The 144,179-nt window shown below is 38.5% G+C and overlaps 2 protein-coding genes across 4 annotated transcripts in view; one reads left to right on the plus strand and one right to left on the minus strand.

Annotated features, from left to right (window-relative positions):
• Positions 1–2,828: 2,828 nt before the first annotated feature.
• On the minus strand, positions 2,829–84,682 carry ENPP3 (ectonucleotide pyrophosphatase/phosphodiesterase 3). Its single transcript, XM_065927792.1, has 25 exons — positions 84,550–84,682; positions 78,606–78,681; positions 74,592–74,714; positions 72,683–72,808; positions 69,167–69,227; positions 63,546–63,643; positions 49,580–49,659; positions 47,689–47,808; positions 47,029–47,138; positions 45,532–45,597; positions 44,841–44,913; positions 36,968–37,076; positions 35,517–35,645; positions 35,108–35,139; positions 33,908–34,035; positions 28,322–28,388; positions 27,132–27,219; positions 25,109–25,287; positions 24,083–24,134; positions 22,159–22,313; positions 15,195–15,330; positions 12,397–12,474; positions 11,582–11,714; positions 9,813–9,969; positions 2,829–3,341 (listed from the first exon to the last, which is right to left on the minus strand). The coding sequence occupies exons 1-25, from the start codon at positions 84,625–84,627 to the stop codon at positions 3,171–3,173; spliced, it is 2,625 nt and encodes an 874-aa protein (XP_065783864.1). The 5' UTR covers positions 84,628–84,682; the 3' UTR covers positions 2,829–3,170.
• Positions 84,683–111,415: 26,733 nt separating this feature from the next.
• Positions 111,416–144,179, plus strand: part of MED23 (mediator complex subunit 23) — a 43,211-nt gene continuing 10,447 nt past the window's right edge. Inside the window, exons 1-23 of one of the 3 annotated variants that reach the window (XM_065931335.1) lie at positions 111,416–111,649; positions 112,008–112,039; positions 112,190–112,277; positions 114,567–114,691; positions 116,506–116,617; positions 118,001–118,099; positions 118,882–118,983; positions 119,425–119,494; positions 120,685–120,797; positions 122,152–122,247; positions 122,800–122,817; positions 128,339–128,539; positions 130,235–130,378; positions 131,595–131,740; positions 132,805–133,050; positions 135,202–135,344; positions 136,663–136,837; positions 137,472–137,635; positions 139,724–139,848; positions 140,883–141,088; positions 141,173–141,353; positions 142,424–142,594; positions 143,034–143,250. In XM_065931335.1, coding sequence (XP_065787407.1) covers positions 111,602–111,649; positions 112,008–112,039; positions 112,190–112,277; positions 114,567–114,691; positions 116,506–116,617; positions 118,001–118,099; positions 118,882–118,983; positions 119,425–119,494; positions 120,685–120,797; positions 122,152–122,247; positions 122,800–122,817; positions 128,339–128,539; positions 130,235–130,378; positions 131,595–131,740; positions 132,805–133,050; positions 135,202–135,344; positions 136,663–136,837; positions 137,472–137,635; positions 139,724–139,848; positions 140,883–141,088; positions 141,173–141,353; positions 142,424–142,594; positions 143,034–143,250 — 3,022 coding nt within the window. In that variant the 5' untranslated portion in view covers positions 111,416–111,601. The remainder of the gene's footprint in view (positions 111,650–112,007; positions 112,040–112,189; positions 112,278–114,566; positions 114,692–116,505; positions 116,618–118,000; positions 118,100–118,881; positions 118,984–119,424; positions 119,495–120,684; positions 120,798–122,151; positions 122,248–122,799; positions 122,818–128,338; positions 128,540–130,234; positions 130,379–131,594; positions 131,741–132,804; positions 133,051–135,201; positions 135,345–136,662; positions 136,838–137,471; positions 137,636–139,723; positions 139,849–140,882; positions 141,089–141,172; positions 141,354–142,423; positions 142,595–143,033; positions 143,251–144,179) is intronic. The other 2 variants (XM_065931336.1, XM_065931337.1) reach the window with 2 other exon arrangements.

The raw sequence follows: 144,179 nt of genomic DNA on the forward strand, positions 1-144,179 counted from the left end.
AAGCAGGAGACCCAGATTCAATCCCTGGGTCTGTAAGGTCCCCTGAGGATGGAATGCCAACCCACTCCAGTATCCTTGCCTGGAGAATCCCATGGACAGAGGAGCCTGGCGGGCTACAGTCCAGAGGGTCGCCAAGAGTCACACAGTGCGACTGACCGTTAGCCACACACTAACACATAACACATAACACATACACTTGTGGATTAAGTTATTCACTGCAGCATATTTGTAACTACAAAACATTGGAAACAATTAGAGGCTCTCACATAGGAGATTGACTTAATTAACTATGGTGTCAACTGATCTTTGACAAAGGAGAGAAGGCAATACAACGGGGCAAAGCTAGTCTTTTCAACAAATGGTGCTAGAACAAGTGGACATCCAAGTGCAAAGAAAAAAATTTAACCTAGACAGAGACCTTACATCTTTCACAAAATAGCTCCAAATAGATCATAGACATAAATGTAAAACACAAAATTATAGGCTCCTAGCACAGAGCATAGCAGAAAACCTAGATGACCTTGGGTATGGTGTTCAGATACAACACCAAAGGCATGATCCATGGAAGAATACTGTAACTATACTGAAGGGGGAACAATTAATCCTAGTCATTTTGAGAAACAGAATCTGATTATAAATTCTGAGTCTAGAGACACAAAGAACCGAAAACATTTCTTGAATTCTACTTAGTAGATTTTTTTCTCTCAATGGTATTGGTTAGCAATTCCTTCATTCCTTGTAGTGTAAGACTGAGCAATGAATAAAAATATTGATAATGTTGGGAAACAAGTTTCTCATCACTGGAGAAGGAAGATACTATTATGAAATGAGGAGTTAGAAAGGGCCATGTAGTACTGAATGGTCATTGAACTCAATGCATTTTATATGTGGAATTAGAAACATAAATAGAGAGACACAGACAGAGATGTGGCTATAGATTGTACTTTTGTTGACTAAAGGAGCCTAGATACAGTGATGCTCCAGAATTAATTAGGACACCAGCACCGAATAAATAGAATCAGAACTCCTTGGAGAAATGGCTGATTTCAGAGTTAGCACAGGTCATACAAGGTGAGCCTAAAACAGTTATTTTTACCAAAAAGTAAGAAGTTCTTAAAAAATAATGATGTGTCAAAAGGACATAAGAGCCTACTTATAGGAGCTTACAGAGGTCAAGTCTGAGGGCGATTTGTGTACCAAAATAAACAATTATTCAGTGTGTTTTAATCAGTTGGAGTGAAAAAGAATCCATGAGTCTCTACAGATAAAAAAACAAAAAATAAGAAGGGAACTCTTTCCTTACAGTAGAAAGCCAATAAATGTAGAGGAAATAATGGCAGTTTTTAAAATCACCCTTTGGAACTATCATAGTAAAAATTGAATCAAGGAAAAATTATTATTGGATACTAAAGACAGGTAAAAATTTAATGAGAAACAAGATACTTTTAGGTTCTCAACTATCTCACCACAAATAACTCCCAATTTACAAGGAGTAAACACTCTCTTTGCAGAAGAAAAACCTAGTGAACGCCAACGTAACCACGGGACCAAATCTGACATCAGTAGTAACAGCAAAGTTGAACATCTTGTGCTCCCAGAAATGAAGCACTGAGGACACTCTATCACTGATGTAAAAAAAGTGGAAGTCACTCGGTCGTGTTCAACTCTTTGCGACCCTATACAGGCCATGGAATTCTCCAGGCCAGAATACTAGAGTGGGTAGATGTTCCCTTTTCCAGGGGATCTTCCCAGTCCAGGGATTGAACCCAGGTCTCCCACATTGCAGGCAGATTCTTTACCAGCTGAGCTACCAGGGAAGCCCATCACCGATGTTGCATTTGCCAAAAATACTAAATATTATGAGAAAATATCAGACAAACCCAAACTGAGGAACAGCCTACAAAATAAATTGACTCTTCAAAATGTTAACATTACCTGGTAGGGGCTGAGGAAATGTTGTACCAAAGAGGAAAGAAAACTTTGCAATGCATGATTCTGTTTGGTGAGGGGGGGTGGGTCACAGAAAATAAATATTGGGTCCATGGGATCGCAAAGAGTCAGACACAACCCAGAGACTAACACTTTCACTTAAAAAGAAGTTTTGCCAGTCCCTTAAAAATGATAGCATACTATACATGCTATTCTACCACTCTTTGCGCTTCATTTAACAATAGCCATACTGTCATCAATATATAGACCAACTTCTTTGTTTATAGCAGTGGAATCACATTCCATTGTTTGTTTGAATAAACTCCATCATTTGCTCACCTGGGCTTCCCAGGTGGTGCTAACGGTAAAAAACAAAACAAAACAAAAAAAAAAACAAAAAAAAAACCTCGCCTGTAAATGCAGGAAACAGGAGTTGCGAGTTCAGTCCCTGGGTTGGGGAGATCCCCTGGAGAAGGAAATGGCAACCCACTCCAGTATTCTTGCCTGGAGAATCCCATGGACAGAGGAGCCTTATGGACTGGTCTATAGCATCGCAAACAGTCAGACACGATTGAAGTGACTTAGCATGCATGCATATAATTTGCTCAACAAGACTTTCAGGTTATTTTCTGGTCTTTGTATGCAGAAGGAAATGGCAAGCCACTCCAGTATTTTTGCCTGGGAAATCTCATGGACATAGGAGCCGGGCAGGCTACTCTCCATGAGGTCAGAAGAGCTGGACATGACTTAACAACTTAACCACCGCTACCGCTTGTCTTCATAAAAGATGATACTTTCACGCATTCGTACAAAGTATATCTGTTGGCACCACTTTTACAAATGAAATTATTGAATGAAGGCAATGTGTATTTTTTTTTATTTTAATACATATTGCCTGATTGCTCAGTGTAAAAAGTTTTATAACAAAAATGATGTAGAATTGATTCGGTTCAAAAGTGAGACCTACTTCTCATACTCTGCTTTCTATTTAGATAATGCTGGGAAGAAAAAGATAGCCAAGGATTATAAATTAGATAATAAGGAAGGAATAACATAGCACAGTCTGTGCAAACTGTGTAACTTAAAACATCATATTTTTATAGAAATGAAAAAGAGAAAAGAATAATTAAAATTACACAATACAGCTTTTAGAGGAGTTAAGGAAAATAGAAAATGTTATTTTATGGTCTTCAACAGGAAAAAATAATTCACAATTTGTCAAAGTTGTTTCATGTATTAAGTTAAATAACAGTTTCAAATGTGGGTAAATACGTCTTTAGTTGCAAAATTTCAGAGACAGGCTGTCCTTTATCCTGATAAAAGTCAAGTCCAGTAAGAAGTTCCACATCACGCACGCGGGCAGTATGTGCATTGAATCTTTCTTCAACCCAAAGAGATTCTGTTTTATTTTCCTGAAACAGAAAAGCAAAAGATTATTTCCCCTATAACATGGTTTTTCATTAACAGAAAATTCTTTTATTACTTAGAAGTCCTTTTTCCTGTGGTTTTTTTGTTTGCTTGTTTTTTTCTGAGGTATATTGACATACAACATTATATTAGCTTAAAATGTCCAACTCATTGATTCGATATTTGTTCTTATGGTTTTTATTGCCTTAAATCTTAATTTGATAGAGCTACATTTTGTTGTACGTTAACATAAAAAGAAAAACAAAAGTACAAACTATACAATAGCAAATACAGTCTGTCATAAAATAGAGAGCCGTTTTTATATTTACTTCAGATATAGCTTTTTTAAAGAAATGAAACATTAAAGATGAAGTCAAGTCTTATTCAGAGCTAATCATTGTCATGAGTCAGTGTGAATCTAGGCTGTGTTTTTTTAGCTTTTACTGAACAACAATATAAAATACATAGCCTTGATTTATGTTTTCAAATTTATATAAATGAGATTCTATACTTTTTCATTCAATTTTATGTTTGTAATCTATTCATAGTGATATATCTAAATTTAGTTAAATCATCTACTTTTAGCTATGGTTTGTGGCAGCTCAGTTTATATTTTCACTGACATATTGATAGTATTTTTGGCATTATAAATAATAGCGTCATGAATAAATTGTCTTCTTTGTTTGAGAACATGAGTTTCTAGGATATATAAATGAAATTGCTGGGTCACAGAGTATATGCAACTTTAACTTTACCAAATGGTAAATCTAACACTCCTCAAAGTGTATATAACAATTTACACGTCCACTGACAGTGGAGGATAATCTCCATTTCCCCACATCCTTGCCAAACCATGCTGTGAAATAGTGCTTTATCCATGTTTAAAGTTTATTACTCTGATTATTATTGACTATCTTTTCAGCTATTTCTTGGCCATTTGACTTTCAGTAGGTTTTTAACTAAATATAAAAAAGTATACTGAAAAAAATATAAATAGCATGGTAAAAAATTTTACCATAAATACTGTATATATATATATATGGGTTAGTTCAATAATTTGGAGCCATGGATTGCTATGAAATTCCTTATTCTTTATTTTTGACTTTTCTGACAGTCATATGAAGTTGCTAAATTTCTAGCTATTTTTTAAAGTAAGAAAGTTTACAAGTTTGTTGATTAGACGAGCCTGCATGAATAACTTTCAATTGACTTTAGCATACTTGTTCACTTGTTTTTTAAATATGCAAGTTTAAAATAGGCAGCTACTGTTTGAGCCAGAGGAAGTATAAGAGGAAATCACTGTTTCAAACCTCTAAAGTATGTTTCCAGGTAAGATTCATGAGGTGAGCTATTGTTTTTTAAATAAATATGTGATGTGATAATTTTAATTCATATTTCTAATGGGAATCAAATTCAGTCTTTTCTTCCTGCCTTCACAGGGCTTCCCTCATAGTTCAATTGGTAAAGAATCCACCTGCAATGCAGGAGACCGAGGTTCGATTCCTGGATCAGGAAGATCCCCTGGAGAAGGGAAAGGCTACCCACTCCAGTATTCTGGAGAATTCTCCAGTATTCTGGAGAATTCCGTGGACTGTATAGTGCATGGGGTGGCAAAGAGTCGGACACGACTGAGCGACTTTCATTTCACTTTTTCACATTTTAGCAACATTGAATGGTGTTAATCACTTTTTCCATGAAGTTTTCTCCCATTTGGCTTTTATTATCCTATTTTCTCCTGGCTTCTTTGGTATCCATCTAACTGAATGTTTAGTGAACACCTGACAATCTTTTGTAAAACTGCAAAGAAGTGATCTTAAAGAACAACATAATTATACCTAGGCAGGGGTAATACTCAAGCTATTTCATATCAGATAGTTCACCAGCATCAACCAATCTGAACAGAATTCAGCTATAGACAACTGCTCTAGCTGTACCAATGCATCCCAAAAGAAAAGAAGCCTTGTGTATATTTTCTATGAACCATATTTAAATATATGCTTTTGATCATTTATATAATTCATTTATTAATCTATATGTATTACACCTATTACATAAATAGAAGTATTATATATATCCCAAATAAAACTCAATTTGTAAGTTTTTTAAGGTGATATCAGATACTTCCTTATTCACTTATAGTCTGGTCATTGCTGGCATCACCCTAATGAAACCATCTAGATGAGGATGACCTAACTTAGCGGAATTTTTGTAGCCCTTTCGCTTAGCTGTTCTGAAAGTTCCTTCTTTATCTTCCATAGCTCTGCTCCCTTATTTATTGACACCTTCTGTTTCCTCACCTTCCTGTAGTTTTTTGCCCTCCTAGAAGAACAGACGTCTGATTTTTGGACCTCTTCTCTCTACTTTCTTCCGTTTAGCAATTTCATTTCACTCCTGTGATTTAATACAAAATCTATCTCTATAATGAGGATCTCCTCTAAGTTCCATACCTGTATTGTCTTATCCCCAATTCCATTTACAAGACAATTGTATACCCTCAATTACATTTCGAGGCTTCCCTGGTGGCTCAGATGGTAAAGAATCTGCCTACAATGCAGGAGACCTTGGTTCGATCCCTGGGCCAGGAAGATCCCCGAGAGAAGGGAATGGCTACCCACTCCAGTATTTGGCCTGGAGAATTCCATAGACAGAGAAGTCTGGCAGGCTACAGTCCACAGGGTCACAAAGAGCTGGATACGACTGAGCGACTAAGCACATACACAATTACATTTCCAACATATACTAAGTTAAAATGCAGATAGTCACGTGGACTTATAGCAACACTCATTTATCTGACAGGAATTTAATAATACAAAGCTAAGGGAAAAAAGGAAAGGGAGGAAGAGGGAAGAAATGATGGAAGAACAAAGGAAGAAAGAAAATAAGAATCAAGTTCTCTACATCAAGTGTGAGGTGGAATTGTGAATCTACCATTTCTACAACTGGTGTCAGTTGCCTCCAACCTCTTGCAGTGTGAGTACCTCCGCAGACTCAGTGATTAGAATATTTAAAAATGCAGAATTTTCATACAGTATGACCCTTAAAGCAAGCTAACTATTTCACCAGTGCTTAAAGCACAATTACTTGTTCTAATACTAGTGGAAGTGTTGGCGGATTCTACATCATTCAAACAGTAGAGAATCTGTCTGCAATGCAGGAAACCCAGGTTCGATCCCTGGGTCAGGAAGATCCTCTGGAGAAGAGAATGGCAACCCACTCCAGCATTCTTGCCTGGAGAATTCCATGGACAGATAAGCCTGGTGGGCAACAGTCCATGGGGTTACAAGGAGTCAGACATAACTGAGTGACTAACACTTTAACTTTCTTTTTAAGGTATTGTTTGTGTAGGTACTGTATTTTCTTGGTGATTTGATTCTAGGTGACTTTATCTGTATGTGAGATTTCACTTTATATTGACTTTAGAATGAACTCCTTCATGAAATGTGATTTCTTTACAATGACTGCCATTTGCTTACTGTTTATTGAGAATTCTTAGGAGTCTATATGAAATATTTAATTTTCACAACAACATCATTAGGGGGTGAATTGTTTCATACATTTGAGGAAAGTGACACTCAGCTATTTCCCCAAAGAGGACAAATCAGTAAATGAACTCAGATATTCAACTCCAGAACCCGTGTATTTGCATTCTATTCTCTACTGTAGCCTCTTAGGTATTCAACTAGTTTCTCTATTAAAGGACCACAAACAACAAATTTATCCTTCACAAAACAACTGATCATTTTCTATATTTCTTGGCCAGTCACACCTAAATTTTCAGTTACCTGACTTTATCATCCTGTCTCTTCCCTCCTTCATATCAAATTGACAGTCACATGTGTCAATGTCATAGCCTCTCTTATAATCATAGATTGTTTCATATTCATCATATTATGTCTCACCGTTCTGTTTATCCAATGTCATGCCCTGATTACCATGCTGTCAATTCTTTAAAATCTTGGACTATGTCCAGCTTGTTGGTCTTCATGTCTTAGTCAATAGAAATGATGCCTTATTAATTTTGAGATCATCTCCACTGTGGATGCACGGGGAAAGCTTTGTACCATTTGTGCTTTACCTTGACATGTAGGTGGAATTTTTAGCAGATAGAAAAGAAAGACATTCTAGAAGAGAGAAGCTCATGAGCAAGGACTTGGAGGTAGGGAAAACTGAGAGCCGGTCAAGTAATTTCAAGAACTTCAGTTGGCCTGGAACTTGGGTCTGCAAAGTCAACTGAGGGTAAATTGTGAAAAGCCTTAAGTACAGGCTGGGAGATTTTTGTTGTTTTTGTACCGTACTTTTATTCAGGATAGACAGATAATCAAAGTTTGCAGATGAGAAAATACTTGTAATGAAAAGCTAAATTTTAAGATCAGGAACTTGGTTGTGCTATACAGAGGTAAAGGGGGAAAGGACAGGAGACAATGAAACTACTTAAAATTCATTTTCAAAAGTCCTAACAGAAGGTAATAAGGGCCTAAACCAGGGATAGCAAATAGTTTCTTCTTTGCACACCCATTACGAATGGCTACCTAGAACCTCTATGCTAAAGAGCTATTTATTCCTGATTGAGTGGAAAAGAGTATCAAACCAAGAGTATCAGTCACCAAAGTCTGCCACTAGAAGAGGAAGTACATGATAGCTTCCCCTTGTCTCAACTAAATAAACTTCTGATAAGACAAATAGGAAGAGTTTCAACTATACATCTCCTGATAGCTTCTTGTTTGGAAACTCTTCATGGTTCTAGGACTGAGTGATCCATTGCTTAGCCTCTGACCTTTGCCCTCCATTTCTAGTCAGTGAAAACAACCATCAAACACTCAAATTCAAACCCTATCTCCAAGACTCAGCTAGAATGTTGCTTTCCTTACCAGGAAGTATTTCTCCTTTGAAATCCTACAGTTTTACCTGTCCCTCTTTGTGAAACTTATTTTTCTTTCCCTTATTTGACTAGGCTTCTCAGTGCTAGACTACGAGCCTTTTTTTTTTTTTCCTATAATTCATGTCTGATTTATTTGTGTATTGCCCAGAGTATATAGCATGGTGAAGGCAGTTACATGTTCAATACCTGAAACAAGAGAGGAATCTCAACCTGGCCTAGAACCTAAGCTTTAATCCATCTCTAATAGCCCATGGGATTTTCCATGTGAATGCCCATTTCTACAAATCAGATGTGCCTACTCTTGATTATCTTACCTACCTGCCAAAATAGTTCTCATTCCTAACTTCCCTTTCTTTTTCCTAATTGTCTACATTTAAAATCTCTGATTCAGCTTTGACTCTCCATTTTCCTTTGGCTCTTGCATCCAGACAGTTACCAAGTCCCACCCTTCATTATCTCCATGGAAAAGTCTTTCTAATCTTTTCACTCTGTTCAAATAATGCCCATCTTTTAGGGCCTTACTTCCACCTCAGTTTATGTAACCATTATTGATTATTCCAGCCAGATGTGTTTTGAATTTGAAACAGTAAACCCTTATAACAGTATTTGGCAATGAATCCCAACTTTGTAGTGTCTCTTACTTTCTAATTTTTAAAATGATTCTTATATGATCAACTAACCCATTAATGTGTCTGAATCTCATCTACATATATCATTTACATATTAAAGTTATATATGAACTCCTTGAGGGCAGAAACAATATATTCCTCCCTGGTGCATTCTAAAAAGTATCTGTTGTGATACTGTGCAGTTACAAGATATTCAATATATTTGTTGAATGACTTCAGTAAAGATCAATTACCAAGATGCATATTTTTTCTATGAAGAACATATATGAAGTCAAAGTAAATATTTACATGTAATTTGCCTTGATCCACAAGATTTTTTTTTTCTTGATCCACAAGATTTTTAAGTGGCCTAACAGATGATGTTAAACAAGGAATGTCATTTGAACCAACTTATTTTATAAATATATATATATATTTAGGAAAAAAAAAATATATATAGGCCTGGCGTGCTGCAATTCATGGGGTCACAAAGAGTCAGACACAACTGAGCGACTGAACTGAACTGAACTGAATGTATATATATTTTTTCAGACCTCACATTTCAAGTTGATGGGATTTTTATATTTACGTATTCACTTAAGAAACATTAATTTTGTGCCAACTTTGAGACAGAATCTTAAGGTATGCATTCAGAATAAAAGATTAATAAGCTACAACCCTTCCCTTATTAGTGAATGTGAGTAAAACAGATCTAAATAAAATATATATGACATGCATATATAAACACATGTCCATGTAAGCATTTGCATGTTTAAATTGATATTTAAATATTCATGTTTAAATTAATATTAATTACATAGAGATCAGTAGTCTAAGGGAAAGTTCAAAAATAAGGTCACATTTGGTACAATTCTAACCTAAGAAACACCTAAAATATGTACTGTAGTAAGAATCACTTTTATGAAACCCCAGATGAGCTCGACGAATCATTTTTTCTGGGGCCAGGGCCTCTCTGGGGGCATACTCACAGGACAACTTTCCACGTTGGTAGGTCGGTGAGGGATGACAAAGGGTAAGACGTCCAACCACCCAGAGCAGGCATCAGGGGTTTGGCTCTGATTTTTACAACTAGTCAACACCACAAAGTAGTGTGTTGGGATGGGAACACTGGTGTTGACTGCATAACTAAAAACATAATTGAAAACATTTTATGTTATTATACTTTTCCTTCTGAAGATTATAAATGTCCATATATATACATATTTTTAAAAGAAATATCAAGGTCAAATTATAGCTAAAGAAAGTAAATAAATAGAAAATATAAAATCTTATCACACATTTTTAAGTCTTATTGAGCCAGAATCAAGATTTAGGTCCAAGCTTGATGATTCTATCATGGAAAATAATAGAATACAAAGAAAAGCTGAGCATGATATTCTGCCTCCTAGTTTTGTTGACTTTATACTTCCTAGTGACATTTCCTGACAGAGCAAGGGCTGGGAATGAAGGATCTGGGATTCCAAGACTAGCTGCACACTTCTCCTAGACCTTGGATGTGTACTAATCCTCTAATATTCTATGACTTTCGAAGTTTCCTCAACTTTAACATGGAGGTGATCCTGTGGTACCATTTTCACAGCATAGACCGGGATATATTCATACAACTGACTTGACAGTCCTTTAGTCTCAGATAACAAATATAAAAGTGCCTTTAAAAGTTTCAAGTGCAAAATAAAGGTAAGCTATTAGTGTGAGTCCACTAAAAGGAAAATGAACTGGTATTAGTAGTCCTATGTTCCTGTGATTTAGAATCAGAGTTAGACCCCCTGGGTTCTGGCTTTACTACTTAGCTGTGGAACTTACACAAGTTTCTTAACCACTCTGTGCTTCAGTTTCTTTTTCTAAATGGGAGCTAATGGAATCTAACATGAGGATCTTTCTCAGATTAAATGAAGTATCTGTAAACGCTTAGAAGCGTACCTAGCATGGAGCAAAGTGCTATCAAAGCATTTGCTAGAATTATTAAATGGTGAAAGACAGGATCAATAAACACAGACATAAGGACAAGGCAAACAAAGTTGAAAAGGTGACAAGCTAAACTAGTGGTCATAAATGTTATCTTATCAGAAAGTATAAGTAGAGATCATTGCTTTACATAGTCTAGGGTTAGGCATTACAATAGTTTAGTACAGTCTATTTGGATAATAGAAAAATCATGGATGACACTTCAGTTCTCTGTTCCTGTGTCCTGGATTCAGGAGTAATTCCTAGCAATCTGTATGACCAGGTTTAGTACAAAAATATACAGCTTAGTTTACAAAGACAGTTGTAAATATAAAGTTTATAAAGATAAGCAGGACTAATTTTCTACAGGAAGCCTGTAATCTCTCCTGGGAGATACTTTCATCTATCATCCACTATTCGAAATATTGAGCAATATTTTGAATAGTCACTTCTTAATGTTTTTAATTTATTGCTGAACTGGTTCTCTACTTTCTGATAGCACAGTGAGCATTCCCTACTTCCTTAGCCTCGACAAAACTATGTTTTCCTTTCTCATTAGTTTAGAAATTTTCCAAATAAAAAATTTGCTAAACCTTTCTTTGCCTGTTGGTTTAAATTTTTACCATATAAAAATTTTGTGAAGTCTTTTGACAGACTAGTTGAAAATAGTCAACAATTATATCTCTACATAAATATGTAATAGAATACTGAGTTTTAATTTAAAATATTTAGGTTTCCCCTTATGATACCCTATTGCTAAATCAAAATGTCCATTTGGTTTCAAATTACTTACTCTGCAATTTCATCTGGAGCATCAAAATGACCATCATAATCATAATCAAATACTGGTCCACTAACCACATTGACTCCATTTCTTTCCATGGCATATTTTACAAGGAGAACACTATGGAAGTAATTCCACATGGCTAAAAATAAAGGAATAAAGTGCTTAAAATATCTACCTTTATTGAACATAGAAATATTTTCTATTATAAACTGGTACATTTAAATAGCATCCAATTCTATTTCAATACTTGTCAGTGGTCATTGAGGAATTCTGCAAAACAGTCTAAGCAGCAAAACTAAACAGCTACAATCATGGTAGGTTTTGTTGTTGATGTAGTTGCAGTCTTGAAATTATAGTTAAATATGTCTCCAAAGGCCTTCCTAGGGCTGAATTGCTTTGGAGACAGTATTAAACAATAGTCAGAACATACATACTGCCTTTTTAATTATGACTCAGGGCAGACACATTTCATTTATTTATGGTAAGTGTCAGTAAAATTTTATTTTTTATAGAAATAATGCATTTGCATTATTATATACAACTGTATATATAGAAATACAAATGTGTACAATTTTTTAAAGTTTTATTTTGTGATTAGCTCTTTACAGTAAAATTAGGATTAAAATATTATCAAATTTCTAGCCACAAGTCACCCAAAGCTCAAGTAAGGTGAAAAAAATTTATGTTAGATATCCTTCCTGTTTCTATATTTAAAACATAAGAACAAAATGACTAATAACAGAAACAAATTTCAGTTAAGGATGTGTCTAGTTTAGAAGTTCAAAGAGCCACCAAAATTAATAATTTAAGTATATACTTACTTTTGAATGCTTCATACATAGGGACCAAATTACTTGTAATTAAAGCATCATACTGACTATTGGAAGTTCTATTGTTTGCTGCAAAACAAATAAATCTTATTAACTCTAGCTACAAAAGAAAGTATGGCATTCTATATAATAGGCCTATTACCATTACATATTAGTGTAAATTTAATTACACACAAAACAGAGTCACAAGGCACTCTCTGGTAGACGTCACTCATAATGCAGGCAGGCTTATGCGTCTGGTATCTTGCAGATGGTTGGTGACCCTCAAGAAGATATGTCCACGTCCTATCGTCCCATCACCTAAGAAGGTGATAGGTAGGAAAATAGTGTCTTCACAAATGCAATTAAGTTAAGGCTTCAAGATAAGATTATACTGAATTTACAAAGAAAGTGAACCTTTTAGTTGCTCAGCTGTGCCCAACTTTTTGGGACCTCTGGACTGTAGCCCACCAGGCTCCTCTGTCCATGGAGTTCCCCAGGCAAGAGTACTGGAGTGGGTTGCATTTCCTTCTCCAGGGGATCTTCCCGACTCAAGGATTGAAGCCCGGTCTGCTGCCTTGCAGGCAGATTCTCTATCATATGAGCCAACAGAGAAGCCCGTTAGTGACTGGTATCCTCATAAAGGGGAGAAGGCAATGGTGCCCCACTCCAGTGCTCTTGCCTGGAAAATCCCATGGACAGAGGAGCCTGGTAGGCTGCAGTCCATGGGGTCGCTAGGAGTCGGACTCGACTGAGGGACTTCACTTTCACTTTTCACTTTCATGCATTGGAGAAGGAAATGGCAACCCACTCCAGTGTTCCTGCCTGGAGAATCCCAGGAAAGGGGGAGCCTGGTGGGCTGCCATCGATGGGGTCACACCAGAGAAGGAGGGCTGAAAAGAGGAGAGATTTGGAGGAGAAGGCCATGTGAAGATGGAGGCAGAGACTGACTGATTCAGCTCCAAGCCAAGCAACACCTGGAGCCCCCAGAGGCTGGAAGACCTAAAGAAGGATCCTCGCCTAGATTCTCTCCCGTAAAGAGAGTGTGGCCCTGTTGACACCCTAATTTCAGACTTCTGGCCTCTAGAACTTTGAGAGAATAAAGCTCTGTTGCTTTAAGCCACTGAGTCTGTGGATAATTTGTTACAGCAGTTTCTAAAGCAAATATAATACAGATAGGAAAGCATCGTTATTGGATATACAGAAGATAATAATGCTGTGATAATTATTCCAAAATAAAATTTTCTTAAGAAAGAAATTTTTAACTCAATGAAGACTGCCGACAACACCACAAATGATTGCCTTTGAAAACTCATGGACATGACGTCTAGCAGAGTGTGCGCTGGGTGTGTGTACTCTGGACCCAGACTCCTGGGGTTGGAATCCCAGCTCTGCTGCCCACAAGCTGACCCACTTGGGCAATACGCTATGTCCCTCTGTGCTTCGTTTGTCTCATAGCATCTCTCACTGAAATATTGAGAGGAGTTAAATTCCTGCAAACCTCTGAGTGTTTCTTATAACACAATTTATATTTAAACTGCACTTGGCTACCTTAACTAATACTCTATTGAAAGGCCAATGTATGGACACTGAAAGGCAAAGAGAAGCAAGATTTTTTGGCTTTTTTCTTTAAGATTTCATATGTTGTTCACAGTCCCCAGATCCTCTATGACTTTTCTCCTTTTTAAATTAAACTCTGAAAGTTGGAAAGTCAATAAACATTATCTACTTTTCAGAGAAAAATAAAAATTTGCCCAGAATGGAATTGCTAACAGAATTTGTAATGGAAAATTAGAAGGGAGTTTCATTCTAGCCTTAATATTTTTTGAGACAAGCTGTTTAGCTTGTAATTTCATTTCCTTATCAAGGCAAACATTTATAAATCAACCAATATCTTAAGGCTTAACAGACACTATTTTGATGGGTCAACTTAAAAATTTTTGTTGATCAAATGTTGCAACTATTTAAGATTTGTCTTAGGGTTTACATGCATTTGATGGAGCTCTAATTGTCTCTAGAGATTGTAGTAAGATACATCAGTTTATGATCCTAATTCTGTTAGGAATTTTACATCAATGTAATACTTGCTTTCATTGAGCTTTTTCTCCCCCACTGTAAGCCTCAGAATCTCTGAATTATAAATCTCTAAAGTGACCTCTTTGGTTATGGCTTCCAGAAAACTGAAGTCAAATATCTGGAGAAAACCCTTTCCCAGAAGTTAAAATTGGTGAAAACCTCTTGAGTAAATTAAGGAAATGACAACCCTTGCTGGACAGAGAAGAGATTTGAGTTTTAGAAAAATCACACCGTCTTTTTGCACGTTCCCAAGAGAAAAGCTTTCTGAAAAAATATTTCAAGTTCATTCAGCTGCTTAATCCACAGTCTAAAGCTGTTGGGTATACAGCATGAGCAAAAGGCCCAAATTCCAGTCTGATTTGTCTTCATACGCACAGCTGCATTCTCCACGCAAGCCTTAGCTTGGCCAGTCATCAGGAAAAAATATTGTTTTTTTAGACGCTTGTGTCCTTCTCCAAAGAGACTTCAGTTTTAAAATTAAACTTAAACCTGCCGAAGTCTCTGAACATCTGGGCCAGATCAGAGCTGATGTGTGGTTCCCAGTGCAAAATTTATTAGTTTTTATTATAGCTGTCGCACTGCTCCAGGCTGGCCCACAACCACTGTGAGCCTCCTGGGCAGCTAGTTTAGCCCAAGCAGGTAGTTTTGGTGGGGAGCATATGTTTAAGGCACATGCCCACATCCAGCTGATGAGGGCTTTCTAAGCTGCTGCTCTAAAAAAGAGTTATACAAACCAGGAGGATAGAGGAAGCCGTGGGTGATATTCTTGTCTGCTAAAGAGAAGGAACAATTCTGGCTCTCAGAAGGAGCCACCCTGACATCAGCCCGCAGACAGTCTGGGACAGTGGGAGGAAGAGGCGATGTGTCTCCCTGTTGAAAGAGAGAAGAGAAGAAAAAAATGACGCCCACGTGTGGCTCACCCATCCCCTTATATGGTTTGTAACTTCCCTAGAATGTTTTTCATTTAACCTTTTCCTATTTTCTTAGTGAATCAGGTCTACGCAAGCAATGGAAATGGATGTCTTCAGCAATGTTTTCTTCTGTGGTTCCCTTCTAGTTAGGGACACAGGGAGGGCAAATCAAACACACTTTGGAAAGGATTATTTGCAGAATAAAACCTGAATTGAGCACAGAGAAGTAACGAGAGCTACTGCTAAAAACCAAATCCTTTTTGGGAATCTAACTTTTAGGTGGTAATTTATATTGTGCTTGCAATTAAAAATTTAAAATAAATATAAACAATTTATTTTTAAAATATAGATAGAATTAAGAATAGTATTCTTCAGTTGAACAAGGACTTCTGGTTAACCTAAGATTAACTTAAAGAAGCTATAGTTGTATGCATTTACTTAATTGGGAATTTTAATAAACTTGTAGCTATCCTTTATTGTTTATGAAATAGAATTTTTTTTAAATTTTCTTTGAAACTTTATTTAAAGAATGACACAATAATTTATTTACTAGCAGGTATCCTATAAATGTGCCACATAAGTACTTAAGGTGATATAGTATTATATAATCATATTTTGAATTAGCTTATAATTATGAGTATATAAACATTTTGCTATTCATTTAATTTTTTCAGAGATTTTGATTCATAAACTCTCTGTTGCCCACTGCATGCTTGTTTCTTAAAAAATTATTTTGCAATTCATAAAAGAGAAGATTAAATTAAATTAGAATGTTCTTCCTCTATTCACTATATTGTGTTAAAAGCTAAAATTAGCTGTGGTGTCTAACGAGGGGGTTGTAAGAGCTGGACACAACTCAGTGACTAAATCCCGACTACCTCTAAAACATATGGGGTGATTATTTTATAATATAGACATATATCAAATCATCACATTGTACACATCATAAACTTACACAATGCTATAGGTCAATTATATCTCAATAAAGTTGGGGAAAAATAAATAAAATGCACAAGATCGGTTAACAAAGGAAAAGGCAAGTTACACTGTGCGCTATCCCCAAGATGAGACATAGAACAGATAGGAGATGATGAGGGGAAGGACAAGTGGAGAAAGTACCCCTAACATACTGCAGTACTCCAGATGGAAAAATCTATACAGAAGTTGAGTAAATTTCTCAACTTGATTGTACACAAACATGTATCTTTGCTTTCTTCTGAAATCCTACTAAAAGAACAGTAATGATGAAGACACATAAGAGATGATAAAAAATTTTCAGAAACAGGAAGTTAAAGAAACATATTTGTTTACTACTGTAACCTTGACTTGGTAGACCAGGGAACATTGACAACCAAGAGCCTGTGGTTGGGGAAAGCCCAAAGAAGCTGATTCTTATTGTAGAACACCAGAAGCGCACCACTTGGGAGTCTTCTAACGACAGGGGATGCGTGTAAAGTTGGAAAGAAGAGGATAGGTTGAAAGTCTATAAAAGAGGCCAGACAGAATGTTTGCTCACTGGAGAGGTTGAACCAGAAGGACAACCAGGCTAAAGGACATGTACATAGCAGATAAAAGCAATGGAATTAAATTTAAAAATCCATGTACTGAGTGGCTCCAGTCTCATCGCCCCCGTGTATGTTGATTCAGATTAGAAGTGGTCTTTCTTTGGGAAACAAACCAGCCTGAAAAGAAAATTAGATACAATTGAGAGTCTCCAACAAGATGTCTGGTTCTCCTAATTAATCTGTAACGAAGCCTATCAGCGGGCAAGCCCCAGCCCGGTAGCTCAGTGTCTCAGCCTTAAATCATGAGCTGACAGCCAAGGACCATCAGATATATTCGTTGGGGTTGGGAAGAGAAGCCAAGAAGAAAAACAGACAGTGCAGAGAGTAAAAGAAAGCTCTCCTCTTAGATAGATGAGTGTATACGTGGTATCATAAAGAAAGAGCAGAAAACATTTTGAAAGGAAGGAGATAACAGGAAGAGCTCTTGGGATTTAAAAATATGACAGCAGAAATTTTCGATAAGCTCTAGAAAATGAAATTGCAGCTATTTCTCAAAAAGTGAATTAAAAACAAGAGATAGAAAAAAGGGAGAAGCATATAAAAACATTAGAAGTCTAATATCATATTAATTTTGAAGAAAACATATTTCTAAAATTCTAAAGTTATTCCATAATTACACATGTATTTAGAATCAAAACATTTTGAGATGCACATTTGAGATGAAGTCTCAAATACATATCTTCCCTTCTTCCCTTTTTTTTTTTTTTAATTTGTTTATTTATTTGGTTTCACAAGGTTTTATTTGCAGCACATGGGCTCTTCAACCTTTGCAGCATGCAGGATCTTTAGTTGAGACACATGGTATCTAGTTCCCTGAGGAGGGATTGAACCTGGACCCCAAGCATTGTGGGGGCAGCGTCTTAGCCACTGGGCCACCAGGAAAGTCCCTTGATGTATCTTTCTGCTAAAGCCCCCCTTCTTCCTTTCTTAGGAAGCTCCTCGGTGATATAGCCACCAAAACAAGGAGTCGATTAAGAAATATGAAGGTATTTGTATTAGACACAGTATATCCACTCTCACCATTTATTTCATACAATGAAATAAATCCATCACCTTCTGGTGATGGATAGTAGAATACTAAAAGCATTTGTTCATATTCTTTCAAAATCATATAATGAACAATTCTGAATGACCAGGTTTCTTTACTTGGTAGAAAGGGGCACATAAAGATGTTTCAGGGACTTCCCTGGTGGTTCAATGGTTAGGATTTCACGCTTCCATTGCAGGGGGCAGGGGTTCAATTTCTGGTCAGGGAAGTTCTCCAGGCCACTAGGGGCGGCCAAAAAAAAAAAAAGATGTTGCAAAGTGAGAGAATCAGGGAGCCTCACAGCTAATCCAGTAAATCATATAGACACCCAGAATACTGTGAGTTGATGTTTCATCCTGCCATCTTTTCTGAGTTCCTTAGAGTTTTTTTAAGTCATAGGATAGAAAGTCAGGAAAACAATAAATAGAACTCAGACACTCAGATGAAATCTGAACTCTCTAGCTCTCAAAATTCTTCAAGGGAAGTAGATGATGAACACAGACAGGAAAGTGAGATACTTTCATTTCTAGTCGGGCATGAAGACAAAGCAGAACTTAAAAAGGGATAAAATTAGTTTTATTGAAATTATAAACTCTCCTTATCTGTAAGCTGAATGTCAAAGCTAAAACATATTTATAGGAAGATGGAATAACTGCTCTGTTGCTTTATGGTAAGAATAACAATTATACACGTTTTAAAATTATTTTTCTGGTTATGTTCTTTTTCTTTCTATAGGGAAAAATATTTATTACAGTTCAAAAAAAATCTTTTGCAATACATAACAATGTCCCTAGTTTTTAAAGACTCACAAAATATATTTGGGTCATAATTTATAATATCAGTGTTAACAAGCTTTGGAAACAAAAAAGACTTTGTAAAAATTCCATCACTGGAAATATATACATATGTATACACTTGTGTACATATATGTGTATGTATATGTATATATATATATATATATATGTATCCCTCTCCCTATATATAGGCAGAGGGAGATATCTTTCAAAGTGTGCTAGATTTTCTTCTCTGAAAAAGCCCTTTGACTTCATATTCAATTTCTGAATTGTATATGCTAAGTAATAACTGTAATTCTTGCTATTATTACTTTAAATTTTCTAACTAGCAACAAAAAAAACCCAAACACTTTACATCTTCCTGCTGAGGAAGCACAGAAGCAAAATCCTTATACAGTCTGATCAACTTTAACAGTTTTGAAGCAATTGCTCTAGGACCTTGATTTCAAATCACAACTACTTCCCCAAAACTCTTCTGAGATAATAACAACAATTAGAAACCCACCAGAGCCACAGAAAAACAAAAGCTCCATAAAACTTAAAGACACAAGCCAATTGGATCCACGCTCCAAGAAGTGCTTATTTAAAGTCTGATTTTTCAAACACAGAGCTGATTTACAACATTTTTTATGTGAATCTCAAAACATCCTTGTATGTAATTTTCTTGAACCACAACATACTAACAGAGTAATTTCTGAATTAGAAAGCAGAAAATTGCTAGAATTCCATCCTGTCACGTGGAGGGAGAAATACACAGCAGTTCTGTGGGACCAGTGAAAGGACAGGAACTTTGGGTAACAAAGACGCTCATTTTAAAACAATAACAAAAAAAGAATTGTACTAAACTCCTAGTCGGAGCCCACTTAAAATCTCTCTGCCTCTGGTTTCCGCTGAAGCTCATATAAATTCAGGAATGCAAGACAGCAGAGGAAAGTATTAAAAACATAAACATTCCCTTTAACACCACATAATCCCTGGTACCTAGATTTTTCAAAAGAGAATTGACTAATAAAACTGGCCATGAACATACTGCCCCTCTCAAAATTAAAAACAAAACAGAAATTATTTTAAGGAATGAGTAGCTTCATATTTGTTTCCTAGTGTGCTTCACAGTATGTTCACTCTATGAAAATCACAAATAACTGAACACTGTGCCTATTAAGAAATTGATGTCACCGTTAACCATACATATGAACTCAGGTAACTTTGTAAAATATTTGCCCACATTGGAAAACAACATGAGTGCTCTTCTACCACTGGCCACAATTAAACCATTGTCAGCAGGAGAGTTGGCTTTGAGAACACATAAAGCCTTAATTAGCTGTGGGAAAAGATGCTTATTTTTCTCCAAAAATCTTGAATTGGAACAAGGAGAGTAAATAAACTGGATACCACCGATCACTTCCTTTCCATAAAAAGAGATGGAATATCTGTACCCTTAGCAAGAGCAGTAATAAGTAGGGGTTTGTCATCAGAATCTTTGTATCTAAAATACCAATTTTCTCTACAAAAATATCTTCCTGATTATTTACTGTTCTGGTTGGGAGTCTGGTTGGGAGTACTGCTTTCTCTTTAGCTCTTTAAAAATAATGGTTGGGATTAATTTATCCAGTGTATTCACTCAGTAAACATTTACAGGGCAGCTGTATGGTCCTGGGGAATGCCTTAAATAAAACCATTCCTGCCGTGAATGAGTGCTTCGGTTGATTTTGTGGCAGATTGATTTTTGCTTTTATTTGTTTTTCCTTAATTGTTAATGAGGTTCAATTGCTTGGTCCATATCTTTTGTCCATTTATTAAGTAAGATGCTTATAATTCTCTTGTTTATTGGCAGAAATTCACTGCCTGTTCTGGATCCTAATTACTATTCCGTATACTCATCACTTATTTCTTACATGGTGGTTTAGTCACTGAGTCAGGTCCAGCTGTTTGCAACCCACAAGGACTGTAGCCTGCCAGGCTCCTCTGTCCATGGGGTTTCCCAGGCAAGAATCTGGAGTGGGTTGCCATGTTCTTCTCCTGTATATTCATCATTTGTTTCTTATATGCAATGCAATTCCATCCATAACTTAGTTTTTTGCCACACATTAATGTAAATTAATCAGTTTCCTTTGAATTATTTTAGTTTTTGTTGTTGTTCTATGAACTAAGAAATCCTTCCTTATCCTAAAGCCATAGAGATATACACAAGAGAAAAGATGGGTCGACTGTTCACATCTGGATCTATAATTTCACCAGTAATTTAATTTTGTATATATATGGTGTCAAGTAAGGAGCTGAGATTTTTTTTTTTTTCTTATGGAAGCCAATTGTCCCAGTGACGTTAATTGAAAAGGAGTTTGCCAAATAGTAAAAAAAGAAAAGAGGATTTAAACAATTGGATTCTCAACTTTAATCTGGAGAGACCCAACACCTATTATATACATATAAGTCTAGCCTGACTTCTTAGAGAGCTAAACCCTTAAGAAGAAAATTACCTCTTAACACATTATGTTTACTGTGCCTACCATGGTACACAACGGATAGTATTTTAAAGTAATCAAATAAATAAAACCTTTTATTAATAAATTACCATCACCTCTTAGGTGTACCCACCAGTACTTGGGAAATACCAAATGAAACGTGTGCCTCTGTACTTCCTGTTGCTTCTCTTCCAAATCTTTTCTCTGCCTGCCATACCAGTTGGCCAACTGGCCTGTAAACACTCTACTTTCTTCCAGCAAAACATGAAGTATCCCTCTTTTGCACTCATGTAGCAACTGCAAGTACTTGTAAGTAAAACCTGGGATATGGTCTTACAAGCCACAGGCCCAGTGGGCTCCTTTTGGTATCTCTACTGAAAATCAAAATTCAGCATTTAAGATGTCAAAGAACTACAAATTGGGTCTACAAATCAGAACATCTGTGTTCTGATGCGGATGAAACTAGAGCCTGTCAAACACAGTAAAATAAGTTAGAGAAAAACGAACATCCTATCTTCACACATATGTGGAATCTAGAAAGATGAAACTGATGAAGCTATCTGCAGGGCAGGAGCAGAGAGAGATGCAGATGCAGAGAGCAGGCGTGCGGACCCAGCAGGGGAGCAGAGGGCGGCCTGGACGGAGACGGCAGCTCGGACACGTGTGCACCAGCGTGCGGGAAGCAGGCAGCTGGGCGGAGGCTGCGGTCCAGCTCGGGGGGCTCAGCTCAGGGCGCTGTGATGAACGAGAGGGCGCGATGGGGGGCTGGCGGGGGGCGGCAAGGAGAAGGAGGGGATTCTCTGCAGCAGAAACTAGCGCCACGCTGGAAAGCAGTTATAGTCCAATTTAAAAAATAAATTAAAAAATAGTATCACTCTGAAAGAAAAACCAAACAAGCTACAATTTCCTTCCAGCCTCTGTGGATCAGTGGACACTTACAGGTTTAGGGACGGTGTATGAGCTCCAAAGCGGCATCCTCAGAGTTTTGTCGAATCCACTGACATATTCCCTGTGATAAAGGAGACAGCCCTCCTTGTTCTTCTGTATAAGCCTGGGCCTCCCAAATGGCAAATTTAGTTTCTCTGTTGCTGTTACTAAAATAAAAAATAACAAAATAAAAATGTGAAATTAGCAAATGTTTCTATCGCACAGCCTGGCTCTGAGCTCTTGGCTCAGACGGTAAAGAATCTGCCTGCAACGCAGGAAACCCAGGTTCGATATCTGGGTCAGGAAGATACCCAGGAGAAGGGAATGACAACCCACTGCAGTATTGTTGCCTGGAGAATTCCATGAACAGAGGAGCCTGGCAGGCTGCAGTCCTTGCTGCTGGTGCTGCTGCTGCTAAGTTGCGTCAGTCGTGTCCGACTCTGTGCGAGCCCGTAGACGGCAGCCCACCAGGCTCCCCCGTCCCTGGGATTCTCCAGGCAAGAACACTGGAGTGGGTTGCCATTTCCTTCTCCAGTGCATGAAAGTGAGAAGTGAAAGTGAAGTCGCTCAGTCGTGTCCGACTCTTCCCGACCCCATGGACTGCAGCCCACCAGGCTCCTCTGCCCATGGGATTTTCCAGGCAAGAGTACTGGAGTGGGTTGCCATTGCCTTCTCTGCTCCAGTCCATGGGGTCTATGCATAGTTACCACCCATCTCTGAGTCTAACAACAACCTTATGAGGTAGGTATTATTATTCCATTCTACAGCTTATGAAACTAAGGCTTAGATAAATTACTTAGCTAAACAGCTAGCAGTTCACAAGACATATTTGAAGAGATAAAACCTTAAAATTAAAAGCACATACTTATAACAAAGATTAACTACTTTACATATTGTCCTAGGAAAGAAATTGGAATTTTATTAAAAGTATGTCCTAATGTATTTATTCATTTTTGTTTGCCATTATAATCTAGATTTCATCAAGTACTGATGGATAAAAATCCTGCAAAGTACTTATGCTATGGAGTAACAGTAGATTATAAGAATATCATCAAAATAGCCAACATATTTACAGAATATTTACTGTGTGAAAAGCACTATTCTAAGTCAGACATATGTTAACTCATTTAATCTTCAAAACAGGTCTAAAAATAGGTATTTCCATTTTACAAATGACAAAACAGGCCAAGAGAGTTTAGTACAAGAATACTTAAAAGACAAAAGGCTGACAGTAGTTAATAATACAGTATTGCACATTTGAAACTGACTGAGAGCAACCATTAAAATCCTCATTACAGGAAAAAAATGATGACTATGTACAGGGACAGATGTTAAATAGACTTATTGTGATAGTCATTTCACAATAAACACAAATGTCAAATCATTATATTGTATACCTGAAACTAATATAATGTTATATATCAGTTATACTGCAATTAAAATTTTTTAAAGTAAAAAATAAAAGGGATAACAGGTAATAATTACATTACTTCAGACCAGACACTATTCTAAATTCTTTCTACCCATCAGCTCTTTCAGTCTTTAGAGTTACATGAGATGAGTACTGTTTTTATAGATGAGAAGTCAGAGATACAGAGAGGTTAAGTCATTTGGCCCAGGTTACACAGCTGGCAAGCAGTGGACACAGAACTTAAACCCAGGCAATTTGCCTTTTCACATCTAAAAAAGTGAATAGAGGACTATAGGTGATGTACAGCCATTTCAAGGAGTTTGTCCCATCCTTGGAACCACTATAACTACTGCATGCTTGTGATGTTGTGATTAGATCTCTGGTATTTTTCCCTCCTGTGTACTGACAATAAAATCTTCATGGTCAAAAGAGACTGTAAACTTATTTCAGAGAAGCTCCAAAAGACAACATGGTGTTTTGTTAGGGCTAAACAACAAAGATTTAATATAGTTTCTATTGACTTACTTTCATCTTGGGTGAGATTTAGCATTTGATTCACGCTCTCAACATCAGAATTCTGCAAGATAATGTGGGAGATGGGGAAGAAGTGAATCAAAGAAACAACATATGTTTTACAAGGTATCAAGATCATTTCTGTAGTAATCACATAAATATTTTACTACTGAACAAAAAAGTCAAACTAACTTGAGTTTAAATTCCAGCTCTTTCACTAACTTAGAGATACAGAGATATTACTACTCACAGGAATACATTTTTTGTGTGGGAGGTTGTAAAGAAAAAACTGATGAGGCCGATCATTTTGACTAGGACTGGAATCAACTACTAAGCTGGGATGACAACATCCCAGGGCTTCTTAAGTTTTAATATATGTGCCTGCAACTCCCTTGACGGTCTTGCTTCAACGCAAATTTTGGTTCAGTGTATGCCTGAGCTCAGTAGGGCCTGAGATTCTGAATCTCCAGGCAGCTTGCAAGTGATGCAGATGTTGATCCTGGGACCACACTTTGAACAGGAAGGGATCTTTCTTACAGGGAACTTGTGTTTTCCAGTCAGAATGACCGAGCTTCTGTGACACTGGACAATTCACCTAACTTTTCAGAGTCCTCTTCATCTCTAAAGAGGGGAATAAAACACCTGCTTCATAACATTTATTATCATTACTTTAAATAGTGGTTCTACTGAGGTTATCTGGAGCAGTAGGAAACCCACACACTTACTCTGATCTTCAGTGTAGATTAGATTTTTTGCAGAAAGCTTAGATTTTTGTCCCTTTAAATCATTTTTGGTTGGTAATTTATTTATGCCTTTATTTCTGTGATAAAATGTTATTTTGAGGATTACAGAAGGGAAAGTCTCCCCTGTCCCCTGACTGTAAGAAGCAATTCTTACCTGAGGCAGCAACTGATTACTTAGCTTTACAACCACCCTTGGAACTTGGCATCAAGTGTACCTTGACCTGGTTGTTAGCTCCCCTGGTTATAGAGGAGCTTGCCCTTTACACTCTTACGGATCCATAAAGTTATTACTTACACTTTGTAGTCTGGGGCATGAACATGCTAGAGTATCTGTGGGCAGTGGAGAAGTAAAGCCGCAAACAGAAAACTTTGACAATTCCTCTGCATGGGATGGTTCATAAAAAGGCACCTTCAGAAGATGGTTTAAACTACCATGGGTACCATTGTTTGGTGCTGGTTGAATGTGTAGCAGATCTGTTTAAAAAATAAATTCAAAGGACTGTTAAATGAGAAGGCAGCAGCATCTATGCAGAAGATGATAGAAAGCAAACACCTGCTGCTCACTTCTTTAATAAATCCCGCTGTATATGCCATTTGGCTTACCTGCTTTCCTTTTCCTTCTCAGTTTACCTACCTAGTCTTTCTAGAAAACAGGAACAGTTGCTCTAAATGAGCCAAGGGAATATTCACGAACTGTTTCTGTCCCTCCAGAGAAAAGTATCTTTGCTTAAATGGTCACTTTATGCCTTAAGCATATCACGGTTTTCTAGCATAAAAAACTCAGAGAAGGCAATAGCAGCCCACTCCAGTGCTCTTGCCTGGAGAATCCCAGGGACGGGGGAGCCTGGTGGGCTGCCGTCTATGGGGTCACACAGAGTCGGACATGATTGAAGTGACTTAACAGCAGCAGCAGCATAAAAAGCCATCCTTTTAGTAAGAACAAGTCTGTGCGCTTAGTCGCTCAGTTGTGTCTGACTCTTTGTGACCCCGTGGACTGCAGCCCACCAGGCTCCTCTGTCCATGGGGATTCTCCAGGCAAGAATACTGGAGTGAGTTGCCATTTCCTTCTCCAGGGGATCTTCCAGACCCAGGGATCGAACCCAGATCGAATCTGCATTGCAGGTGGATTATTTACCTTCTGAGCCACCCTTTCAGTAAAAACAAGTTTAAAGAAGTTAAATAATTTATAATATTACTTGTTGTATATTTACTTAGTTATAGGAAAATTCTCTAAGTACAGATACTAAGTACAGATAAACTGGTGAACTCTGCTTAAAATTTAGAGAATTTTATAATTTTCCTATAAAAACAGAACACACAAATCTTGCACCAACATACCCTTGTATGTGGCTCCTGCTGAGGCCCCAAAAGAGATCTCTCCTAGAACTGCCATCCTCTCTTGTTTCTTTTAAACCCTCCCTGAAAAGGGCTGGCAGCTCTGACCACAAACTCAGCCTTGGGAACCAAGAATTTAAGTTGTTAAGGCTACAACGCATTCTTTTTAAATGGATAGTCTCTGGTATCTAAGTCACATTCAATAACCACAAACTAGTGGCAAGATTAAGAGTGACAATTGGGAGCAAATTTATGTCACAAATTCCTAAAGTGAAAGGTGAAATTGCAGCTGACTCATTGCCTTGCTAAGTGATGTGTGGCCTGAGGTAAGCATACCAGCAGGAAGGTGGATTAGATTCCCCAAAACTCTAATTCTTTAAGGATTTTAACATTGAGTGTATTAAGTGTTGATCCAAACAGGACATTGTTTTACCTCCTTTTATTCCAGAAGCTTTCTGTCTGTAATCACAAGAAAATACTTCTGTTTTTAGGTGTGTTATTCCTGTTTTGAGAAGTTGGAAGCGTAATTTTATTTATCTAAGTTCTATTAAATTTTCATATAGTAAAAAAAAAAAAAAAATTCATATAGTAACTAACAGAAAAGTTGGTCTCCCAAGGTCTGTGGTTGTTAAGTCGCTAACTCGTGTCTGACTCTTGTGACTTCATGGACTGCAGCCCGCCAGGCTCTTCTGTCCGTGGGTTTTTCCAGGCAAGAATGTCGGAGTGGGTTGCCATTCCTTCCTTCTCCACTCCCAAGGTCTAGTGTTTATCATAACTTAAAAAACCTCACACTTATAGCTGAATAATTCTGAATAATAAATATTCCTCCCTCGTCTTTTTCTACTTTCTGTCTTCTTAAGGCAGAGCATCTACTTCTAGGATATCATCACCTAGAAGTGATATCAGCATAGCACCAACTTCAAAATTCATATTTTTGAAACTCAATTCACATTTGATTGTTGAATTTATAAAGATATACTTACCACATAATAAGTTATAGACTTCAATATTTTCAAATGGTTCAACTTCGATCTTCTGTTTAAAACTGGGTCCATGTGCCAAAAAGATAGCCTAGGCATTAAAAGTCCCACTATTTAATGCCATGTAAACTCAAAAACAGACAAGAAACATGATTTAACAACTCTTCTATTCATATCTTATTCCTCTGTAAGGAATGCTTTCCATAATTTTTTTTGCGGTATGTTTTTTTATTATTGAAGTATAGTTGCGTACAATATTATATAAGTTACAGGTGTACAATGGAGTGATCACAGTTTTCAATATTCCATTTATAGTTATCATAAATATTGGCTGCTTTCCAGGTTTGAAAATGGTTTTTTGCATCATTTCTACTTGTGATATTGTACTAATGAAATCAAGTATAATTTATACTGTGTTTACTTCTAAATCCACCTACTTCCATAGTTAATCTCCTATGTCAACAGACCAGGAGAATACAAGGAATAGTGGGCAATCAATGCCAGCACAGTTCTACAATATCTGGACAATAGAAATCAGAAATTCATCACACAAGTCATATATTCTTTTTATACTCCTTTCACATCATCATTCATATATATTACTACTACATGACAAAAAATGTTGAAATTTATAAGCATTGAATTTTTGTACAACTTGCTCACTGATTTCTCAAATACATCTCTCATTTACTTTTAGGATAAAGAGACCTAAACATTTTTATTTATGTTTAGCTGATTTTATGTGTTAGTCACTCAGTCATGTCCAACTCTTTGTGACCCCATGGACTGTAGCCTGCCAGGCTCCTCTGCCCATGGGATTCTCTAGGCAAGAATATGGGAGTGGGTTGCCATTTCCTGCTCTAATTAAAGGTAACTTAATTATATTATGTCGAACAGATCTAATTGTTTTAGAATATAAATAACTAGAAGAACAGAATCAAACATGGGTATGCAATTATTTTCAGGTGACAGGATTACAAATATACACTTATATATTTTCCCAAGAAAAATCAGCAAAGCATATTGCTTTGTTATGCCAATTAGTCTACATCCACCTGTTAGAATGAAAACTTCATGAGGGCAGAGGTCTTTATCTGTGTTGTTCACAAATGTATTCAAGAGTCCTGAACATTGTCTGCCACAAAGTAGGTGCTCAATAAATATTTGTTTTAAAAAAGGCAATAAGTTGTTACCTCCATGCTCTTAAACTCATTGTCATAACCATGGTTGCCTCCTCCACAGTTTGTATATGCTCTACTCCTATAAAAAAAAATAATATTATTACACTGTGATCAGTCTATTTGATATGAGACCTTATTGCAAACAGATTTCTAGGTTTTGGTGTGGTTTCTGCTTTTATATAAGTAAAAATTTCTGCCAACAATAGCATAAATATATTTATTTTCATGCTCAAATTCACAGCCACAGAGGAACAAAGAGAATGGTAGGAGAGAAGGAAAGAGAATTCCAGCATCTATAAATAGAATTCAAAAATGTTTGACTCTTAAACATTAAAAGAAAGATAAACAAAGTCACAAATTTTTAAAAATTTGTCTTCAGGCTTACTTGAATGCTTATACATCCATGTCTGAGTGATTTAAGATTAATTTCATTAATATATTTCTTTAAGCATTTCAGTACTTTAAAAATATACCTTTGGAACTGGGGGAAAATATCAATTCCTATTTTATGGCAGGTATATCTAGGGAAATAATATGAAAATATGGATAGAGAAAGCTCAGGGTAAGTTAATTATAACATTTGAGCAGGAAAAACCAGTATATTCTTTGAATTCAGAGTTTATTTTTAACTTTTGGGATTTTCTTCCATAGGTGGTTGTTCTATTACTTGAAAGACTTTTAAAAGTCAATTCATTTGTATTTTGCCTACATTTTCACGTTTTAATCTTTGAATTGAGCAATATTAGCAATTTTATATGCAGTTTTTATACTGGAAAATAAAATAGTGATAAATGAACCTAAATTATTTAAAACAATAAAGGATGAGATGGATGGCATCACCGATTTAACGGACATGAACTTGGATAAACTCTGGGAGATAGCGAGGGACAGGGAGGCCTGGCCAGCTGCAGTCCATGGGGTTGCAAAGAGACACGACTTAGCAACTGAACAACAATTTTATACTGGTTCAAATTAGGTGTGCATGCTGAGTTGCTTTAGTCATGGCTGACTCTGCGACCCTATAGACTGTAGCCTGCCAGGCTCCTCTCTCCATGAGCTTCTGCAGGCAAGAATACTGGAGTGGGTTGCTGTGCCCTCTTCGGGGGGTCTTCTTGACCCAGGGATCGAACCCCAGTGTATCCTTCACTGGCAGGTGGGCTCTTTACCACTGGGGCCACCTGCGAAGCCCGCAAAGTAGGCCCCCAAGGGAAAACGCCGACTATATCCAAATCTGGGCCTTAAAAGACTTCTCTCATTTGCTTCCCCCTGCCCCATGGGCAAATACACACACACACACACACACACTCACATACACAGTGTTTTGGTTATTTACCTTGTAGCCTTAAGAACAGGCTTTAATTTAGTGTCTAAACACTAATTTAGTGTTTAAAAACTCAACTTTTAAAAAATTCATAACTGATTCTCACTCATCTTAAATAAAAAATAAAAATAAATCACAAAATAAAAAATAAATCTCAACAGTGACCAGGTCACACTCAACTCTACCCAAATGAGAGAAGAAAGGAGAAACTAAATACCACCCAGAATGGAGAGAGCAAGAGAAGTCCTATTTAAAATCGGGCTTAAGTTCATTACTGTAAGGTGCCAGCTCATGTCATTTTAATTCCAATAAAATTGTTGGTAGAAGGTAAAATTTGTTCTAAAAAATATTTTTATCCATATTGAATAGATGTTTGGTTTTCCTAAGATTATTGGATCTATTTGATTGAGGTGAATTGAGTTTTAAATTCTGTGTGGCAAGTGAGAGTATTCATTAAAGAAAGAAAGAAAAGGTCTTTTGAACCAAGTCATTGATAAAATTTTCTAAAATTGATTCTTTATTCATTTTTCTGTTTTCAGAAAAAAAAATCTAGTTTTTGTTTGTTCATTTTTATATTTCCAACTCCTAACCCAACTCCATTAGAAAACTTTAGTATTACAAAACTGTATTTGGAATCAAAAGACAAAAACATTGTTTGAAAAAACCTATTTTCTATGGTCTTCCAAATGAAAACTTCAGAAATTTGTTCTCCTAATTACTCATGTTCAAGTGTTCCAAACACTAATTTGACTCTGGAAGTTACATATGGAAAAATGGAAGCTGGCACTTGGAAAAGATGAGATGATTTTATCTTTCAAAATTTAGCTCAACTTCCAAGTACTATCTAAAATCTCTTGGATCAAACTCTCTTTTATCTTCTCTGTGTCTAATTAATAAAGTCAAAATCAAGGCCTTATTTCTCTGCCACAGCTGGATAATGACAAAGATGGATGGTGAGCAAGACCTCTCCTGATACCCAGTTAGTTAGCAAGTCCTATCTTTCTCTGCCACATCTGTCAATTTTCTCTCACTTTTCTTTTCTGCTCTCACTGTTCTGTGCTATGATGGATCTGACCTGAACTGGTGATCCTGACTCTGAACTTCAGAGTCTTCCATATAACACAAACAAACACACCCCCCAAATGTATTTAATGCTATATATCCCTGCTGGAAATGGAAACACATGTTTTAATGAGTACAAATGTGAGACAGAATACAATGAGCCAGTAACATCCTGGAAAATCTAAGTCATAATTTCACCACACATACTTGCCCAATAGTGTGCTGACTGACCAGTTTTACACAGCTTCCCTGGGGGCTGTCATCATGCTAAAGAATGGGTTATGACCTGCGGCGGCTCAGCATCTGCCTGCAGTGCCAGAGGCTTTGGTGGGGTCTCTGGGTCGGGAAGATCCCCTGGAGAAGGGAAGGGCTCCCCACTCCAGTGCTCTTGCCTGGAGAATTCATGGACCCAGGAGCCCTGTGGTCTACCGTCCATGAGGTCGCAAAGTCAGATACGACTGAGCTACGGACACTTTCACTTTTCTAACTGGCCTCCCTGCTACTCACGTGAGCATCCTCCTCCATAGGGCAGCTGGAGGGAGCTCTCTGAAATGCAAATACCAGTCTTTTCACCTTCAGCCACCTTCTATCTCCGAGTGGTCTCCTACTTTCTTCACAAGTCACATTCCTGAGTCCTGACAGATAAGGCCCTTTGTGCAGAGGTCAGCGTCACTCACTAGATGCTCTAGCAATATGGATCTACTTCCAGCTGATGGAGTCGGTCCTTCTGCCTGGAAACCTGTACCTTCCTTTGCCCCAGAGCTCCTACTGGCTTAAAAAAAGAAAGTACTCCCCTGCTCTGAGCAAAGCCATCAGAGAAAGAAGCACCTCTGAGAAGTCACAAGCTGCTAGTGCTCAAGGCTTGGCAAGCAGACGAGTGCCTTCCAGCAAGGAGACGGGGTCCTTCTCCTGTAAACACAGCCTGTCAAGCCTTGTTGAGCTGAGCAAGGGTTAGATTTCCTCTCTCACTCTGGGCTGAGTGTCTCTGTACAATGCTCAGATTGACAACTGCATGAGCAGACCTGCTTATGTCACAGCATTTAGCCTAAGCCATCCTGAGCATCACAACCCAGAGCAGAAGTCACGCCCTCCAGGACGCGTTCTCTGACATTCTCTGGCATTTGCACCCGCAGTGGGAAATCACTCTTTTTGTTTCCTTGTGCCTTGTGGTTGATCCCATTGCAACAATTGCTATACCTGATTATAACTGTTGCCACCCTCCCTCCCTGGGTGACTATCCTTAGAGGGGACTGTGTCTATCTCCACTGTGAGCAAGGTATCTGGACTTACAGATGATTCGCCAGTTTCCATTCATAAAATAAAAAGCTGTTATTCATGTTATCTAAAAGGGAACTTTTAACATTACATCAGCTAGTTTCAAATAACTGGGTTTCCCCAAATTAGTAAAATCTAACACATTTTTTAAAAGGGCAAAATAAGGAGGAGACGGAGGAAAATAGATTACATTAAATAAGCAAATTTGCTGTAATTTTCAAAAATGGAATCTAATCTACTTACCAAATATTGAACATTATAATTAAAGATGACATATTTTAACTTAGAAAACAGCCTGAGCTTCACGTGTTAAGAGCTGGAGGTAGCATAACTCCAAGATCTAATCAGGTGAGACTTCCCTGTTGCTCTGGTTAGGGCTGTGGTCAACAATTCCTCTGATGTAAGTTAGTTTACTTTGAGTTCACATAGCAAGAGAACAGTAAAATCAGGTTCATGATGTGTTGCAGATGAGAAAATGAAGCCTTGAAACAGTAATATGTCCAAGGTCTCACAACTTGAGCTCTGGGGCTGCTGCTCTGTTCACATCTCACTGCTTGCTAGCAAATATACAAAGCTCACAATTTGCGACTGAGTAATATCTCTCCTTCCAGAGCCCACAGTCCATGCTGTCAAACCCATGGGCACTTTTTCGTGTTGTACCATTGGTCTTCTAATTCATAGCCTTATACCATTTGATCTCATATCCTTAATATTTGGAGAACTCACATTTATATATTACAAACTCACACTACTAAAAACTTATAATCTAACAGAAATAAAGCTTAATCATGTTCATGTAATTTAATTTCTTTTTTCAGAGAATGCTGTCCTAAGCCACAGGACAGCCCTCTGAGCCCAAGGGGCTCAAACGGCAAGAAGAAAGGCTAGTGCCATCTAGTGGCCCTATGTTAAACTGCACTCTCTCTGGCCGAGCGGTGCTCTGCTTGCCTTTCCTATTAACCTTGGAGGATAGACTCTAGTGCATCTTCAGTTCCTCATTCTGTACACATTTATATTAAAGCCCAAATTCTCTTCCTTCATCTCCTCTTCCTTTATTAAGCATATCTTTCAGCTACTGTGCCTTTTTTTCCCTCTGTATTATGTAACATACAAATAAGATAGACCAGAAAACATGGGCCAGAACCTGATTTCACTTACATATATGAAAAAATACTGTAATAAAATACAAAAAATAGGGAATGTGAGATAGGGAATGTAAAAGGGAATGTAAACTACCAGATAGGGTGTATTTATTTGTGTACTGGCTTATTATCAGACTTCTCCACTTGATGAGGAGGGCAGGAATTATTTCTGTATCCCAAAAGCCTAGAACAAGGTTTGGTACACACAGAGAAGGCACAAATAAAATTTTGCTGAATCAATTAATTAATTGGTTATTTGGAGATGAAATTATGGTTTATATTTTCTGAAAACAGACTTATTTTGCAGATGCTCAATGATCGATGTGAATCACAGTTGTAACTAGGAAAAAAAAAGTTGCAACTAATTGGTTAGCTTGGCCTTACAGACATAAGCATGCTCTTTCAGAGAAACCAGAAAGATGACAAAGATCTTAGAGAGCCATCTAATCAGTTACTCATTACCAGCCTGTGAGACAACTAATATCATTTTTATATCCTGTCTGCCACCTAGCGGAGACCAGAGCGGAGATTGAGAATGTGCTGGTACCGATAATCTCTGGAACAATTGATAAACAGCCTTCTTCTTCATTCTTATCTACATTGTGAAGATTAGGATGCAAAGGCTGGCAACCTAGTAACAGTCATTTCATATAAACAAGTGCTAGATAGCATATAAAAGATCAAGAAATTGTCATGCTCAGGAAGATTCATGTGATCATAATAACAGCACAAGGTCAAGGAAATTTATTACGAAAGATGGTTGTTAAAAGTATTATGAGAAAAATTAGACACACAAACCTCACAGCCAGCCACTGTTGATCCAACAAAAGATTGACTTTGTCAATTCTGACATGTTTGGCAAAATGTAGGCGTTTTGGCAAATCAGGACTCAAATAGGGTGTGAAATGCTGATCGGGTTTTCGGCACTGAAAAAGAGGTAAATTATTTCTTCGTGACACCTATAAAATGGGCAAACTATGCATGAATGTAATGGATTTCCAAAGCCTGTGTTATCAAATCCCTTTGCACCTCTGGGATTATTAGGCATTTGCCCTTCCTCATCTCATCAACAGGACTTCTAAAGGGAAAACAATGTGGATTTAGAGTCTGTATATTAAAAATTCACCACACCGCCCCTCTATCAGCAAGGGCACACTACATGTAAACCCTCACTTGCAGGGGGCAAGATGACCCCTCATGCTGACTCAAGATCAGGATATTAGGTGTAAGAGAAAAAAGGAGTGATTAACATGAAGGAATTTTTGCTTAAGCAGTCAATCCTACTTCAAATTTGCAGTGTGTCCCAGGTTATAGTGACTATTCTTTCCCTAGTGTTTCTTTATCTTCAATCTCTCACATTTTACTCTGTTTTTACTATAATTGCATATTACCTATATGTAAATAAATCTAGCCCCACCCCAAGCAATGGTAAACTTATGAATCCATATAAATAGATATATGTTTGCAAATATACTTTAAACACAGAATTATTAAAACCACTACAGACTCTCCAGAAGTGGTGAACTTCACCTTGAAAGATGCCAATTGCTTTGAGCTATCTAGAATTTGCCCTGCTTTTACAACCTGAGATGCAAGAGCCAATTAAAAGTAGTTTCAATTAAAGAAATGGCTGCTCTTAACTGTACAAAAAGATCTATATAATCCATGATTTGCTATTTCCTGATATTGAATCATACAAAAAATGTGACGAACGATGTTGCCCAAAACTCACTAGCCTAGATGAATGAAACACCAGTCCACTTAATTTAGAAGTCAGTGAAACTGGTACCAAAACAAATTTCCTACAGTGGTGTCAATTTCAAAATAAAAACAGCTAAAATAAAAGCAACTGACAAGACTATAAAATAAGGTTGACTGAGGTTTAATAAAAAATTACAAATGGTTTGAACTAGAGAATGTAGAATACAACTTTCTTGAAACCCAGGTTAAAGACATTATATTAATCTAAATATATGTATTAGCAGTCAGTATACTTACACTGAGGTTCCTAACAATTTCTTCAGAATTAACTGTTTGAAAAGAAAAACAAATAAGTTATATCAAAACTGAAACTTGACAACTATAAAATTTAAACAATTCAGTTGAATTGACATAGTTTATTAATGAATATGATCTGGTACAATTAAATAAAAAGTATCTTAAACAAAGAATTATTTTAGTATTTAAGAATGGAGTGGAATATATTTTAACCAACAATATTAGATATTACCATAGACTTTATCAACAGACTGTATTTAAACATGGGAGTTTCTTATTTACTTCTGTGTAGTCTTCCCAAGAAGTCAGAAGAGGGGGTCTGGTAATACCTGAGTTCTCAGAATTAGGGGCCTATATGATTTGCTTTAATTTTACCATTATTTTTCTATTTGGGCATCTTCATACTCACAGGTAAAAAAATCAGAAGGTATATTACGAGTCCTGATGCGGGGGGCAGGTCCTTCAAACATGTAGAAGTTTATACTGGAAAAATAATCAGTCATATATTCTAGTTTGTCACAATCGGTCTGATCCATTCCTGAATTAAAAAAAAAAAAATGTCCACTGAATGTATAAGATGGTAACAATTGGTTGTCTCTGATCAGGTCACACAGCAGATATTTTATGCTACATATATCAAACCAAGTTTTTTAGAAGCTTTACAGTCTACCCAATTGCTTCATTCTAAATGGCAGGCTTTGAAAGTCTTGGTAATAGAAGAGAAGAATCAGATTTATAAGAAAGAATGGATAGGAATTATAAACAGATCATCTGTTCAATGTAGATCAGTTAATTTTGAAAAAGAAAGTTCTCTATTGAGAGCTAATTTATAAAATTTGATTTGTATATAAGGCAAGATGAAATACTTTCAAATCCAAAAGATAGCATGCATTTTTATAAAACAATAAAATAAGTAGGAGAAAAAAGTTTAAAGAATATTTATTTTTCATAAGGGTCTTATTTAAATTTATATGAGCAGCATATGCTCCTAAAAAGATTTGGTAGTTAAATCTTTTTTTTATTTGAAGATTTTTCAGACCCAGTCCAAACTTTTCTTTGTATTATTTTTATTTACTTCGTTATTTTTATGTTTTACAATTTCTTTAAACAAGATATATACTAAAACATTTCCCTTAACTTTAGAACAATTAGAAACTCTTTAATTACTATGTTTCACATCATCTTGATGTCCTAAGATATAAACAGAAGTTCTACAGACATGCTCCTTCTCATCTTCTTGTCCCTCTCGGCCACCCCAGCTAGAAAACGTCCACCTCTGCTTTATGCACTTCTCACACACCGTATCAAGGAAACTACTCGGCGCTGAGTTAGCACCTTAAGAATATTTGTTGAATGAATGAGTACTTTAAAAATGAGGTTGCTGAGGGCGTGACAACATCTCACTTCCTTAAACATTCAAGTTAACTGAAATGGAGAGCTAACCTCAAGTAGAGAAATGTGGAGTGCTAGGATTTTAACTCTATTCACATGATTCAAAAAAAATATGCATAACATCGTAAAGCTAGCCAACACAGCCAATTGAAGCCAATCTATATGAAAGAATCATTTACTGGAAAAAAAAGGCACTTCTTGTGATTGAATAACAGCCCAACTGTATCCCTGTAGAGCTCTAACTCCATTTTTACAGAAAATGGAATGTATGGATAAATTTTTCAGAATGACTATTAGAGTAGTTAAAGTACAAATTTTAGTCCTCTAGTCATCACAGACTACCATTCATAGCACATTCAAGAGCTTCTAGGTCTAGAAATACAGACTCTAAAAATTTTTATTATATTTATGTGCTCCCTGAAGTGATAAGATAGAATAATGATAAAATATGATTTAAAAAAAGCATACCGTGGTCAGCCAAAAGGATTATATTGACACAATTGAGTAAGTTTCTCTGCTTTAGGCCTTCCATTAACAATCCAAAAGTGTTATCTACCAACTGTAAGGCTTGAATTACCTAAGGACAAAAAAATTGGAGTTAAGATTGCTTTCATGAGTTAAGGCTTAATTAATTAAATTATCTAATCAAGTAAAAATTAAATATATTTCCTTCTCTGAAATTGTTGGAATTTTGAATAGGGTATCAGAGCCCAGCACCCATGCTACATGTACAAAAGACCAATTCCTTATATTCCTATAGACAAAAAAAAAAAAAAAAGCATTTTCCATAAGATGGAAGACTGGACAATAAATATCTGAGAAAAAGTGTTCGACATCAACAAACATTATTCAACTGCAAATAATTTCCTGATAGTGTCCAATGCTGGGAAGAGTCCATAGACACTTCCCCAGGAGCCTAAATGGTTACACATGTTCCAGAAGACTGTGACAATGTGTAGCCAGAGAGTCAGAAAGGGGCATAAGTTGTGACCTAATAATACTGTTTCTGGGTGTTTATCTGAAGTAAACAGAGTGCAAATGGAGATTTACATGCAACAACAGTCATCACATTATTTATTTACAATTTAAATGCAATAAAAAAATGATGCCACATCCTTCAGTGGGCATACTCAATAGCCATTAAAAAATATATATATATTTTTAAATGCCACAGGAAAACAATCACAATACAATGTTACACAGAAAATGCTAAAATCAAACTGTATACACACTCATACATATTGCATAATGCGATTTTGTTTTAAAACTTGTTTAGCATTTCATAGTAAAAGCCCACGAACAGAAAACCAAGATAAAATATATCAAGGTATTATTAACAGTGGTTATCTCTGAATACTGAATTGGAGTTCATTTTGTATTTTGTTTATATTCTTTCATGTTTTTAGATTTTTCTACACTTTATCAATATAGTACATTGAATTGACTTAAGGTTTAAGTGAATAAATTTTTAACTAACATGACTTCCTTATTTTTTTCAGTAGATAGAATGTATAATAGCAGTGGATTGGGAAATTGATTGCCTTTTTTTAAGGAAGAATTTTACAAGCCAATTACCATTAGAGCACTATCTCATGAAATTCTCTCAGTAAATATTCATCAGTACATCAGTTCAGTCACTCAGTCCTGTCCGACTCTTTGCCACCCCATGGACTACAGCATGCCAGGCCTTCCTGTCCATCACCAACTCCCGGAGTCCACCCAAACCCATGTCCATTGAGTTAGTGATGCCATCCAACCATCTCATCCTCTGGCATCCCCTTCTCCTCCTGCCCTCAATCTTTCCCAGCATCAGGGTCTTTTCCAATGAGTCAGCTCTTCGCATCAGATGGCCAAAGTATTGGAGTTTCAGCTTCAACATCAGTCCTTCCAATGAACACCCAGGACTGATCTCCTTTAGGATGGACTGGTTGGATCTCCTTGCAGTTCAAGGGACTCTCAAGAGTCTTCTCCAACACCACAGTTCAAAAGCATCAATTCTTCAGTGCTCAGCTTTCTTTATAGTCCAACTATCACATCCATGCATGACCACTGGAAAAACCATAGCCTTGACTAGATGGACCTTTGTTGGCAGACTAATGTCTCTGCTTTTTAATATGCCGTCTAGGTTGGTCATAACATTCCTTCCAAGTAAATATTCATGGATGGTGCTATTGGAATTTCCAGTTATAGAGACCAGGAAACTCGAGGTTCAACTTAAAGATCTAGAACAAGTTAATATTTCCCCATCTATTTTGCCTCTTAAATTTTACATGAGGCTTAGTTTTAATCCTTCTGTTTTCAAGCTTCCCTCTTTCTTTCCTTAGGACATCTCTACTTCCATGACTGTCTATAGGCTGCTAAGCAGTCTGATTCATCTCCTTTGAGGTCTAAATCCATGTTCAGTTGCCTTCTGGACATCTCCATTTGGACATCACAGGCATCCCAATTACAAAATAATCTCCTCTAAGAAGATCCCTTCAGTGACCTTACTGAAATGAACCCTCCTGCTTATGCTAGAAATCTGAAACTCTCGTACCCCATGACCTGTCTCACACAAAGTCATATCAAGTCTAACTCTTAATCTCAAACACATCTTCTATCCACAATGCTGTCACTATCATAGTCCAAGTCACTACCATCTCTCTCCTGAAATGTTGCAAAGTCTAATTCATCTCTCCCTACTTTCCCTTGCTTCCTCTAACCCATTCTTCTTACACACTAAAAGTGGTATTTCAGTTCACATAAATCTGATCAGGTCCTTCCCTGATCAAAATGCCTGAATACTTTCCATTGCATGTTTTATGGCCTAGAAGAACTTGAAAGATTTGGCGCCTGCCTCCTCTTATAGGTTTTCCCTTAGCCCTCTCCTCTAGTTCACAGTGCTCCAGACATTAGTGGGACATGGTTCTCCTTTGGCAATCCACACAGCACCTGGCGTAGAGCAGCACACGGTAGGAGGTAGCTGCTATTATTATTTTTACCATCATCATATTGTCTACGTGTCTAGCCACCTATCCATCTGTCTGTCCATCCATTGCTCCTTTTATGTGTTCTTCTAACGTGCTCAGCTCCTCCCTTAATCAGGCCATTTGTAAACTTTTTTTTTCTTTTTGTTATTCAAAGAAATTTCTAACCAGCCCTAACCCAGACTACGCTAACCCCTCAAGATCTCTCAGGAAATCCTGATCTGTTCCTTTGAAGCACTTTTCCAAATTACACTTAAAATTTATTTGGATACTGAACTAGAGCACTCTATAGAAGAAAAAGATAAGGTGCCTAATGTCAGCCATAGGGATCAGATAAAGGCAAGCTAGAGCTGTTGTTGTTTAGTCGCTAAGTCGTGTCTGACTCTTTGTGACCCCATCATGGACTGTAGCCCACCAGGCTCCTCCTTCCATGGAATTTTCCAGGCAAGAATACTGGAGTGGGTTGTCATTTCCTGCTCCAGGGGATCTTCCTGACCCAGGGATAGAACCCGTGTCTCCTGCACCATCAGGTGGGTTTTTTACCACTGAGCCTTGGAAGCCTCGGGATTAGAGTATCCCCTCTCAAATCAAATCAAACATGCATAACAATTAAAATGGAAAAGAAGAGATGGTGAATATGTCTTAGATAGTTACTCCACCTGTTGGAGGCACAAACAGAACCTTGTGCATCAGGACTCAGGAGAGAGGAGTGGTGACCCCACAAGAGCCTGACCTAGACTTGCCCGTAAGTGTCTGGGGGTCTCCAGCGGGGGCGTGGGTCGGCGGTGGTCTGCTGCAGGGCTGGGGGCACTGAGTGTAGCCGTGCATGCATGGGATCTTTTGAAGGAGGTAGCCATTATCTTCATTACCTCCACCATAGTTTGGCACCGGGTAAATAAGAGGGACGGAACACAGCCCTACCCATCAACAGAAAATTTGATTAAAGATTTACTGAGCATGGCCCTGCCCATCAGAACAAGACCAAATTTCCCCTTCAATCAGTCTCTACCATCAGGAAGCTTCCATAAGCCTCTTTCCTTCTCCATCAGAGGGCAGACAGACTGAAAACCACAATCACAGAAAACTAACCAATCTGATCACATGGACCACAGCCTTGTCTAACTCAATGAAACTATGAGCCATGCTTTGTAGGGCCACCCAAGAAGGATGGGTCACGGTGGAGAGGTCTGACAAAATGTGATCCACTGGAGAAGGCAATGGCAAACCACTTCAGTATTCTTGCCTTCTGAACCCCATAAACAGTATGAAAAGGCAAAAATGTAGGACACTGAAAGATGAACTCCCCAGGTTGGTAGGTGCCCAATATGCTACTGGAGACCATAACTGGACAAATAACTCCAGAAAGAATGAAGAGATGGAGCCAAAGCAAAAACAGCACCCAGCTGTGGATGTGACTGGTGATGGAAGTAAAGTTTGATGCTGTAAAGAGCAATATTGCATATGACCCTGGAATGTTAGGTCTATGAATCAAGTCAAATTGGAAGTGGTCAAACAGGAGATGGCAAGAGTAACATCAGCATTTTAGGAATCAGTGAACTATAATGGACTGGAATGGGTGAATTTAACTCAGATGACCATTATATCTACTACTGTGGGCAGGGATCCCTTACAAGAAATGGAGTAGCCATCATAGTCAACGAAAGAGTCCAAAATGCAGTACTTGGATGCAATCTCAAAAACGACAGAACGATCTCTGTTAGTTTCCAAGGCAAACCATTCAGTATCACGGTAATCCAAGCCTATGCGCCGACCGGTAATACTGAAGAAGCTGAAGTTGAATGGCTCTATGAAGACCTACAAGGCCTTCTAGAACTAACACCCAAAAAAGAAATTGTTTTCATAATAGGTGACTGGAATGCAAAGGTAGGGAGTCAAGAGATACCTGGAGTAACAGGCAAATTTAGCCTTGGAGTACAAAATGAAGCAGGGCAAAGGCTATTAGAGTTTTGCCAAGAGAACCCACTGGTCATAGCAAACACCTTCTTCCAACAACACAAGAGAAGACTCTACACATGGACATCACCAGATGGTCAACATTGAAATCAGATTGATTATATTCTTTGCAGCCGAAGATGGAGCAGCTCTATATACTCAAGGAAAACAAGATAGGGAGCTGACTGTGGCTCAGATCATGAACTCCTTATAACCAAAATCAGAATCAAATTGAAGAAAGTAGACCACTAGACCATTCAGGTATGACCTAAATCAAATCCCTGATGATTATACAGTGGACGTGAGAAATAGATTCAAGGGATTAGATATGATAGACAGAGTGCCTGATGAACTATGGACAAAGGTTTCTGACATTGTACAGGAGGCAGTGATCAAGATCATCCCCAAGAAAAAGAAATGCAAAAAGTCAAAATGGTTGTCTGAGGAGGCCTTACAAATAGCTGTGAAAAGAAGAGAAGTGAAAGGCAAAGGAGAAAAGGAAAGATATTCCCATTTGAATGCAGAGTTCCAAAGAATAGCCAGGAGAGATAAGAAAGCCTTCCTCAGTGATAAATGCAAAGAAATAGAGAAAAACAACAGAATGGGAAAGACTAGAGATCTCTTCAAGAAAATTAGAGATACCAAGGGAATATATCCTGTAAAGATGGGCACAATAAAGGACAGAATGATATGGACCTAACAGAAGCAGAAGGTATTAAGAAGAGGTGGCAAGAATACACAGAAGAACAGTACAAAAAAAGATCTTCACAACCGAGATAATCACAATAGTGTGATCACTCAACTAGAGCCAGACATCCTGGAATGTGAAGTCAAGTGGGCCTTAGAAAGCATCACTATGAACAAAGCTAGTGGAGGTGATGGAATTCCAGCTGAGCTATTTCATCCTAAAAGATGACGCTGTGAAAGTGCTGCACTCAATTTGCCAGCAAATTTGGAAAACTCAGCAGTGGCCACAGAACTGGAAAAGGTCACTTTTCATTTCAATCCCAAAGAAAGGCAATACCAAAGAATCATCAAACTGGCACACAATTGCACTCATCTCACACACTAGAAAAGTAATGCTCAAAATTCTCCAAGACAGACTTCAACAGTACATGAACCATGAACATCCCAATGTTCAAGCTGGATTTAGAAAAGGCAGAGGAACCAGTGTTTGAATTGCCAAAATCCGTTGGATCATCGAAAAAGCAAGAAAGTTCTAGAAAAACATCTACTTCTGCTTTATTGACTATGCCAAAACCTTTGACTGTGTGGATCACAACAAACTGTGGAAAATTCTTAAAGAGATGGGAATACCAGACCATCTGACCTGCCTCTTGAGAAATCTGTATGCAAGTCAGGAAGCAACAGTTAGAACTGGACATGGAACAACAGACTGGTTCCAAATAGGGAAAGGAGTATGTCACCCTGCTTATTTAACTTCTGTGCAGAGTACATCATAAGAAATGCTGGGTTGAAGGAAGCACAAGTTGGAATCAAGATTTCAGGAGAAAAATCAATAACCTCAGATATGCAGATGACACCACCCTTATGGCAGAAAGCGAGAAAGAACTAGAGAGCCTCTTGATGAAAGCGAAAGAAGAGAGTGAAAACGCTGGCTTAAAGCTCAACTTCAGAAAACTAAGATCATGACATCTGGTCCCATCACTTCATGCCAAATCGATGGGGAAACAGTGGAAATAGTGACAGACTTTATTTTGGGGGGGCTCCAAAACCACTTCAGATGGTGACTGTAGTCATGAAGTTAAAAGACACTTTCTCCTTGGAAGAAAAGGTATGACCAACCTAGACAGCATATTAAAAAGCAGGGACATTACTTTGTCAACAAAGGTCCATCTAGTCAAGACTATGGTTTTTCTAGTAGTCATGTATGGATGTGAAAGTTGGACTATCAAGAAAGCTGAGTGCTGAAGAATTGATGCTTTTGAGCTATGGTGTTGGAGAGAACTCTTGAGAGTCCCTTGGACTGCAAGGAGATCCAACCAGTCCATCCTAAAGCAAATAAGTCCTGAATATTCATTGGAAAGATGATGCTGAAGCTGAAACTCCAATAGTTTGGCCACCTGATGCGGAGAACTGACTCATTTGAAAAGAGTCTGATGCTGAGAAAGATTGAGGGCAGGAAGAGAAGGGGATGACAGAGCATGAGGTGGTTGGATGGCATCACTGACTCAATGGACATGAGCTTGAGTAAATTCCTGGTGAAGGACAGGGAAGCCTGGCATGCTGCAGCCCATGGGGTCATAATGAGTCGGGCACGACTGAGTGAATGAACTGAACTGAACTGAATTCACTCTTAGAAGAACCTGATTAAGTTTTGAATTATGTGAGTCAAGGGTGGTGTAGGAATATAAAAAAAGACTAATGGGTTCAAGAAGCTTTCCTGGAGGCTCAGTGGTAGAGTCTGTCAGGCAAGGTAGGAGACACAAGAAATATGGATTCAATCCCTGGGTCAGGAAGAGCCCCAGGAGTAGGAAATGGCAACCCACTCCATATTCTTGCCTGGGAAATCCCATGGACAGAGGAGCCTGACCAGCTACAGTCCATGGGGTTGCAAAAGAGTCAGACACAACTGAGCGACTGAAAAAAAAACAGTGGGTTCAAAGAGGTCAGACTTGAGCACAGCTTATATTAGAAATCATTTTGATTTAATGAGAAGGAAGAAGAAGGTTATTTCTGACCAGCAGCTAAGTCACACTAGCAGAATAAACACCCTTGCATTCCAACAGAGGACAGCGATGATGTGATCTCCATGGGGTAAGGAGACACCACACTAATGGGACATTGCTCCCTTACACTGTGTCTGAGACAATGCAGGCTCGAGTGGGCTTTAGAAGAGAATCAGCTTTTCTAAAAAAAAAATCATACTTAAGAACTGTATTTCTGTAATAAATACAAAATGGTTTAGATAATGAAGAGACAAGTATTGAAGAGTCTACTTCAATTATCATGGGGGTCTAGACAGGGAATAATTCTGCCTGATCAGTAATATATTGTCTAACTATAAGGAATTCTTATTGGATGGACAATTCTGCTTTGATGGACAGCTGGATAGTCCACAGTGGACTTTCAGGTGACATGGCTTGAAATGGGGTACATCAACATCTTGACACATAGGATCTAGCCTTGATGTTCTTGTTACATGAAGTAACAAGCTGCATCTAAGTATACAATAAGTGTTATCAAATTAATCAAGATGCAGTTAACAAGACATATTCTTTTCAGACTTTCAACTATTATGTAGCTAATAAAGCAGATAATTTTTTATACTTTTAGTATTATTTTTATGTCTTCATATATATATCACATACACTTGTATTCAGTGGAAATTAAAGAATAGCATTTCATGTTGTAGGTGAAGGTCAGATGATTTTACCTTTGTTTAAAAAAGAAAAACTTACTCCGCCACTGACTGGTCCATAACTATGTCCTGCAGAATCAGGTTCCTCCACGTATATGGTGAAAAAATTGGGTCTAGGGGTAAAATCGAAACAGAGAGATGTTATCCATTTGGAATAAAGGTACAGGTTGGATCTGGGAGATTCGTAGATCTGGAACTTTGTGACAGCTCCTCCTCTGGCCTTTGCTTCTCTTCCTGGAGAAGGCAAAGGCTACCCACCCCGGTATTCTGGCCTAGAGAATTCCATGGACGGTTTAGTCCATGGGGTTGCAAAGAGTCGGACATGACTGAGTGACTTTCTCTTTCACTTCCTTCTCTTCATCCAGGCCCAGTGGTTCCACTTGGCCTTGGCAGGAACGGTGGTCCAGTAGGAAGTAAACAAGACCTTCCAGGATGCAAGTGCTGGTCTGACTCAGTTCTGAAAAATCTGTCTTGTTCTTGCTGCTAAGGCCTCTTGTGGTGTGCTTCAGCCCTTGTCTCCTGGTTTGTGACTTTTACTGACACTTTGTTCTGCCACACAAGTTCTTTCTTTAAGTGCCTAGTTTTAGGAATAATTCTTTAAAAATGCCCATAAAAAGGAAATGCCAAGCTTCCCTCCCCCCTCAGAATAGTCATTTAACGTAATGAAGTACTTTCACTTTATTCCCACAGATATCCTGCTGAGCCAACACTCCCCTGACACCAGGTATTACCTTTCAGCTTTGGGTAGGTCCAGCCACTTTAACAATGTAAAGATCCTCTCTTCATATGTGACACTTCTGAAATGAAAAGTAAACATAACTTTAAAAAATCCATCAAATCAAGGAGAACTTCATTCTATTCCTACTCAAGAAGGCAGATTGATATTTTCAGATGTTTCTTTTGTGTTCATTCATATACTAAAAAGAACACTGAAAGGGAGTCAACATTACTTGAAGAGATTCCTGTTTTCAACACCTATACAGAGATACTTGTGCCTTGATATAAATTGTGTATTGCTTTCTTTCCTTCTCATTCATCTCACCTTCACTGTTACTCCAATTAAAATAAAATTGTTTTATATTAGTCACTATCCATCCATTCAATTTGCTTGTTTTTGTTCATTCATTTGTGCAGTTATGTGTACTATCTATTGTCAGCCATAAGTTTGTTCCTTTTAAATGGAATGTATCGGTGAGAAAACCAAAGGTGGCTTCCTTTCTAGAGGTCACATTCTGGTCAAGGAAGACAAACGATAAATAGTTCTTTTGTTGTCATTCAGTTGCTAAGTTGTGTCAGACTCTTTGTGACCCCTTGAACTGCAGCAAACCAGGCTTCCCTGTCCTTCACTATCTCCCTAAGTTTGCTCAAACTCATGTCCATTGAGTCAGTGATGCCCCAAAATAAATTACATAGTATATTAAAAGGTGATAAATGCTATGGGGGGAAAAAAAAAAGATGAGAACCAGAATAAGGGGCACTGGAGAAACTCAAGTGGGAGGATTTGAATTTGAAATCTTAGTGTGATCAGGCTAAGACAATATTGAGAAGGTAATTTTTGAGCAACAGCCAGAAGGAGGTGAGGGGGCAGGCTATGCAGATAAATGGAGGCAGATTATATGGGGCAGAGGAACAGCCTTCTCAGAGGCCCTGCAGTGGAACCAAGCTTGGTGTCCTGGTGTACTGGGGTCACCAAAAAGGTCAGTATGGCTTGAGAAGAGTGACAGAACCCAGGAAAATAGTAGGAAAGGAGTCTAAGAGGAGGAGGATAGCAGGCCTCATATTAACCAGGGCTTGTTGGTTCTATTCTGTACAAAACTGGGAGCCTTAAAAGTGAGGGGTGCAAAACAGTGTCATATTCAGACTTGCTTTTTTAAAATAATTATTCTGGCTGATGAATTGATGATTATAGGAAACAAACATATAAAGAGGGAGATGTGTCAAAAGGCAACTGAGGTAATACAGGCAAAAGAGGATGACAGCTCAAACCACTGTTAGTGCTGGAAGTAATCAAAAATTCTCAGACTGTATATATCTTGAATTAGAGGCACAAGCATTTACTGACAAATTGGATAAGGGATGTAAGAGGGAGAAATCAACATTGGCCAAGATTTTTGGCCCAAATAACTGGAAAAATAAAATTATCATTATGATTAAGACCAAAAAAACAAACAAAAAAAATTCAAATCATTCCTGCCTAGATGGGATTACATTTGCAGGTGTTTTCCTACCTGTTGTAAACCCTATATATGGAAGGATAGGTGCCATTTATAGCCACATCTGATCCTGGCCAAAAGTAAGTACCAGCTTTTAAACCTTGATACATTGCTGTCAGCCAGATCTATAAGAAGAGAAAATTTCAAATAAGTGGAGGTCAAGAAAATAATCAGTGTGATTAGAAATGATGCTATTTATGAGAAACTGAACAATATTAAGCCATTGCAAAATGTATTTAATTTTTAAAAGGTGTTGAAATTATTTTGAATTTCTACTTGCAGCAGTTTTAAAAAGTTACTAATTAGGTATCCACTTCAAAAATCAAAATGCATAGGAAGGCAATAAGAAAGATCATTTTTCAAATTGGTAAAATTGTACAGTTGTTCTCTCCCTTTTAAAGATTTATAAAATAGAATGAGTTAAAAAACTTAACAGATAATCTTTCTGAGTAACTTCCAGGTTGATATATTTATAAACCAACATCCAAGTCTCAAGGCAACTTGGGTGAACAATTATACACATTGAAAAGATTCAAATCATAATCATAAATTGTGCTGAAACTATTTTTAGCTTCCCACCCCTAGCCCTGAGAAATTAAAAAGACAACATAGAACTCAGAGTGGAGAGAGAAGAGTGATCCATTGTCATGTGGAGAAATGGAGAATGACACATACTGGTTGCCCCTGCCACCAAGCTGGATTATCTTTCTCCTTTGAAGAAAGTGAAAAATTCTTGTTGAGGTTTATATCATACATATTATTGTCAATGATGCCATGTGATTCTGGATATAACCCCTAAAATGATAATTTCAGAAAAAAAGATTTAAGGTAAAATAATACATTAACAAAACATGTATTTAAATTGAAATAGCGTAAGACCTATAACTCTTATTTGAAAAGAAGTCATATACCTTTCAATATAAAACCCCTAGATCTGAGCCCAAATACATATATTATTGTTACATATATACCAGTTCCACCATGGTCCATAGCTGCAAACGAGTGATGCTAGGAAGATGATTTGTGTTTACGGTTTTAATGTAACTCTTATGTTATTAATAACTAATTATAGATTCTATATTACAATAATGATTAGACACTGGTTTATTGGCAATAAGAACAAGATATTTGTTACATAGAAGCTATTAAGTATCAGATGTTGGCCAATGGGTTAAAATGTGTTATCAGCACTCTAGAAGGAAGCCTTCCAAGTATCTGTGCTTCTCCCTGTCACTCATCCATCAATCCAGTCATTTGTTCAGTCCGGTCACAAAGACTCATTCAATCATTCCACACATTCTCACTGAATGTCTATGATAGCATAGGCAGTTATAACTACATTTAGATAGATTTTTAGGGTCATTATTTCAGAACATTACTATTATATGAATATGGATACATGCACATATATTGAAGATTAATAGCACTTATGCATAATCCCTTATTTATATAGACATATGGTGGTGCTAGTTGTAAAAAAAAAAATATCCACCTGCAGATGCAAAGATATAAGAGATGTGGGTTCAGTCCTGAGTGAGGAAGGTCCCCTGGAGGGGGAATGGCAGCCCACTCTAGTATTCTTGCCTGGAAAATCCCATGGACAGAGGAGCCTGGCAGGCTGCCGTCCATGGGCTTGCAACAGAGTTGGACATGACTTAGCGACTAAACAACAATATACATATATATTATGAGTACACACACAGATATGTATTATGTACTATGTATGTAGACCTATATATGTGTGTGTGCGCGCGGGTGCGTGCGCTCTGTTGCTCAGTCGTGAGACCCGGGTTTAATCCATGGGTCAAGAAGATCCCCTGGAGAAGGGAATGGCAACCCACTCCAGTATTCCTGCCTGGGAAATCCCGTGGGCAGAGGAGCCAGGGGGTCTACAGTCCATGGGGTTGCAAAGAGTTGGACAGGATTGAGCAATAGTAATAAAAGACTAAATGCAAAGTAGTAAAAATATAATATTCTTTGGCAATAAAGGTTGAGGCAGAGGACTCCTTAAGATGTGCCCTGAATCTATAAATATTAAAAAACTTAATCTTCCTTTGTGTTCATTTTTATCATTTCACGTACATCTTCTCCTACACTGAGGAGAACTCATTGCTTTCTTTGCTTTATTCAAAGAGATGTAGCCAGTTTGAATTCAACTATGAAACAGGAGACTTCACCAAGTTAAATATAATTTAAAAAACTAGATAAGAGATTCTCCACATCAAAGCGGCTGTTTTCATACATAGCCTACCGTTCCCACAGACCTTCAGATAAATGCGGTCTAATCAAAAGATCAGAGTAGAGAGTATTTCCCATGTCCCAGAGGCTGTCCTGGCCTGTCACAGAGATAAGTGAGCTGAACACTGGGATACTTGTTCATAAATAACATCTCATAGCCCTGGACTGGCCTCATACTCAGACATCCCTTCCCAGCCTGCATCAAGCTGTGATCGCTACCACACATGATCCTGAATCTGTGGCTTGGCCGGCTCCTGCCTCAGCATGTCTGGTGTGGTCAGTTGCCCATCGAGGGTCTGTCAGTCTTGCCATTGGACCAGGCACTCACCGTGACAATGGTGTAATGATTTGGGAAGGTTTTGGTCGGATAGGCAGGTCTCAGGTACTGTGAATGAACACCACATGTTTCTGCAACAAAGGATAGTGAGAAATTAAGACGTTGTTTCTTCTTCAGCAGTTGTTTGAATAACAAAAAGTATGAATATGAAAGTGTCCCAGAGAAATAGAAACTTAACTAGGGGGTGAATTGCAAATAGAAAGAGGTTAAAATTCTGATGCTTAAAATTCCTCCTTCAAGGAATGACAGTTTTCAGGAGAGGAGTGTGCTAAGTCAAGGATCAGGAAAATTTTTCTGTGAAGAGCCAGATAATAAATAAATAGGGTTTGAGCAAATGGCATGGCTCTGTTATAACAAAACTTTGTTTGTAGACATTGAGACAAAGAAATTTCATGTAATTTCTTTTGCGGGGCACAAGGTATTCTTTTTTTCCCCCAACCATTTAAGAATGAAAACAATCCTTAGCCATGGTTGATTCATGTCAATGTATGACAAAACCCACTGAAATGTTGTGAAGTAATTAGCCTCCAACTAATAAAGAAAAAAAGAAAAAAAAAATCACATCACTAGCTGAAAAAAAAAAAAAAAGAAAACAATCCTTAGCATTAGCAGACCATATGGAAATAGGTACAGATTGCTGACACTTGAGCTTAAAAGACCCTAAACTTTTAACACAGCGCTAGCTGTGTTTGCTCTTGCTGTTCCTCTCTTGTCCTGGCTCATTAAAGTAAAATTTTCTATATAATATTTGCCTCCCAATATAACAAAAGCCAACACAACTACCTAGATAACTGAAAAGGGACTTGACTTGTGTGAATGCCCAAGCTCATACCACGTGGTAATATTTACAAAATTAACTTTCCACCTTATTATTTTCAGTCCAGTTTTCATTTGATCAGCGAAGTTTCTTGTGTTCTGTTTTCTACAAAGCATGGCATTAATTTTGCTTTCAGTCATTCTGTTGTTTTCATCTGTGCAATAACCCTGCTCAAGAAGGTCAGAACCACTAAGGCACATTGCTATTTGCTCTGCAAGAGTGAAGTGTGAGACATTTTCTGTACCAAAACCCTACCACCTCTAATTCTAAAAGAGAACTTCACCACTAGAGATTCTATTTAGGTTAAAGCAAAAGATGCAAATGATTGTTGTCCAGAAAGCAAGAAACTTTGCATCTGTAAATGAAGTTTTTCTTAAATAGGCTTGGAGTTGGTCTCCTTCCCAGCCAGGAAACCAGTATTTCCAGTATGATCCAGGAATTTCCTCCTTCAGAATCTTCTTGGATCCAATATCAAGTCTACTAAATAGGACTCTGGTGGGGATGGTGAGGGCTGAAAGGTGGACGGAAAGGAGCTCAAAAAAAAAAAAATCTACATCTCTAGCAAGTGCCCCAAGTGGTTCTGATGTACTTAAACCTGAAGCTTGCTCTAGGTCATAATATATAATCAAAAATTAAAATAACCCTTTTTCTTTTTTAGTCAATACTACCAACAAATAAACCTTGTCTTCAAATAGACAAAGATATATTTAATATTGTTATGAAATCATATGATAAGAAAAATAAAATGAGATCTAATCTACTGACATAATTAGAAGAATTTAAGTGGAGAAGACTATCATACAATAAAGAGAGATATAAGGTTTCTGTTTTTATTTCTCTGAGGCATGCATAATGTGTTCAAATTCTTAAATGTGTCTAAAGGCATAGAACATAAAATAAAAAGCAAAGTAAGTTATTAAGTTACCAGTGATGTAAAAACATGACACCTTCCTAGTCTTAAACAGGACATATCTGTGGACTAGCTACAGATTCAAGCTACCATTTTTGATCACCTGCCTTTGAACAAGAGCTATTAGAGAATAGATCATCATAAGCAAGATCTACCATCATTTCTTCCTGATCTTAATCATCTAAATTATGACTGAATAGAATAGTTTTGGAAGGATGCACAATAAATTAATAAGAATAGTTGCTTCCGTAGAGAAAAACTAGGACGATCAGGAAAGAATCTGTTGTAACTTTCAATATTATTTTTTAGTTTATTATTTGCATATTTTGTTCCTTACAAAAACATCTTTTTAAAAAGAAAGTACAACCTAAAAATTGAAAATATATATGGAATAAACATATACCCATAGTAACTATAAACTATAAGAAGAAATAGAAGGCTGAATGGATGAGTAAATAAAATAGCTGAAGAAAGTACGTGTAGCAAAAGCACTTCAAGGAAAGGAGTTCATAGCAGTAAACAGCCACATGAAAAAAAGGAGGAATTTCAAACAAACCACCTAATTTGATACTTTAAGGAGCTAGAAAAAGAACATGCAAACTCTAGTCAGTGAAAAAGAAAAAAAAAACAACAAAGATTACAGTGGAAATAAGTGCAACAGAAGAGAAAAACAATTTTAAATATCAACAAAATTAAAGTAGGTTTTTTGAAAAGATAAAATTGACAAAACTTTAGCTACATTAAAAAAAAAAAAAAAAAAAAAAAAACAGAGAGAAGACTCAAATCAGTAAAGTCAGAAACCAATACCATAGGAATAAAAGGATTACAAGAGACTACTATGAACAAATGTAAAGAGTCTCCCCACAACGCGGGAGCCCTGGGTTCCGTCCCTGGGTCAGGAAGATCCCCTGGAGAAGGAAACGGTAACCCATCCCAGTATGCTTGCCTGGAAAATTCTCTGACAGAAGCCTGATGGGCTACGCAGTTGGCGGGTCACAGAGTTGGACGTGACAGAGTGACTAACACTTCTAACGCTTCCCTAGTCTGAATTATGAAGAAATAGAAAATCTGAACCAACCAATAACAAGTAATGGAAAACTTCCTAACAGAAAAGCTCAAGATGGCTTCACAGGTTAATTTTACCTAATATTTAAAGAAGCCTATCCTTTCTCCAGAGGATCTTCCTGACCCAGGAATCAAACTGGGGCCTCCTGCATTTCAGGCAGATTCTTTACCAACTGAGCTATCAGGGAAGCCCTGTAAAGATGGATTAATGCCAACATTGAAAGAAGGAAAGTGAAAAGTGGAAGTGAAATTTGCTCAGTGTCCGACTCTTTGCCACCCCGTGGGCTATACAATCCATGGAATTCTCCAGGCCAGAATACTGGAGAAGGTAGCCTTTCTAAGGGATCTTCCCAACCCAGGGATCAAACTCAGGTCTCCCACGTTGCAGGTGGATTCTTTACCAATTAAGCCACCAGAGAAGCCCAACAATACTAGAGTGGGTAGCCTATCCTTTCTTTAGGGGATCTTCCCGACACAGGAATCGAATCAGGGTCTCCTGCATCACAAGCAGATTCTTTACCAGTTGAGCTATCAGGGAAGCCCTTTAAAGAAAGATTAATGCCAGTTCTCAAACTTTGCCAAAAAACAAACAAATGAATGAAGAGGAGAGAATATGCCAAGATTCATTTTATGAGATTAACATTACCCTGATACCAAAGCCAAATAAGGATACTAAAGAAAAAGAAAATTACAGGCCAATACCTTCATGAATTTAGACCAAAAAAATTCAACAAAATACTAGTATGATAAATTCAACAGCACATTATAAGGATCATATACCAAAGTCAAGTGAGATTTATCCCTGGGATACAAGGATGGTTACTACTAGTCTTCTCATAACCCCAGTTTCAAATCTAACTTTGCAAGAAATCTGACTTCCAGTTCAGGACAAATTACTTCTATCTCACTTGACAGTTTGCTGATCCTGGACCTTCTTTTGTCTGTTCTCATTCACAATGAGACAAGAAAATGTTCTCACTAGAGTCCGTGACCCTTTGGTAGTCACAGGTATATCTCAGGGCACTGTGGTATTAGAACATGCTCAGTCTCCAGGCAGTTTGATGGGACACTGGAGATGAGATCCTAGACTTCCTTAAAGTGATGCCTTCTGTCACATACCTCGTCTCAAGCCTACCATTCTCTGGAGGTCCTAATCCTAGCTCTTTTACCACATCTACTTATAATTGGGCCTCCTAGAAATGAAAAGCCCATTTTGCCTTGGTGATGTCTTCACACATTAAAGAGATGATCAAACTATTAAAAAATAGTTTAAATCTTCGAAAGGGAAGACTCTCAAAGGCCCAATATTTCACCAGTGTCCTTTCAAACTTTCTGTGGGATGAACAAGTCAAATAATTCCACTTGTAAAGGGGCTCAGTTCAGCCTGGTTAGATAAATTCCCTTTGGGACCCAGGTTTTGATATCTAGACTACTAGAGGAAATGCAGAAAAGGAAATAGAAACTGAGTGTTGTTTATTACTTTCCAGGACACAGTGACTCAGCAGCAAGGGACAAATCCTGAATTTGGAGCCAGTTCTGTCAGAGACCCAACCTCTTAATCTGTTAGCTTAAGATCTGCCTCAAAGAGTGAGGGGGAGGTTGAATAGACAAAGCCCTTTGTGTTGAACGGGGAAGTAATTTATCTTTCTACAGTCAAGGAATGTTAGTTCTGGAATTAGCAGTAGAAATAATTAGGTCTAATCTTCTCATTTTCATACTGTAAAATTTTCATACTGCTCCGGGAGTTGGCGATGGACATGGAGGTCTGGCAAAAAGAGTCGGACATGACTGAGCAACTGAACTGAATCCTCTCATTTTACAAATGATGAATCTAAGGTCCAGAAAAGGTAATCATCTTAGAGTCAAACAGCTTTTTTAAAAGATAATTTAGGGAGGAGCCAAGATGGTGGAGGAATAGGACTGGGAGACCACTTTCTCCCCTACAAATTCATCAAAAGAACAATTGAACGCAGAGCAAACTTCACAAAACAACTTCTGATCACTAGCTGAGGACATCAGGCGCCCAGAAAAGCAGCCCATTATCTTCAAAAGGAGGTAGGACAAAATATAAAAGATAAAAAGAGAGACAAAAGAGCTAGGGACGGAGACCCGTCCCGGGAAGGGAGTCTTAATAGAGGAAGTTTCCAAACACCAGGAAACCCTTGCACTGGCGGGTCTGGGGGAAGTTTTTGAATCTCAGAGGGCAACCTAACTGGGAGGAAAAATAAATAAAACCCACAGATTACGTGCCTAAAAGCAACTCCCAGCAGAAAAGTACCCCAGACGCCAGCATCCGCCACCAGCAAGTGGGGGCGGAACGGAGAGAAGCGGGCGGCATTGCTTAGGGTAAGGACCGGGCCTGAGTGCCCTGAGGACAATCGGAGGGAGCTAACGTGAGATAGCAACTTAAACTGTGGGATAGCAAGAGAGAGAAAGAAAATTAACCGGCCCGAACACGCTGCCGGCCTTCGCAGAACAAAGGGTCTGAGCAAGTCCAGAGAAGAGCTCGCAGGCTGCTGACCGGTCCAGCCCCGACGGAGGCAGGAGGCAGGGGGGAGGGGAAAGGGGCAGGCTCCGCCCCAGGGACCGCATCCCCTGCCCCACTGCAAACAGGCCTCCAGTTTCTAACCAAAGACTTCCTGAGATTCTGGATGGTAGACATCTGCCGGGAGGGTTGCGGCGAGACACAGGGCGCAAGCGGGAACTGGGGCTGGGGCTGTGGAGGGGAGAAGGCGCACACACTCGGGGAGAGTGCGGGGAGACTGCGCCGATCAAACTCCTGGCTGCCTGAGCTTCTTGGGCCGGGGAAGGCACAAAACGCAGGCGCAGCCGAGCCCGCGCTTTTGTGGAACACCCGAGGGCTGGAACCGCGCTCAGCGCACGGCCCGCTCCATATAGAGCAGCCGGGAGCCTGAGCAGCGTAGACCGGGAAAGCAGCGCCAGCCCCTCCCCGCAGCGCGAGGGAGCTAGCAACCGTAACAAGAGACCACCTCCGCCCGCCTGTGTCAGGGCGGAAATTAGACACTGAAGAGACCGGCAAACAGACGCCAAATAAACAAAGGGAAGCGCTTCAGAAGGGACCGGTGCAACAGATTAAAATCCCTGTAGATAAAACCGACTACACCAGAAGGGGCCTATAGATATCGAGAAGTGTAACCTGGAACAAGGAGCTATCTGAAACTGAACTGAACCCACAATGACTGCAACAGCTCCAGAGAAATTCCTAGATATATTTTTACCTTAAAAAAAAAATTAATTAATTAATTAATTTCTTTTCTTTTTTATTTTTTCTCTTTTATTTTCTTTTAAAATTCCCTGTTACTCCCCCATTACTCCTTAACTTTCATTTTCATAGATTTTTATGATTTTTTTAATTAGGAAAAAAATTTTTTTCTTGTTTTTTTTCATTTTCTTTTTTTTTTTCTTTTTCTCTTATTTTCTTTTAAAGTCCTCTATTACTCCTCTACTACTCCTTAATTTTCATTTTCATTTCACTATAACCTTGCAAAAAAAAAAGAGAAGCCCTATTTTTAAACCGAAATTCATATATATTTCTAAAATTTTCTGTGTTTTAGTTTTTGTTTTTAATATTGTATTTTTAAGAGTCTAACCCCTACTCTAGATTTTTAATCTTTGTTTTTCAGTATGTGATATAAATTTTGGACATTTAAGAATCCAATATTCAGTTCCCATTTTTATTCAGGAGTGTGTTGATTACTCTCTCCCACTTTTGACTCTCCATTTTCTACCTCAGATCACCTCTATTTCCTCCTTTCCCCTTCTCTTCCCAATCCAATTCTGTGAATCTTTGTGGGTGTCTGGGCTACAGAGAACACTCTGGGAACAGACAACTGCATAGATCTGTCTCTCTCCTCTTGAGTCCCCCTTTTTCTCCTCCTGACCATCTCTATCTCCCTCCTCCCTCTCCTCTTTTTCATGTAACTCTGTGAACCTCTCTGGGTGTCCCTCACAGTGGAGAATCTTTTCATATTAACCTAGAAGTTTTATTATCAGTGCTATATAGTTGGAGAAGTCTTGAGACTACTGGAAGAATAAAACTGAAATCCAGAGGCAGGAGACTTAAGCCCCAAACCTGAGAACACCAGAAAACTCCTGACCGTCCAAAAGCCCCCATACCTACACTGAAACCAACCACCACCTAAAAGCCAGTAAGTTTCAGAACAAGACATACCATGCAAATTCTCCAGCAACGCAGGAACATAGCCCTGAACGTCAACATACAGGCTGCCCAAGGTCACACCTAACACACAGACCCATCTCAAAACTCATTACTGGGCACTCCATTGCACTCCAGAGAGAAGAAATCTAGTTCCACGCACCAGAACACCGACACAAGCTTCCCTAACTAGGAAACCTTGACAAATCAATCGTCCAACCCCACCCACTGGGTGAAACCTCCACAATAAAAAGGAACCACAGACCTCCAGAATACAGAAAGCCCACTCCAGACACAGCAATCTAAACAAGATGAAAAGGCAGAGAAATACCCAACAGGTAAAGGAACATGAAAAATGCCCACCAAGTCAAACAAAAGAGGAGGAAATAGGGAATCTACCTGAAAAAGAATTTAGAATAATGATAATAAAAATGATCCAAAATCTTGAAAACAAAATGGAGTTACAGATAAATAGCCTGGAGACAAATATTGAGAAGATGCAAGAAATGTTTAATAAAGACCTAGAAGAAATAAAAAAGAATCAATTAAAAATGAATAATGCAATGAATGAGATCAAAAACACTCTGGAGGGAACCAAGAGTAGAATAACGGAGACAGAAGATAGGATAAGTGAGGTGGAAGATAAAATGGTGGAAATAAATAAAGCAGAGAGGAAAAAAGAAAAAAGAATCAAAGGAAATGAGGACAACCTCAGGGACCTGGGACAATGTGAAACGCCCCAACATTTGAATCATAGGAATCCCAGAAGAAGAAGACAAAAAGAAAGGCCATGAGAAAATACTTGAGGAGATAATAGCTGAAAACTTCCCTAAAATGGGGAAGGAAATAGCCACCCAAGTCCAAGAAACCCAGAGAGTCCCAAACAGGATAAACCCAAGGCGAAACACTCCAAGATATGTGTTAGTCAAATTAACAAAGATCAAACACAAAGAACAAATACTAAAAGCAGCAAGGGAGAAACAACAAATAACACACAAAGAGATTCCCACAAGGATAATAGCTGATCTTTCAATAGAAACCCTCCAGGCCAGAAGGGAATGGCAGGACATATGTAAAGTAATGAAAGAGAATAACCTACAACCTAGATTACTGTACCCAGTAAGGATCTCATTCAGATATGAAGGAGAATTCAAAAGGTTTACAGACAAGCAAAAGCTGAGAGAATTCAGCACCACCAACCCAGCTCTTCAACAAATGCTAGAGGATCTTCTCTAGATAGGAAACACAGAAGGGTTGTATAAATGTGAACCCAAAACAACAAAGTAAATGGCAACGGAACCATACCTATCAATAATTACCTTAAATGTAAATGGGTTGAATGCCCCAACCAAAAGACAAAGACTGGCTGAATGGATACAAAAACAAGACCCCTATATATGCTGTCTACAAGAGACCCACCTCAAAACAAGAGACACATACAGACTAAAAGTGAAAGGCTGGAAAAAAATATTTCACGCAAACGGAGTCCAAAAGAAAGCAGGAGTCGCAATACTCATATCAGATAAAACAGACTTTCAAATAAAGGCTTTGAAAAGAGACAAAGAAGGACACTACATAATGATCAAAGGATCAATGCAAGAAGAAGATATAACAATTATAAATATATATGCACCCAACATAGGAGCACCGCAATATGTAAGGCAAATGCTAACGAGTATGAAAGAGGAAATTAATAGTAACACAATAATAGTGGGAGACTTTAATACCCCACTCACAACTATGGATAGATCAACTAAACAGAAAGTTAACAAGAAAACACAAAGTTTAAATGACACAATGGACCAGCTAGACCTAATTGATATCTATAGGACATTTCACCCCAAAACAATCAACTTCACCTTTTCCTCAAGTGCACACGGAACCTTCTCCAGAATAGATCACATCCTGGGCCATAAATCTAGTCTTGGTAAATTTAAAAAAGTTGAAATCATTCCAGTCATCTTTTCTGACCACAATGCAGTAAGATTAGATCTCAATTACAGGAAAAAAATTGTTAAAAATTCAAATATATGGAGGCTAAATAACATGCTTCTGAATAACAAACAAATCACAGAAGAAATCAAAAATGAAATCAAAATATGCATAGAAATGAATGAAAATGAAAACACAACAACCCAAAACCTATGGGACACTGTAAAAGCAGTGCTAAGGGGAAGGTTCATAGCATTACAGGCTTACCTCAAGAAAGAAGAAAAAAGTCAAATAAATAACCTAACTCTACACCTAAAGCAACTAGAGAAGGAAGAAATGAAGAACCCCAGGGTTAGTAGAAGGAAAGAAATCTTAAAAATTAGGGCAGAAATAAATACAAAAGAAACTAAAGAGACCATAGCAAAAATCAACAAAGCTAAAAGCTGGTTTTTTGAAAAAATAAACAAAATTGACAAACCATTAGCAAGACTCATTAAGAAACAAAGGGAGAAGAACCAAATTAACAAAATTAGAAATGAAAATGGAGAGATCACAACAGACAACACTGAAATCCAAAGGATCAAAAGAGACTACTACCAGCAGCTCTATGCCAATAAAATGGACAACTTGGAAGAAATGGACAAACTCTTAGAAAAGTATAACTTTCCAAAACTGAACCAGGAAGAAATAGAAGATCTTAACAGACCTATCACAATGATGGAAATCGAAGCTGTAATCAGAAATCTTCCAGCAAACAAAAGCCCAGGACAAGATGGCTTCACAGCTGAATTCTACCAAAATTTAGAGAAGAGCTAGCACCTATCTTACTCAAACTCGTCCAGAAAATTGCAGAAGAGGGTAAACTTCCAAACTCATTCTTTGAGGTCACCATCACCCTAATTCCAAAACCAGACAAAGATGCCACATAAAAAGAAATCTACAGGCCAACATCACTGATGAACATAGATGCAAAAATCCTTAACAAAATTCTAGCAAACAGAATCCAACAACATATTTAAAAAATCATACACCATGACCAAGTGGGCTTTATCCCAGGAATGCAAGGATTCTTTAATATCTGCAAATCAATCAATGTAATACACCACATTAACAAATTGAAAGATAAAAACCATATGATTATCTCAATAGATGCGGAGAAAGCCTTTGACAAAATTCAACACCCATTTATGATTAAAACTCTCCAGAAAGCAGGAATAGAAGGAACATACCTCAACATAATAGCTATATATGACAAATCCACAGCAAGCATTACCCTCAATGGTGAAAAATTGAAAGCATTTCCCCTGAAATCAGGAACAAGACAAGGGTGCCCACTCTCACCACTACAACTCAACATAGTTTTGGAAGTTTTGGCCACAGCAATCAGAGCAGAAAAAGAAGTAAAAGGAATCCAGATAGGAAAAGAAGAAGTGAAACTCTCACTGTTTGCAGATGACATGATCCTCTACACAGAAAACCCTAAAGACTCTTCCAGAAAATTACTAGAGCTAATCAACGAATATAGTAAAGTTGCAGGATATAAAATTAACACACAGAAATCCCTTGCATTCCTATACACTAACAATGAGAAAACAGAAAGAGAAATTAAGGAAACAATACCATTCACCATTGCAACAAAAAGAATAAAATACTTAGGAGTATATCTATCTAAAGAAACAAAAGACCTATACATAGAAAACTATAAAACACTGATGAAAGAAATCAAAGAGGACACCAGCAGATGGAGAAACATACCGTGTTCATGGACTGGAAGAATCAATATTGTCAAAATGACTATTCTACCCCAAAGCAATCTATAGATTCAATGCAATCCCTATTAAGCTACCAACAGTATTTTTCACAGAACTAGAACAAATAATTTCACAATTTGTATGGAAATACAAAAAACCTCAAATAGCCAAAGTAATCTTGCAAAAGAAGAATGGAACTGGAGGAATCAACCTGCCTGACTTCAGACTCTACTACAAAGCCACAGTCATCAAGACAGTATGGTACTGGCACAAAGACAGAAATACAGATCAATGGAACAGAATAGAAAGCCCAGAGATAAATCCACGAACCTATGGACACCTTATCTTCGACAAAGGAGGCAAGGATATACAATGGAAAAAAGACAACCTCTTTAACAAGTGGTGCTGAGAAAACTGGTCAACCACTTGTAAAAGAATGAAACTAGAACACTTTCTAACACCATACACAAAAATAAACTCAAAATGGATTAAAGATCTAAATGTAAGACCAGAAACTATAAAACTCCTAGAGGAGAACATAGGCAAAACACACTCCAACATGAATCACAGCAGGATCCTCTATGACCCACCTCCCAGAATATTGGAAATAAAAGCAAAAATAAACAAAAAAAAAGCTTTTGCACAACAAAGGAAACTATAAGCAAGGTGAGAAGACAGCCCTCAGATTGGGAGAAAATAATAGCAAATGAAGCAACAAAGGATTAATCTCAAAAATATACAAGCAACTCCTGCTGCTCAATTCCAGAAAAATAAATGACCCAATCAAAAAATGGGTCAAAGAACTAAACAGACATTTCTCCAAAGAAGACACACAGATGGCTAACAAACACATGAAAAGGTGCTCAACATCACTCATTATCAGAGAAATGCAAATCAAAACCACAATGAGGTACCATTACACGCCAGTCAGGATGGCTGCTATCCAAAAGTCTACAAGCAATAAATGCTGGAGAGGGTGTGGAGAAAAGGGAACCCTCTTACACTGCTGGTGGGAATGCAAACTAGTACAGCCACTAGTGGCAAACAGTGTGGAGATTTCTTAAAAAACTGGAAATAGAACTGCCATATGACCCAGCAATCCCACTTCTGGGCATACACACCGAGGAAACCAGATCTGAAAGAGACATGTGCACCCCAATGTTCATCTCAGCACTGTTTATAATAGCCAGGATGTGGAAGCAACCTAGATGCCCATCAGCAGACAAATGGATAAGGAAGCTGTGGTACATATACACTATGGAATGTTACTCAGCCATTAAAAAGAATTCATTTGAATCAGTTCTAATGAGATGGATGAAACTGGAGCCCATTATACAGAGTGAAGTAAGCCAGAAAGATAAAGAACATTACAGCATACTAACACATATATATGGAATTTAGAAAGATGGTAACGATAACCCTATATGCAAAACAGAAAAAGAGACACAGAAATACAGAACAGACTTTTGAACTCTGTGGGAGAAGGCAAGGAAGGGTAGGATGTTTCAAGAGAACCGCATCGAAACATGTGTATCATTTAGGGTGAAACAGATCACCAGCCCAGGTTGGATGCATGACACAAGTGCTCAGGCCTGGTGCACTGGGAAGACCCAGAGGGATCGGGTAAAGAGGGAGGTGGAAGGGGAATCGGGATGGGGAATACATGTAACTCCGTGGCTGATTCATGTCAATGTATGACAAAACCCACTACAATTTTGTAAAGTAATTAGCCTCCAACTAATAAAAATAAATGAAAAAAAAATCAAAAATACAAACAAAAAAATAAAAAATAATTTGGAGGAAAATAAAACTGTCATAAAATTTGAGGACCATGGAGGTAAAAGAGGGCCTAATGAAAGGAGGAAGTAAGAGAGGAATTGCAGGGCACTGAACAGCGTGGGGCCTGGAGCCAGCCCTCTGATATTTCTCAGCTTCACGTCCTTGGCTAGTCTATTCCTCTTTTATTTTATTTTATAATGGAGTATAGTTTATTTACAACATCGTGTTAGTTTCAAACGTACAGCAAAGTGATTCAGTCACACGTGTATCTATTCTCTTTCAGATTTTTTTCCCCCATATATAGGTTATTACTCCATTCCTCTCTATTACTAACTTTATAAAATTGTGCCCTCACACAGTATTATACTCCCCAAGATAAGACTCATACTAAGATGCCAGGAATAATTGAAGGAGAACTTAAGATGTTTTCTCTGAGCAACAAGGACTTGGCCTGGTTCGGAGAATTCTCTCTTAACTCTTTGAAAATGCTTATTGAGAAATGGGTGTGTGAGAGAATAGATGCCAAACAAGAAGTGTACCAGGCTCATGGTAATTCACCATGATAAGCCTGCATTTTCATTTCTGCCCCTGACAAGCCCTGTTTCAGATGTGGCTGAAAGGGTTCATTGTGTAACTTAAAATCTGTACTCACTTATGCAATAAGAACCATAAGTGAAACACATCAGGGGGGAAAAGGAGAAACTATTTCAATAATTTATGGAATTACTCTAAATCCATGCAAGGTACACTATGTATATAGTCTAGTGGTATTTCTGTTAGGTGGGAAGTGAACATTTTACAGATGTAGAGACTGGGGCACCAGCAGGGGAATAAACTTGCTAGTAAGAGGTGGAGCCAGGTTCCAGGCATCTTGACTCCAGAACTGGTCAGAGATGCTGGGCTTTTCGCCTATGGCTGTTCTTGTTTAGTTGCTCAGTTGTGTCCAACTCTTTGTGACCCCGTGACTGTAGTCCACCAGGTTCCTATGCCCATGGCATTTCCCAAGCAAGAATACTGGAGTGGAATGCCATTGCCTTCTGCAGGGGATCTTCCCAAACCAGGGTTCAGACTCGCATCTCTTGCACTGGAAGGCAGAGTCTTTACCCCTGAGCCACAAGGGAAGCCCCTTCATGTCTGGGAGCCTCGGTATAGGGCTGGTCTGTCTGGTATACTCAGGCTCCTCCAGGCTCCTATTCTTACTGGTCATATCCACCTTGCTAAAAGCCAGAATCTAGATATGACAAGCACCATTTTTGAGACAGTATCTAGGAACAGATGTTCATAGAGCAGGAGTTATATTCAATTACAAAACAAATCAAAATAAACAAAAAGATGAACATGCTGCAAAAAGAGGAGGAGCCAGCAAGTGTAAAATAGATATCAATAGTAAAGTCATCAAAACTCTTGAGAGGAGCTGGGCTGAGACAAACCACTAACATTAAAGGTCAAAAAGAAAGCTGCACCATTTAGAGATTAACTAACTAGTTAATCTGTCATCCATACACATCTGATTGTAGGAGGCTTACTCAGTTTATTGATGTTAGGTATTAGAGTACTCCATGTCTGTAAATATTCAGCTCTAAATCCATCCATGGAAAACAAAATAACTGGTGGCAGGTCAAACCTGAAAATGGAAAACAAAAATTTAGACCAGTATCTTGATTTTTTTCAAAAAGACTCTTTTCTATACTACTTATATAATTCTCTAAATTTGAGAATGCTAAGAAAGTACAGTCAGAAATAGTTCTAAGTTTTCCTTTTTCTTTTTAAATATTTCTCTTTATAATCAGTGTTTCCAGTACATTGTTAATCCATATAAAAACGTACAATGTTTTTTCAAAAGGTGTTACATAAATTATCTGGGTCTTTCGACTTGGGAATCTAACATCCTTTGAGTTCTAGAGTTTAAACAGTTTTGGCTAACTTTATTTTCATTTTCCCCTTGTCACTGACTATCTGTGATACCCAAATATACCATGTAAGAAACTTGCCTAGCCCTGAGTATTTACAATGAACAGGCAGTGAGCGATGGAGAAAAATCAGGGGCTTCGGCCTCAGAAAGACTTAAAATCTATTCTCTTCACTAACAAAACATCAACAGAAATGGGATTCTATATTGTAGACCTTTCACAATTCTGGCTTTGGCTAAAGATCTGAAAGCAATGATTCCTGAGTTCAATGCTCACACTCAAAATTACATGTTACAATTATTCTGCCACTTTTTGGATGCATAGCAGCTTTGTTATGGTATATGGAATTCATGAGCTCTGAAACTTATGTTTTATTATTCTAAAGTTCTACATTTTGAACTTTCAGGATATTAGTATTAACTTCCAAAGCATTACAATTTCATTTTAGATGAGTATGTGAGTTACAATAATGAAAGGTAACTTTGGGTTATAGTCAGCGACTATCTTTTTTTCCATCTAATATTTTTTTTCACTTCTAAAATTGTATTTGTATTTTATACACACACAATTAAAGATGTATAGCTTCATAATCCTTTTCCATACTAAACGCCACTGTGTAGCCATCACCCAGATCACAAAACAGAATAATACTTAGAATCTTTCCCTCATGCACTCATCTACTCAAAAACTTCTGCAAACCACACCTCACTAAGATGATCAATATCTTGACTTCTAACAGCATAGATTAGCTGTGTCTATTTTTGTACTTAGATTTATACGCAACAGAATCACACAGTGTGTATTCCATTGTGTCTAGCTGCTTTTACTTAACATTATGCTTGAGGTCCATCCATAATTTTGCATATGGTTATAGATCATTCATTCTCATGGCTGTCTAGAAGTCCAGTGATTCATCCTGTTGATGGGCATTTGAATACTTTCCAGTTTAGGGCTATGATGAATAACAACTATGAACACAGTAACTTTGTTTTGAATTCTAAACATAGTGCATGCAAATAAGAATGGCAAAGACATTTTCAACTCTGTGCTCAAGCAGTTTATCTACACTTTTGAATAAGAATGTGTTTCCAAGGAATTTGGTTAGAATATGTCTTTAAAAATTCTGACAAACGCCCAGTATTATCATACAGAAAATTTTGAATGCTGTTATCAGCTAAAAACAAAAATAACTTCAGTTTCTCTCAATATGTTTGAGTAGAGCTAATATATATATATATATATATATATATATATATATATACATACATATATATATATATTAGCATAGCCATCTATTTGCACATTATCAAGGAAATTGTGAGGAGAGTCTTGACGATGTCCATTTGGTCTCCCAGAATATACATTTACTGAAGAGTAACCCATTTAACAAATATCTGAGGCGGGCTTTGCATTAGATGGGCTTCCCCTATAGCTCAGTATCCGCCTGCCATGTGGGAGACCTGAGTTCAACCCCTGGGGTGAGAAGATCCCTTGGAAAAGGAAAACGCTACCCACTCCAGTGTTCTAGACTGGAGAATTCAAGGACTGTTACAGTCCATGGGGTCTCAAAGAGTCAGACACGACTGAGCGACTTTCACTTCACTTGTGCTGAAAAAGCGAAAGTTAAGTCACTCAGTCCTGTTCAACTCTTTGCAACCCCATGGACTGCAGCCCACCAGACTCCTCCATCCATGGGATTTTCCAGATAAGAGTACTGGAGTGAGTTGCTGTTTCCTTCACCGGGAGATCTTCCCGACCAAGGGATTGAACCCGGGTCTCCTGTATTGCAAGCAGACGCTTTACCATCTGAGCCACCAGGGCAACTGTCACCTGTGCTAGATACCGAGATAAAGGCACTAAGGAATCACAGCCTCTAACTGTGTGTGCGCGCTTAGCCGCTCACTTGTGTCTGATTCTTTGAGGCCCCATGGACTGTAGCCCGCCAGGCTCCTCTGTCTATGGGATTCTCCAGGCAAGGGTACTGGCGTAGGTTGCCATTCCCTTCTCCAGGGGATCTTCTCAACCCAGGGATCAAATCCAGTCTCCTGCATTGCAGGCAGATTCTTTTTCATCTGAGCCACCAGGAAAGCCCCATAGCCCTTGTCTAGAGGGTGAAATTAAGAAGTAAACAGAAGTGATTAAGGACTAGATTTAGGTACAGGATGCTATTCAAGTACATAGATTCGGTATTGCTAATGTGAAAGCAGGCTCCGCAGGGGGTATGACATGTGAAGTGACCCTTAAAGAACAAACAGAAATGATCTGAAAAGAGAAAGGGACCAATGTTTCACTCAGAGAAATCACACAGCACAAAAGCCCATTGAGTTGAACGACGCATGCAACAACATTTATGAGCCTTAGAAACACGGGGCTAAGCAAACAAGAGAAAACAAAAGACAGACTTAGGAGGATATGTGGTATGAGTGCATTTACATAAAATTCTAAAACATGAATCTATGGTGATGAACAATACGAAAAGATATGACACTGAAAAATGAACTCCCCAGGTTGGTTGGTGCCCAACTTGCTAGTGGAGAACAGTGGAGAAGTAACTCCAGAAAGAATGAAGAGATGGAGCCAAAGCAAAAACAAACACCCAATTGTGGACTTCTGATGCTGTAAAGAAAAATATTGCATAGGAACCTAGTCTATGAATCAAGGTAAATTGAAAACGGTCAAACAGGAGATGGCAAGAGTGAACATTGACATTTTAGGAATCAGTGAACTAAAATAGACTGGAATGGGTGAATTTAACTCAGATGACCATTATATCTACTACTGTGGGCAAGAATCCCTTAGAAGAAATCGATTAGCCTTCATAGTCAATAAGAGAGTCCAAAATGCAGTACTTGGATACAATCTCAAAAACGACAGAATGATCTCTATTAGTTTCCAAGGGAAACCATTCAATATCACAGTAATCCAAGTCTATGCCCCGACCAGTAATGCTGAAGAAGCTGAAGTTGAATGGTTCTATGAAGACTTACAAGATTTTCTAGAACTAACACCCAAAAAAGACATCCTTTTCATTTCTGGGGACTGGAAGGCAAAAGTAGAAAGTAAAGAGATACCTGGAGTAACAGGCAAATTTGACCTTGGAGTACAAAATGAAGCAAGGCAAAGATGGAGAAGCTCTATACAATCAGCAAAAACTGTGGTGCTGGAGAAGACTCTTGAAAGTCCCTTGGACTGCAAGGAGATCCAACCAGTCAATCATAAAGGAAATCAGTCCTGAATATTCATTGGAAGGACTGATCCTGAAACTGAAGCTCCAATACTTTGGCCACCTGTTGTGAAGAGCTGACTCATTGGAAAAGCCCCTGATGCTGGGAAAGACTAAAGGCAGAAGAAGGGGATGACAGAATGTGAGATGGTTGGATGGCATCACTGACTCGATGGTCATGAATTTGAGCAGACTGCAGGAGTTGGTGATGAGCAGGGAAGCCTGGAGTGCTGCAGTCCATGGGTTGTAAAAAGTCACACATGACTGAGTGACTGAACTGAACTGAACTGAACTGAACTGATGGTGATGAAAATCAGAACAGAGACATCTTTCTGGGGACTTGGAAATATTCTATATGTTGGAAATATTCTATATCTGTGGGTTACATAGGTTTCTGAATTTCTAAAAATTATACTGAAGTGTGAATACTTCAATGCACAAGAACTACATCTCAAAAATTAAGAACAGAAAATTTGGACTGTTTACAGTGTGTAGAAAACAATCATCCAGGAATTTAAGTGACATATTGCAATTTGTGTTCAGTTCTGTTCAGTTGCTCAGTTGTGTCCGACTCTTTGTGACCCCATGGACTGCAGCATGCCAGGCCTCCCTGTGCATCACCAACTCCTGGAGTTTAGTCAAACTCATCTCCATTGAGTCAGTGATACCATCCAACCATCTCAACCTCTGTCATCCCCTTCTCCTCCTGCCTTCAATCTTTCCCATCATCAGGGTCTTTTCCAACAAGTCAGTTCTTCACATCAGGTGCCCAAAGTATTGGAGTTTCAGCTTCAGCATCAGTCCTTCCAGTGAATATTCAGGACTGATTTCCTTTAGGGTGGACTGGTTGGATGTCCTTGCAGTCCAAGGGACTCTCAAGAGTCCTCCAACACCACAGTTCAAAAGCATCAATTCTTTGGCGTTTAGCTTTCTTTATAGTCCAACTCTCAAAGTCATTAGCACAGTTCTGATTTTAAAAATTATATTTATAAATATGCCATCAAAATAATCTTGCAGCTTAAAAACAGGGTCATACATCTATGTGATCAGGATGTTGATTGTCTTCTCACATGAAATCTTCTGAACTTGGCAATATTATTATTGCTATTATTATTATTACTGTTATTCTGATTTTATAGATGAAGTTTAGGGAAGTTACTAGGGCAAAGTCCTACAGGCAATCAGGACCCACACTCAAGTCTTTTTTTAAAATTCTAAATTCTTTACTCTTCTACCTAGAAACTTCTGAAGAGGGTAGCTGGATCTGGTATAAACCAAAGTAACATGATATACAAATAGACGCATTATCCACACACATTTTTTTAAATGAAGTAATATTATCTAAAAATATCTCCATCAATTCTTCCTATGGCCTGATAGTGTTTTCTCTTTCTTTTGTCTCACTATCATGTCCCCACTGCTTGGGCCGGAAGAGTGAAGCAGATGAAGGGCAGAAAGGACAACCAGGGGCAAAGGGGAAATTCACTTTGACTGCATACTTCCAGGGCTGGACCAAGTCCGGGAGCAGCCATCATAAACATGTGAAGGGGTTCATGGGAAGGTGGGGTGAGGAGTGATGCCTCACATGTTCATCACCCATGCCCACCTCATCCATTCTCCAAGGTCCACCTTTCACAGTGAGGCCTTCCAAGGACAATTCTCTTCCCTTTCCCTCAATGAGAATAAATCTGAGGGGCCAGGATGACAATGAAAAAAGAGTTTTGGCTAACGTCATTTAGATCTAAACTCTAGTTCTGATTTTTATAGGATCTTGGGATGTTACTACAAATACTTCAACCATTTTTTGTCACTGTTAGAATAACTTAATACAAGTTGCTTTGTAAACAATAAAGCAAACCAAAGTGTGTTGTGAGTTGGAAGCTACAAGGAATCTAATCTTTTGTTAACTGTTTTGTTTTCAAATGTAAACGTGGTGGGAAATTCCATCCTGCCTTCACTACATTTCCGTGTGCTATCTATTAAAGGAGGATGAACATGGCCATGTCCGTCTCACCCTTCTGGGCACTGAGGCTGCTGGGCTGTGCTGCATTCTTCTTCCACCCATGAGGTTTCTCCTGAAAAGCATTAAGATCAACATCTTTAGACAAGAAAAGAGAAACCAACATTCAATGGATATGATCTTTCCAAACGACTTAATTCATGTTACTCCAATGACAAAATTCATACAGAACATGTTAAATGCTAGTTCACACATTGACAAGGTCAGTGCCTGTAGCGATTTGCACAGATCAGTAATCTATACTAACAATATCAAGAAGCCCATCTTTACCAAGAAGACAAAGGGAATTCTTTTAGCTGAAAAGGGACAATTTCTTCTTTCTTCCTTTTTTTTAAAATAAAGTTTTTTCCCTCAAGGAAATGCTTTCCCAACCACTAGGAGAAAATGAGTTTAATAAATCAAAGTGTTAATCACTCAGTCGTGTCTAGCTCTTTGCAACCCCATGGAACCACCAGGTTCCTCTGTCCATGGAGTTTCCTAGTAAAGAATACTGGAATGAGTTGCCACTCCCTTCTCCAGGGTATCTTCCTGACCCGGGGATCAAACCTGGGTCTCCTGCACTGCAAGCAGATTCTTCACCAACTGAGCTACCAGGGGCCCTTTAATTGACATAGGTATACAATCTAAAGAAAAATGAAAGGAAAGCATAAATAAAAGAGAAATAACCAAGGAGAATAATTGATATTGATGTTAAATGGGAAAAATTGAACAAATTTTTAAGATCATAACTTAAAAATTCTCACTCCATGGATGTTTCTGTTTATAGAATATTTCAGCTCATTAATGAAGTAGAAATGATCAAATATGAATGCCATCAATTGCAACTCCTAATGGACTATAGTCCATGGGGTCACAAAGAGTTGGACAACTTAGCAACTCAGCACACTTGCAATGGATCTATGCAATCATCATACATGCCTAACATGACCAAAATAACCCCAAACAGACAGATATGCCTCTTGATGGAAGTAACACTACTATGTGTGAAGGATACATGATAGATAGATAAGGTAGATGCTTGAATCTGAACAGTCCTCTGGTTCTAACTACCAGTTTGGGGGAAATATGGGAGAAGACAAAATGCTTAAGTCACAGAAGAGCCAATCTACAAATCCCAGACTGGAAAATTCTACAGAATAAGTGACTCCATTTATCCAACATGTAAATTGCATGAGAGGAAGTAAAGAAAGGGAGAACCTACTTTTAAAGGATTTGAAATATGTCAGCCAATTGAAATGTCTGAAATCTCTTTTGATCCTACTTGAAACAAATATTTTTTAATATCATGAAACAGAAAAGTCTGAACACAGATTAGATATTTGTTGATAATAAATATTATAATCACTGAAGACATTTTTAGACATATTGATGGTATTCTAATTTTGTTAAATGTTCATCTTTTTTAGATACATGCTAAAAATATTTATAGATGAATGATATTAACATTAGGATTTCCTTTGATGTAATCTAAAATTTTCAAAGATAGGTTGGGGGTAATTTATTAAGAAAAAACTCCAAAACTTGAAAATGAGCAAAAGGAGAACTGATAATTAGACTTCATTTTAATGTCATGCTGGTAATTATTATAATCTTTAAAGCCCCTCTCTGGATTGTCTAATTGCCTAGAAGTATATACCTTTATCTAGCTTATCTTTTACTATTTATTTTACACCTTAGTAAGGATAGCATTTTGGAGGAGGAAATGGCAACCCACTCCAGTGGGCTTGCCGAGAAAATCCTATGGATAGCGGAGCCTAGTGGAGCCTGGTGGGTAAAGTTCATGGGGTCACAAAGAGTCGGACAGGACTAAATGACTGAGTACACACACAAGGATTCATTTAATCAGTAGAAAACTAAGAATCAGTGTAACTGATTCTTGTCTGATAGCAGATAAATTGTCCTGTAACAAAGCAAATCATTTGTGTCCCACCAAAAATTATATCTTTAGTGATTTTGTTCCAATACTCTTTCAGTTCTATGTATACTTAATCTCTGATCATCTGAACCAGCTTAACACTCCAGTTGGCTATCTCCTTAATGAGTTAATGAATCTTTGATATATTTGCTTTGTATTTATTAGAGTCATATTTTTATCTTTTTGAAAATTTCACTGTGTCAGCATGAGACAAGATTGGTCATGAGTTGATCATTGCTGAAGAAAGGTGACGGATCTATGTTAAAAACATACTGTTCTCTTTCATCTATACATTAGAAATTAATCTTTTATCCCCCAAAATTCTAAACTTAAAATATAAAAGTAACTGGCTGGTTTCTTGCACAAAAATTGTTCAAATTCCCTCCAACTCCTGCCTGGAGACACAATTTTGGCAAGAATCATTTACATCTGTAAAGTGTTGAATTCTTAGAGAGAGAAAACACTTACCTTTGTTTAAAAAATAAACTGAAATGATTCAGGGAACACCATCAAAGTAATTAATTAGTGGTAATAGTAAACTTCAACACTGCCTGTAACAATCACTTTTGTTTTTGCTAAATTCAAGAAATACTGTGCAATGAATTCAGTGAGAAAATTCACCACATGACCAGAGAATCACTATTGAGATAAAAAGTTAAGAGTTATAAAATTAGGGTAGAGGGCAGGAGACTACAAAGGTCAGAGGCAGTATGGTCAGTGAACTCATTAGAGAAACAAGCGAACTGGAAACTATACTTGCTTTGTGAATTTAGATAGAGTTTTAATGACACAATATTCACTGTTAAGTACCAATTATTATTTAAAAATAGACTTAACCATTTGGAACTTTTACTTTCCTTTCTGATTGCCCTTATTAGCTGATTTTCAATTATATTTTGCATAAAAACTGATTTATCATTAGTGCAAAACCCATTTTCTATTAAGGGATAATAATGTTTCTACTATAACATTCTTCCTATTTTTAAAAAATCGAAATTCAATTTAATCTCTTTTTTGTACAAAAATATCACACATGTTGATTATGAGAAAAGGATTGACAGCAATTGCTTCAGCAAAACTTGAAGCAATTTTTTTGCTATATATATGTGTGCATTTTTCTTAAGTCTCATCAGATATTCAGAGAGATTGGTGATTTTTTTTTAAAAATCTGCACCCCCTAAAGCAGTAAAGCAAGTGAATCAGGCATTGATAAACCTGGATTCGCATCTTGGCTCTGCATGACCTCTTCCCAGTCCTAAATCAGCCATTAAACCAACCACTCAGGACCAACCACAAGGATGTCTATCATAGGCATTGGACTGAAAAAGATCTTGCTGTACAGACAACATGGAACGTTGATATAATATAATATATTATATTATAATATAATATATATAATATATATTCTATAATATCTAAACTATGAGCTCCCTTTCTCTTTTGTACATAAAACACATTTCTTCTCACAGTAAACACATTGAGTCTTTTCTTCCACACAGAGTGGCTAAAAATTCTTTGACTGGTTTTAATATTATCAGCCTAGGCCAGCTCTAGGGTCACTGAACTCATGAAGGCAAATGGCAACACCTGCTTACCTTGGCAAACACTCTTATAGTCAGCGCAGCAGTCTTTCTTCTGTAAACAGTCATCTGAACAAGAGCAAAGGCTGGATTTCAATCTGGTCTCCCCACAGCGAAATTTATTGCATGTCCATATTTGAGCTGAAGAAGTACACAATTCAGTTTTGAGCATACAACTTCTTTTAAGAATACCAATACCAAAAATATCAAATACCATCCAATACCAAAAATATAAAAACCATGCATTTCCTTTTGTATTATCATATGGTCAAATTCTTAATTTATCTGCATCCACAAATGAAAATACATAATACGAATAAGATGCAATCCACCACTTTTCCTCTTTTGGCATGGGTGGCAGAGAGGAATGTAGCTTTATAAGCTGTGGTTCTGGTCTACCTATCAGGTACTTCTCTGAGTTTGGAGAAACTGAACACCTGTCCTATTCCCACCCAAGGATAGAAGAACTACCAGCCTTGAGTGACCATTGCCACCCAAGAGCAGCCTGATCTAAGGACCGACATCAAGGAAGAGGCAGTGACAACAGAATTAACTGGAACATGGTCTGGTCTCTAAGAACACAGGCAGCCAGGATACATTCCAGCTGACAGTGAAAGGATGGTAGATCAGCTCCCCAACATACCTCTGGTATTTTTCCAAGATAGGCACTTAATGTGAGATCAGTTTCAGTAAATCTAGAGCTAACAGCAAGAGGCTGAATCTACAAGCTAACAAGAGGAGATTGTTTCCTAAAGGGCCACCTGCCAGAAAATGGTGATTGGCATTAATGTCAGCCCTATAATCAGACAAATGCATTGGCTAGGTGACAGCTGTATGTTTCAGTCATGCAGAATTCTTCATTCTCCGTTATATATTATGTACTTAGAAAGAAAATATTTTTAATAATGAATTAAAGGGAATACAGATCTTATCCCTACTGGGTTATCCTCTCCCTCGGGCCCTTTTCAGAGAGAATAATGAAAGGAGCTCTACTGTTCTAGTCTTCATTATCATTAAACCACTAGACACACCACCACCATTTTCCTTGACTTCCTAGAGAATTAGATATTGCAAACTAAGCTGTCTCTTCCACTTCAAGGACAATGTTTCTGAAGTTGTGTTCTGTGGAGTACTGGCATCAGAATCACCAAGAATCACCTGCTTTCTATGGGAGTCTTATGCTCTCCAAGAACCACTAAAAAGGAAATTAAATAAGATGACAAGCCATAGGAAAACTCCTTTGAAATGTGCATAATTTGACAGTATTTTATCTGCTGGAGACTGTTATTTCTCAACCTCAACTAAACAAAGTGTGAATTCTATATTTAGAATACTGAAAAAGAGGGCAGGCTAATACTAGATCCTGAATACAAGGTGTTGGGGGCTGAATTGTGTCCCCCCCAAAATGCTGATGTCTTAACCCTCTTCCCGCATTACTATGAATGTGACCTTATTTAGAAAAGGTTCTTTGCAGACAAATTAAAATGAGGTCACTAGCGTGAGTCCCAACCCAGTGTGACTGGTATTCATCTTGTAACAAGAAATTTGGACATGAACACATGCAGAGGGAAGACTGTGAAGACACAGGGAGAGGGTCGTCTGGAGATAAGGGCAGATTTTTGAGTTTTGCTGCCACAAGCCAAGGAACACCAAGGATGGCCAAAACCATGGCAACCTACCAAAACCTAGAAAAGAGGCAAGGAATGGATTCTCCCTCACAGTCTTAGAGTGAATCAACCCTGCCAACACCTAGAACTTGGACTTCTAGTTTCCAGAATTTCTGTGGCTTAAGCCACTCAGTACGTGGGACTTTGTTATGTCAGCCCAAGCAAGCTATTAACACACAAGTGTCTGATGAGCATTTGCACATTCATTAATGATCACACAACCAACATGTTAATAAACTTGCTCTCAGAGTTCGTACTTGCTTGCACACAGGTGTCTTCAAAGTCCCAGCAGCAGTCACCTCGGCCTTTACATCCCACATCACAGCGGCAGCCCTCTATTCCTCTAGGTGAAGCATCAAAGCATTTTTTTCTGCAGCTGCCTGTAGGGTGAAGGGATAAGGCAGTCAGTGCTCGGCAGTTATCCAATGTCTCAAAGTTTGATGGTGGAAGCACAAGAAGTGCCCAGCACAGATTAGGACAGAAAAATAGATAAGTTTTATTGCACTGCATGACTCATGAGTGCAAAGTGATAAATAATGAATAATACATAATAACTGATTTTCCCCCAGGACTCCAGAGAGGTCCCAGACTCAAAGACACCAGGGGCTATTAGGAGAGGGTAAGAGGGACAAACAGAGGCTAAATGTAGTGAAATTGGTTGAAAGTCTGGATCCCATCTCCCACTTCAGAATAGAAGGCTCATAATTTGGAAGAAAGTGGGAGGAGTTGCTTTCAACACAGAGGCCGCAGACACGGAGGACAGCCATAATGAGCAAAAAGGATGAACAAGTCTTACTCTTCAATGAAACAAATGGTCACCAGACCTTTGAGAATGGCTGGATAGCATCCAGCATGAAGGATCAGAACAAACAAGAGAAAAAGGGAAAACTTTTGAAGAGTAAATAATGCAAGGAGTAGAAGATTTAAACACGCACACACTCAACTGATTGAGATGCTCAGAAAAGATATCACATTCATGAAATAAGAAAGTAAACTAATTCTAAAAAGGCAAATCATGTTCAGGGTGCTCTTGGAAATAAAAAAACATGACAACAGTAATGAAAAATTCAGTGGTGGAGTGTGGTAGGCAGAATTACAGTTCTCAGGAAGGTTCCCTCCCCTAATCTGAGAGACTATGAATATATGGCCTTGTATGACAAAGGGGCTTTGCAGATGTAATTTAGGATACTACTTAGTTGACCCTGAAACAGGGAAGTAGTACTGAAAAGTGAAAACAAGGAAAATAAAAATGATATTGTTAAAGAAATCAAAATAAAATTGCCCAGAATTGAAGAGCGAACATTATTACATTAAAGTTGCTCACTAAATTTTCACAGCAAAACTCAAAGCAAGGGATCAACAGGGTTAGAGAGATCTGGAAAGCTCCCAGGGAAAGAGCAGGAGAAATATATAAAGGATCTTAAGTCAGAATGATATCAGAAAAGCAACACTGGGAGAGGGCATAGGTCAAATGACATGTTGGATACATGCAATAAGTGGATAGGTGCATAAGAATAGGTGCATGTGTAGCAATTAGATAGCAACAGAGTTTAGTGAGAAAGCATGGGGAAAGGTTTATAAACCAATTACATAAAATGTCTTCACATTTTTACATTCATTCTGCTCCTTTGAAACATATTCTGCACTTGACTTTCGGGACACAGCAGTCACCTGGCTTCCCTCCCACGTTCCTGTCCACTCTTTCCTAGTCTTCTTCCTTCATCTTCCAATTCTTTAAGGCTGGCATACCCTGGTCACATTGCTTTAAATCCCACATATGATGCTGGTATTCACCGTGTTGTATGTGCAGTCAGAACTTCCCTGAATGCCAGCCTTATATATCTAACTACTTTTTGACTTTTCTACTTGGACATCTGGTAGATACTTCAAATTTCACGTATCCAAAACTAAGTTCCTGATTATTCCTCCCAAACCAACTCCTTCTACAGTCTTATCCAATCTCAATTATGGAAATTCCATATTTTTAGGAGTTCATCCTGAAATCCTGAGGTCATTCTTGGCTACTCTATTTCTTACTCCATATTCGACCTGTTGATACAGTCTATCTACTACATCAAAAGATCTCCAAATCCAAATACTTCTTCTCAGTTGCAATGCTACCACCCTGGTCCAAGACATATGGCTCTTCGATATCATTGCAATAATTTTCTAACTTGTCTCTCTACTTCTAGTATCACTCGGGCATTTATTCAGCAGCCTGAATGATCACTTAGAAAAGCAAACAACAGCATATCATTCCTTTACTCAAAACCTCCAATCAATCCCCATCACACTCAATGAAAGCTGAAGCCCACATTTTGACCTAGCAACCCCTCTATGATCTGACTCTTCTTTGGTTGATCTCATTTTATGACTACCCTCCCTCTGGTCCTCTTAGTTCTAGCTCACTGATCTCCTGTTATTCTTTAAACAGAACACACCAGACAAGAATAGCACTTGCTATTTTCTCTTGCCTGAAACGTTCTTTGCCAAAATATCCTTGTTTCTTCCCCACTGCCTCTAGCTCGTTACTCAAAAGTTATTATATACTTCTTACCTGCCCTGACTCTATATTTCATGTTCCCCCTTTCAGTTTTATTTATTCCTTAGCACTTTCTCTATCATAATATATATAATATATATATATAGCATATTTTTTTTCTTGTCTGTATTCCACGCTAGAATGTAAACACTTTGAAGGATTTTTGTCTGTTTCTTGTATCACTATATCCCCAGTAATTAGAGTAGCACTGAGTACAAAGTCAGTACTTGCTGAAAACAAGTAAAAGAAGGGATGTGCACAAAAAAATTATAAAATTGTCATTCAAACTAGAAAAACTAGTTTAAAAACTCACACTTGAAAAAAATACTGCCTTTGAAAAGTAGGTCAGTTAGAGCAGAGAATGGTGAAAATGATCAAGAGTTGGGGATTATGAAATAAGAGTTGTGGTGGAAGAATGAGGGGGTGACTATGTTAAGGATGCTGGCAAAGAAGGATCAGTGTTAAAGGCCAGTCCCCTGGGCAGGAGGGTGAGGGGAAGGATGGCATATAAGCCCTGATAGACAAAGGAAGAGAATGAAGAACAATGACTCTGGGGAGCCAGTCCATAGCTGTGCTAACATAAGGAAGGGATGGAAAGAGCTGGATTAATTGGAGATTTTGTTTAGAGATTACTATTGCCTTTTGCAATTAAGTTATGTGATTTGTGGGAGGAAATAACCAAGAATTGATACCCACCTCTATGCACTAATATCAGAAACCACCAAAATGGCCTGCCAACATTTGCTCGATCTAGGACTGGTACTGCAGCTAAGAAACACAGAAGCAAAATGACCAGAAAAGATAGGCATTTTCCAGTCAATGCCCATCTCTCAGTTTCACAGTGTTCCCATGTGATACTATGGGAACTGCGTGTCTGTAAACTAACTGAAAACATATTGGAAAATTGCCAGTTAACATCACCAAGGGTCTCCCAATGAAGAAACAGTAAGACTTTCTCCATTGGAGTCAAATTAGAAGTTGATCAACCAAATTAAAAAGGAGAACAAATTATCTAACATTTGACCTCATACATTCCCTGAGTAAAAGTGTCTAAACAACACATACCAAGATTATAGTAAATGCACATAAAGTACATTTATAGAGTCACTTATAAATGGTTTATTTACTCTTACACACTAACAGGATATGGCAAAAGACATATGAGGTGTTTTGATATTTTGAGCCAAAAATCTCCTATTTTTTATTTGCTTCTTATGAAAAAATAATAACAATAATAATTGTGAAACTCTTACTGTGCACTCTATTTCAGGAAAGTGGCACTGCCTAGCCAAGAAATAGTGAGATTTCAAGGACAGGGTAATATTAACATGATGTCAAGTACAAATGTGGTGGCTAGAGGTCCTGGGTGTGAAGCGCCTAAGACTTTCAAGGCCGAGTTTATCATCTGGTATTAACGATAGAGTAGGAGTAGGGAGAGAAGGAACCTTTGACCCAGTTTCCAAAGTCCTCTAGGAAGGTGATGAAAAGTAAGTGGGGAAAAACTGGAAAGATATGAACCTCAAAGAAGAAGGGATATGAGGTCAAAGGGGAAAGTTCAGATGTGGCAATAGATAGTGCTAACCACAGAAAAATGGGGTGTGGGAGAAAGAGGAGCCTAGCAGGGGGACAGCGACATGCAGGAGAGAGGAAGCAAGTCCAAGTGCTAACAGTGAAGGTGAGGAGAAAGAAGAAGGAAAAAAATATTCTGAGGAAATCCTGAGGGGTGTACCTTGCTCTTCTTGTCGTCTGAGTCCAGCCACCAGGCCTAATGCAAGTGACACAGCCGCCAACAAAATGAGAAGAACCTGTTGTAAAATTTTTTAAAATGTGACCTTTACAATTTCATTAAAATATACAAAAATCCAGATACCCAGTCTCCCCCAGTGATTGTTAGGGGAGCACAGTGTGCTAGCTTTGGTAGCCCAGATGGTCAAGAACCTGCCCACAATGCAGGAGACCCGGGTTTAATCCCTGAGTCAGGAAGATCCCCTGGAGAAGGGAAGGGCAACCCACTCCAGTATTCTTGCCTGGAGAATTCCATGGAAAGACGAGCTTGGAAGGCTACAGTCCAGGGGGCAGCAAAGAGTCAGATACCAATGAGCAACTTTCACTCACTCATTCCGTGGGTGACTATTATGGGAGCACTGTGTGCTAGCTTTTCATAATACCAGAATTTTAAAATACCATTGATTACAGATTTTAAGTTCAAATACATTAGTCCCAGTTGGTTTAACCCCAAATTGAGTTAAAGTAAAAACAAAACCAGGGGGGCCAATTATCTTTGCACATTTTTCTTTCTTAACTAGATACATGTTTGGAGATCATTTATTTAAATGATTTATTTATTTTAGTCACTCAGTCTTGTCCAACTCTTTGCAATCCCATGGATTGTAGCCTTCCAGGCTCCTCTTTCCAAGGAATTCTACAAGCAAGAATACTGGAGTAGGTTGCCATTGCCTTCTCCAGAGGATCTTCCCAACTCAGGGATCAAACCCTGGTCTCCTGCATTGTGGGCAGATTCTTTACCTTCTGAGCCACAAAGGAAGTCTTATTTATTTAAAAGTATCCCCAAACTCTGAAATCATGAATTACATAGTTTCCAGGAAACAGGGTTTCTGATCATGAGAAAACAGTGAAGATATTTCAGTTCAGTTCAGTTCAGTCGCTCAGTCGTGTCCGACTCTTTGTGACCCCATGAACTGCAGCACGCCAGGCCTCCCCTGTCCATCACCAACTCCCAGAGTTCACCCAAACCCATGTCCATCGAGTCAGTGATGCCATCCAGCCATCTCATCCTCTGTCGTCCCCTTCTCCTCCTGCCCTCAATCTTTCCCAGCATCAGGGTCTTTTCCAATAACTCAACTCTTTGCATGAGGTGGCCATAGTATTGGAGTTTCAGCTTCAGCATCAGCTTCCAATGAACACCCAGGACTGATCTCCTTTAAGATGGACTGGTTGGATCTCCTTGCAGTCCAAGGGACTCTCAAGAGTCTTCTCCAACACCACAGTTCAAAAGCATCAATTCTTATGCACTCAGCTTTCTTTATAGTCCAACTCTCACATCCATACATGACCACTGGAAAAACCATAGCCTTGACTAGATGGACCTTTCTTGACAAAATAATGTCTCTGCTTTTTAATATGCTATCTAGTTGGGTCATAACTTGCCTTCCAAGGAGTAAGCATCTTTTAATTTCATGGCTGCAGTCACCATCTGCCGTGATTTTGGAGCCCAGAAAAATAAGGTCAGCCATTGTTTCCACTGTTTCCCCATCTATTTTCCAAGAAGTGATATGACCGGATGCCATGATCTTAGTTTTCTGAATGTTGAGCTTTAAGCCAACTTTTTCACTCTCCCCTGAAGATATTTAACATATAAAAATATAATCTCCAAACAATCAACTAGCAAATTACCTGCTTTGCTCTACAGAGCAAACAAATGTTCTGGGTAATCTGGAAGTCATTGACTAACGATTGTTTATATAATCATTATCACCATGCTGACAAAGCTCTTCAGTATAATGGACTTCATACTATGACTGAAATTAAACTGTGTAATAAAGAGAATTCTTTTCACTGATCTCTTTCCCCATCAAGTCCAATGATAAGTATCCTGGAAGATAGAGCTTGAACACACAGTTTACTTAGGTAATTAGGTACTTTATTAGGTAATTAATTAGGCAATTTACTAGGTACACAGATTACTTATGTCAACTACAAAATGGCGTCCAGTGGCTCAGACGATAAAGAATCTGCCTGCAAAGTGGGAGACCCAGGTTTGACCCCTGGGTTGGAAAGATTCCCCTGGAGAAGGAAATAGCAGCCCACTCCAGCATTCTTGCCTGGAGAATTTCAGGGACAGAGGAGCCTGATGGGCTATGGCCCACAGGGATCACAAACACTGAACAACTAACACTTGCACTTTCACAAACTGGCGCTTGCCAAGAGCATCACCAGCGACTGAACAAGGGCATGTGCCATCTGACTCTGGGGAGGGCGAACCCTGTGCCGCTGCAGCTGTTGACCTTTAACACACCCTGAGGGAGTTCAGGGCAGAGTGAGGCACTCCATGCTCCAGGGAATCTGGTGGGACAGGTCTTTAGATAGCTAGATACTTTCAGAAACTGATTTCAGGATTCCAATCCCTGCATCTCTTCATATTTAGAAAAACAGGAAAGCTCTTCATGATGAGATGAGTTCCTTATGACTAACAGAAAATCTTTTGTAAAATGAGTGCTTCATAGCACTGAACTTCTCCTTCCATTCATGAAGGTGAAAGAAGAGAGTGAAAAAGCTGGCTTAAAGCTCAACATTTGAAAAACTAGGATCATGACATCTGGCCCCATCACTTCATGGAAAATAGATGGGGGAAAAGTGGAAACAGTGACAGACTTTATTTTCTTGGGCTCCAAAATCATTGCAGATGGTGACTGAAGCCATGAAATTAAAGGACACTTACTCCTTGGAAGAAAAGCTATGGCAAAACAGCATATTAAAAAGCAGAGACACGCCATTGCTGAGTGTAGTGTCCACATACTCAAGGTCCACATAGCCAAAGCTATGATTTTTCCAGTAGTCATACTGCTTGGAGGAAAAGCTGTGATAAACTTGGCATATTAAAAGCAGATACATCACTTTGCTGACTAAGGTCCATAAGTCAAAGCTATGGTTTTTCCAGTAGTCATGTATGGATGTGAGAGTTGGACCATAAAGGAGGCTGAGTGCTCAAACATTGATGCTTTCAAACAGTGCTGCTGAGAATACTCTTGAAGAATCCCTTGGACAGCAAGGAAATCAAACCAGTCAATCCTAAAGGAAATCAGCCCTGTATATTCATTGAAAGGACTGATGCTGAAGCTGAAGCTCCAATACCTTGGCCATCTGATGCAAAGCGCAGACTCATTGGAAAAGACCCTGATGCTGGAAAAGATTGAGGACAGGAGAAGGGGACTACAGAGGATGAGACGATGGATGGTATCACCAACTTAAACTCAGACATGAGTTTGAGAAAACTCAGAGAGTTGGAGAAGGACAGAAAAGCCTGGCGTGCTGCAGTACATGGGGTAGCAAAAAGCTGGACTTGACTGAGCGACTGAATAACAACTCCCTTCACAAAAATCTCATACATTGACCTTCCCCTGCTGCCTCTCTGGAGCTACCTCTCAGAGCTATTTGAGGTGCTTTCTACTGGGCTGCAGCCCTCATTTTGTACCAAATAAAACTTAACTGGCAACTCTCAAGTTGTGCACTTCTTTAGTTGACATTAGGAAAGTATTTTATAATGCCAATGAAATTTGTTGTTTTTTTAAAAATCACTTTAATGAAAGAAAAAAACCAGTATCAAAATTTACTTTTAATAATAAAGACCCTACATAAGGTATAGATTTGTTTGTTTGTTTGCCTTCTGAAAATCAACTAAAAATTAACACATCTAACTTTTAAAATGGAAGTGAATTCAAGGATGGGGAAACATGTTAAATACTATGAAAACAATTCTCATATGAAGTTTCAAAGTTAGCCCAAGGTCAGTGACCTCAAATAGGTGTTCGTTCAGTAGAGAAGATGAAGAGGAAAAGTGAACATAAATAGTTATTAAACAACACCATTAACACTTTTCCCCTTATTTTGATTCTCAAAAGTCACAGATTTAGATTAAGGCTAAAAATGTTACAAAGCAAAAATGCACTGGGAAACTTTCCTATGATAAACCTCACGAGTCAGAGTCAGCTATATTTCAGTTTACACCTTATTTGGGGGTCTTTTACCATCCAAACTTGCTGGAAAAATAAGCAACATCTAGCTGTCTTTTGTTGATGCTGTAGCTGTCATCAAGACCAGCAGTCATGTCTGAGTCTTTGTGACCCCATGATCTGTAGCTCTCCAGGCTCCTCTGTCATTGAGATCCTCCAGGCAAAAGTACTGGAGTGGGTTGCCATTTCCTCTTCTAGGGGATCTTCTCCACCCAGGGATTGAACCCAAGTCTCCTGTATCTCCTCTACTGGCAGGTGGATTCTTTACCACTGAGCCACCTGGGAAGCCCTAGACTAAGAAGGTTCATCTTCAACCTTGTATAATCATGACTCTAACTATGTAACTCTGAATAAGTTTCTTGATATTAAGGTGCAAATATATCTTAAACTATCTTATGCTACTTACAAATTGTAGACGGGAGTACTCTGAACTCCAAAAATTACTGAGAAACCAACATTTGATTTTAACTTGACTGAATAAAGAATGCTAGAAACAGATACATTAAAAATTTTTAATACAACTTTTACTAAAGTCTAGAAATAGTAGGGTTGAAACTATGATTTTACATTATTGAGCTTCCATTTATGTGTACTAATAAACCATTAAAAGGATACAAAGAAGGGAAATATATGACGAACAAGATTTGCTCTCAAGGAATTCCCTCAATTTATAAGAAAGGATAAGTATGATAAATGGCCTAAGAGCTAAAAGTTCCCAGAATAACAAATGTCAAAATTCCCAGAAAAATAAATGGAATATCTTTGTTATATTATAAACTCAAACTTTGTTTGCGTTCCCTTTTTATAGTTATTGAGCTCAATTCTTACACACATTGTTTCACTTACACCTCCAAACAATGCTTGCATGAAAGAGTGAATGGTGATGGCATTAAGTAAAGTTGGGAATCTAGGAGAAAACTGCAGCAGGAGAGTTGTGAGAAAATCAGGCAAATGGTTTTGACTATAAGGTAGATGCTGAAGGAAGGGCAAGCAGGCACTTGCTATCTTAGGACTGAAACTCAGTCAGGAGTGAAAACTAGCAGCCAATGCGGAATTCTTGATGGAATTCTTAAATCCATGAAAGGTTAGAGTCCATAAAGGAAAGATCTTCACACAGTGTTTGGTGAAACGCCCAAAGAGAAGAAAGATAAATAATCAAATAATTCAGATAAGGAGAAAAGTGATAAAACCAGGAATCTCAATGTCATCATGAAAGCAAGGGGAGAGAATTCAAAATGAGAAATTACTCCATGATATCTGAGTACTGCTGTTACGGAGGCTTAGCAGGGAGAAGGATTGACTTACGAGGCGGCAACTTCAGTGCAGTAAAAAAAAAAAAAAAACCCAAAAACTAGAGAATAAAAAACGGTTGGCTGGTGAGAAAACTGAAGCAATGAAGAGAGTCGGAAGTTCAATGGTAAAAGAAAAAAAGAACGTAATAAAACCAAGGAAAGTTTTTGTTTTAAGACAGGGAGGATCTTACAGTACAAAAGAACAAGAAAGAGAAAGCAGGCAAAAGAGACTATCCCTAGGAGTGAAGTTAAATGGCACAAAATCAAGAATTGAAAAAAGAATTAAAGACCCTGATTTTAATTCCTCACCCTCTGGTCTTAACATACTCGTGCACAAGGGTGACTTGGGAGATAATTATAGTTATAATCATGGTAAAATCAGCGCTGCTAAGCATTTTACCACAGATCCCAGTTTTTTAGATTGACCAAATATTAATTTGTTGTTATGCAAATTTCTTATTTGCAAAATGTGATTTAAAAATTTGCTTTAGAGTTGTCATCAGGGATAAAACTGAGCACAGTTACTTAAAACTTCATATTTAAATAGCAACACAAACAATTACAATCCTAGAGCCATACCCCCTACCTTTTGCCACAAACTACAAGGGTGAAAATGTTAAAATGTACTTACAATGCAAATTATTTTGTACTTCTTAACAGTCTTTCTCTTAACAGTTTCTTCCGTTGTTAAATACAGTGTAGATTGCATTCTTCTGTTTGCCAAATAAACCTGTTCTACCAGAAGACAGTAGACTGATTTCCTTTTTCTAGTCTGGCAAAGAGAAACTGCATGAATTACATCACTGTGACTGGCTTTTAAGTGTTTGGAAAGCGCACAGCTCTTTAATGATTGGATAGGCAAGACAGGGGAAAAAACTGTAATAACAATAGCATCATGAGATGAAAGTTCATTTCCCATACACTGTAGACAACTGTTTTATTTGTCCTTTGAAAAAATCTAATTCAGGGTCTTGTGGATTTCTTTCCATGGGCCACAATGAACCACCAGGTCTTTAGAAATTCAGAAAGGCACAAAACCATATTTGAATATCTTTGGCAAATGGTTCTCTGTACTGGGTAAACTTAGAATTGCCCAAAGTAGCTTTTTAATTTTAATTTTTTCATTATAAAGCCCAGGCTCCACATTGATTGAATTAAAATCTCCTGGAGTTTTAACAAAGGAAGCAATATATTTAAATATCCTTCCAGACCGGGATGGGGAATTCGTGTAACTCTATGGCTGATTCACATCAATGTATAACAAAACCCACTGAAAAATAAAAAAATTAAAAAAAAAAAAAAAAAAAAAAAAATATATCCTTCCTAGTGATTTTTTTTTTAATGTAGCCAAGATTAGTCTAAACACTTTGCTTTGAGTCCTATATGCATTTTTTAATTCTCTCCTGAAAACATTCACTCTGGATTCTAATCAAACTTGCCAGGTGTACATGTGTGCGTGCTAAGTTGCTTCAGTTGGTCCGATTCTGTGCAGCCCTATGGACCACAGTTCTCCAGGCTCCTCTGTCCCTGTGATTCTCCAGGCAAGAATACTAGAGTGGCTGCCATGACTTTCTCCAGGGGATCTTTCTGACCCAGGTACAGAACCCCTGTCTCTTATGTCTCCTGCATTGGCAGGCAGGTTCTTTACAACTAATGCCTCCTGAGAAGCCCCTACAGACAAAGCTAAAAGACCTGAGGGACTTGGTCATCTGCTCAGATCACCTTGATGAGTGATCTCTCAGAAGTAAGATTCTGCCTGGTCCTCAGATTCCCACAGCAAGGTATTTTGTCATTATTGTTATACTATGGCATACTGATTATATAAAAGAAAGATTAAGCCTGCATCACAATTTGTCTCAAAAGCAAGATATTCCTAGGACTGTAAGTCCTATTTCTAGGACATATGTACTCACCTAATAAGATAAGCCTTTGTTTTTTTCTGGGCTTCTGGGGCTTCCCTGGTGGTGCAATCGGTAAAGAATCTGCCTGCAATGCAGGAGACCTGAGTTCGATCCCTGGGTTGGGAAGATTCCCTGGAGGAGGGCATAGCAAGCCATAGTAAGTATTCTTGCCTGGGAAATGCCATGGACAGAGGAACCTGGCAGGCTGCAGCCCCTGGTGTCTCAAGGAGCTGGACTAAGCACATTCACACTTAAGACCATCTAGTCTCTGAGTCTGGTTCTCAGCGCTCCCACCTTTTCTTTGTATGTCAACGTGGCTAGGCTGTGGTAACCAGTGGTTTCATCTCCCACACTGCCAGAACACCCATTCTCCCTTCTTCCTCTCTTGCTTCCCAAGCCCCTTCAACCTTGAGAACACAAGAAAAGACCAGACAAAGAAGTCAGGTGCTCACTTCAGCAGCACGTATACTAAAACAGACAAGGAAGTCAGGAGACCTCTGATAAAGTCTTCTGTCTGTTTCAAATTAAAGGACTCAAAGTCCTCATTTTCTAAGTTGATCTCAGATTATCTCCATGCTAATAACTGTTGGATGTTATAATGGAGAAATATCTTAGGTTTTCAGAGCCTGAGGGAAGTAAGCCTCAGAGAATCTACCTGGAGCATGTACAGATGTGTACAGTAGAGATATTGGCATTGTCTAACCTCTAGTCATATTTTCTGTTATAACATTTCCCCTAACTGAATCCTAAGCTACAACCTCTTTTGAATCTCTCAAGTCCTGGAAACTTCCTAACTGTTCTCCTAAGCACTGGACATCAGCCAAATCCATATCTTCCATGCAGTTTAGACTTTGGACTAGACTCCCTGTGTCATCTAAACCTGCACTAACTTACTTGAATCTTGTATGCATGCTTGCGTGCCTGCCTGCTTATTCATATCTGACTCTTTGCACCCCATGGCCTGTAGCCCGACAGGCTTCTCTGCCCGTGGAACTGGAAGTCTCACTGTTCTTTCTCCCTTCATTTTAGAATAATCTGCACCTTCTGGATTATGAAAACTTCACTGTGTGTTCCAATGCTTAGAACCGTCATGCTCTAGAAGGCAGCTACCATTACATCCCCCACCAATCATAAATAATTTTTAAATTTTACAAGGTTCCTGCATGCACAGAATTTTGGGAATTTTCTAAAATCACAGTAAGCCCCCTGGTTAATGTGTTGGGAAAGCCCCAGGGGCCTGCCAACATCAACCGCCCTTCCTGGTTCTCCCACCTGAGCTTGACTTGCAGTTGGACAAGCAGGACTGGGAAGGTTCAGAGAAACTAGGTAACTGAGTGTAGTGGAGGTGAAGTTTATATTAGACTCAGGTCCAGCCACAGAAAAAGTCCATCAAGACAGTGAGACTTCAAATAAAATAATAGCAGGGATGGATGGGCAGGTGGCTAAATTCAAGGAGGGCTTATTATGAAAAAATGCAGGAAAAGGCTAACCATATAGGCAAATGGGTTTAGGAAGCACAGATGCTAGCTTGCCTTTGGCAAATGGAGTTCTAAAACTGGAGCTGAATCTAGAACAAGCTGTCCGAGTGGGACTGGTGTTAGCAATGCCAAGCCAGGGCCAAGAGACAGCAGCATATAGGAAGGGACAAAGCAAAATCTCACCATGGACTATAGGACCCAAGTTCTTGAAACGGAAATATTAATATAGTGAGTGGGTTACTAGACATCCAAAAAATGACTGAAAAAGCAGAATCCATACTCATGGACAGATAGTGTTTTGCATACCTGTGTGTATGATAAATTACTTTCCATGATGAAACACATAAAATCTCATGAAGAGTCAGCACAGATGAATACTGGAGATGAAAGTGAAAGTTTGGTTTCTCAGTCATCTCCAACTCTTTGTGGCCCATGGACTGTAGCCCACTAGGCTCTTCTGTTCATGGAATTCTCCAGGCAAGAATACTGGAGTGGGGAGCCAATCTCTTCTCCAGGGAATCTTCCTGATCCAGGGATTGAACCCAAGTCTCCTGCATTGTACACAGATTCTTTACCATCTGAGTGACTAGGTAGAATGATTCTGAACCTCAATTAAATAAAATATTATCCCCCAGCCCAAGAGGGAAAGTTCTATTTTATTTTTAATTTTATCAATAAAAATTTGTGAATTTTGTTTCCTCTTTTACTATGTAAGTGCACACATCTTTGATTTCATACATATACCTATTTAATACTTTTGGTTATGCATCTTGGACCACAAAGCTTAAAATATTCACTAACTGGTCCTCTGCAGTTTCAAAGTCTGGCACTAATATTCTTAACCATAGAAACCCATCACTTGAACAATTATAGTTTTATCAATTGATTTAATAATGAATAACTAAAAAACTAAAGTTTTAAATTCTGGACAACACAGTAAACACTCTCGATCTGAGTTAAAGTACCATTTGAATCAAAGCAGGTAAACGGATAAAATGATCCAGGACATGAGGTTTTTATGTGGCAGAATAGGCTATAAGGATCAGAACTCTTCAGTCTGTAAAATCTATGTGGTATGAGTAAAAGAATAATAATTTTGGAGTCAAAAATTATTTTGTGGCAAAAGAAAGAAGAAGTGAAAAGATTTGAATTGGAGAAATTGAAATGTGAGTCTGTTGGAAATGAAATTCCAAGGCTGGATTTGGAGGCAGAGAGTAATAGGATAAAAGATTTGCTTTGGGACTATTTTCCTTGCTGGGGTCCAGCCTCAGCAGGATCCAGGGGTACCCTCAGGATGAACGGCGTCGGCGAGAAAAGGAGAGAGAGAGAGAGGCCAGACTGGAGGGGTGTAGTAGAGTCTGGCATATCTTTATTTTTTTACCGTAGCTTTTATATTCTAAGTTAGTACATTTTTAAGGGGAAGATGGTTTAATATTACATCAGCTTATCTTTCATGAAACCAAGGTGTTTTCTGCAACTTCTTTGTGAGAGTCTTATACATTATCTTCTGGCCTTGGGGTCTATTGACATTTTGTGACCTAGGTGAATGCAAAGCTGTTTTCTATAATCTATTCTTTAACGAACACAAAGGTCAGTCCTTTTGCACAAGTTATCAGTTGAATTTATCTAAAAGGTTTACAACACAAAGACTCTGCAGCTCCGGTGAGGCAGCCCCTGTTTAGCATTCCTGGTTAAAATGAACAATTCTAACCACTTTTAAAATAATATTTTTATGTTACATTAATACGCATTTGCCAAGCAGGCTAGAATGCCAGCAAAGGGGTCTAAATTGAAACACTCCTTTCATCCTGGATAATCTTATAGGATACCGCCGTCCGGGGGACATGCTGATTAAAGTTCTAAGTTGATTCTGTCTGGAGAGAAATCGGTGAAGGCCTTCTACCCGTGTCACAGAAATTAGGGAGTAGTCTAATATAGCAAGCATCAGAAAGACAGAGATCATCTTTAAGGTGAGCGCCGGGGCAGCTTTTCGAAATTCCTGAAGTCCTGATCTGCCTTGCTTGTCAGACTTTCTCCTCATGACCTTGTCATGGGTGGGATCTCGTGTGCTGGCTCCCGGCATTTCCTGGTTCTAGAGAATGAAAGGGCTTCCATGGTGGGTCAGAGGGTAAAGCATCTGCCCACAACATGGAAGACCTGGGTTTGATCCCTGGGTCAGGAAGATCCCCTGGAGAAGGAAATAGCAACCCACTCCAGTATTCTTGCCTAGAAAATCCCATGGATGGAGGAGCCTGGTAGGCTATACCTCACGGGGTCACAAAGAGTTGGACACGACTGAGCGACTTCACAGAGAATAAATGAACCAGAGTGAGGAGAGATGAAGATAGCAAGGCCAGGTAGGTATAGCTGTCACCCAGTGAGACAGTGAGATGAAATCAGAGGAAGGCTGTGCAAATGAATAGTATGTGTTGGGTTTGAGAAATATGAAGGCTGAGCTTGGAGACTGATTCTAAACCCAGGTCACCCAAAGAAGAGTGGGATCATGAACAGAGAGAGGGCCATCAAGACCGAAGGCTTGTTCTCTGGAAAAATGACAAGTTAGGTTTCAGACCTAACAAATTAAGTTATTTATTGAACACATATTGAAATCTTCTGCATCAAAAGTAAAGAAAAATATTTTTTAAAAAGAAGGGTAAAAATGCCTCTACTGCTTTTTTTAAAAAAATATTACTTTATAATAAATAGTGTGTGCATGCTCAGTCACTCAGTCCAACTCTGCAACCCCATGGATTGCTGCGCACAGGGTTCCTCTGTCCATGGAATTTTCCAAGCAAGAATACTGGAGTGGGTTGCCATTTCCTACTCCAGGGGATCTTCACCTGCATTAACCCAGGGATTAAACCTGCATCTCTTGCATTGGCAGGCAGATTCTTTACCACTGAGCCGTCTGGGAAGCCCCATATAATAAACATTATAACACAAATAATCTCTGTCAGAGAGCCAGTATTGATACTTAGGATGCATATAAGTTTTCTGTGGCTTTGTAGCGAACTAGGCAACATAATTTGCTAGCAAATTTTAGGCCACAGTATCATAAATTTAGTGGCCTAAAACAACACAGATTTATTATTTTACAGTCCTCTTGGTTTAAAGTTCAGTCAGTTCTCAGTGGGCTAAGGTCAAGACGTCGGGTGAGCTGGATTCCTTTCTGGAGCCTCCAGGGGACGATCTGTTATACTGCCTTTTCTAGCTTTCAGGAGCCACCTACGCTCCTTGGGTCCCCTTCCTCCACTTTCTAGTCCAGAAACTTTGCATCTTCCTGACTGTTCTTCCTTAGTCATATCTCCTATTGACTCTTCAATTTACCTCTTCCACTGTGAAGGGCCCTTGGATTTCACCAGTCTACCCAGGTAATCCAGGATAGTGTCTTTATTTGAGGGTTTACAGATTAGCAATCTTAATTCCATCTGTAAATTTCATTTTTTGCTATGTAATTTAACATATCTTCAAGGGCTGGGGATTAGACATTGACATTCTGCCTACCATAGGCAAAAATACTTTTATACTTCGATGAGATAAAATGTATGTTTTAAGGCAGCAAAAGAAAAAAGTAAACCTAAAATTCTCTCTGTGTTTTCTTGGACCTCCTCCCTCCCTAATGTGCAGTGTTTATCTGCATACATATCAACAGAGCTCCTCAAAGAGGAGGACCCCTACTCAAATGTGAAGGTCAGTGTTTTTTTTTCTTTATTCTGATGCTACCACTGTAACTTGTTAAAGAATAACTGTCTTTCTCAGCTCTCTAGGGGTCACTGTGAATTCCCGCTCGCTATGTATCCTTGATGAACATTCTGAAGTTTTAGTCTCTCAGTCATACCCAGCTCATTGCAACCCCATGGACTGCAGCACGCCAGGCCTCCCTGTCCTTCACCATCTCCCAGAGTTTGTTCAAAACCATGTCCATTGACTCAGTGATACCATCGAACCATATCATCTTCTGTCATTCCCTTCTCCACCTGCCCTCATACTTTCCCAGCATCAGGGTCTTTTCCAATGAGTCAACTCTTCCCATCAGATGGCCAAATATGGGAGCTTCATCTTCAGCATCAATCTTTCCAATGAATATTCAGAGTTGATTTCCTTTAGGATTGACTGGTTTGATATCCTTGCACTCCAAGGAACTCTCAAGTGTCTTCTCCAGCACCCCAATCTGATGTATGATCCTTTGTCTTAAAAATGTATATGGCTGTGTCTTCAGTTTCTAACAGGCAGAACAGTTCTCAGAGCTGTCCAGCTTACAATCCTCAGTTTAGCTCAAATAAAATTCCCTTTTTTAACTTTCTGTACTTGATAGGTAATTGCATTTTTGTCAATACTTTCTTGGCATAGTCGGCAGAACATCATACACCCACGGAGGACACCGGGAGTCCACCCTGAACCACCGCTTGGTCCCAGCAGGGGCCATCTGAGTCCTACCCACCCCCCACCCCTGGTATTCCTCAAGTGCTCCGGTGAGTCCTTCTGATCTCTGAACATCATTGCTTTAAATGTCCTGAATTGTACTCTAGCTGTTTTTCTTGGATTTGGAGTCTTAAGAGGCTACCAGTATATTTCCTAGGTGGGGACCTAGGGGGATCTTTGGAGTGAACTGGCTGACTGTCCTTTCATAAAATTTGGTTTAGGGGTTACATTGAATTTAGGTGGGATGGGGTGGGAGGTAGGAGTGAGGGTCAAGAGAAAGGGGACATATGATTACCTATGGTTGATTTATGTTGATATAGGGCAGAAACATATATAATATTGTAAAGTAATTATCCTCCAATTAAAAATAAATTTAAATACATAAATAATGAATGAATTTTAATTTAAAAGGTGAAATGATGTAAAGCTGTAACTTGGTTTACTTCTCTGCTGAGAGGACAAAGTTTTCTTGAAATATTCATCTGCTTTTGGTAAGATTTATAAAGCCTCTTTACCAGTAGCTTTTCTCACTTGCCTTTCAAATCTCATTGTCATTTTGTTTGTATGAATAAGCACGGCTTTCCACTGACATGATCCTCCTTGGCCAAATGTTTAAAACCTTTTGTTCTCCTGACAATCTTTCTAAAATCAAATTCATGAAATACTTTTGACCTCCAGGTAACTTCAGGATGCTTCAGAGGGCTCTTGTATATCCCAAAGAAAGACATTAAGCTAATTAAACTTATCTGGTATATAAAATTACATGGGGAACACTGCCAAATGAGTAATAATACATTTTTTAAGTTGTATAGGTAAATATTATTACCATAAAGGCTCTAGAACTCATATTAAGTTGCTAAAATTTGAAGAGTTCTGGTATATTCTCAGTGCTAATACTAGTTATTATATTAAAATATTGTATGTTCCAGAAATTGCAAATTTCCTTAATAATTGCCTTGTAATCAGGTCTTTAACCATGCTTTTTAAGTTTTTTTCATTTATAGACAGTTACTGTCTTACTCTGATGCTTGTGCATGACTTGTTTTCATGCTCCAAAACTAAATTAGACTTGGTAGCAGGTATGAGGGTTATTTCAGAAAGAATACTAAAGAAATAAGAACAGGGTTTCCTTTAACTGCTTGTATCTTACACTCACTTGAGTCTCTTCTAAACTCTACCACATTCAGCAAAATTCTGTAAGCCAACAAACTTCTCATGAACTACTGTTACTTTCTGCCCTTCATATCACCTTGGTTGGAAGTAATAACATTAATCTTGCAAATTTGCTTCCAGCATCACAAGAAGAAAACAACTGTGGCTCCAATTTATTAACTGATTATCTTCTTGCTCCAGGAATGGTGTACAAGAAACTCCTATCGACAAGGCTGATCTAACCAGATCTACAGATGGGTCTTACTTAATTGACAAACAGGGTCATTACAAAGTTGCAAATGCAATAATGATCACAATGAATGTCATTATAAACTTTTATTTACCAGAAAAAAAGTCAGCAGAACAAGTCACGTGAATTGTCTTTACTCTAGCTTGTCAAGTAAAGGTCAGGTGAAGTGAAGTGAAGTGAAAGTTATTCAGTCATGTCTGACTCTTTGCGACCCCAAGGATTATACAGTCCATGGAATCTCCAGGGGATCTTCTTAACCCAGCTATCGAACCCAAGTCTCCCACATCACAGGCAGATTCTTTACCAGCTCAGTCAGCTGGGAAAGTGAAAGTGAAAGTGAAGTCACTCAGTCCTGTCTGACTCTGCAACCCAAGAGTGTAGCCTACCAGGCTCCTCCCTCCATGGGATTCTCCAGGCAAGAGTACTGAAGTGGGTTGTCATTTCCTTCTCCAGGGGAATCTTCCCGACCAAGGAATCAAACTGGGGTCTCCAGCATCGCAGGCAGATTCTTTACCAGCAGCAGATTCTTTATCAGATTCTTACCCCAGTAAGGTAACAAGGTCATGTAACAAGAATTTACAATGAGGTCAGTATACTTTTGAAGTCACATAAAAACTTTGGAGTGCTAGAAAACAATGAAGTTTTTAACCTCTTCAGGACAGTCTATTTTAAAAAATAGGTTCCACAGTTATTGTTATACAATTGCCGAAACACTTAACAATTATTAAAACAATGGGGCATTCCAAGCCTGACACTGGGGAAACTAAAAGAAACAGCTTGCTGATGCTGCAGCCCAACAGCAGCTTTAAATATTCATCTACCTAAAAAAACAAAGACCTATACATAGAAAACTATAAAACACTGATGAAAGAAATCAAAGAGGACACAAACAGATGGAGAAATATACCGTGTTCATGGATTGGAAGAATCAATATTGTCAAAATGGCTATACTACCCAAAGCAATCTATAGATTCAATGCAATCCCTATCAAGCTACCAACGGTATTTTTCACAGAACTAGAACAAATAATTTCACAATTTGTATGGAAATACAAAAAACCTCGAATAGCCAAAGTAATCTTGAGAAAGAAGAATGGAACTGGAGGAATCAACCTGCCTGTCTTCAGACTCTACTACAAAGCCACAGTCATCAAGACAGTATGGTACTGGCACAAAGACAGAAATATAGATCAATGGAACAGAATAGAAAGCCCAGAGATAAATCCACGAACCTATGGACACCTTATCTTCGACAAAGGAGGCAAGGATATACAATGGAAAAAAGACAGCCTCTTCAACAAGTGGTGCTGGGAAAACTGGTCAACCACTTGTAAAAGAATGAAACTAGAACACTTTCTAACACCATACACAAAAATAAACTCAAAATGGATTAAAGATCTAAATGTAAGACCAGAAACTATAAAACTCCTAGAGGAGAACATAGGCAAAACACTCTCCGACATGAATCACAGCAGGATCCTCTGTGAACCACCTCCCAGAATACTGGAAATAAAAGCAAAACTAAACAAATGGGACCTAATGAAACTTAAAAGCTTTTTGCACAACAAAGGAAACTATAAGTAAGGTGAAAAGACAGCCCTCAGATTGGGAGAAAATAATAGCAAATTAAGCAACAGACAAAGGATTAATCTCAAAAATATACAAGCAACTCCTGCTGCTCAATTCCAGAAAAAAACATGACCCAATCAAAAAATGGGCCAAAGAACTAAACAGACATTTCTCCAAAGAAGACATACAGATGGCTAACAAACACATGAAAAGATGCTCAACATCACTCATTATCAGAGAAATGCAAATCAAAACCACAATGAGGTACCATTACACGCCAGTCAGGATGGCTGCTATCCAAAAGTCTACAAGCAATAAATGCTGGAGAGGGTGTGGAGAAAAGGGAACCCTCTTACACTGTTGGTGGGAATGCAAACTAGTACAGCCACTATGGAAAACAGTGTGGAGATTTCTTAAAAAACTGGAAATAGAACTGCCATATGACCCAGCAATACCACTTTTGGGCATACACACCGAGGAAACCAGGTTTGAAAGACACATGTGCACCCCAATGTTCATCGCAGCACTGTTTATAATAGCCAGGACATGGAAGCAACCTAGATGCCCATCAGCACATGAATGGATAAGGAAGCTGTGGTACATATACACCATGGAATATTACTCAGCCATTAAAAAGAATTCATTTGAATCAGTTCTAATGAGATGGATGAAACTGGAGCCCATTATACAAAGTGAAGTAAGCCAGGAAGATAAAGACCAATACAGTATACTAATGCATATATATGGAATTTAGAAAGATGGTAACGATAACCCTATATGCAAAACAGAAAAAGAGACACAGATGTACAGAACAGACTTTTGGACTCTGTGGGAGAAGGCGAGGGTAGGATGTTTTGAGAGAACAACATGTATATTATCTATGGTGAAACAGATCACCAGACCAGGTGGGATGCATGAGACAGGTGCTCGGGCCAGGTGCACTGGGAGCACCCAGCGGAATCAGGTGGGGGGGAAGGTGGGAGGGGGGATCGGGATGGGGAATACATGTAACTCCATGGCTGATTCATGTCAATGTATGACAAAACCCACTGCAATGTTGCGAAGTAATTAGCCTCCAACTAATAAAAATAATTGAAAAAAATTTTTTAAAGTAGATATTCATCCTGCGCAGCCTTGAGAATGTCCACTGCTCTCCAGTAGCCCTGCTAACCCAATAAAAGATTCCTTTCCTAGGGACTCAAGAAAGTGCCACCATAGAAGGGAAATAGATATGGCAACAAAAGCTGGGAATTTTGACCCCATGACTAAACTAACTAATCTAAAAGTGGCTTAGAGGATGTTTGGTTTTGTTTTAATCACTAAGTCATGTCCAACTCTTTTGTGACCCCATGGACTGTAGCCCACCAGGCTCCTCTGTCCATTGGATTTCCAAGGTAAGAATATTGGAGCGGGTTATCATTTCCTTCTCCAGGGGATGATTTAGACAGAACAAAACAAATTTATAGTGTCTACTGAAGCCCAACTGCCACTACACCAGTACATCCTTCAACCCAATGGGCATCTGGAAAAAATGGTTGTGGGGGGAAAACAGTATTTTGGAAACTTTCACCTGCAGCTGCAAAAGGAAGTATATTACATTCTTGACAGAGTCTCATGAAAACACTTTAAAAATTGGTAATGACTTTTCCAGAAAGCTCCCAGGAGATGTAAAGGATCATGAATTTCAACCTAGAGATTTGGTTTACTGCAACGGGCATCAAAGAAAAGATTGTTTGCAATCAGAATGAGAAGAACCTTAACAGGTATTGTTGTTAATAACTGCTACATTCACAGCCAGACTGAAAGACGATGATTCAAGGATTCATATCTCTCACTTTAGAAAGTCTCCTCCACTTGAATGGTCTTTGACCCCTGCTTCTACACCTGACTTCAACTAAGACAAGCATCAGCAAGCGAGGGCGAGAAGACAACAGTAGCAAACTGGCCCATCTACTCCGAACCTCCGAAGATTCTAAGTTGTTTCATCTCCATCCTCAGCTTCTAGGGTTTCCAGCTTTCCATCAGAATTGCTACACCCTATTCCGTAGGCTGGTAGGACACTCTCTAATCTTCAAATCTAAGGCAGTATTTCTTCAAAACCAAATGGTTCTGTTTTATATTGTTGCATTTTGGGGGTTTTGGGGGTATGGGTACGGGAAGGTTTCTGACTTCCTCAAAGTTCACTCCTTTATTCATACACCCAAAGTGATGGTCTCAATAGCTGCTGACTGAAACTACCCATCCTGGCTTTCAGAGCTCTCCGATTCTGAGAGGTACTACTCTGAACTCATTCTCCAGGCAGACCCAACTATTTGCCTGAAGGCCAGCTCTAACAGTGATCTCGCCTTCTTTGCAGAGACACTAGGTGATCTCACTTTGTCCAAGTCCTACTGGTCACCACAACCACCTTTTCTGCCTTTGCTCATTTCCTGAACTTTTGATGCATTTCTTGTTCCCAATGCCAAGCCTCTACTTTGAACCAATTTAATCACATTGGTTTGACCACTAACACGCTTCCTTGGGTACAGTTTTATGTTCACCCTTTTGCTCCAAATGTTTTGGTCAGCTCCACATAATTTTTCTTTCTGCTGAAAAAGAAGAAAGCCTCTCTTTTCTACTCAACCTCTCAACCTCACCACTATCTCCTCCCATGCTTGGATGCCCATGTCATTCCAGTCAAGTGCTTACAAACTCTCCTGAACCGACCCACACCCCCAACCTAGAGGACAGAGCATCTCACCAAAAGTTTCAGAATCGACAGGAAATTGCCCAGCTACATTTCAGAGTTGCTTGGAATTTGTGACCCCTTGATTTCTTTCAATTTTCCCCTTTGGACATGGGGATGTATATCCTGGGCTTGTCCTACCGTTATGCTTTGGAAGCAGATAACTTGTTATCTGGTTTCACAGGTTCACTGTTGTTGCTGTACCGTGGCTCAGTCATGTCCAATGCTCTGCAACCCCATGGAATGTAGCATGCCAGGCTTCCCTGTCCTCTCACCATCACATGGAGTCTGCTCAAACTCATGTCCATTGAGTTGATGATGCCATCCAACAATCTCAACCTCTGTCACTCTCTTCTCCTCCTGCCTCAAACTTTCCCAGCACCAGGGGCTTTTCCAATGAGTCAGCTCTTCCCATCAGATGGCCAAAGTATTGGAGCTTCATCTTTAGCATCAGTCCTTCCAGTGATTGTGCAGGGTAGATTTCCATCAGGAGTGACTGGTTTGATCACCCTGCAGTCCAAAAAACTCTCCAGTGTCTTCTCCAACACCACATTTTGATCTATGATCCTTTGTCTTGAAAATGTATATGGCTGTTCTTTCAACTTCTTCAGGCAGAAGAGTTCTCAGAGCTGCCCAGCTTATAATCCTCAGTATGGCTCAAATAAAATTCCATTTTTTTTAACTTGATAGGTAACTGCATTACTGTCAACACTTTCCTGGCATAGTCAGCAGAACATCAAGGACACCCACAGAGGACACCAGGAGCCTACCCTAAACCATTGCTTGGTCCCAGCGGGGGCCATCTGAGTCCTACCCTCCCCCTGGTCTTCCTCAACTGCTCCAGTGAGTTCTGATCTCTGTCTGAACATCATTGTTTTAAATGTCTTGAATTGTACTCCAGCAGTTTTTCTTGGGATTTGGAGTCTTAAGAGGCTACCAGTGTATTTCCTAGGCAGGGACCTAAGGGGATCTTTGGAGTGAACTGGGTGACTGTCCTTTCATAAAATTTGGTTTAGGGTTACATTGAATTTAGGTGGGATGGGGTGGAAGGTAGGAGAGAGGTTCAAGAGGAAGGGGACATATGATTACCTATGGTTGATTCATGTTGATATAGGACAGAAACATATAATGTTGTAAAGTAATTATCCTCCAATTAAAAATAAATTTAAATACATAAATAATGAATGAGTTTTATTTTTAAAGGTGAAAAGAGGTAAAAATGTAACTTAGTTTACTTCTCTGTTGAGAGGACAAAGTTTTCTTCAGATATTGTTCTGTTTTTGATAACAGATTTGTAAAGCTTCTTTACCAGTAACTATTCTCACTTGTCTTTCAAATCTTATTGTTATTTTCTTGTGTGAATAAGCACGGCTTCACACTGACATGATCCTCTTTACCCAAATGTTTAAAACTTTTTGCTGCCTTGACAGTCTTTCTAAAATCAAATTCATGAAGTCCATTTGACTTCCCGCTAAATTCAGGATGCTTCAAAGGGCTCTTGAATACCCCAAAGAAAGATAGTATGCTACCTAACCTTATCTGGTATATTAAATTACATGGAGAAATTTGCCAAATGAGTAATAATACATTTCTTAAGTTGTATAGGTAAGTATTAATATAGAAGCTTTAGAAATCATAAGAAGTTGCTAAAATTTGAAGAGCTCCACTATATTGTCAGTGTTAATTCTAGCTATCATCTTAAAATGTTGTATGTCACAGAAATTGCCAAATTTCCTTAATAATTGCGCTGTAATCAGGTCTTTAACCAAGCTTTTTAAGTCTTTTTCATTTATAGATGGTTATTGTCTCAGTCTGATTTGAATGCAGAGTTCGAAAACTAGCAGGGAGAGATAAGAAAGCCTTCCTCAGTGATCAGTGCAAAGAAGTAGAGGGAAACAATACAGTGGTAAAGACTAGAGATAGCTTCAAGAAAATCAGAGATATGAAGGGAATATTTCACGCAAAGATGGGACAATACAGGACAGAAGTGGTATGGACCTAACAGAAGCAGAAGGTATTAAGAAGAGGTGGCAAGAATACACAGAAGAACTGTACAGAAAAGATCTTCATGACCCAGATAATCATGATGGTGTGATCACTCACCTAGAGCCAGACTTTCTGGAAAGTCAAGTAGGCCTTAGGATGCATCACTACAAACAAAGCTAGTGGAGGTGATAAAATTCCAGTTGAGCTATTTCAAATCCTAAAAGATGATGCTGTGAAAGTGCTGCACTCAATATGCCAGCAAATTTGGAAAACTCAGCAGTGGCCACAGGACTGGAAAAGGTCAGTTTTCATTCCAGTCCCTAAGAAAGGCAACCCCAAAGAATGCTCAAACTACCACACAATTGCACTCATCTCACACACTAGTAAACTAATGCTCAAAATTCTCCAAGCCAGGCTTCAACAGTACATGAACCGTGAACTTCCAGATGTTCAAGCTGGTTTTAGAAAAGGCAGAAGAACCAGACATCAAATTGCCAACATCTGTTGGATCATCGAAAAAGTGAAAGAGCTCCAGAAAAACATCTATTTCTGCTTTATTGACTACACCAAAGTCTTTCACTGTGTGGGTCACAACGAACTGTGGAAAATTCTTCAAGAGATGGGAATACCAGACCACCTGACCTGCCTCCTGAGAAATCTGTATGCAGGTCAAGAAGCAACAGTTAGAACTGGACATGGAACAACAGACTGGTTCCAAATCAGGAAAGGGGTACATCAAGGCTGTATATTGTCACCTTGCTTATTTAACTTATAAGCAGAGTACATCATGAGAAACACTGGGCTGGATGAAGCCCAAACTGGAATCAAGATTCCTGGGAGAAATATCAATAACCTCAGATATGCAGAGGATACCATCCTTATGGCAGAAAGTTAAGAAGAACTAAAGAGCCTCTTGATGAAAGTGAAAGAGGAGAGTGAAAAAGTTGGCTTAACTCAACATTCAGAAAACAAAGATCATGGCATCCCGTCCCATCACTTCATGGCAAATAGATGGGAAATAGTGGAAACAGTGACAAACTTTATTTTGGGGGGGCTCCAAAATGACTGCAGATGGTGATTGCAGCCATGAAATTAAAAGACGCTTCCTCCTTGGAAGTAAAGTTATAGACAGCGTATTAAAAAGCAGAGACATTGCTTTGCCAACAAAGGTCTGTCTAGTCAAGGTTATGGTTTTTCCAGTAGTCATGTATGGATTTGAGAGTTGGACTATAAAGAAAGCTGAGCACCGGAGAATTGATGCTTTTGAATTGTGGTGTTGGAGAAGACTCTTGAGAGTCCCTTGGACTGCAAGGAGACCCAACCAGTACATCCTAAAGGAAATCAGTCATGAATATTCATTGGAAGGACTGATGCTGAAGCTGAAACTCCAATACTTTGGCCACATGATGAGAAGAACTGACTCATTTGAAAAGACCCTGATGCTGGGAAAGATTGAAGATGGGAGGAGAAGGCGACGATAGAGGATGAGATGCTTGGATGGCATCACAGATTCAGTGGACATGAGTTTGGGTAAACTCCAGGAGTTAGTGATGGACAGGGAGGCCTGGCGTGCTGCTGTCCATGGGGTCTCAAAGAGTAGGACAAGACTAAGCGACTCAACTGAACTCAACTGATGCTTTTATGAAAATGCTTGTAGATGACACGCTTTCATGCTCCAAAACTAAATTCGACTTGGTAGCAAGTATGAGGGTTATTTCAGAAAGAATACTAGAGAAATAAGAACAGGGTTTCCTTTAACTGCTTATATCCCACACTCAGTCGAGATCTTCTAAACTCTACCCCATTCAGCACAATTCTATAAGTCCACAAACTTCCCATGAACTATGGTTGCTTTCTGCCCTTCATATCACCTTGTGCATGTAATGACAATATTCTTGCAACTTTGCTCTCAGCATACAAGAAAACAACTGTGACTGCACTTGGTTAATCGATTATCTTCTTGCTCCCAGGAATGACTCACGAGAAACCCTATTGATAAGGGTGATGTAACCAGATTTACAGACAGGTCCTATTAATTGATAAGCAGTCATTACAGAGCTGCAAATGCAATAATGTCCACAGTGCATGCAATTAAAAACTTCTATTTACCAGAAAGAAAGTCAGCAGAATAAGTCACATGAATTGTCTTTACTCTAGCATGTCAATTAGCTAAAGGTCAGGTGAAGTGAAGAGAAATGAAGTCACTCAGTCATGTCTGACTCTTTGCAATCCCATGGGCTATACAGTCCAGAATATTGGAGTGGATAGCCATTCCCTTCTCCAGAGGATCTTCCCAACCCAGGGATTGAACCCAGGTCTCCCAGAATGCAGACAGATTCTTTACCAGTTGAGCCACCAGGGCAGCCCATGAATACTAGAGTGGGTAGCCTATCCCTTCTCCAGGGGAATCTTCCTGACCCAGGAATCAAACTGGGGTCTCCTGCATTGCAGGCAGATTCTTCACCAGCTGTGCTACCAGGGAAATTCCTGTTAAGGTAACAAAGTCATGTAACAAGAATTTATAATGAGGTCAGTATACTTTTGAAGTGTCATAACAGCTTTGGAGTGCTAAGAAAACAATGAGGTGTTTAACCTCTTCAGGACAATCTACTTTAAAAAATAGGTTGCACAGTTATTAATTGTTATACAATTGCTGAAACACTTAGCAATTATTAAAACAACGGGGCATTCCAAGCCTGACACTGGGGAAACTAAAAGAAACAGCTTGCTGATGCTGCAGTCCAACGGCAGCTTTAAATATTCATCCTGTGCAGCCTTGAGAATGTCCACTGCTCTCCAGGAGCCCTGCTAACCCAATAAAAAATGCCTTTCCTAGGGACTCAAGAAAGTGCCACCATAGAAGGGAAATAGATATGGCAACAAAATTCCTGGGAATTTTGACCCCAGGACTAAACTAAACTAATCTAAAAGTGGTTTAGAGGATTTTTGGTCTTGTTTTAATCACTAAGTCATGTCCAACTCTTTTGTGACCCCATGGACTGTAGCCCACCAGACTCCTCTGTCCATGGGATTTCCAAGGTAAGAATATTGGAGCGGGTTATCATTTCCTTCTCCAGGGGATGATTTAGACAGAACAAAACAAATTTATAGTGTCTACTGAAGCCCAACTGCCACTACACCAGTACATCCTTCAACCCAATGGGCATCTGGAAAAAATGGTTATGGGGGAAAACAGTATTTTGGAAACTTTCACCTGCAGCTGCAAAAGGAAGTATATTACATTCTTGACAGGGTCTCATGAAAACACTTTAAAAATTGGTAATGACTTTTCCAGAAAGCTCCCAGGAGATGTAAAGGATCATGAATTTCAACCTAGAGATTTGGTTTACTGCAACGGGCATCAAATAAAAGATTGTTTGCAATCAGAACGGGAAGAACCTTAAGTGTCATTGTTAAGAACTAATCCATCCACAGCCAGACTGAAAGACGATGACTCAAGGGTTCACATCTCTCACTTTAGAAAGCCTCCTCCACTTGAATGGTCTTTGACCCCTGCTTCTACACCTGACTTCAACTAAGACAAGCATCAGCAAGCGAGGGCAAGAAGACAACAGTAGCAAACTGACCCATCTACTCCCAACCTCCGAAGATTCTAAGTTGTTTCATCTCCATCCCCAGCTTCTAAGGTTCCCAGCTTTCCATTAGAATTGCTGCACCCTATTCCGTAGGCAGGTAGGTACACTCCCTAATCTTCAAATCTAAGGCAGTATTTCTTCAAAACCAAATGGTTCTGTTTTATATTGTTGCATTTTGGGGTTTTTTGGGGGTAGTGGAAGGTTTCTGACTTCCTCAAAGTTCACTCCTTTATTCATACACCCAAAGTGATGGTCTCAATAGCTGCTGACTCAAACTACCTATCCTGGCTTTCAGATCTCTCCAATTCTGGACTCTGAACTCATTCTCCAGGCAGACCTGACTATTTGCCTGAAGGCCAGCTCTAACAGTGATCTGGCCTTCTTTGCAAGGACACCCTAGGTGATCTCACTTTGTCCAAGTCCTACTGGTCACCACAACCTCCTTTTCTGGCTTTGCTCGTTTCCTGAACTTTTGATGCATTTCTTGTTCCCAACGCCAAGCCTCTACTTTGAACCAATTTAATCACATTGGTTTGACCACTAACATGCTTCCCTGGGTACAGTTTTATGTTCACCCTCTTGCTCTATCTGTTTTGCTCAGCTCCACGTAATTTTTCTTTTTGCTGAAAAAGAAGAAAGCCTCTCTTTTCTACTCAACCTCTCAACCTCACCACTATCTCCTCCCATGCTTGGATGCCCATGTCATTCCAGTCAAGTGCCTACAAACTCTCCTGAGCCGACCCCCATCCCCCACCTGGAGGACAGAGCATCTCACGAAAAGTCTCAGAGTCGAAAGGAAATTGCCCAGCTACATTTCAGAGTTGCTTGGAACTAGTGATCCCTTGATTTCTTTCAATTTTCCCCTTTGGACATGGGGATGTATATCCTAGGTTTGTCCTTCCGTTATGCCATGGAAGCAGATAACTTGTTATCTGGTTTCACAGGTTCACTGTTGTTGCTGTTCACCCACTCATTCATGTCCAACGCTTTGCAAACCAATGGAATGCAGCATGCCAGGCTTCCCTGTCCTTCACTATGTCACGGAGTGTGCTCAAACACATGTGCATTGAGTTGATGATGCTATCCAACAATCTCAACCTCTGTCACTCTCTTCTCCTCCTGTCTCAAACTTTTTCAGCATCAGGGTCTTTTCCAGTGAGTTGGCTCTTTGCATCTGAAGGCCAGAGTATTGGAGCTTCGTCTTCAGCATCAGTCCTCCCAATGAAGGACTAAATTTCCTTTAGGATTAACTGATTTGATCTCCTAGCTGTCTAAGGGTCTCTCAAGAGTTTTCTCTAGCACCACAGTTCAAAAGGATCAATTCTTCAGTGCTCAGCTTTCTTTATAGTCCAACTCTCACATCCCTACATGACTACTGGAAATACCATAGTTTTGACTAGACAGACCTTTGTCAGCAAAGTGGTGTGTCTGATTTAATACACTGTCTAGATTTGTCATAGCTTTTTTTCCAAGGTGCAAGTGTCTTTTAATTTTATGGCTTTTTAATTTCACAGATTCATAGCTGGAAGGGAATATTGCCTCAGGATATCTCACACCTCAAGTCTGATCTACACCTGATTTAGATATTTAGACAAAATTTTAGAATTGGAGTTGATGCTAGAATGGCTAAGTTTTGTGAGCTATTGTGATGGGTGAAATGTATTTTGCATGCTACAAGGACAAGCATTTGTTGGCCCAGAGGAAAGAGTTTTGAGGCTGAATTGTATGTCCCTCAAATACACATCTTGAAAACATAATTTTATTTGGACATGGGGTCTTTGAAGAGGTAATTAAGTTAAAATAAGGTCATTATGGTGGGCCCTGACCCAGTATGACTGGTGTACTTACAAGAATAGAAGTTAGCCACAGACATGCACGGGGGAGGACCATGTGAAGGCACAGGGAAGAGACAGCCACTCACAAACCCAGGAGAGAGGCTGCCAAAGAAACCAGCCAACTGATAAACCTATGAATTGTAAATAGCTCTGATATGTTTATAAATATAAATAATAAAATTAGTGGATTTTGATTTATTGAGCAAAATAGGAAATTTTGATCTCAAATTTTTACCAACTTGATCTCAGACTTCTAACCTCCAGAACTGTGAGAAAGTACCTTTTTATTTTTTAAGCACCCAGTTTCTATTGCTATGGCAGCAAACTTATACACTCAGGCTAACTCTTGAAGTTAGTCTCCAGCAGAAAATTCGAATTCTTTATATCAGGTTTTTAGAAGTTCTTAGTGCAGTTCAGTTCGGTTGCTCAGTCAGGTCCAACTCTTTGTGACCCCATGGACTGCAGCACCCTGTCCATCACCAACTCCTGGAGTTTACTCAAACTCATGTCTATTGAGTCAGTGATGCCATCCAACCATCTCATCCTCTGTCATCCCCTTCACCTCCTGCCTTCAATCTTTCCCAGCATCAGGGTCTTTTCAAATGAGTCAGCACTTCGCATCAGGTGGCCAAAGTGTTGGAGTTTCAGCTTCAGCATCAGTCCTTCCAATGAATATTCGTGACTGGTTTCCTTTAGGATGGACTGGTTTGATTTCCTTGCAGACCAAGGGACTCTCAAGAGTCTTCTCCAACACCACAGTTCAAAAGCATCAATTCTTCCACACTCAGCTTTCTTTATAGTCCAACTCTCAAATCCATACATGACTACTGGAAAAACCATAGCTTTGACTAGATGGACCTTTGTTGTCAAAGTAACGTCTCTGCTTTTTAATATGCTATCTATGTTGGTCATCACTTTTCTCCCGAGGAGTAAGCGTCTTTTAATTTCATGAGTACAGTCACCATGTGCAGTGATTTTGGAGCCTCCCAAAATAAAGTCTCTCACTGTTTCAATTGTTTACCTATCCATTTGCCATGAAGTGATGGGACTGGATGCCATGATCTTTGCTTTCTGAATATTGAGCTTTAAGCCAACTTTTTCAATCTCCTCTTTCACTTTCATCAAGAGGCTCTTTAGTTCTTCTTCACTTTCTGCCATAAGGATGGTGTCATCTGCATATCTGAGGTTATTGATATTTCTCCTGGCAATCTTGATTCCAGCTTGTGCTTCAACCAGCCCAGCATTTCTCATGATATACTCTGCATATAAGTTAAATAAGCAGGGTGACAATATACAGCCTTGACATACTCCTTTCCTGATTTGGAACCAGTCTGTTGTTCCATGTCCAGTTCTAACTGTTGCTTCCTGACCTGCATTCAGATTTCTCAAGAGGCAGGTCAGGTGGTCTGGTATTCCCATCTCTTGAAGAATTTTCCAGTTTCTTGTGACCCACACAGTAAAAGACTTTGGCGTAGTCAAAAAAGCAGAAGTAGATGTTTTTCTGGAACTCTCTCACTTTCTCGATGATCCAGTGAAGGCTGGCAATATGATCTCTGGTTCCTCTGCCTTTTCTAAAACCAGCTTTGAACATCTGGAAGTTCACATGTTGTTGAAGCCTGGCTTGGAGAATTTTTGAGCATTACTTTACTAGCGTGTGAGATGAGTGCAATTGTGTTGTAGTTTGAGCATTCTTTGGGGTTGCCTTTCTTAGGGACTGGAATGAAAACTGACCTTTTCCAGTCCTGTGGCCACTGCTGAGTTTTCCAAATTTGCTGGCATATTGAGTGCAGCACTTTCACAGCATCATCTTTTAGGATTTGAAATAGCTCAACTGGAATTCCATCTCCTCCACTATCTTTGTTCAGAATGATGCTTCCGAAGGCCCACTTGACTTCACATTCTAGGATATCTGGCTCTAGGTATCACCATCACTGGCTCTAGATCACTGGCTCTAGATCACACCATCATGATTATCTGGGTCATGAAGATCTTTTCTGTACAGTTCTTCTGTGTATTCTTGCCACCTCTTCTTAATACCTTCTGCTTCTGTTAGGTCCATACCATTTCTGTCTTTTATTGAGTCCATCTTTGCATGAAATGTTCCCTTGGTATCTCTAATTTTCTTGAAGAGATCTCTAGTCTTTCCTAATCTATTGTTTTCCTCTATTTCTTTGCATTGATCATTGAGGAAGGCTTTCTTATCTCTCCTTGCTATTCTTTGGAACTCTGCATTCAAATGGGTATATCTTTCCTTTTCTCCTTTGCTTTCTGCTTCTCTTCTTTTCAGAGCTATATGTAAGGCCTCTTAAGACAGCCATTTTTTTTTCCATTTCTTTTTCTTAGGGAAGGTCTTGCTCCCTGTCTCCTGTACAGTGTCACGAACTTCCATCCATAGTTCATCAGGCACTCTGTGTATCAGATCTAGTCCCTTAAATCTATTTTTTACTTCCACTGTATAATCGTTAGAAGTTAGAAATTCTTACATAGTAAAAATGGCATTGCTTTTGTTTAGCCACTAAATTCTAACTCTACTGCAACCCCATGGACCACAGCCTGCCAAGCTCCTGTGTGCATGGGATTTCTCAGGCAAGAATACTGGAGTGGGTTGCCATTTCCTACTCCAGGGGATCTTTCCAACTCAGGGATTGAACTCTTGTCTCCTGCATGGCAGGTGGATTTTTTTTTTTTTTTTACCACTGAGCCACCGAGGAACCCCAACAATGTCATGCAATGTGGCATATACATACACAAATGTTAGGGAACTATCTATCTTCCAGGTCAAATATTTGTATAACAAAGCCACAACAGGAGAATTATTAGATCAAAAATTAGCAAGTGAACAGCATGAGTTCAGCTGTATGAGGTATTCCACAAACTTCAAAAAAAAGTTAAAGGTCACTTGGACCCCTATGACACCCAGGAGTTTTTTCACTAGTTAAAGCTGATCATCCAAAAAAAAAAAAAAGACTTGTTTATTAGGAGTTGGTGATGATAGTGGCATATGAAAAGAATACAATCTCAATAAAATAGTAACAGATAGAATTCAAAAATATATAAAATGGATAACATATCATAACTGAGTAGCATGTATCCCATGGAGGTAACATTGGTTTAGCACTGATTCAGGGCAGGCTGCCCCAAGATGTGCCGCTCTGGAATGCTGGAAAGACTCAGAAAGAATCTTTGAACTTCCTCCCACTTACTAACTGAAAGAATTTAAGACATAAGACCTGTTTGAGGAAGGCGCTCACACCATAAGTAGTATAGTGAAGTATGAACTAGGGGTGGTAGACAAGGAGGAACTTTCCAAGCTGCTTAGATCAAAGTCTTATCTTTGTTCTATTGTCTCTAGATGGCCTGCAAACATTTGCTCAGGAAACATTAATTCTTTTCTCCTGCTGTGAATACCTTACTTCCCTTTGAAGCCCAGACCCCACCTTCTTGTTCCAGGCAACAATACTGAAGTGTGTTGCCATTTAATTACACATCAATTTAAAAAATTGACTCAGGGGAAAACACATTAAGAAGGTCTAGAAATGGATGGGTGTTGGGGTCCTTTAATGGACCGGAACCTTGTAGTACAGAGTCGACAATAAGAAAGTAAAAGAAAGAAAGAGGCTGATATCCCTAGGTTTACGCAGAGGACCAATAAAGTCCTTGACACAGGACTTGCATCGCTCACGAAGGCACCAGGCACCGTCTCGAGGGGGTCTTAGAAGCCCGGGCAGAAAAGTGAGCATGACGGGTCTCCACGCTCCAGAGAGTCAGCCAGAAAAAGAGAGAGAGAGAGAGAAAGAGAGAGAGAGAGAGACAAAAAAGACCCGGGGACCTAAGCTCTGATGGAGCAAAGGTGCTTTAATGATTTTCCTATGAGTATATATAGGCTGTGGTACAAGAAACTTCTTTCAGGAAAGATAGAGATCAGAAAACCGAACGTACATCAACCATTACCAAGGGGACAAGGGGTAATGTTAGTCACAAGGTCAGGAGGCAATCCACATCTCAAGAAAGGGGAACGAGACTGAGCAGTTTTGTCCTAAAGAGAATGTTTACTAAAAGAGACCCAAGCCTGCCTCATACAATGACCTCAGCCCCTGGGAGCAGCGTGCTGTTCCGCTTGAAGAGGGACAGAGGACTCATGAGAGACAGCACGTAGGTATCTTCCCGTCAAACATTCCCTGACAGATGGGCAACTTTTATTTAATGAATGGAGCATCAGTGAGCATAAGATAAAAATTAACTGCATTTGGCTATGACAAGTAATTCTTACAGACCATCTTGATGATGACGCTTTGTCACTGCAGTCGTGTCTGACCCTTTGTAACCCCATGGACTGTAGCCCACCAGGCTTCTCTGTCCATGGGATTTCCCAGGCAAGAACACTGGAGTGTGCTACCATTTTCTCCTCTAGGGGATCTTCCCAACTCAGGGATGGAACCCACATCTCTTAGTCTCCTGCCTTGGCAGGCAGGTTCGTTATTACTTATGCCACCTGAGAAGTCCACTGACCATCTTATCTACTTAACTACACAAGCCCTGGCCAATATCAAGAATAGCTGGCATTTGCTGAGAATACAGTGATTTGGAATACAGAGCAGAAATGTGGAAATCTGCTAGATAGTAAGTGAAAGCTGTCTTAGAAGTGAATCTGATGAAAGATAATCCACAATAAAACAATCTGTTTAGCATACAAGAAAAAAATAGATCCCTAGGGTACTTGAATTTTAATAATTCTGGCTCTCTCGCCCTTTTAGCTTGGACATTGTGCAAAATATACTCTTCAGTACAGTTCATTAAATACCTAGTACCGAAGGAATGGTACTAGGTATGTACCAAATGAAATTCTCTAGTACTTCTGCACAAAAGTGTTGTATGAGGCTAAAGAAGAGACCCCTAAATCAGCTTGAAGAATAAGGCCAAGTTCCCACGAATATGTCAAACTGATGCTTGAGAGAATAAAGCTCTGGCATGCTCCAACCAGGCCTCCTTTTTGCCACCCTTTTCCATCCTGATCCTCACCAAGGCTTGAGGTATTCAGTAATTGACAAATATTGTTTTCAGATTATGGTAACTGAAAAGAGTAGATTTTATTCAATTGTTTTAATTAAAACAATTAAAAATCAATTATGATGCATTCATTCATTTTAAAAACCTTCACTGACAGCCTGCCGTGTTCTGGCACTGTGCAAGGCAGTGAGGTTTCCATAGTAGAGAAGACGTGGTCCCTGTCGTCAAGAAAAGTGCAGTTTTCAACCCCTGGCTCCAGGCAGCTGGTGGAGCCCCAGAAAGTCCGCAGCTCGCAGACATCAAGTCGACCCAGGTTGCAGGAGGGGCATTTCCCTTGGGCTGTAGCCCCTAAGCCTCAAGTTTATTTTTTTAATTCCCAAGGTACAAAAGCATGAGCGCCAAGCAGGAAGCAATTCCTGCTTCAGCTGGGAAGTGGTGGCCTGCAGCCAGCCTCGCCTCCTGCTGCCTTCGCTTCAGTATCTCAGGCGTGTCCGACTCTGCGGCCCCAGGACTGCAACACAGCAGGCCTCCCTGTCCATCACCAACTCACGGAGCTTGTTCAAACTCATGTCCATTGAGTCGGTGATGCCATCCAGCCATCTCATCCTCTGTCGTCCCCTTCTCCTCCTGCCTTCAACCTGTCCCAGCATTAGGGGCTTTTCTAATGAGTCAGTTCTTCCAAATCAGGTGGCCGAAGTATTGGAGCGTCAGCTTCAGCATCACTCCTTCCAGTGAATGAATATTCAGGACTGATTTCCTTAGGATTGACTGATTTAATCTCCTTGCAGTCCAGGGGACTCTCAGGAGCCTTCTCCAACACCACAGTTCAAAAGCATCAATTCTTCAGTACTCAACTTTCCTTATGGTCCAACTCTCACATCCATATATGATTACCAGAAAACTATAGGTTTGACTAGATGGATCTTTGTCGGTAAAGCATTGTCTCTGCTTTTAATATGCTGTCTAGGTTAGTCCTAGCTTTCCTTCGAAGGAATAAGCATCTTTTAATTTCATGACTGCTGCCACCATCTGCAGTCATTTTGGAGCCCAAGAAAATAAAATCTCTCACTGTTTCCATTGTTTTCCCATCTATTTGCCATGAGGTGATGGGACCAGATACCATGATCTTAGTTTTCTGAATGCTGAGTTTTAAGCCAGTTTTTTCACTCTAATGTTTCACTTTCATCAAGAGGCTCTTTAGTTTTTCACTTTCTGCCATGAGGGTGGTGTCATCTAAGGTTATAGATATTTCTCCCGGCAATCTTGATTACAGCTTGTGCTTCAACCAGCCTGGCATTTCGCATGATTACTCTACATATAAGTTAAATAAGCAGAGTGACAATATACAGGCTTGATGTATTCCTTTCCCAATTTGGAGCCAGTCCGTTGTTCATGTCGGGTTCTGTTGCTTCTTGACCTGCATACAGATTTCTCAGGCGGCGGTGCCTTGGGCTGGAGGTTTCACTTGGGGGCGCTCGCATCTGGCTCGTGGATCGCGCTTCTCCACAGGGGGAACCCTCTGGCTGGGTCTCTAGTTTCTGTGAGTTCCGTAGTCCGCGCGCACCCAGCGCTCCTGGCTTCCGTGCGGCTTCCGGCTGATTGCTGGGCCCCGGAGGGGATGGTGCCGGCTCGGCCCCTGAGGAAGAAGTTGAGCCCGGCGAGTTGAAATTACCTGCAGGCGTCTCCGGCCTTCTGCCCATCCAGTGCCGGAGTTCGGGCCTGACCCGTGCCGCGCTCCTGGCGTCCACGGAAGGCGAGGGTGATGGTCCAGATGGAGACGCAACTGCAGAGCATTTTTGAGGAGGTGGTGGTGAGTGGAACTGCCAGGGATCCTGGGCGATGGCTGGGTGAGGGGGTGGCTCGGGGACAGCGGCTCAAGAAATCTGGCCCGCGCAACCTCTCCCCACGTCTTCCTTGTTGTGACATCGAGTATGTGTGCAGGGGCTGAGCGATTCTCAAACTACTGTCAAATTCAGTCTCATTTGAAATTCACAACACCCTTTGTTACAGACCAGGCTGGTGGGTATTGTTTGTTTCTGCTCGTTGCTGACTAAGGTGATTTGCCCTATGTTGCATTGTATTATTTTGATCGGGAAGGCCCCTCTCCCTCCCTTAAAATAATAATTAAAAAAAAAATCATGTTGTTTACTATTTTTGTTTTTTAACAGAAAACGGAGATTATAGAAGAGGCTTTCCCTGGGTGAGTGTATACATGGCAGATCTTTGTGTTTTTACCTAATTGTAAGATTTTCTTTAGATCTGTCTTGGAGGTTTATAAGATCTACTATTCAGTTTATGTTGAATTACCTTTTTAAAACTAGTGGCAAATAATTCGATTTTTGTTTTTTAGCATGTTTATGGACACCCCTGAAGATGAAAAAACAAAACTTATTAGCTGTCTAGGGGCCTTCAGACAGTTTTGGGCTGGTCTTTCTCAGGTGAGCGCTGCATTTTTAATAAACTCAGTTGATGATTCTTGGCCCTTTATTTTTTTACACTTACTTTGATGTTGCTGTTAAGGTTTTTCTGGAAAAAGAGAAATAAAATTGTCATCATCTTGTCTATTCTGGCTTCCGTTTGTTTCAACTTGTATTCTTCCAGTAGAGAATCTGTATTGAAAAATCAAGTTGACCATAGCACAGTGTGAGTTGTTTTTATTAATCTCTCCCAAGTTAGATTGTATAAAACCATTTTCATCCTATTCTGATTTATTTAGTGCACTTTAGAACAACTGTGTTAGGAGTTGTAATGGATAAAAGCTTCATTCATTTAATCAGCAAAGGAACTGGTCCAGCATTGATACAAAGATATTATAAGAAAGGTACTATAGTAAAGACACAAAGATGCCAAAGTAAGGATCCAAAGGTACTTAAACAAAACTGAGGCAAGTACAGCAAAACTTAATAATAAAGAGCATTCACCAGAAATTGCAGCCTTGTAAAAGATAAAATGTTTGAACCTTAAAGAGCTCATGATCCAGTAGTGCATTACCTTCTTATGATGCCTTATGAATAGGAAGATGAGAAATGTTTACAGTTGAGCCGCTAGTGACTTAAGACTCACTACTCAGAAATGAATTGCATAGTTGCAGTACATTCGTTCTCTTACATTTCTTCTACTTGTGATTATTTTTTAATATATTCGTATGATACAGAATGCAGAGGGGTACCAGAAGTTCCACCTAATGGGTAATCTGCCTTCTGCTTCTCTTAGCTTAGTCATTTGTTTCTTTTTCTGTCTGCAGTCAGTGCTTCCAGTTAGTTTCTTTCTAGAATGTTTAATGCATAGAATCATTGTTATAGAATGTCTGTATGCCATGTACAGTATTCATTAGCACCTTGCTTTTTCCCTCTTAAATTCTCATATTGATGTAATTTTATATCAATCCATTTCAAGTTGCTTCTGCCCTCTTTCTTTCTTATAGCAGCATTATATCTTGTAAAATGGCTGCACCGTCCTTTGTTTAACCAGTCCCCCACCATCTGATAGGTTGCTTCTTACCTTGTTCTCTTTAAATGATACTATAATGAATAGTTTTAGGCAGGGGACATATTGCTGGGTCAGGGGGTATTTCTATGTGTAGTTTTTATAAAAATAATCTAATAGCTTCCATAAGGGTTTTACCAATTTATCCTCCCACTAGCAATATATGAGTGGGGTATATATTGCTATTCCGTCAAGCCTCACAGTAGCATGTTAATGAGCTTTTTGATATTTACCAGTCTAAAGCATGAGAAATTTTATCTCAGTGTAGTTTTATGTTGCATTTCTGTGAGTGATATTGAACATCTTACATCTTTCTAACATATTTTAATGTCTTAATAATTGATTAAACAATTCATGAGTTAAGATAAAACCCTTGTCTTCAAGAATTTTAGATTCTAATGGAGGATCCAGGAAGAAAATAAGTATTTCTAAACCAGCACTGTTTTGTTTTTTTTTTTTCCATTTATTTTTATTAGTTGGAGGCTAATTACTTTACAGTATTGCAGTGGGTTTTGTCATACATTGACATGAATCAGCCATGGATTTATATGTATTCCCCATCCCGATCCCCCCTCCCACCTCCGTCTCCACCCAATCCCTCTGGGTCTTCCCAGTGCACCAGGCCCGAGCACTTGTCTCATGTATCCAGCCTGGACTGGTGATCTGTCTATTCAGCAATAGAAATGTGAGTGAGTGGTAGCACAGCAGGACATCTTGAGGATATTCTGGAATGTAGTCTTTTGTTTGGGCACCACATTTTGGTGTCAGATTTGAAGTTTTGGAAGTCTAAAAGTTGGATATGTCATTATTTCATGACTGACTTGGCTCTTAGGGGTCAGAGTCACTAAACTCTCCTGGGGCTGCTATAGTTCGCGGTGGCTTCCCCCAGTGACGGGCATTCATGTCTGCCGTTAAGGGCACTGCTCTCAGCGCCTTCCTCAGCCTTGGCTAGACTTCTTTGTTGTTCATGGATATGTTCATAAAATCATACTGTTTTTGGAGGTCCCATGTAGTAAAAATGGGGCACGTTTTAATCTATATAATTGTGTGATTTTAAGCTTACTATAACTCAACTACTACATATGAATTTGTTCAGTTATTTTTAAGCTGTTTTCGTCCATTAATTTATAATGAAGTGTCTCACTCATAGTCTTCATATATACTCCCAGATACTATTAGCTATTTGTTATTTATAAAATATAAGTCTAGACCTAAAATGTGATCATTTTCTGATTTTCTAGGAATCTCATGAACAGTGCATCCAGTGGATTGTTAAATTCATTCATGGCCAGCATAGTCCGAAGAGAATTTCTTTTCTTTACGACTGCTTAGCAATGGCAGTTGAGACTGGTCTTCTTCCACCCAGGTATGGTTAATGATGAGTATGAGCAGTCGAAAAATTTCCTTTTGTTTATTAATGTTTAGAAATTGGTTGAGGTGAGTGTTGTAAAAGGATAAGAGAATAAAGAAGGCAGTTACAGTCAGCAAAAAGTGCTTCATAGTATCTCAGTTTTAATTTCGAGGATGCAGTATTCTTGAAATTGTATACTTCAGGTGCTCAAAACCAGGCCGGCTTTGCCTTTTAGCCCAGGGATTAAAATCACTCACTTTGACAAGCTTTTCCAGGTAGTGTTTGTTGTATTTGTTATAGTCACTGATCTGTTTGTTGAATTTTTTAGATTCCACATATAAGTGATGTCATGCAGTATTTGTCTTTCTCTGTCTGACTTATTTCACTTAGCATAATATTCTTCCGGTCTGTCCATGTTATTGCAAATGGAAAAACTTCATTCTTTTTTTGTGGATGAGGAGTAGTTCATTGTGTGTGTGTGTGTGTGTGTGTGTGAGTGTGAGTGTGTGTGTGTGAGAGTAAGTGAGAAAGACATCTTTATCCATTCATCTACTGAGGGACACTTAGGTTACCTTCTTATCTTTGCGATAATAAATAGTGCTGTTATGACCATTGGGATGTGTGTATCTTTTCAGATTAGTGGTTTTGTATTTTTTGGTTATGTACCCAGGAGTAAAATTCCTGGGTCAGTTCCAGTTACCTTTTGCTGCATGTGAATTGCCTCAATACTTCATGGCTTAAAACAGTAATAATCCTTTTATTATTAACATTCACTATTACAGTGCTTGCTTGGACAAGGAGTAGGTAGGATTTTCTCAGGTTTTGTGTTTGCAATTGGATGGTGGCTATGACTGGAGTCATGACAGAGATATTCCCATTCGTGTGCCTGACTGTCACCTGAGAGACATCGGCTGGCACTGTTGGCCAGAACCTGCATATGCCTTCTCTGTGTGACCGTGGCTTTCTCGCAGTGTCGTGGAGTCCAGGAGCAAGCATTCGTAAGAGGGCTCGGCAGAAGCCGTATCACCTTGCCTTGAAAGCCTTCCACTTGCCAGTCTTGGACCTGCCAAACTGAGGGATAGATTTTTTTTCTACCCTTTTGACACTGATACTTTTCCTGGGAGGAGCATCAATATCACATTTTAAAAGACCATGTGGGATCAAAAGTCTTATTGCAGCTAACTTAGAAAAACACAGTTTGCCACTGATTGGTTAATGGTAAACATTTAACCAATAGCTTTTGGTACATTTCTTTCTAGCAAAAATATAATTAATATTACTTAGTTCTACTTTGGAGAAGGCAATGGCCCCCTACTCCAGTCCTCTTGCCTGGAAAATCCCATGGACAGAGGAGCCTGGTAGGCTGCAGTCCATGGGGTCGCTAAGAGTCAGACACGACTGGGCGACTTCCCTTTCACTTTTCACTTTCGTGCATTGGAGAAGGAAATGGCAACCCACTCCAGTGTTCTTGCCTGGAGAATCCCAGGAACGGGGGAGCCTGGTGGGCTGCCATCTATGGGGTTGCAGAGAGTCAGACACGGCTGAAGCGACTTAGCAGCAGCAGTTCTACTTTAGGACTTCCCTGGTGGCTCAAGATGGTAAGGAGTCTGCTTTGGGTTTAGTTCTACTTTGGGTTTAGTCTTTCATATAAGTAAAAAATATAAAATGCTTTATGTAATTTTTTGAAAGTGTGCTTGAGTAATGTACCTTTATGACAATTATTAACACTTACTATGACAAATATAAAATCCAGAGTTTGTGGACCTTGGCTATTAGAGAACTTAGAGAAATTCTGTCTTGTAACTGGAATGGGTATTCGTTTTTTCTAGGATGGTTTGTGAATCCCTGATAAACTCTGACACACTTGAATGGGAAAGAACGCAGCTCTGGGCCTTAACATTTAAACTGGTTCGGAAAATAATTGGAGGGGTGGATTACAAGGTATTTTTTCCGATTATAAAAAATAATCGCTGTCAGATATGATTAATTTTTCAGTGTATATTATTTTAATTTGATATAGGAGAAATGAAGTGGAAACCTTTGTACAGTCTGTCTCTTTTTCTTTGTATTTCCTGAAGGAGTTTAAAATCGCCCAGTGTTTCCCACAGCTCTCTGCTCCTCTCCCAACATTCTTAGAAGTGCAGGCAGACTCAGTTCTCTCACGCCACAGATCTTATGATGAGGCCCCTTTCCAGTGGAAGAGCATAGAGCAGGGAGGTGTGGAATTGAGAAGGGATGTAGGCATCAGCGGACAAAGGGAGGCAATCCCGCTTCACCTGGGCCACCTCGGACACTGTGATTCCTTCACTGGTACCTTCAGCACTCTGCTCCTGACCAAAGCAACAGTAGATACTCTAGTTATGTCTCATAACACAGCTCAGGAACTCCACCGCTGCAGAAGCTTCTGCTTCAGGCAAGCCCCTTTCATTATTGTCTCCTGAAAGACTTGCAGATACCTGACCCTGTGCGTTATATCTGTATTTTCACTGATCTCAAATGATTTAACTGATAATTATTGGCCAGAGTAATGATTTCATACAAAATTGGTTCTAAGAAGCCTTTTCTGATTATTTTCTATTTACATGTACTTCACTTTCCTTAGCAGGTTAATATGTAGTTTTTTACCTCCTTATTTGTATGGTGCTTCATAATTGTTTCTTTCATGTATATGTTCTGTCTGTCTTTTACAAGACTGATCACCTAGTTTATACTATGGAATGAAATGTCTTCTCTGTGTATTAGATTCTGCTCTGAAATAATGCAACTGGTAATAGAGCTGAATAGATGACCAGGTAGCAGAGTAGCCTTATTGGCTAAGTTTGAGGGGTTAAGGTATGTGATGAATGATGGGAAATAGAGAATGAAGTTAGAATATATACCAAAAGGAAGGTGCAGCAAAGGTGGTCTGCCAAAAAGCTGAATATCTGTTGTCCATGTTTTCCAGTGTTTTCAAGTTCTTCCAAATATATTTTTGTCTGTTAAGCTCAAATTAAACTTTTTGGTCCCTCATAATAATAGAAACTTTTGTAATGTTACGAAAGTAAGGAAAGCTGAATGGAATGTGAGAAGTTTAATTTTTATCTATAAGTGACTTCCTTTGTTCATTCATATAGCAAGCCATTCTTTAAAATTCTGCTTTGGAACATGATGCTTCTCTTGGGTTAATGTTAGGGGTTTGAATGTTGGCTTTGGTTCAGAAAAATTAAAAGTGTGACTTTGAGGGTTACATATTTTTCCAAGTATATAATCTTTGAAAGCTTTAGGCATTTTAACCAGCACCTGGGACTTTTTAAAAATTTAATCTATGACTTTTTGTTCTACCAGGGTGTTCGAGATCTCTTAAAAGTGATTTTGGAGAAAATCTTGACGATTCCCAATACAGTGAGCTCGGCTGTTGTACAGCAGCTTTTGGCAGCCAGAGAGGTAAGTTAAACGTGTCTGCAATTCATGGGTCATCTCCTGAAGATGTCTAGTTTTATGGTTCTGTGCTTTTAAAATTTACAGTAGTTTGTAAAATGTTCCATTTCTTTACTTCCACAAAAATCACATTTTAAAGGTACTGTTTCACTTCCACTGTATTTCAGAAGGAAATTTTCCATTTTAATTCATAGTTTTTAATTATGAAAACAACAATATTGATGGTATTGTATCTTCAACCGTTAGGAGATGTCAGCCTATGAGCCACTTTAAAGGTCTTTGTGCTTAGTACCTAGTGTTGCAAGAACTGTTACTTTAGTCTATTGCCTTCCTGTTGGTTTTAGTCACTCAGTCGTTTCCGACTCTTTTTGACCCCATGGACTATAGCCCGCTAGGCTCCCCTGTCCATGGGATTCTCCAGGTAAGAATACTGGAGTGGATTGCCATTCCCTTCTCCAGGGGATCTTCCCGACCCGGGGATCGAACTTTGGTCTCCTGCATTTCAGGCAGATTGTTTACCACCTGATCCAACAGGGAAGCCTACCAATATTTAATGCATGTTCAGTGTTACATACTATCAGGAATCTAGTCTGTTATTTACTATCAGCAATCATTGTGTTTATCTTCATTTTTAGATATTCACACTTAAATGAATTTTTATGCTATATTTAGGCCAACTGAATCCATGAAATAATATCTCTACTTTTTAAATATTGTTGTTGTTGGATTTAAATGGCACATCTGTGGGACTATTCAAAATAATAACATAGCCCTTTTATTTTTTCTAGGTTATAGCATATATCTTGGAAAGAAATGCTTGTTTACTACCAGCATATTTTGCAGTCACAGAGATCAGGAAACTATATCCTGAGGGAAAACTTCCACATTGGGTAAATTTGATGTGTGTTTTTTTTTTTTAATTTTTAATAGAAATTTATATTAAAAATTATATTAATCTGATTTTTTGTGTGCTAATTTTTTAATGGTCACTTTATCCTTAGATAATATGTGATTTTTTTTTTATGATGCATTTCTTTCATTTCTCTGCTGTTCTGCTGAGATAGTTTATATATATCATTTCGTAAAATATACGCAGCTTCATCAGATAGCTAAGGACATGGTGATATGACCTGGCTTAATCCAGGGACAAACAAACTGGTAAGTAATTGTTTAGGAGGAAGTGAAAGAGAACTAACCTTTGAGTAGTTTTATGTGCCAGGAATTGTACTAAATCTTTACATATTATCTTGTTTTGTGTAAATGATTCTTATATTCAGAGCAATCTTGATTTTATTTTTCTACTTACTTGTTTTCATTTTATTTTGTTTTAGTTACTTGGAAACCTGGTATCAGACTTTGTGGATACCTTCAGGCCAACAGCAAGGATAAACTCCATTTGTGGTAGGATTATAATTTAAAATATTCTAAATAGTACCTGATTTTTAGCAAGCTGACTACTGAACCAAGTTGACGGATGAAATCTTACACATGTCTTGGTGACTTGCTATCTTAGTGTAACTCTAGGAGCATATACTCTAGAAGCGTATATCTCTATAGCATATACCTCTGCTCCCCAGACACCTGGAATTCTCAGCAAATCTGTCTCTCTGACTCTAGTGCACCACATTGTCTGACTCCCAGCCCATTCCAGTTCACACCTTTGCTCTGTATATAATTTATTTTGTTTTCCACTTGTTTCATGTTTATTAGAGTCTCTGAATTTCCTTTTAAAAATAAGCACATGATTTGCAGTTTTTACAATTCTCATATGTATATTCATGAATTACTTCTAGAAATCATGGTAGCCTGAGCACAGCATGGGATTATAGACCCTTATTTAATCAATGACCAAGTTTTTAGCACTTTTTGTGAGTCAGGTGCTATTCTGGCCACTGGAAATACAGAAAAGAAATGAAAAGGACACTAGACCGATAATTCTTAGGCTTTTAGCTTTTATAACTGAGTGGATATTGACATCATTTAATGAATTATGGAAAGTGGTGCAGATTTGAGAAGAGTGAGGATGAATTTAGTTTATGTTATATTGAACTTAAGGCGCCTGTAGGACATCCCAGTGACAACATTTTATCAGGCATTTGGATACATGGACTGATTAATAGTCAAGTACTACATCTAAGACCTCTAGGAACATCCTGTTTAAAGTTACTTAGTTTGACCCAAGATTAAAGGTCTTTAAACTTTTTCTATAAATGGTGATACAACAGATATTTTTGGCATTGTGGGCTATGCATTCTTAGAGCTACTCAACTCTGCCCTTAGAGTGCAGAAGGAATAGAGTTCCAGTGAAACTTAATGGGAGCAGGTGGATTTGGTTCATGGATTGTGGCTTGCTGAACTCTGTCCCTGGACAAATGCAACATTTGTGAGTTTGGAAGTCTTGAACAAATTGGTCTTTAACCACCTGGGCTAAAAATATTCAAAGAAAATTCCCAGACTTCTAGCTAATTAAAACATATTTTTAACCAGTGCCTGGTTCAGCATGATATTCATTAGCTGTTTGTAGTGTGAATGAAAGACTAGGCATTGCTATGTTCACATTTACTTACAAGCCTTTTTTGTAATACCTACAGGCCGTTGCAGCCTTCTACCAGTTGTAAATAACTCGGGTGCCATTTGTAATTCATGGAAATTGGACCCTGCAACTCTCCGTTTTCCTTTGAAAGGCCTTTTGCCATATGATAAGGTATGTTTCTCAAGATGAAGGAGCTTTTGATCCTTCATAGTCTTCATCCAAGATTATATATTGTGTAATGCTAAATTATCTCTTCATAGACTGAAAAAGTAAATATTCAATGAAAGATAGTTTATAACCATAAACCATGGTTTATGTCATGATTTCACGATCCAAGTTTAGCCTGTGGTTTGTAATCTTGCAGGTGTTTACATTCCAGCGGTCCACTTCTGGCAAAGTACTTGGTGTTAGAAAACTGAATTTTTAATTGATTCCTTGTTTTCACTTTTCCTTTACAAAGTAAGGACCAAAAGTGAATTTGCAGTGTCCCTAAAACTTGAAGAGTGAGCTTCCTTATTTGTTGCATTTTTTGTCAAAAGGGGAGAGGTGGGGAAGGACAAAAGTAGAGTAGAAATTTCTCAAGGAGAAAAATCCACATATATCCATAATATGAAATATGAGGTATAGACATAAAGCTTTGATGAAACACATATGGCAGATTTATCTTACTATCTTGGGGTTTGGCGTGATGACAGAGCAGGTTATAGGGAGGGCCAAATAGTTTTCATGTAAATGTTTCATGTCAAAAATGATGTAGAGAGTGATTGGGAAACTTATCCCAAAGTGAAGGAGGATAAAATAGTACAACTAAGGTGACAATCCACAGCTCTTGGGATATTAGTCAGCAAAACTTTGAAAGATGAAAAAGTGATAAACTACATGGAATTTATAATCAAAGCAGTAATAAAACCAGGTAAACTTATTGTGTACTTCCTATATGCCAGGCACAGTTTTAAGAACTTTACTTTGTAACAGCTTATTCTTAACTATCATCTTAATATTTCCACTATCCAGGTGATGAAACTGAGACACAGAGTGGGGTGTTAACTTTAGCAGACAGTATGGTCCGGATTTGAGCTCAGATAATCTGATTCGGAATCTACACTATAAAGCCCTGTGCTGCCAATGCACTTGTCCTGCCGAATCTGGAAATTATGTTTATGTTTACACATGCAGAATAATGGTTAGAAACTGCCCCCTTTCCTCTTTGATTAGATTTCTGGGCAGAAAATCCTTTCCTTACAGTGATGCTTAAGACTTTCACATGACTGTGGCCGAAGCCATTCTAAGGTTTTCTCTGTGACCATGGGCAAGTCCCTTCAACTCAGTTACGTCATTTATGAAATGAAGGGTGGGAGCAGATTAATTGTAAACACTAAAATCCTTTGATTTTTTCCCACTAGATACTGCCTACTGTGTGAAGGTAACAAGAGCCTTTAGAGGCTTTTTTTATCCCAATTTCAAATTTTTTGAATGAACATTAACTCTAATCTTGAAGCAATGATTTTCTTTATTTTCTTTAAAGGATCTGTTTGAACCACAGACTGCTTTGTTGAGATATGTTTTGGAGCAGCCTTATTCCAGGGATATGGTCTGCAATATGCTAGGTTTAAATAAGCAGGTACTGTACTATGCTGGAAACCTAGTAAACTCTGCATAGAATCTGCACTATTCTTTTCTCTTTTCTTTGCTGTAGCAACTGAGCAAAACAGTTAAGAACTATTCGATGATTTTTTTTTAGTATATGGTTTATTAAGTAATGTATTATTTCTATCATTTATATATTGCTTTAAGAATGTTTAAATTAAAAAGGAGATATTTTAAAAGTTGGTTTATTTTGCATTGCTTTTTTTTCTATAAGGCCAGTTTCAAGTATACCTTTTGCCAGAGAAACCTACACATGACTTAACCATAATTTTTGACATTATTTTTTTTTTTTTTGGTTTGGGTGTCTATTTTTATAACCCTTGGTATCTTCAGCGTGGCCTCAATTGCTGTTTTTTTTTTTTTTTTCTTTTTGGTGTATGTTTTTGGTGGTTTAACATGTGGGCGGGTTTGTGCTGACTCTGGGTTCCTTGAGGCTGGCCTCATAGTCACTGTTTTGTCTTTTCTTTTTTTCTTCCTTTATTTTTGTTCTGTCCTGTCTTGTCCTGCCCATCCTCCAATGCTCTAGACCTTGAACATTGCTCAGGTATGTTCACAACCTTACTGTTGTATTGTGACTAACGATACGCTGGCCGCTTTGTAGCCACTGATTCCATTTAGAGAATACATGTATGGTCGGGGCTTGAAATTGGCAGGACCATGCTGAGACCAAGGCCACTGAAATGAATTTCTTCTTGGGATTATGAGAGTTGTTTTTGGTGGATTGTTTTTGGTTTTGGTTTTTGGTGTTTGTTTGTTTTTTGGTTTTTTTTTTAATATTCTTTTTTCTTTTTTCTTTTTTTTTCAATCAAGAGACAACACCTGGCACTTGATAAAGCCTGTCACTTTTTGATGAGTTGTTTTTCCTTCCCACTCCATTTTACTGTTTTTCCTACCTTAGGGCTAAAGCTAGCCTGGTGGAATTTTCAGAGATGGAAAGATTTGTGGTGGCCTTTATCTTTCCAGATAATTAAAGCATAAACAAACAACAACATCATTAAAAATACCTGCCTTGCTTTGCCTAAAAACAAAAACAAATTAAAAACAAAACAAAAAAAGAGAAAAAAACAGTTTAACAGAGATATGTTACTTTTACAAGTTGGAGTGGTAAGCTTTACATGGGGAAGCTTTTTTGGAAACGTGGAGGTTGACTGAGAAATGTCACACTCTTAGGTGACCCCACACCTGCTTGACAAACACGCTTCTTTGTCAGTCTTTGCCGGAAGTGACCCCCTCCTGGCGTGAGCGCCTCAGTGGAAGGCCACGTGTGGTAGGAGGAGCACAAAATGGCCAGACTCTATAAAACGGACTCTTGTACGTTCCCAAGTCTGTTCCAGGACTTTTCACCTTTGAGATTTTAAGCAAAATAGTGGTTCTCATTATTTTTGTTAAAAATTTTTGAGCCCAGCATATTAAAATAGACCAGCTTTTTGATTTTAATAAGACGTTCTCGTCCAAGTTATATAAAATAGCGTTGCTGTTTGCAATACTATAGTGAAGGTTGTGCCAGTGCTTCCATTTATAAAGCCCTATTTTTAAGGACATATAGCTTGGCCATAAAACTTGCTCAGTGTTGAAACTTTGCATGCCAAACCTCACCCTAGTAGCAGTATCTCTTTTATTATTTTAAGTTTTTTCTTCTGAAAAATTTACCAAGTCTCCTTGTTTGGACAAGCCTTTGTTCATGTGAAACTGAAACTGCTTCACACCACAGTATCTGACAGTTACCTCACATAACCTGTCAATGTAACATCTTAAACACCAAGTCATTAACTCTGATGAGCTTTCACTTGAGTTAGAGGTAAGTATTCAGTTAACCTTGAAAGAATGCTTTCATGCTATGTCTTAAACCTAATTTTTGCAATGAACTTTAAGGCATACTTGACTCAGTTTTTTTTTTTTTCTGCAGTTTGGTGAATAAACATACCCATGGTCATTTTAATCCCACCCCCCAGATATCCTTAGCCATCCTTAACTTTTTGCTTTTGGAGGGCAGCTCTTCTCAAATGAGAAATTGATGAAATTTAGAGAAGGATATTTCTGATCTGATCCTTTCAATAACAAGTTTCAACCTAAAAAAAGTTTATGACTAAGACATAAATCCATAAAAAATAAAGTTTATAATGGAAATGCTGACAGAACATTATTAGTATTGATCCCACTATAGTGTAAACATTGTCAAAAGTTCACAATTCATCAGTAATTGTTTTGGTAGAAAACACTGTAGTGAGTGGATTTGTAAATGTAAGGTATATGCCAAATTGACATATTATTTTTACCACCTAGAAAGTAGGGTGGAAAATGAGAGCACACTGTGTAAGAAGCATATGATTAAAAATTAACAAGTTATTACATCTTTTATCATTACAGAACTATATCCTGCACTATACTTTCTTATCCTTTCTCTAGCAATGCAATAATTTACTTAAAGCTTTGAAACCTTTTAAGAACTGTCCATATTGTATTTTCCAGTAGGAATTGGGCTTTGGTACTTTATCCTAAAATCGGTTGCATTCAGAAGGTCATAAACAGCCCAGTTCTGCGACCAACAGGGTAGAGTGTTCACAGTGGAAGAATCCTGTTTTGTGTGTTTGCACAACAGTTTGTATTCCTTCTACAAAAAGGAGCATTACAAAACAGATCCATCCTCAAGCTCTTACATGTTGGTGTATGAACTCTGACCATGCTGAGATGGTGAGGTACTAGACTGATCATTCAGTTTATCCTTAAAAGGCACCATTGAAAGTGGTGTTTACTGGCAGGGGACTCCAGTTCTGGTTGGTAGAGAATGTGATAAATGAAATACAAAGGGATTTTTCTTCCCAAGTTGTCCTGAATAGATACTGCTTTAAAATTAATTTCTGTCTCTGAAATAATGGTTTTTAAATTAACCAATGCCTGCCTAGGTTCATGGGCTTCCCAGGTGGCACCAGTGTTAAAGAACCCATGTACCAGTGCAGGAGATGAGAAACGCAGGCTCGATCCTTGGGCTGGAGGATCCCCTGGAGGAGGGCATGGCAACCCACTGTAGTATTCTTTTTTTTTTTTTTTTTTAAAGATCAGAGTTTTAATTAATTTCCATACTGATAAAAATAATTCCATGAATTCTGTAAACCATTGCATAAATGCTATAGTGTAAAAAAATTTAAACAAGTGTTAACTTTAAACAATTCACTACGAGTAAATGATTATGCATTATAAATACTACCTTCTGGGTTAAGAAAACTCCATCCCAATAACATTCTCATCTAAACACTCTAACATACAGATTGGGGCTTCCCACTGCAGTATTCTTGACTGGAGAATCCCACGGACAGAGGAGCCTCGTGGGCTACAGTCCATAGGGCCGCAAAGAGTCGGACACAGCTGAAGCAGCTTAGAAAGCACACACCTAATTATAATATGTTAAAATTGTACCACATAAGCAGTACCAAAACCATTACATGGAAATATCAGGGGCCGCTTAATAGAGGATATGGTTACTAAGACTGCCATTTTAAATAGTGGTGGGAAAAAATCAGGGGTATGGGTGGGGGTTAATATTCATGTTTCCATTAATGCCTTGTGCCTGATTTTTAGGCTGAAAATCTAAAATAAATTTCCAATACAGTTTGAACCATTATGCAGAAATTAAAATGCTGAATTTAGATTCTTACTGTTAAAAAGAGGCTTTAACTAAACATGCATATATGTATGATATAAGCTAATTCAACTTATCTACCTACTTCTTGAAGACTTAAATTCATGAAAGCTTTCAGCAACTTGTGAATAGTCATAGACATAGATAGCATCCACTGACTGCCAGTGTAGTGATTGATAATTAGCCTTTATTCACAAGTCATTAAACTGATTTACAGATTTGTTCCACTTTATAAAATAATTTATGTGGTAGAGACTCTTAATTTTAATGTACTTATCTTTTAGCAGTTGAAAACTAAAATAAAACTTACTCTAAAGTAGTTAGCAGCACAGCTCATTTTATAATCTATACTTCTCTCTCTCTCTCTTTTTTTGGTATTATTAAAATTGGCAAGTAAAAGAAGAACATAAGTTTAAGCTATCCCTAAGCTTGGTTTGAGAACTATCCTTGGATTTAACCAAAAACACCTGGGAAATACAGAGTTAATTTTGACATGTTCTTCTCCCCTCAGACTAAGTAGCTGCATTTGGTGCCCGAGATATACCTGTTAACTGTTAACAGTTAAATCATTAACTGTTAACAGAAAATTTGGGGGTAATTTTGAGTCTTAATACATATTGAATGGTTGTCAGCTTTGACTGTAAATTTCCTAGTTCTTACTTTGCCAAAATCTTAGTATTTTTGGTTTTCCTCTAAATCATGAATTACTTGACCATAAATCACTGCACTTCTAAAAATATATAGGTTAAAATTCAGTTCTTTAAAACAAATAGCTAGTACTAACATGGAAAACTCAAAAAAATGACCCAGGTGCTAAAAACCAACTTGGTTTAGTTTGTTCTTTTTCCCTGAAGCAGATTGATGGAAGACTGTTGTGGGTGGAGGAATAGATGACAAATTGGTTAGTTTCCAAACTAGAACCAAATTCCCATCACTAACGAAAAATTCCTACTGGAAATCCTGGCTTTACTTCTTTTCACAAATTTTTCTGACTCTTGTATACTTTGAATGATCTCACTCTAAATTTGTGTTCTCTGACACATTTCTTAGGTTGTTGGTGGTTGGCAGAACTAGTGAATTTCAAGCCCTGTACACAGTAGTTTTGCATGCTGATTTAAGAAATAGTTTGTAGTGTTGTCTGTTGCACTTTGCTCTGCTTCATAATGATAATTACATTTGGAGGAAAAGTACTGTAGTCCCAACTGGTGGTGTTAATATTGCTCTTTGTAAAACTGTAATGTGGTTGAACTGTGATCATGGCATTGTGTTTTTGGAAAAATTATGAAACAACCATTGATGCTTACTGTTTTGGATAGATGTTTGTTTTATTTGCATGCTTTAAGGAAGTGCAGCTATATTGGAGCTTTACAAGTTTGGAGCTGGCAGAAAGCATGCAAAAGAGGGGATGCTATTCATTATGTTTTGTTTTTTTCCAAATTCGTCCCCATTTTGCATTTCCCCCTAAATTTAAGGAAATCATATCCCTTTTTCATGGCAAAAGACTAATAATCACATCTAAAGTTTATAGGGAAAGCATCTGTATTAGTATTGTATTCATTAGTAAGGCTTCCAACTGCCTGGCTATTAAGTCATATAACATATTTTATTAAAAATATGAAAATGGCTTAAAATATGGCTTAACATTTCTTTTGATAAAAGCTTTTGAATCGCTTTAAAAAGTATAAACCTTTTTGCCTCTAGAAAGGGAAGTTGCATTTTCATTTTTAGTGTTTAAACTCAATTCTTTTTCTTGTTTTAGATTTTAAAATAGTCTAATTTAAAATTAAAGCTGCATAATGTTTGATTTCTAAGAGGGAAGAACATAGCTTTAACTTTGAGGCCTTTTTTTTTTTAATAGAGGAAGTTTCCATTTCAGTATCAAATAAGTACCACACTTTGAAAAACAGACATTGAATATTTAGATATACCTCTGTGTATAAAGCTAGTGTAAACCAGTGGTGATTACTTTTAAGTAAATAGATCACACACTGCTTTGTTCACTCTCTTGTCATAATGTGTGATTCCTGGAAATCCAGGGTTTTCATATTTTGAGTTAGATTGCAAAATTAATACTGTTACCACCATTTCATGTTTCTTTAAAATGCTCTTTGTTCAAGAAATAAATAACAGAATTTTCTACTGTGTAATTCCCTCTGTCATACTGGAACAATGATGTCTGTAGTACAAGTCAAAAGCTGATGGGAAGCCTGTTTTAGGTGAGACCTGAAAACTAATTTTTTATGAAACTCATCCTCTGTAATCATATAACATGGTGCAGCTTTAATGGACTAAACCTAGCCTTAACTTTCTAAGTTCAACGTCATTCCATGCTTCCTGGCCTCTCTGTTACAATGAACGCCCCTTGACTGGTAACTTGGGAGCTGACCGGGAGGCTCTTGGAATACTGTATTCAATCTCTGCCCCACAGCACAAACAGCGCTGCCCTGTGCTAGAGGACCAGCTGGTGGACCTGGTGGTGTACGCCATGGAGCGGTCCGAGACGGAGGAGAAGTTTGATGACGGGGGAACCAGCCAGCTCCTCTGGCAGCATCTCTCCAGCCAGCTCATTTTCTTTGTGCTTTTCCAGTTTGCAAGTTTCCCACATATGGTCCTTTCTCTTCATCAGAAGGTGAGTGCACGCCCTCTCTCAGAGCCATTTCACCTGCTGATGAGTCTATTTCAGACGAGTGTATCTAGTGAAACAGAAGTTCCGAGCTCTGATTTCTCTTTTGTTCATTGCTCTTATGATTTCTTCACTTTTCACTTTGTTGTCACTGTTAAAACTGGATCCATTTATTTATTCCACATATTCACAACGCCAGGGCCAGGAGATACAAAATGAAAAGGTACTAATATAGTACCCTCAAAGAGCTCCTTACTGGTGAGAAAATGTAGGTATAAACAATTGGATTATAATAATAATGGAAACATGTTTCCTTGCAATAGAAATGAAAGAGAAAAGTCCCTGTTAAAGACACCCAAGAATGACTTTATTAAAGGGGGCTTGAAACTATTACTTGAAAGACAAGTGGAAATTTGCCAAGGGGAAAACATAGGAAAGTGTTTCCATGGCAATAAAATGATCATTTAGAGGCAGAAATGTGTGAAAACATGAAAGAAAACTATAGAAGGGAAAGTGTTGGTTAGATGAGGAAAGCAGGATAGTAAGATCAGACATGGAGACCTTTATATGCCCCTGTGTTTGTTCTGAGGATTTAAAATTTACTTTAGGAAGTAAATGAGGAATGGAAAGACATCATCAGATACAAGCTGGAAAAATTACTGCTAAGCATCACATATGGGAAGACAGTGATGTAGAGATGAATGAAGCCAAAATCAGAGGCCAGGAAACTAGTAAGGGAGCCGTTGCAGTGCCTGGGGGAGAGAGGCTGAGGCCTAAACCAGGAGAGAGGAGGAGCGAGAAAGCAGGTTGGCGGGGAAGTGTATTAATAGGACGTGATGGTAATAGGTGACAGAGAGAGTGTCAGGTATCTAGGACCATTCACTGGCTTCTGCTTTGGCAGTGAACGAAAGAGGAGGACAGTGAATCCAAAACAGAATACGTGTGGCAAAGTAAGTGTGTGGGAAGGGTTGGTTTTAGGCACAAGGCTTTATACACATTGAATAGGAGTAAAATGAGTGGTGATATACCTGTAACATCTTGATAGCCTGGATTATCTTGGGGAAATTTTTCATAAGAGTTGTTAAAATCCTTTTAACCACCTCTTACTTACCACCCCTATCTCCACCAGTGGTTTCTGTTACAATCTGTAGGAAACCAGGAAAGGTATTTTTTATAACCAGTCCTTTTTGAAGAGTGAAAAATCAATAAATTTAACCTTTTTGTTATAATAATAACAAACTCTGGTATTTTTTTAATTTATTTTTAATTGGAGGATAATTGCTTTGCAGTGTTGTATTGGTTTCTGCCATGTATCAACATGAAGCAGCCACAGGTGTGCATGTGTTCCCTCCGTCTTGAACCTCCCTCCCACCTCCCACCCCAGACTGCTTGTGTTTTGATGCGGTATTTTTAGTAAAATTCCCATATTAAACTTGATTCTCGTGCACACATACTCGACTTAATTTTATGTCTAAAACATTTCATTTTTGATTTGCATAGTTGTTTTGGAAATCAGGGAGAAGCAATATTAATTTTAAAAGCGTTGCTGGGTGTGCCTTGAGTAGAGACAAAGTAATGAGTAAATGCCAAAGTTAGGTGCTAACTTTCTGAGAACCAGATTTCTCTCTCTTTTTTTTTTCTTTAAACTTTATATATCTGTTTCTTTAACTGTGTAGATGTGCATTTAAATATCTTTTACAGTTGGCGGGGCGAGGACTGATTAAAGGCCGAGACCATCTTATGTGGGTTCTCCTACAATTCATTTCTGGGAGTATTCAGAAAAATGCACTCGCTGACTTCCTCCCTGTCATGAAGCTCTTCGACCTTCTGTACCCAGAAAAAGAAGTAAGTTTGGCTAGTATGATTAGAATTATGTCTAGTTTATGTATAAGAATGTTAGTGTAATTTTGTGGAAAGAGCACTGGACTTGAAAAATGGAAACATGATTCTTTTCCCAGTTTTTGTAATAGCTGTAATCACGGGATGGACATTCAGTCTCTCTTGACATTAGTTCATTTCTATGTAAAATGAAGAAATTTAACTAGATTGTTTCTGAAGTTTATCTTTAATCACAGTCAAATCACAGTTGAACAGCTAGTATGACAAGCTCTTTCTCTATATTTTAAAAAGGTTTACAATTTTTTAAGAGCGTGAAACTGTTTTAATGTATACATATTTAAGGACCAAATAACATCAGTATCTGTTAATTTTTTTTTTTTTTTTGGTTGTTTGCTAATTGAGTATGTCACAGTAGTAAAGTCGCTGTCGTGTCTGACTCTTTGTGACCCCAGGGACTGTAACCTATGAGGTTCCTCCATCCATGAAATTTTCCAGGCAAGAGTACTGGAGTGGGTTGCCATTTCCTTCTCCAATGTCACACTAGTGCTTATTATATAAGGTGTTTGAAATATGGTATGTTTTAATGATTGCCATTTTTTTAGGAACATTTTATTATGGAAGTTTTTAAATGCACCAAAAATGTAGAGTAAGTTAAAAAAAGAAACTCTCATGTACCCATCACCAAGAAATGTTCTTATTTCTTCTTTCCTTCTCATCTTGTTTTTCCTAATGCTGGATAATTTTAAAGCAAATTCCAGACATCTGTGTCATTTCACCCATCAATATACAGTATGTCTGATGGCTACTCATTTAGATTGCTTATCTCTTACATGTTGTTGAAAAGCATACATGTGACTCCTAGAAATTCTCTATTCATGTTTATCACACTCAGTAAAATAATGATGTGATTAATTTTTTCATATGATGTGTTTAAACTTTAAAAAATAAAAATTTAATGATTGTGGATGCTCTGTGACAGTAGAAAAAGCTTGATTAAGCACCTACGAATTTCTGTTATTTTCTTGGAAAGTAAAAGCAATCTTTTAGTAGTTTCAATATCTGATAGCTGTTAGATCTTCTGATTTGTATTATTGAACAAAGGACAGCTGGAGATTCCTTAACACAGGATGTTTTAAAAAGGAATCCAGTGGAATTGGGTGACTGTAATACATATAATTAGTTCACTCTGCTCTCTTATAATATGCAAATTGTTCTTTTTTAGTTTATCCCGGTTCCTGACATTAACAAACCCCAGTCAACTCATGCCTTTGCCATGACCTGCATTTGGATTCACCTCAACAGAAAAGCCCAAAATGACAACTCCAAACTACAGATTCCAATACCTCACTCCCTAAAACTTCACCATGAGTAAGTTGTTTGTAGCTTGACAGTTCATTTTTTTAACTTAATAGTGGGGTGAAGGCTAATGATAATTGTCTTAGTATTTATATAAAATATGAAAATTTTCCAGCATCCACTGGAGGTAAGGATAAATATTTAATGTGTACATTATAACTAAGAACCTGATCAATACCTGCAGCAGAAAGCATTTAGAAGATTAACCCATCCTGTTTATATGTGTGGGGATATATATATATATTTCTTTTTTTTTTTTTTTTAATTTTCAGGTCTATTTTTGCTTTTCTGTATTTTACCTTAGTTAAAATACTTAATTTCCAAAAATATGTAAAAATGTTTCAGAATATCTTAGATTTGAGCATGATTGAGATATCACTCACTCCCTGGGCTGCCAGGATTGACTGAACTGATCTGGTTGGCATGCTCTCTTACATTATTTCCAAAGCTGTGATTACCCAAAAAAGATGCACTTTTTTAGATAGGACTGGGCTTCCATCAAGGATGTTAATTCCCACCTAGACCTTCTGAAAAAGACTGTCAGGTCTGTTCATGGGAGACTTCAGGGTAGTCGGATTTCACATTTCATTTGACTTTCATTGTATGATACCCCTTAACCATTTTTCCTTAGTGACATCTGAAATGAAGGCATTTGAATGTTCTTAAGCAAGTAGATAATAGATAGAAGCCTAATTTATGAATCTGTGACTTATTTCTTCATTATCTGAGTCTTAGTGCAGTATATGTAGTACCTATTTAACAACTATTCTTTGTTCACTTTTAACTGCTAACATTCTTTCTGAAATGCTGCTTAAACCTTTCGTGTGTCAGCACTCATTTGGCAGAAACTATGATATCTATAGGAATAAAGATAGTATATTTGTTCAGTCACTCAGTCACGTCCAACTCTTTGTGACCCCATAGATGATAGCCCGCCAGGCTCCCCTGTCCTTTACCATCTCCCACAGCTTGCTCAAACTCTTGCATGAAATTAAACTTTTATTTTAAAAAAATGCAGATTACCTTTCTGGAATTTATTTTCATTTTTTTCTATTTAATGGAACTTGAAATTTTAGGTTCCTGCAGCAGAGTCTTAGAAATAAGAGTTTACAAATGAATGACTATAAGATCGCCCTGCTATGTAATGCATACTCTACCAATTCAGAATGTTTTACGTTACCTATGGGAGCTCTGGTGGAAACTATTTATGGAAATGGAATTATGAGGATACCACTTCCTGGAACGAGCTGTTTGGCTTCAGGATCTATTACGCCCTTACCAATGAACCTCCTGGATTCACTGACAGTTCATGCCAAAATGAGGTATATTTTTTTTGTTTGTTTGGTTTTATGTCAGGAAATTGATATCAGTGTAGTAAAGACTTGATTTCATGATTATGTGTGTATATTTTATGATCAGATATATTTTAAAAAACCTTTAGGTTTATTCTATAACAAAAATGGTATTGTTTATTATGGGAATTCTAGAATATACATATAAGCCCAAAGAAAATGAAAATAATTGCTATAATCCCTCCTTGAAAAATAAGCATTGTAAAATTACATTTATATATGTATATTCTGAGTCCTTTTTCTGTGTATATATATATGAATTTATAGGGGTTTTTTTTGTTTTTTTCAAACATGTGCTCTTAACTACAGTACTGTTTATAGCCACCTTTTTCTCATTGTTGTTGTTTAGTTGCTAAGTTGTATCCAACTCTATTAAACACCTGTTTATTTTCATTTTTTAATTAAACATCTTCTTAGGGCTAGTGCTCTTCAGAACCATCTGTTTTAATTGCTACATAGAGGTCTTTTTTTAGGTCTATATGTGATCCTTCGGTCAATTGCATGTTGTTGGATACTGAAATTATTTGCAGTGTCTTAGTGTTATAAAAATGGCTATGAAGATTATTTTTTTGGCTGTGTTTGCACCTATCCATGATTCCATTTTTATTAAATAATTTGCTGGAAGTAGAATTACTGCATCCAGGGATGCAAAACCTGTAATACCTTTCTTGTATTGACTACATGAAGGGGTGCTTTTAGAATTTACATTTATGGTTTCTAAAAGACAGAAAAGGCCCCAAGTGCCCACAGGAGCTGAGCTGATGATGTGAGTGGGTGGTGCCTGGTGCTGCATGCGGGCAAGTCAGGTACCAGTGTGCCCAGAAGCTTGTGTATCGAGGGGGGCTGTGAGTGACTGGGGTGTGTGGGGCTCAACCCACAGTACTGCCACTGGGGCTAATTTCTGTTACGTTAAACTGCGTACTAGTGTAGCTAATTCTTCAAAATGTTTTTTGGAAAGGGCTAGAAATCCAGATTTTTATTTCTAGACTTTCCCCCATTAAATGTTGACTCAGCTTCAAACACTGCATAGGTCCAGGAGAATGTGTGTGTGGGCCTCCAGGTCGGGAGAGCATTCGTTCTAGAAGAGCCACTCTGTTTTTCAGGCGGTAAATGCTGCGCTAGAATCATACATGCACTTTACTGGCGCATGTGAGGGAGTTGCGTATAGCCCTGTCAATACCTTATATTAACAGGTAATCCTGTTAATATTTGGATTTGCAGTTACTTCTTAAGTGGTTCTGTAACAAAAGTTAATTTCTTAAGTGGTTTTAGTTACATATTTGGAAAAGAAAAATGGCCTAAAACCATTCAAGCATACTATTTTTTTTTAAAGATTTATTTTTTTTTAATTGAAGGATAATTGCTTTACGGAATTTTGTTGTTTTCTGTCAAGCATCAGCATGAATCAGCCATTGGTATGCATGTGTCACCTCTGTCTGAACCTCCCTCCCACCTCCCTCCCCACCCTGTGCCTCTGGGTTGGTACAGGGCCCCTGTTTGAATTCCCCAGGTCACACAGCATTCTCCCTGGCTGTCTCTTTTGCATATGGTGATGTGAGTTTCCATGTTACTCTGTCCATACATCTCGCCCTCTCCTTCCCCTGCCCTGCGTCCACAAGTCTGTTCTCTGTGTCTGTTTCGCCATTGCTACCCTGCCAATAAATTCATTGGTACCATCTTTCTAGATTCCATATGTATACAATACGATATTTATCTTCCCCTTTCTGACTTACTTCACTCTGCATAATAGTTTCTAGGTTCATCTGCCTCATTAGAACTGACCCAAATGTCTTCCTTTTTGTGGTTGAGTAATATTCCGTTGTATATGTGTATCACAGCTTCTTTCTTCCATTCTTATGAGTTGTACCCAGATTGTGCTGTTTTGTGAACAGAGAGACCCTGATGTGGGTTGAAAGCAGCATGGAAACCAGAATTGGTCTCAGGCTGTACAGTGCATCACTGCCCTGTGTCCTGCAAAACCTAAGTGACAAAACAGAGCGGATTCATTTCAGCTAGGAGTTCAGATTTACACCAGGTTCCCTATGAGTAGAATAATTCCTGTATTTATGTGAAAAATCTGGATTTTTATTTTGTTTATTTTATGTTGTTGTTTCTCCTCAGCCTTATCCACAGCATTGCTACCAGAGTGATAAAACTTGCTCACGCAAAGTCCAGTGTGGCCTTGGCTCCAGCCCTAGTGGAAACTTACAGCCGCTTATTGGTCTATATGGAAATAGAATCTTTGGGCATCAAAGGATTTATCAGTAAGACAGGACTTTCTGGTGTTTTATAACCATTAACCTTTTTCTTCATTCAACATACACTTTTCTAGCTTCTAGGAATATAGAAGTGTGCAGAAGTCACTCTCATCTTAGCGATCACCTGCTGATGAGGAAAACAGAAAAAATATATATATATATAATTTAAATATAAAATAAATCTTACAGAGAAAAATAGAGCAAAAAAGAGGGATAAGACCCTCACAGAGGGTCAAGGGAATGGGATACATTTTTTAAAAGTTACGGTTTAAAAGTGTGTGTGGGGGGGGGCGGGCGGCATGTAATTGTCCTAGGTGCTTGGGATGCAGTAAACAGGACAGGACAGACCTGTCTGTGATCATAAAAACCCTGGTCCCATCTGGCTGGCTTGCTGGCTTGCCCTGGGACAGCAGTGAGTTGCAAGTCTGACTGGCAATTTGAAAGCATGTTCCTGCATTGCATTATAATTCAGTGCAATTCAATGTAATACAGTTCAGATGCATTACAATCCAGTTCCTGCACTACAATGTCTGTTAGTTATTATGCAGTTCTCAATAATAAACACTTTCTAATGTGAAAGTGTTTTTCTGATTTGTGGTAATTCTAATTTTTACCAATGCAGTGTCATTTTAACCATGGTTACTCTTCTTTGCAGATAATTGAAAGTCAAATTAAGCTTTCTTAGCAGAAAGGAGGGGGTATCATATAATTTGTCTATAAAAAATGATCCTCATGCTTCAAAAGGTTGGGAACATTAACTTTATTAAAATAATTTGAAAGATAACTAAATAAGAATAAATGAAGACATGAGGAAGCCTAGAGTAATTTTTTCCCATTTCCTGGCTCTTTACTTGCACAGGTGAACTTGACTATCATTTTTCAAGTTCCAAAGAAAAAAGCAAACTTGGTGTTACAATAAGAATCTGAATTTTCTTCCTTACAAAGTGAAAGTGAAAGTTGCTCAGTTGTGTCTGACTCTTTGCGACCCCGTGGACTATACAGTCCATGGAATTCTCCAGGCCAGAAGTGGGTAGCCTTTCCCTTCTCCAGGGGATCTTCCCAACCCAGGGATCGAACCCAGGTCTCCTGCATTGCAGGCAGATTCTTTACCAGCTGAGCCACCAGGGAAATCCTCTTTCTTACAATTAAAGTACAAATTATGGAGAAAATTGGGGAAATATATGTGTGTATTTGTGTGTATCTGTGTTTGCATATGTGTATGTTCCTCATCAAAATCTTTGCATAGAGTTTACTCGCTGTGATTTTTCTCTAAGTACCTTTTAATTCACAGCTTTTACTGATTGGTGTCTTAATCTTCTTCAAGGTCAGCTCCTGCCAACTGTCTTTAAGTCTCACGCCTGGGGTATCCTGCACACTCTCCTTGAGATGTTCAGCTATCGGATGCACCACATCCAGCCGCATTACAGAGTCCAGCTCCTGAGCCATCTCCACACTCTGGCTGCAGTTGCGCAAACGAACCAGAACCAGCTCCATCTCTGGTGAGCCCACTGGAGACTGTCTTCCCTTGGGTTGGTTAGAAAATTTGTTCAAGATGGTGAACTTAACCCATTACCGTGTAATGTTCACTGTCATAAAATTCCTCTGCTTCTGGAGTGTTTTATTTCCAGTGTAGAAAAAGTAGAGTTCAACTTCTTAAATAGAAACCTACTAAGATAGTTGCATCATTGCTTGGGGATCTTTGGACTGAGAACAAGTACTTCCACGACTTTTGACCTTGTGTTTTAACTTAGTGCTTATTTAGGTTATGGTTACAGTATCATGTCATTTTGGTTTTGCTCTAATTGAAAACATTCCGAATTTTTAAAGATGTCATTTTTGAAATGCTATGTATCCAGGTGACATTTTTTTTAGTCCTTAAAGCTACACATTATCTTTTTCAGATGCATAAAAATGTCAGATGATTTTTGCTATTAAATTTGACACCTCAGATTTTTAAAAACAAGTTAAGCAAAGCTTGTTTTCACACAGAGTTTGTTTTTAATCAAAGAAGAGAAATTTATAGTTTGCTTGTTTTCCCATTGTGATTAACCTAGAGTTACATTTAATTCTAGAGTTCTGAGTTTATGTGCAGCTTAACTTCTCCACGACTGTGTCTGCTCTCCCACCTTGCAGCGTTGAGAGCACTGCACTCAGGCTCATCACAGCGCTCGGCAGCTCAGAGGTGCAGCCGCAGTTCACACGCTTCCTCAGTGATCCCAAGACGGTGCTCTCAGCGGAGTCTGAAGAGCTGAACCGCGCCTTGATACTGACCTTAGCCCGAGCAACTCACGTGACAGGTACAGTGAACACGCAGCCCCCAGCCGCAGACACAGATGCGTCAGAGGGTGCCGTGTCTCCTGACTCCTGGGCTGGGGCTGGGGGGTAACATATTGGAAAGATTCTTCTCACTTGTATCCAAAAAAACCAGTTGTTGTTTGGTGATCTTTACCATTTCAGTCATTAAAGCAAGTTCTTCTGTACTACCATTTTAACTTGGTTGAACATCGGTTTTTAGTCATCTGACATCGTTTTAAAGTCACGGTTCCTGAACCTTTTTGGTCTCAGGACCACTTTATACTCAAAAATAACAATAATAATAATGATTAAAATTCCCAAACATTTTCTGTTTATATGGCTTATATCTGATATTTGCTTTGTTAGGTGTTAAAGTAGGACTTTTTAAGATCTGACTCATTTTACAACAACAATAAAAAGCCTATTGCATGTTAACATAAATAATGTAATTTTTGGTGTAAAGGATCATAGCTGAATTTAATGTCTGGTATAAACGAACATAGCTGAATTCTCTTACATTTCACCTACTGTAGATGTTACTTCAGAAGAAGTAAGTAAAAAAAAACAACAAACACTGTATGGTTTCACACAGATAGGAGGTTGGGAAGGGAAAGAGTATTTCAAATGGCTTTTTCAGCTAATTATGAATCCACTGTAATGTCACACAAAATTGAAAAATTGGTAGTTTCTTAAATGTTTCCACAATGTGGAATCCAAAGTCCCGTCAGGGAACCCTGCTCTGTCACGTTATAATCTGCTCATATGTTTTGGACATTTAGTGGATTTTGTGTTCATGGATATTTTAACCTTATGGATTGGTTTTTTGGAAAACATTGGTTTACTGGATTATGTAGGTAGGTCTTATAAATGTTGACACATTTCATTATATAGCATCAGAAAATTATATTTTTTAACTTTGTTACAAATTTCATTAGGAAAAAAGTCTTTAAGTTTTAGAAAGCGATTGGGTTTGTGGTAGTGGATGCAAGTTTTCCAAAATTCTCATTTTCACTTGAAAGGTCAAATTTTATCATTAGTGAAAGATACAGTCATTTGTTCTTCTTAAAGTTAGAGGCTCCCTTTATTAATTTTCAAGAAAATATCTGCCTAATGTCCAAATCTGAAAAACTATATGCTCTTTCAAGTAAAATTGGGATTCCATGAAAAAACAGCTAATTTGACCCAATACTCAATCACAAAGTATTTTTCCTCAAGATAACCTTCATACTTTGATATGTAGCAGCAACACCTTATGCGTACTTCCATTTTATCACACAGGATGTTACAAACAGATGTACTTAAGGGCTGAGACATAATCTTTTTTATAGTTTTATCAAAGATAGTCTTAAGTGAAACTGGCAGTTTTTTCCTGCTCAGGGTGTGTTGTGAAGATTACAATGGCTGTGAGTATAATTTGGTAGCACTGTTTGATTTGTTCCAGCGGCCAGCAGTGTTACCCCACCATTGCTTTTGCACCATCAGTGCACATTTCAGCATGGTAGAAAGGCCAGTGCTGTCTTAATATTATTATTATTATTATTATTATTATTATTATTATAGTATTGACCTCATCAAATCCTTGAAAGATATTGGGGACCCACAAAGTTTGCAGACCAGACTTTGAGAATGGCTGTTTTAGAGAAATAGTTACTGAGTTTAGCAACCTCCAATACATTTGTGTATACTGTCTTATTTTACATAAATAAGCCTCTTTGATTTAGAGGATTATAGACTGTAGGTATTTCAGTCACCAGAAGACATATCTGCTGTACTTTAACAGTTCTGTTTCCTTGGCTCAGTAAAGTGATAATACCTCATTCAGGAGTGAACTAAATGAGCAGCCGTGGTGGGCCTGTACCACTGTTGTGTCATTGATGTTCTGTAATCTTAAAAAGAAAAAAAGGTACCAGATGTCTTTTGTATCCCTTTCACTAGCTATCTTCATATTTACTGATGTGATCACTAGTTAAGTGGTGAATGCTCTGCAGAAATTCTCTGACTGTACAAACTTGTGACTTTTTCTGTGATATCATCTATGAATTATGGACATGATCTTTTATATCTGGGTTACATTTATTTGTTTGTGTTAGATTTTTTTACAGGCTCTGATTCAATTCAGGGAACTTGGTGTAAAGACATACTTCAGACCATCATGAGTTTTACTCCTCATAATTGGGCCTCACATACTCTTAGTTGCTTTCCAGGCCCACTACAGGTAATTTTGTTTGAATTATATATTGATGTACAGTATATGAAATCATTCTTCCCATTTACTGTGTTATTCTAGTTTTGATGACATCCAAAGAAAATTAGCTTTTGTTTCTTCTTGTGAATCTTTCTTATTACTCCCAAAATCTCTTGAGTTCTTCCTTGTCCTATTGAAGGGCCGGATGTCTCTCTAAAACTGCAATTGTTATGGCCTCATCTTATTAGTTACCAGTTTTAGAATCTTGTGAGATGTAACACATGACCTAAACAATTCTTTCTCTCTCATTGAACAGTAATGGGGAGAAACACAATGTAGTGGACCTTCACAGAATATACACATGTACATTTGACTGATTTTTTTTTTTTAATCACACAGAGAGAAAAGCTATAAACTTGGCTATTATAATATGGAGAAAGGAAAACCTCATCTGTCTTCTACTTTTCAGAGAAAATTTTAAGCATAATAAACATCTGTTTTCTATAACTTCTAATAGGACTGGAACAGTAGGTCTCAAACTTAGAATCCCCTGGAGTGGTGGTTTAGCTAGACTCCTAGACTCCAGCTGCAGAGCTTCTGATTCATTAGGTCTGAGATGGGGGCCAAGAATTCACATTTCTTACAGGTCCGAGGTCATGCTAATACTGATAGTCTGGGGACCATAGTCTGAGAAACACCTGGTTAGTGTAATGGATTTTCCTCGTAGGGATATTAAAATATGTAACCCAAGAGTACATGCATATCTTTTTCTTTTTCTCTTTTTTCAAAGATGAGCAGAAGTATCAACAGATGACTGAAGAAAGTTTGATTTCAGGTTTGCTTGGAATTTCTGTTTAGAAAATCTAGGAAAGGAATCTTACGGATAATCCAATCAAAGCCTTTGTATTTTCCCAATATAGAAATCTAGGCCTTGATTACTGAGTTGCCTGAGGGCACATGGAATTTATTGGTGTTAGAGTCAAGCCGGAAACTGGTTTCTTGATTTTGCAGCTAGTGCCCTTTTTACTATAGCCATTGAAATAAACTTCTGATCTTCCTTGTAGGCATTCTTTAAACAAAATAACGTACCTCAAGAGAGTCGTTTTAATCTGAAAAAAAATGTGGAGGAGGAGTATAGGAAGTGGAAGTCAATGACCAATGAAAATGACATCATCACCCACTTTTCTGCACAACGTTCTCCTCCTCTCTTCCTTTGTCTGCTCTGGAAAATGCTCCTGGAAACAGATCATATTAATCAGATTGGCTACAGGTAAATCGAAAACCTAGCTCTGCATTCCATTTGTCAGTCCATTATACCAGCAGTGTAATTTCTTTTTCACTCTCTGCTTTCCAGAGTACTGGAGAGAATTGGAGCCAGGGCCTTAGTAGTCCATGTGAGAACATTTGCAGATTTCCTGGTATATGAGTTCTCTACGTCAGCTGGAGGTCAGCAACTCAACAAATGCATTGAAATTCTTAATGATATGGTGTGGAAGTACAACATTGTTACACTGGACAGATTAATTCTCTGCCTGGTAAGAATGCACTTACTTAAGAACAGATTTCTAAGCCATCTCATTCTCTTTGGATCAGTGTTAATGACTAGATCTTCTGCTGATCTACTGTATGTTTCTAGTAAAGTAAAAGTTGCTCGGTCATGTTTAACCCTTTGCGACCCCATGAACTATATAGTCCATGGAATTCTCCAGGCCAGGATACTGGAGTGGGTAGCCTGTCCCTTCTCCAGGGGATCTTCCTGACCCAGAAATCAAACTGGGGTCTCCTGCATTGCAGCTGGATTCTTTACCAGCTGAGCTACCAGGGAAGCCCCATATTGTTTTTAAGGATTTAATGAATTTATATGTAAATCATGCATTGCTGTCAATTCCCAAAGGAATTAAAGATTCCCCAATTTCTTTATTCATCCATTCAGTAAGCATGTATTGAATATCTACTATGTTGTATGTACAGAAGGTAGAAAAGTAAGTAAGACAGATGTGGTCCTGGCTTTGTGATGCTCTGAGATGATTCCCAAAAACTCCTAGAAGAGGCAGGAAGTAATTAAAAAAAAAAAAAGTCACCGAGTTATATTTTTCGGAGTGCTAATAATCATTTATGTATACTTTGGTAGCCATAATATATAAGAAACAATGCTTCTTATAGTCACCCAGTATTCTCCAAGTGGTTTTTTTTCTCCTGACTTTGATGTCTATTTCAGGCCAAATTTTAAGAAAAATCACTGAATCAGGCTGGAAACTGCCACATATTTTAATACTATAGTAGTGATATTTGAAGGGTTTAAGTGCTTAACATTCAACTCTCAGATCTAGAGCATAGAGATGAAGATAGTTACAGTCTAGTAAGGGAAATAAGGTAAGTCTATGAATCAGTAAATGAAAGAGTAAAGATGGACATTCCAGGTGAGAGCCAAAACGAGGCAAGAAGGAGTCAGGCATGTTTGGGGAATGCTGAGCAATCATTGTGGGGTGGATTGTACAGTGAAATTCTAATTCTGAGATTTTAGTGTCTTCAAATTTAGGGTTTTTGGAGCCTTGCTCTCGCATAGGTTTGTCATTTCATTTAATTGTTCTGTTTTTCTCCAAAGGCCATGCGTAGCCACGAAGGGAATGAAGCCCAGGTTTGTTATTTCATAATTCAGCTGCTGTTACTCAAGCCAAATGATTTTAGAAATCGAGTAAGTGACTTTGTGAAGGAAAATTCCCCAGAACACTGGCTACAGAATGACTGGCACACCAAGCACATGAATTATCACAAGGTACTAATTAAAATTAGTGCTTCAGCACGTCCTTTTTAAGGCCAAACTTTAGGTCTGGCTAATTGACTTGGCTCTTTTCTCAGCAGGTCTGTTCTTTTCTCTCTGGTCTGTGTAGAAGTGACTTAGCTGCCTAAACTTTCTCGAGGTTCTAGAGTCTCTCTAATATTAAGAACAGATTGAAACTACAGTTTTAGTAAGTATGGGACTTACAATAGAAAATGAAGAGTTAAACACAATCCTTTCACATGTAAATCTCTTTTGGTATATCTTTAGGAGAATAGATATTTTGTTAAGGACTCTAGGTTTCATTGCATTGCCAGAGCAAACACGGTTGTATATTCTTTGAAAAATGGCAGGTTTATTTAGCTTTTTTTTTTTTTTTTAAAGAAAATTTTAAAAAAAGATGCCCTAAACATTTACCATTTCCTCACTTCCACAGAAATACCCGGAGAAGCTCTATTTTGAGGGCCTGGCGGAACAGGTTGATCCTCCTGTGCCGATACAGTCTCCGTATCTGCCCATCTATTTTGGAAATGTATGTCTTCGATTCCTTCCAGTGTTTGATATAGTAATCCACAGGTTTTTAGAGTTGCTCCCGGTATCCAAATCCTTGGAGACTCTACTAGATCACCTGGGAGGCTTATATAAATTTCATGGTGAGCTTTTTCAAATTTTAATTCCATCTAAGCTCTCTATAGACAAAACGAGGCTGGGCATGACCATATGGATAATAATAGTTCTATAAGGTTTTATTTTAATAATTTTTAATAAAAGCATTTTCATCAGAAGTGCTATGTGATGATGCCTTGATGTATAAAATAGACAACATAAAAATATCAATAGGTAAAATTATAGCAAAAATAAATAAATAATATGCAAGAGATGCCTTATTTTATATATTGTGTGATTAATTATCAAATCAGTACAGAAAGAGAGAAGTATGAGTTTAGAACAGATGGATATTACTGTGAACTAAATGAATCTTGGCAAGCTTCTTGGATGGATAGGGTTTGAACTATAATGTATGTGATTTTTATAAACAGGAGAAGAGAGCAAAATAGGCAGGAGAAATCCTTTGGAAAAATCATGGAGGTATTAAAAACAAGGCATTTAAAAAAAAAATAATTGCCTCATTGGGCTAAATTGTACCTGGCAACTCATCAATGTAAATGCCAGGCTGAGAAGTTCTGATTTTATAATCTACAGATAATGGAGAGTTAACTAGAAGTTATTGAGTAAAGTCATGGTATGGAAAGCATTAGTTTAGAAAGGTGAGTCCAGTTCTAGTAGCAGCATGTCTCGGAAGGAGGAAGCCATTTCAAAGACTTGTGTCAGTTAGCATCTAAACAAGTATGGTGACACTGAAAATGAGGAGGAAGGGAGAGAGAGTCAAGGGTAGGAATTGAGCTTGGCTGACCAGTTATGGGGAGAATATCGAAAGAAAGAAATCAAGGACAACTCTAAAGTTTTGAGCCTGGTAACGGTAACGGAGAATGGTGAAGTCCGTGACATGGGAGTCCTGGAGCAGCCACAGTAGGGGGATAAAGAGTATTTATCTGGCAGGGTGGTGGTGGAGGGGAGGTAG

This window comes from Muntiacus reevesi, chromosome 3, assembly GCF_963930625.1.
Source record: "Muntiacus reevesi chromosome 3, mMunRee1.1, whole genome shotgun sequence".
Taxonomy (NCBI): Eukaryota; Metazoa; Chordata; class Mammalia; order Artiodactyla; family Cervidae; genus Muntiacus; species Muntiacus reevesi.

Bases quoted from the DNA above. Each gene is read 5' to 3' on its own strand.
- ENPP3 (XM_065927792.1), bottom strand. From the start codon at position 84,627: ATGCAATCTACACTGTATTTAACAACGGAAGAAACTGTTAAGAGAAAG. The intron at 35,646-36,967 runs GTATGCTTTTTT...TTTTTAATTCAG, and splicing joins AATCCTTTTGGCTGACCACG to GAATGGATCAGACCGATTGT. The intron at 9,970-11,581 runs GTAAGTAATTTG...TTATGTTTTTAG, and splicing joins GCTCCAGATGAAATTGCAGA to TTATGCAGTCAACACCAGTG.